Source organism: Heterocephalus glaber, unplaced genomic scaffold (genome assembly GCF_053883595.1).
Source record: "Heterocephalus glaber isolate CG9 unplaced genomic scaffold, H.glaber_assembly_v1.0 deba00000768, whole genome shotgun sequence".
NCBI lineage: Eukaryota > Metazoa > Chordata > Mammalia > Rodentia > Bathyergidae > Heterocephalus > Heterocephalus glaber.
In genome coordinates this window covers 4,697,606-4,833,955 of record NW_028258162.1, presented here as the reverse complement: position 1 = coordinate 4,833,955, position 136,350 = coordinate 4,697,606, and the positions used below count along the sequence as shown (strand labels likewise).

General features: G+C 37.8%; 1 protein-coding gene across 4 annotated transcripts; it reads right to left on the bottom strand.

Annotated features, from left to right (window-relative positions):
- Positions 1-67,844: 67,844 nt before the first annotated feature.
- On the bottom strand, positions 67,845-136,010 carry Slc39a12 (solute carrier family 39 member 12). Of its 4 annotated transcripts, XM_021240485.2 has the most exons (14): positions 135,686-135,929; positions 134,750-134,808; positions 134,475-134,653; positions 126,127-126,408; positions 122,950-123,157; positions 115,998-116,170; positions 107,362-107,533; positions 104,795-104,967; positions 100,865-101,017; positions 98,798-98,908; positions 96,456-96,522; positions 92,512-92,670; positions 90,736-90,923; positions 68,280-68,853 (listed from the first exon to the last, which is right to left on the bottom strand). In XM_021240485.2, exons 1-14 carry the CDS (start codon positions 135,733-135,735, stop codon positions 68,725-68,727), a joined length of 2,103 nt encoding a protein of 700 aa, XP_021096144.1. In that variant the 5' UTR covers positions 135,736-135,929; the 3' UTR covers positions 68,280-68,724. The 4 variants fall into 4 exon arrangements, with proteins under 4 accessions (XP_004860018.1, XP_087063346.1, XP_021096144.1 ...); XM_004859961.3 differs by having other exon boundaries at positions 67,845-68,853; positions 98,798-98,905; positions 134,475-134,808; XM_087207220.1 differs by lacking the exon at positions 134,750-134,808 and having other exon boundaries at positions 68,277-68,853; positions 98,798-98,905; positions 135,686-135,817.
- Positions 136,011-136,350: the final 340 nt, after the last annotated feature.

Sequence of the window (136,350 nt, the reverse complement as noted above, 5' to 3'; positions counted from 1 at the left end):
AAAAATAAGTCTTCCTCTTACCCTCCCACTATAAAAAACTCTATAAAATATTAAATAAAGACCTCTTTGAGATGTCTGTAGGATATAGAGTGTTTCCTTTTAATAGAGCTCATGCTTAACAATTGTTTCCTCCATTCATGACAGGCAGTCTGCTTTATGTAAATCATCTTATGCTATCCTCCCCACCCTTGGAAGAGTTATTATTATCTTATAGTTAGGGAACTGAGGCTCAGAAAAAAATTACACTGTCTCCAAGTATTTAGTAAATAGCTATTAAAATTATTGTGAAATTAAGCAAAGCATTAATCCCTATTTAAATAAGGCTGGAATAAAGACTAGTGTAAATAATAAAAAGAATCAATCTTTACTTTTCAGCAACCACAATCTTAATGTTATTACTGGATTAGTCTTTACTTACATAGCCCAAGGTTTTTGTCTTTAAAAGGACACAGAAACAAATGATTGGTCATTTTTCAATCCCTAAGATATCTTTAGAAGAAAGTTCCAGCAATTGCTGTAATACTTAGTGGCATACTCATGAACTTTTTCATTTTAAGCTCACAAATAACTTGATACATTTTATTGAGGTAAAAAAACCCCACACAATGTAAAACAAACCATTTTCAAATGTGCAACTCGCTGCTTTAGTACTGATCCAGTGTTATATAACCATCAATTTATCTAGCTCTGAAATATTTTTATTGCTTCAAATGCAAACCCTGTTTTGAGAAGGGGAATTGTGATTCTTCCAACTTTATTCTTTTTCAAGATTGTTTTGGGTATTTGGGCTCCCTTGAAATATTATATGAATTTTAGCATCGGCTGTTGAGTTATTGATAGGGATTACATATAATCTGTAGATAACTTTGGAAAATATTAACAACTTCATAGACTTGAGTGTGCCAATCCATGAACATGGGATATCTTTAGATTTATGAAAGTCTTCTTCAATTTCTTTCAGTAATGCTTTGTAATTTTCAGTATACAAGTCTTGCACTTCTCTGGTTAAATGCATTTTAAGTATTTTATTCTTTTTGATGTTATTATAAATGTCACTTTTAGGTTGTTCATTGCTGCTGTACAAAAATATGTGATTCTTTTAGTATATATCCTGCAACTTTGTTGAATTCTTTTATTAGATTCATTCATTTTTTCACGTATCATTTATGATTTTCTCTATATCAAATCATGTTATCTGTAAAAAGAGGTAAATTTACATCTTCTTTTCCAATTTGGATACCTTAATTTCTTTCTCCTCCCTGATTGCTCTAGCTTATACTTTCCATATAAATTGAATGGAAGTAGTGAGAATGGATAGCCTTGTCATTTTCCTGATCTTAATGAAAACATTATTTTTTTCAACACTGAAAGTTATGTTAGCTGTGAGTTTTCATAAATGCCATCCATGCTTTATTTTAGTTGTTGTTGTTGTTGTTTTGAGACACAGTCTCACTGTGTAGTTCAGACTGGCCTTAAACTCACAGTAATCCTCCTGGTTCAGCTTCCCAAGTGCTGGGATTATATATGTGTGCTACCACACCTGGCTAGGGTCCAAGGGAACAAGGATAAGGGATAGGAGGAGGGGAAGAAGAAAGAAGGTATACTGTGTACAGGAACCTAATAATCACAGGGAATGTAAACAGTATATGCCATAACATGAGCTAGGGTTAATAATGTCAACAAGAATGAAAATTGGGATGGACGAATTAGAGGAGGAGGGGGAAGAGAGAAGGGTAAAGGGATTAAAAAAAGAAACAAACTATAGTACATATCTGTACCCACTCCCCAAGATGATTGTAAATTGCATATACTGCAAACATGTACTAATAAAAATTTTTAAAAAGTGAAAAAAAACCCTCCCTTTATGGTGTTCAGGAAGTTTCTTTTTATTCTTGCATTATCTTGTTTAATGTAAACATTGGCTATTTTAAGATTAGCCATATATTATAATAATAATAGTTCACTTATTTGTATTCTGAAATACTTTCTAACCTACCACATTTATTTAATTTAAATCTTAATTTCTAATCTAGGTACCTCAGATTATATTATTATTATCCTTGAAAACCAGGAATATGTAACTCATGGAAAACTGATGTATGCCAGAATTTATATGACAACCTTTTAGAAAAAGACATAACTCTTCAATATTCTGAACAATCATTTTTTATTTAATAGCTATACAATAATACTTTTATTATCATTCAGGACTTAGTTTTCTGCTGGAAAAATCTAAAAATAATAAAAATAAACACATGCAATTAATAAATAATCCTTTGGGCCGGGGATTTAGCTCAGTGGTTTCACCGCCTGCTGCGCAAGCGCAAGGACCCGAGTTCAATCCCCGGTACCAAAAATAAATAAATAATCCTTAAAGAATCTTGATATTACTCAAAGAAGGAGAAAGTACTCTAAGCATGTAAAAGCTATACTATTTACAATTGTGTAAATTCTCAAGTTATTAGTCAAGTTAGTAATATTTTGCTTTCATTTGTCTTACCAAATTAGGGATTCTAGTTTTCATCTAACTTGGAAGTGCTACAGTAGAGATACTGGCCTAATTCTCCTCTTAGCCCTAATGCTTCACAGCTGGACTCAATTACTCATTTCTAGTGATTTCAAATTCTAGGATAAAATTTATGCTAAGAATACAGTCTTTGCTTATGAGGCCTAAGTTTATAATTTAACATAAATTACTTATAATCCTTTAACTAAAAATAATTAAATTAGGATTACCAATCATAATTCAATGACTAACACTAGCAAGATATTTTATTTTTTATTCTTCTCTTTAAACTGTATCAAAATTAGGGTGGGAATTTTTGAAAACAAAAACTTCCCCAAAACCTTATTAAGCTGGTTTTACTTTGAGAGGAACACTACTGGAGATACTGAAAAATCTTTCATCAGTCCCAGGAAGTATCCGTAACAACAGTCTTCATGGGAAAACTAGACAGACTCTAGTGTTTTTAGGTGTTGATATAAGTAAATGTACTGTACCAGATTCTCCCACTTCCATTTTCTGCCTTCTCCTACACATTTTAAAAAACGTTTCTAGTTAGATAGGTTTTCTTGGTACTGTCTAAAAGTGACATATCTAGTAAATCACAAAACATGATGAATGCTTTCCATGGTAACTTAGTAGTGTTTTTAAAATGATATTATTGACACCATGGCCCAGAAGGCTTAAGAATAAGTTCAAGATTTAAACATGAATGACCCATGCTCGTCATCTTAATGTTCTTCATGCTTAAAGGAAGATGTGATAATAAACTTTCATTATTTTTCAAGGTTGCTCTCAACTGTATGACATACGTATATGACAAGCGCTAGTTGAGTTACTGTGTGCCCCACTTTTTCTCTCTGGACCTTTCTAAAGAAAGGATTTTTAGATCATTCAGCACCTTTGTACTGTCTTCCAAATAAGGTACTAGAGAGCATCTAATATCTACATTACCATGTTCCATAAGAAGGGGCGTGTTTGGGAATAGAAAACAACATTGTCTTCAGCCTGATGATTTCTTTCTATAGATTATGATGATCAAAGACTTCAGCACATTTAGAAGCATTTTATATTCACCTAATAGGCAACCCCAATGTAAAAGTTACGGGCTCTCTGAATCACATATTTAAGGAAAATACCTCAATCATGCTTGAAAAGGTACCTAAAAAGGTCTTTATAATCAGTGCACTAATAGTATTTTCTACCGACATGATACATTAAATCCAAGTGTTCCAAAGAACGTTACAAATGAGAGTAGAGAATAATATTTTAGGAACTAAGTTCCATATAGCATATTGAGGAATTTGGGAGAACTGACCTACTATTGTTACCTCAGCCATAGAAATAAGGCAGACACAAAGTACCAGATGGCAATAATGAAAATAGAAAATAACTTTGTTGTATCTTGAAAAATCTCAAGGGTTTTGTAAATGTAATTGAATATGCTTAAGCATAGCAAATATTGATAAGATTTGTCCATACACATTTATATGTATGGATGGATGGGAATGTAATCATTTCTGTTATTCTATTTAGAGATCTGTCTTGGAATAATCTAATTACAAAGTGGATAAAGGTACAGAAATTTGACATGGTAGAATTTTGCCATCATGGAGCATTTTAGTTGAATTTTAATCTAGGAAACAAAGGGTTATAAGAGAGAGGGAAAGGAAAAAGGAGAGAGAGAAATAGAGAAGGAAGGGGAGAAGGGGAAGAGGGTTATCGGAGGAGGGAAAATTGTCTGTTGAAATCTCATTGAATTAAGGCAGTTATTTAATTCACTTCATTATGAAATAAGTCAAGCTCTAAACAGTCCCAATAGCTGAAGTCCTCAAATCTGAATAAACTGTATGAGCATTTTGCAAATGGCTGGTCAAGGACTAACTATGGAGTCACACTGGCCTTGGTTTGAATACCCCAAATAGCAACCTGCTCCTTGTGACCTTGGAGAAATCTTTTGACTTCTCTAAAAGTCAAGCTTGTTACCTTGAAAAGGTAAAAGGGAAAGCAAGATCTAGCTTCTGAAGGTGTAGGGATATCATGAACTAATAAGCACAAGAGCGTAACAAATGGGAACCGACGCATGAGCATGAATCATTCTTCTCTCTTGCTTTTCTGATTGAGAAGATGAGTGGAACTCTCTAGGCTTTGATTGACTTTCACTAATATGTGGGGGTGATAAGAAATGAAAAAATTCAGCCAAAAAGCTCGTGTTCGTCAGTCTCTTATAATTTCTTCATTCGGTGTTGTTTCTGAGATCCATAGCTGGTAAGTGAGAATCTTTCAGGTTCATTGTATAGCAATTCTAGTGCCTAGTCAGTAGTTGTTCCAGGGTGGGTCACTGCCTCCTCCTTTGCAGACCCCAAATGAACATGGCTGTCCAATGACACACACAGAGGTACACACCCACAAAGCACACCGCACACCTTTTCACAAACAACACGCACATATACAACAATCGCAAGCCAAATGTACCTTACAGACATATCTCGCACATGAAACACCCACATACACATACCTGCACACATAACACACATGTCACACATACAATATACACTGCACATATATCACACAACACGCACCTTAAACACAGACACCACAACAGCATACGAGAAACTCGCATACTCTCTCCCACACATACACACACACCTCACAATGCACTAATCACCCATTACACATGCTATACATACCTCACAATACAACACACACACAATTTACACACAACACACGTATACACCAAATATACCACACTACACACACCTCACACACACACAATCTTGAAGGAGGGGAGAAGGAAAGATGTCATCCATAAAATGTAGAAGGCTAATAGACTTTAACAAGTTTTTCCTTTTCACAGCAATGGTGCAAAGCAGGCCACCAAACAATTATACATAGATAACATTCACCTTAATTAAAATCAGAACCTCTAGATTTGTAACATAAAACATCACATTTCTTTCTTCTTGCTGATGTCATTCGTGTAATCAGAGCATAATACCCCCAACAAATATATCTAAAATATATTATTTTAATATATTTTTATATATTATATTTTATATAATTATATAAGTTATATCATTATATTTTAATATAATTCTAATTTTGTTACATCTCTTGACTCTAATTTCCACAATAGGAATATGATTTTCTTAATTGCCTTTGCTGGAAACTTTCTTTCTCTTCAATCAGATAGGAAATTATATTCTTGCCTTACACATATCTTTCCAAGCAATTCTACTTTCTTCTTTCCCCGTCATTATCCTAGTCAACAATGTCAACTCTGGATTTCTCACTTTACATCTAGAAACCGCTGTAGTGTGGTAGTCTGGAGGCCTCTCTACATCTACATCTGAACACTGCCAGCAGAGTCATTTTAAAAAACCAAACAATAGCTCAGTGGCTGTATGAGTCAGCTTTGTGTTGGTGGGCCAAAATACCTGCCATATACGATTTAAAGGAGAAAAGGTTTATTTGGCTCATGTTTCAGAGGTTTCAGTCCATGGTCAGCTGACTCCAAGGGAGAAACATCATGGTGGAAGGACCTTGTGGAGCAAAGCTGCTCACCTCATGGCAGCAGTAAGCAGAGAGACAGGAAAGAGCCAGAGAGGAAGGAGCCAGGGACCAGATATAGTTCCCTAAGCCCATGCCCCATGACCCACCCAGACAGATCCAGAAGTGTGCTTTACTACTCTCCTAGGTGTCTGAAAGCCAAGCAAGCTCACAATCAAGATTGAACATCACCGCGGCAGAGCACATGCTTAGTGTGTGCGAGGCCCTGGGTTCAGTCTGTAGCCCGTAACAAACCACTACCTGCACCAAGTTTCTGGAATGTAGGAAAATTTTTAACAACTTCTGGCTCCTGGAAGTCTGGTCTTCCTTTGTTGCTAGTGGAGGTCCTTCCTACCCTCACCCTCTCTCCTTAACCACTGATTTATAAATGACTGGATTAGCCATTCAAATAGAAAAAGACTTTGACCTTTGCCCCAGCTTACAAAAGCAGGGTTAACTTCATAAATGTGAATTTTAGGGACAATGATAGAATTAAAAATGTTTTGTGGGTAAGTTTCTTTATTGCTTAAATAAATCTTGTTCTATTTCTAGGGAATGCTATAAGAGGGTAGATTGTAAAGCATATAAATAGATCATTAATGTAGCATTTTAGAAATATTCATTATTTAAATCTTTGTTATAGTAAAATCACAATAACAAGCAAATCAGAAGTCTGGCAAAAACAAAAACAAAAACAAAAACAAAAAACCCACACTGAACCTCATAAAGCACAACTGATGGAGGTCCCAAAGACTTGGGAATATTTCAGGTTGTATCATTTCATGTTATGAAGTACATGCTATATTGCATCTATGCATTCTTTGTTCTTGAGTCACTAACATGGGCTGCTGTGGAATAAGTGTCCATGTGCCCTGAAAAGCCATATGTTAAAATTCTAATTCTCAAGATGATGGTTTTTGGATGGAGAGCCTTTGGGAGGCAGTTGCAACACAAGGGTGCAGCAGTCTGGATAGAATTATTGCCCTTACACAAAGCAACAGGACAGGACAGACACATGACACTGATTTTTCAGGGGCAATTTTTAAAGCTCATTTAATCCTAAAGAAGCTTATTTTGACTATCTCGTCACTTCCGAAGCAAACTTTTAAAAATTTTGTCTTAGTACCTTAGGTAAATTATCCATCTCATGATAACATGTAATCTAGTAAAAAGTTATCCCAACCCTACACTTTTTACATGATAATTTGCCCATTTAAGCAGATAAAACTATTTAATTTTTATTTTAAAGCCTCAGAAATGGCACCTCTGCCTTTATTAAAAAATCAGGAATCAAATCCTGTGTGAAGATTGTACCTACCCTCCCCACCAAGGACCACCAGCAGCACAATGAGAAATGTTATTCCCACTTCTTTAATATTATGCAATGCAGTAATGAATTCTAGCCCCAATGTATAATGGTTCTTGAATTGTTAATATGAGATCCTTTATAGTTTGGTATAGATAATTGTGTAATGTACAGTTTGACAAGCTTAGGTCAAACTTCTGTGTTGTTACCTTTCTTTAACATGGTATTAAATGGCAAATGAGTCAGACAAAAATGAGGAATTATTATGAGTAATCAATCTTCTTTTGAAGTTTGCAGGTTTTGGATGAATGGTGGTTATTTTCAATAAATTTTTACTTGAAAATCATTGTTTAAGTTCTTATTGTGATATGGTCTCATGTCAACAATTATCTTTACTATATTGATTTTGACATATTGATGAGATATAACGTAATTGGTAATGCTCTTTAAAGTAATGAAATAGTCCAAGAGTGAGGCAAATGTATGGATTGTATACAGAGCTCAAGGACTATGAAGCTTAATGTTGTTGTCGTAAAGATTAATTGTAAAATAGCCATTAAGGACTCAGCTTGCTTTGAATATAGTAATTCATTAGTAGAACCTATTTGTATTTTAATAACTAAATGTCACTTGTTAGTTTTATTAGCAGTATAAAATATTTAAGGTATGCCTGGCATGTTTTTAGTTCTAGACAACTTTGAATTAATTTTTTATTTTTAAAAATCTCTTATTTTTTATCTTAATGTGAATTATAATCTGAATTAGTGTCATTTGTTCTATACTATTGCAACATTTCAAATAAGAAAAAGTATGGATTATTCTCAAAGACATATAAACATGAAAACACTTCATTTTAAAGAGATTTCACCACTATGATTGTTGTTTTCTTTGTGGAATTTTTGAACTATGTCCTCTAAACCCATTGGAACTCTAAATTATGTTTAGTTTAATCTTGATGGAGATAATTATTAGATAGAATTACTATCTTTCAGTAACATAATATGCTAACTAAAAGCCCTCAGAATTGTGGGGATTTTGTCATTTCATTGAAATGCAGCATAAGTACAGGAAAATACACAAGCCATAAATGTACTGCTCCATGCATTTTTACCTAATGAACATGTATTTATGTGGCCAGAACTCATGAAGATAATATATTGGTACCTTAAAATGCTTCCTCACCCCTCTGCCTACCACTGCTCATTAATTAAATCCAGTAGAGAAAACCACTATCAAAACTTTAGCACTATGTATTAGCTTTCCTATTCCTGACTATTCCATGGTATGTACTATTTCGTACTTTGCTTCTTTCACTCAGTCTTGTTTGGGAGATCTTTCCAGGTTGTAATGTGTAGTTGTAGCTTGTTCATTCTCATTTCTTTCTGTTCTTTTTCTTTTTCTTTTCAGTCAGGGACTTGCTAAATCACTAAATTGCCCAGGCTAGGCTCAAACTTGTGATCCTTCTGCGTCAGCCTCCCAGAGTGCTTGGATTACAAGTGTGTACCACCACACCTGGCTTGTTCATTTTCATCTTGTCTTTGTATGATGATTTGCCTGCTTATTCAGCTGTTCAAGGATATTTGGTTTGTTTTTCCATTTAGAGTCTGTGAGGATTGTGCTGTAAACATTCTTATACATGTGTTTGGCAAACATATAGATACATTTCAATGAGTATAAAACTAGTAAGTCATAGGGCATGATGTTCAGATTTAGTATATATTGTCAACTAGTTTTCCAAAGTAGATGTACCCATTTATGTTCTCCCCAAAAAGGAGTTTTAACTTCTTCACATTCTTTCCAAGACTTGGTATCACTTATCTTTTTTTTTAGTCATTCTAGACAGTATACAGTGTCATGAACTGTAAAGAGTCTCAGATTTTTATTCTATGCTCAAACTAATTAGCTTACCATAGCTGTGGGAAGCTTGGAAGAAGACACAATGTCCCCGGGTCAGAGATGAAGGACAGTTTATTACTTCACAGCAAAAGAGCAACCAGAGAAGCAATATTTCTGTGCCAGTTCTCCACACCCCAGATCCATAGGGTAAAGCAAAGAAAACCAGATAGCACACGCATGACCAGTGGGTTGATAACAGTTGAGGAATCCCAAGGTTAGGAAACCCAATTCTTTTTGAGTGGTCAGTAAGCATGCTTGCTTTGCTCCAGAGGAAGAACAATAGCCCTATTCTCCAAGGCTGTACACGGTAGAAATATCTTTGAGAAGGCAGGCTCACAAAGGAGAACAATGCTTCTGCTTGCAAAGGGTGCAGAAATGTTAAAGACCTATGGAAAATTATGTCTCCATGGTACAACTCATTATGATTTCTATTTGCATTTCACTGACAGCTGATAAAGGTGAGCATTTTGTTTATAGGCCACTTGGGTATCCTCTTTTAAGAAATGCGTGTTCAAGTCTTTTGGCTATATTCCTATTGGGTTGTCTCGTGGTGGTGGTGGTTGTTTTTCTAATTTATCTGTAGAAATTCTTTTTTGCATCTTGGATACCAGTGCTTTAAGTGGTATGATTGAAAACTACAATGAATGTTCAAAGTTTTAAAAATTAGTACAGTAGAAGACATATTGCCATTAATCCCCCTGCAAACACTTGCCCTCACTTTGAACACACTCATCCCATCATTCTTGCCACTTTCTAAAGCAGTTCTGGAAGTCCTCTTTCAGAAGTGTCTAAGTTGTGCTGTCATAGCTGCCCAATGTCCTGAATTGATTCAAAAGTTCACCTTTCATAGTCATTTTGACTTTGGGGAAGAGCCACAAGTCACAGGGTACCAGTTACAATAAATAAGGTGGCTGAGGAGACATCATGATGTTTTTATGAGCCTGGCCTTTTTTGTTAGGTGACACTTGGCAGCAGCACTGTATTTTGGATCATACCTGGTAGACACTTAAGAAATAAGATGTCCAGAACTGCTTCAGAAAGTGCCAAGCAAAATGGGATAAGTATGTTCACAGCAAGGGGATGTATTTGGGGGATATATTTTAATGGCAGCACATCTTTTACTCTGTTAAATTTTTAAAATGTAAACATTCACCATGAATTTTGTTCATACCTTATATTACATATATATTTTGCAAATATCCTCTCTCTTTTCACCCCTTAATGTGTCATTTGATGAATAGAAGTTTTAAGTTGTGGTGTTGGTCTCAAAGTAGACAAAACAATAGAAAATATAGAATCCAGAAACAGATGCCCTGTCTTGATCTGTTTGGGTTGCTATAACAAAATACATTGTACTGGGTAATTTAGAAACAACGGATATTTCTCACTATTGGGGAGGCCTTGAAGTCCAAGATCAGTGCATCAGCAGGTTCGGCGTCCCCCGAGGCCCTAGTCCTCACTGACAGTTTCTTCAGTGCATCCTTGCACTATGGAAGAGGGAAGGGCCTGGAGGTCTCCCTTGAGCCCCTTTTCTAAGGGCTGTCATTCTATTTGCGAGGGCACAGCCATCGTGACTTAACTGCTTTCCAAACGCCCCATTTCCTAACATTACCATAATGGCTCTTCAGTTTTAATATGAATTTTGGAGAGACACATTCAGACTATTGCACCCACAATTCTATGATCATTTGATTTTTTTGACGAAGTTGAGTGAGGAAAGTATTGACTTTTACATAAGTGGTTTAGCTCAATATATGTATGAAAAAAATGAGCACAAAACAGATTTGTATTGCTCTATACCTCACACCATTATATAAATCCATCAAGATAAACATAAAGTGAACAACAGTGAAGCTTTAAGAATAAGACAGAAGCATATGTTTGTGACTTTGGGATAGGTAAAATTTTATTGAAAAGGACTCCCAGATATTAACCCTAAAGGAAAAATGATAACTTTGTCTATCTTATAGTCACAATGGAGAAATATTAAACTGAATTTCATATAGGCAAAAAGTGTAAAGAAAATTCACTCGTCTTGATGCATTTTTCAAATTTTATACCTTTTCCTCTAGGCCTCTTTCGAATACTATAGTAGACTTAAATTCTACAAGAATAAAGATGTAAAGGGAGCACCTTAAAACCTCAGCATGTAACCCCAAACTTTTGAAGTTAGGATGTTCTTTATCTGCATACCTTGCTTGTGGGGGAGATAATATAAATGTTTTAGTGGATTTCTTAGTGTATTTAATTTTTTTTCTGTTGCCACGATGATCACAAAAATAAATGTATCCCCTAACTTCTGATCTGCTGACAATGTTCTGAGGGATTATCCTTTTGTAGTAGACCACTTTATAAATCATTAATCCACCTGTGAGACACTTGGTTATACATCAGGGGTCTAGTGTGACCCTGGAGAGTTCAAGGGGAGCACTACTACTGCCTTCTTTGACCAGGACTCTGACTGTCATCTCTAATACAACAGTGAGCTTTAGTTTGGGGTTCAAAGTTCAGAGCCTGGAGTATGGGACATGAAAGCCTTGTTACATAAATCAGACAAAGATGTGGCAAGAATCCACAAGAGAAACTCCTTGGATCATGTGAGTTTGCATCAGCTTATGCTCTCCAGGCTAAGTGTTGGCCTTGGAGGCTCTGACTTAGGGAAACTTTAAAATATTCCAGATCAGCTCTTCTGTGAAATTGTGTGGCTCACCCACGGAAGTTGCTGTGTGGCATGAAGTGATCAGGGTATCACAGCCTTTCCCAGAGCAGTCATCTTAACAGCGTGTGCCCCTTATTATGGGGCTCAGTGTCATAAAAAAAGTCACATAATTTATATTAGGTGAGACATAGCCAATTACTGGTAAATTTTTCTTCAGGTAGTATAGTGATGGTTTGATTTGCTTCATTAATTAAAATTTGGGCCAGAAAAAAGAGCTGGTAATGAAGATACTTATTATTGGAAAATGGTAGGAAGGGAAGTTTATAGATAAGGTCGGTTCTCACCAGTGCTTAGGATAGGTTATGTAGATATGGGACAGAAAGAGAATTGATTTAGCAACATGAAGTGCGTCAAAGTTTTATAGGGAAAATAAAAACTTGTTCCATGGAAGAAATCAGCCACTCTGTGTGTAGGTGGGGAGACAGTTGAAAACACAGAGTCAGAACCAGAGAGGTAAATGCTGTCACGTCAGAGTGGTGGGCAGGAAAACAGCCCCACTCTATCAGGGATGAAGCTGCAGGCAGGGAGAGGTTTTGGTTGACTCACAACGAAGTTACCCCAAAAACCACTTGAATCCATCGTGTCTGCTGAGCTTTGCTTTAGTTTTTCAGATAATGGAATAATGAAATTTGACAGGTCTTTCTCTTTGGCCTCATTCTCTTTGGCCGTTTCTCTTCCTCATTCTTGCTGCTCTTTCCTCTTTCTGTATGAGAATGTTCAGAGAACCAAAGGAAGGAACTCTCATACAAAGTGGTACAGACAGAAGTAAGGGAAGGAAAAAGAATATGAGTATGCATTCCTTCCTTCTCAGTGTTGATGACTGAGCAAACAAACACACACTAAACATCAGTCATGAATAGAGCAATGTGCTAGTTAAGGCAAATCAAGAAAAATTTTGATCCTGTTTATACAGATCAATAAGTAACACCAATGCTTCTGTGATAGATACTGTATCTCTTATCTACTCAAACATGTTGAACCAGGAATTTTTCCATTTCTTTCTTATTTCATCCATCCCCACTCCTCCTGCTGGATCATTCTCAATAGCATACAAATCTAGTTTCATCTTAAAATAAAGAAGGAAATAATTTTTTTTTAATCAGCAGGGCCAGAGATGTAGCTCAGTTGTGCCACTGTCTGCCTCGCAAGCCCAAGGTCCTGAGTTCAATCCCTGGTACCAAAAAAAAATTAATAAATAAACAGATTTCCCTTTAAACCCAATCTCAAGAACTTCTCTGCTACTCTTAGCAAAATCCCTTAAAAGGGTATTATGGTTTAGATCTGAAATGTCCACTAAAAGTCTCATGTGTTTGGAAGATGACTGGGTCATGGAGTGCTGTGCTCATCAGTAGATTCATCTGTTGATGAATTCAGTACTATAGTTGGATGTGCTCTTAGATGGTAGGGCCTGGTCATAGGTGGCTCACTGGAGGGAAGACCTGGAAGAGCATATTTTTATCACTGGCTCCTCTCTTTGCTCTCTACTTCCTGGCTGCAATGGTTTGAGCACTTTTTTTCTGCTATGCTCTTTTGCTATCCTGTTTCTGCCCTGGAGTCAGCTGATCATGGACCAAAACCATGAGCCCAAATATACCTTTCATCTTTTAAATTGTAGATGTCAGGTATTTTGTCCTCCAAACAAAAAAGTAGCTGAAACAGATGTTGGTATCATAGTGGGGCTGTTTCTATGATTGTACCTGACCATGTGGTTTAAAAGCCTTTAAAACTAGTTTGCAGGAGGATCATAAAAAGATTAAAAGATGCAAGCTAGAAAACCCCAAAAGGTTGTCAGCCAAGGTTGATGAGAGACTGATCAGACTTCAAAATAACCAAAGTCCGAGAGGAATAGAGACAAACAGGCCAGCTTAGGAGGTTTCAGTTGAAAACAAAGACTCCATTAGCAGTTAAGCTAAAGGCTATGTATATTGCCATGGAAGAAACAATTTCTTCCTTTTTCCCATGTTCTGAAACTTTGCAGGAGACTGAGACTAAGGGTGGTGATCTGGCAGAGAAAATTTCAAAGCAGCCCAACATTCAGGCTGTAGCATGAGTACTGCTGGCTATTTTTAGCCAAATATATAGTAAAAATCAGGAGCAAAAAAACAGATCTGAAAAGTTTGTAGTGTCATCAGAAAGGAAGTGCTTGCAAAATTGGGGCCGTGGAGAGAATGGTTGCTGAAAAGATAACTATTAGAAAAAACCAAATTACTTTGCATCAGGACAATAGAAAAGATGGCTTAAAACCATCTCAAGAATCAGGAAGACACCACCCTTCCCAGGCTCAAGGGTGCAAAACAATAAAGTTTTTATTTGAGAAGACAGCCCCTGGGCCCCATACTCTAAAAGGGCTTCCTTGAAAATTGTTTACCCTGGATTTATTTTACATTGCACAGCCATTCAGGTACTTAGAGGCCTCTACAGTCATGATGAGAGGGGGCTGGCTACTGCTAGACCTGTAGCAGACCTTGGCATCATCCATGTGATGCTAATTTTACAGATATAAAAAATATGAGTTCTAGGGTCATGGAGTCTTCCACCCAGATTTCAAAAGGCCATATGTCCCTGAGAGGGAAGTGCATAAAGCTGTAAGACCAAAGCCAAAAATGCAATGCAGACCCCAGGAAGTTGGAATACCAGATATGTAAAACATCTGCAAAAAATAGTCATGACCTCTGAGTAGACTCACCCCAAGGGAGAGGCCATGTGGGCTACAACTGAAAATGCTGAAGGGCAGGGCTGCTCACACCCTTTGGAGCTCACATTTCACTACAAAGTGCCCTAGGTGCTGCACACAAAACTATAGGATTTAATATATGTTCTGCTAGGTTTTGGTCTTGCCTTGTTCCCCTCCTTTTCTATCTCATATTCCTCCCTTTTAAAATAGGAATGCTACCCTGTGCTATTGTGTGTTGGAAATATTTAACTTCCTTGTGATTTTTACAGAGGCTCACAGCATAGTTTGCCTTGAGTCTCACAGGAGACTTTTAACTTGGACTCTTCATCAGTGCTAAAAACTGTTCAGACTTCAGTATTCTTAAAGATAAGGCATTTTATATGAACATAAGATGAACATAAGACTTTTGAGGGCCACAAGTAGAATGTCATGGTTTAGATCTGAAACGTCCACCAAAAGTCTCATGTGTTTGGAAGGTGACTAGCTCATGGGAACAGCCGAATGTGCTGTTAGAAGTTGGGGGCTAGTTGGAAGTGGGTCACTGGGAGTATGACCAGGAAGGGTATATTTTTGTCCATTTCTTCTCTTTCCTTTCTGCTTCCTGGCTGCCATGGATTGATCATCCTTTTGTTTGTTGTACCCCTCTGCCATGCAGCCAGGTGAACACAGACTGAAACCGTGAGTCAAAATAAACCTTTCTTCACTCAAGTTGTGGGTGTTCAGTACTTTTTCCCGGCAATGGGAAAGTATTTAAGACAAAAGGCTGATTAGGTCCATAATCTCCAACATCTCTTGTCTCATTCTCTATGAAGCCCATTTCAGTCAAGTGTTGTCCTTCACCATTCTATAGAAATTGCTCTTTTGTCTTAGTTTTCAGCTTGTGGCCACTTCCCTTGGCTCCCAGGATTCCATACTCTCCAGAGTTTCCCCACACCTTGCTGGTGGCTCCTCTGTCTCCTTTGCTGATTCTCTCTTGTGTCCTGACCAAGTAATGGGGGGAGGGTGTAAGGATTCAGTTTTTGGTTGTATTTTCTTTCTTTTGGATTCATTCTTGTGATGCTTTCACCCAGTTGGTTGGCTTTAAATACTATCCACATTTTAAAGATGTCCAAGTTTTTATCTCCCATACTCTCAGATTTCTCTCCCATATTCTGATTAAAATACCCAAATGTCTATTTGATATATCTATGTGGATGTGAAAGAGACATCTCTAACTTATTAGCTCTAAAACTGAGACACTGATATTTTCAAACTTACTTTATCCAGTGTCTTTATCAGTTCATACAAAGTTCTTCCTTCTAGCTATTCAAACCCAAATCCTAAGTGTTATCCTTGATTTCTCTTTCTCAGATTCCTGTTGACTGTATCTTCAATATATAACAACTTAATCCCTACCACTCATATTCTAGCAATCACCATATGTTCTGAATTATTTCAGTAGCCTCCTAAAAGGTCTCTGTGGCTCTTATTTTTGAACCTTTAAAGTCAACTCTCAAAAATGAGAAAGAAGAGTCAAAACATTCAACAACCTTGCCTTCTACCATCTTTTTGTTTGCTTGCTTATTTTTCTGCTTACGCAATTGTATTGGCAGGTTATCACTACAATTCCTGATGAATAAGTAGAGAGAGAACAAATTACTGCATGAGATAAAATGATGAAGATGGCCAGAGGGAAAGATCCAGGAGGGTGAATGAGGCTAATGGTGATGGTAGAGACAGAACCAAAAGGAGGATCAAGGAGAAGCTGGAGAGACATTGAACAGCTTCCATGAGGACTCCAACTTCAGAGGGAGAATATTTCTCTGACTTATACAAAGTGTCTTATTTCTGTACCAGAAAATTTCAGTGAAAAACAGGATGGCAGACAATGCTTTTTGAAGTTGCTTTGCATTGGGTTTCGATGAAACACCGAGTTGAGACTGGCATATAAGCAATGTGATGTATTGCTTCTCCTGTCATTGTACATGTTATATTTGCTTGACAAAGGGTTTGATACAGGCAAGGTGTTGGTGTGTAAAGGTAAGGAATATACACTATAGCCAGAAGTAATGGGCTGGCTAAGCAGTGCTAAGCATTTTGAATTATATCTTGTAGATTATGAGTAGCCACATCCATTTTTTAAAAGGGAAGTTAATGACCAGGTCTGTGTTAATTTGGTGATGAAGTGCAAATACAGAAGCTGGTAGAAGGAATTAAAGAGTAGATTTTTTTTCCCTCAAAAGTGAAAGAGAGTTGGAGAATGTTCTAAACTGAGAAAGAAAAAGAGATGGATAAGAAGAGTTGTGCTCATTATGCCAATGTCCTTCGGAAACATTTCTCTTGTCACTACCAAATTGTGAACCCTGAGCATTCTTGTAAAAAGGGAGAGCTGATTTAGAAGTGGAGGGGACCAGTGAGTTGACTTAGAAGATCAGGTGCAGATAGAGGTAAGATAGAGTTTAGGATAGATAATGACACCATTGTTTAAGAAAATAACTCAGGATCCTAGCTGGAGATGGTGAAAATACTGCAATCAGATCTTAAAATGTTAAGTTTGAAAAGCCTAAAGGATATTGAAAGGAGGTGCCAGTGGAAGCATTAAAATATAAAACCAATGCTAGGGGAGCAGGGAACAGGGATTTCTGGCATTATGATACAGTGTGTTGAAACAGCAGGCATGGGTATGACCAGCTAGGTGAAGAGCTAGTGAAGAGAAGGAGATAAGACATACAAGCATGAGCTGAAGAGAGGGCCTCTGAAAAGACGGAGACAGCAAGGTAAACCTGAAAGATTAAGAAGTCATAGAAACTCAGAGAAGTTTCAAAATTGTCTCCCTCTCTTTCCCTGCTTCATTTACACCCCCTCTACCTCACCTCCTTTTATGGTAAAATGAGATCAAGAGTCTGAATCAAGGACTAAAATGCTGCCAAGAATACTTCCCACTAAGCCTACTCAACCAACGCCTTGGTAACAGTCTCGCTAACTCCAAAGTGTCTGATCCTTAGTAGGAACAAGAAAACAGCAATCACAATACAAACCAACCTTCCTAAGGGCCAGCTACCACACCAAGACTGGCTCTAATCCTTGTAACAATGCCACAAATGGTCTGAATTTCTATTAAGTAGAAGGTAAATGAGGCTCATACAGTCAATGTGTGCAAAGGTCAAGCTCTGACCAAGTGGCAAAGCTGAGATTTGAGTCTGAACAGGGCATCTACCTTTGGCCCTGGTTTGCATTGCAGTGTCCTATTGGATAAGAAGGATTAAGAGCTTTCTTTTGTATATTTTTTTTGTAAGAAAGAATATCTAAAACAAAATTTTAAATAATGTGGTGATAGGAGCAGACAATATTGGTAATTAAGAACAAATCTGAGTGTAAGAAGAGATTTTAAAAACATAATTAGATGGATGAAGGAGTCATAATAACATAAATAAGCCCAAGTGTTAGAACATGCTAATTAATTTTATTAGAAACACAGAAACAGCACTTAAAAAAAAGGAGTCTTCATTCCTATCCTATACACAATTTCTGACCATAATGCTTCCTTTCTTCCCTTTGTTAAACTAATGCCAATAAATGTTTAGTCATTTTCACTTTATCAGGGAATGTTCAAGTACCTGCACTTCAGCCTTCACTACATGCCCAAAAAAGGACTCCATTCCCATGCTGTGCCCTCTGTTTCTGATAGAGGGGGACCCGTGGCTGCCTGTGTTATGCTGCCTGTTTCTGTTAGGGGAAACTTCAGATATGCTTTTCACTGCTGTCATGAATGAAGTCTGTTTTCAGATGGATATTTTCTAGTTCAAATAAACGAAGAAAAATTGAAATTCATCTGTTATTAATGATTCTGAGGTATTTTTTTCAGCACCCAAGCTGAAAAACTGTATTTGCTACAGTAAAAAGAGATGATTGATAAATGTTATAGGGATGCAACAGAGGATTTCAAAACTTTGAGAATTAATTCAGAGTGTCAAGAAGACACATAAATATCTTCTTTCATTAAGCTGGGAGTCACTGAGTTTTTCACTTAAAAAAAATTCCAGAACCATAGGAAAAAACGCCATGTGAAATTTTTATGAAGAAATAACTATAGAGATCTTGGAATGATAAATATGTTAAAAGAAAAATAAATAACAAAAATCATGGTAATTAGGCAGGAATATTCTACTCACGTAAAAGAGAATAATAGTTTGAAGGAACAATTCATGTGAATGGTAATTAGTGAGAAAAAAATACCTAAGTAGTTCTATTCCTTTAATTTTTCTTTTATAAAGTTTCTTAATTGAGGTTTTTAAAAAATTGAATTCTATTATAGAACAGGCACCATTTAGTGGAAAAATAGTTTGCTAGTTTGTTTTTTACTCAGTTAACCAATGCCTTCAGACCAAAATTCCACTGAACGATAAATAGCCCAACTTTGGAGAAGTGCAATAACCAGGAAGGATTCATTTGTATCCTTTATAATAAAATAGTAATTGAAAGTGCAAAAAAATAAAATACACTGGGATGAAACAATAGTTCTTCGGGACTTTTATCTCGCAGCTCCAACCCTGCAAAATATGGCAAGATGAAAACTCTTCCCAGCAACCATCTCTTCAGATCTTTGTTGGCCTTTTCAGTCTCAACCTTCCTTGGCCCTCATATCACCTAATACCTCTAAGACTTTTGGATTAAGTTATGGCCATACATTTAACATAATCACAAACAATTAATTTGTTATTAAGTTTCAACCAATGAAATTAGATTACTGACATGTTTTGTTCAAGCAAGGAATATTGGTCAGAAAAACACGGAAGATCCAATATATTAGAAATTCAGTTGCTATTCTAGACACATCTTTATGGTTTGGAAGGAATACCTTTCCAACCATGAACTATAAAATGGAGCCTAACAATTGACCATATTTTATCCACATGCCCAAGTTGTTGGACAAGCAGCAGAAAAATCAGAGTGTACCTGCTCCTAAAGGAAATGTGGATTGTCAGGAATCTTAGGTGTCAAATATTTGCAGTTAGTACGCAATGCTAGGATATGGCCTTTACTTATACCAACATCATGAGCAGGCTCTATAGTCACAATTAGGAAAGGCATCAACACTGTCATTACCCAAAAGTGGGAATTTCACTTCTTACTATAAATACAAGTTTACCAGGCCATCCCTTCTGCTAGAATAGAAACTTTTTAGAATAGGGTATGTGATTTGCTCATTGTTCGTGCCTATATTGCCTGGCAAAGAGAAAGGGCTCCAAAAATGTTGCCTAAATGAAATGTTTTAAGTTGATAGACCTGTGAGTTTTATTGGAAGAGCTGTAATGAATGGTCCAATCCTTTAGGAAGGAAGTTCCTCTCTGTAAATTTTTCATTTTCTTTATTAGGAGGCATAGGCTAGGCCAGCAGAGGGCAGTGTGACAAATTATGGAACTATTTCCATGGAAGACTGGACTAGACTGTGAGCAAGCTATCAAGAGGTTGTTGGAAGGGGAGTCAAGCCGGGGAAATTTAGGTTGCTGGCATTTGCCTGGTGCCGAATATATAGTGTTCACTCACTTTTCTTAAAGGGGTAGTTTTGGGACACTGTATCCATGTGCTTTCTTCATAGGTTTTGTAGGATATTTAAGAAAGAGAACCTCAAGTTTCTGGCTGAATGCCCAAGTCAAGCGCAGGGCAACACTTTCACAAAGTGATTTGGTTCCCTCGAGACCATCAGATGCACATAGGAACATCTGTCACAAACTAAAATATTGCAGTATGCTTTTTAACAAAAAGCATTCCCCAGGCCCTACAGAGAGCTTCCACATTTATGACAATAGGATCAAAATATAGATGATGTTACTTCATACAATCCTGAAAGATTTAGTGTGTTTCTGACAAAAGGAAAGACCAATGTCATTTATTTTCCCTCCCATCAACACGACGGATTAACATTATTATTATTATTATTATTATTATTATTTGGAAATGGAGAAGAAAATGAAAATCATGTGTGTAGTCATCCTCTAAGTCCTATATGCCCATGTCATGCTCTGGAACATGTGGAAGTATTTTGACTATCCTTCCTACAGTAAAGTACTAGAAGTCATTTAGAAAACAAAGGTGTGCCTCAGAGTATTATTAATTTATGGTAATTTCTAATCGTTATTCTCTTTTTCAACACCTGGCTTTAATAATTATGAAAACACAGCAAGTTTAGTGTTTATGTCTTAATATTTAGATCTTTAATCCACTTTGATCTTAGTTTAGTGCACAGTGATAGGTACGAATCTAGTTTTAATCTTTGGCAGGTTGAAATCCAGTTTTTCCAACACCATTTATTAAATAGGCTATCTTTCCTCCAATGAGGATGGTTGGCTCCTTTGTCAAAGATGAGGTGGCTGAGTATGTCTGGAGTTGTTTCTGCATCTTCTAATGGATGCATATTGAGGCCATACTCTTAAATGAAATAAATAGGACACATGTGTAAATACCAAATAGTTTCTCTAGTGTGAGAAAATGAAAGTGTAAATAAGGATGAAAATGATTAAAATGAATAATTGATAATTTGAAATAGGAAAAGGTCCAAAGGTGTAGGGGTGGTGGGAAGGGAAGGGAAAAGGAAAGAAGGGAAAGGAAAAATTATGAGAAAAGAAAAAAAATGGAAATGAAATCTATGTAAATAGGGAAGGGTGGAGGGGGTGAAGGGTGCACAGGTAATGGGGGAAAAAATAAGAACTAAGATATGTCATGTACAGGTACACACACCGAGTGAGAAATGTAAATGTACTGTATACCTAAAATGTACCAATAAATATATAAATAAAATAAAAAAATAAAAAAATAAATTGCTAGCCTCCACAGTCGGATGCTGAACTTGAGGGACAGGAGAAGAGGCATCAACATTAAATACATAATCTTTCAAATGTGAAAAAATAATTATGAAAACACAAAAAAATGATATATGGGTAACAGCATACCTTTTAGGGCACTCCTTAGCATCCTCAGTACAATAAAAGTTTGTTTCTTACCTACAGTGTGTTATGAACTCTGCTGACCTTTTTTTCATTAAGTTTATTGGTACATTTTAGGTGTATAATATGATCACATTCATCATTGGGAATTTGTACCTTTACATGATGTAAAGGTTCTTATTGGTTATTTTTTTCCCCGTTTCCCTGCCCTCCCTTCAACCCCTCCTCTGGCCTTTTTGTACCTGTCCTTAATGAGCTCTGTCTAGTTGCTTAGCACCTATGATGAGTAGAAAATTATTCATCTAGAGCCAGGGGTAGTTGAGTGTGGAACACCTGGGTAGCATATGGAACGCGTGGGGTGTCATTCCTAGCTTCACCAAACCAGACAAAAAACGTTTAGGCAGCAAGCTCTATTTTTACTATCTTTTTGCAGGCTCTTTTCATCTCTGATAATTTTTTAAAAAGTAATTTGCACAAAGAAAAATTAGTTTATGATTCCTACAGAGGGTCTAACATTGGAAAGTGCCCAAAAGGGGCTTATAATTCAAACTTGGGGGCCAGACTTCAGGATACAGTGGACCCTCAAGTTATGACTGGCCTGATATATGAACAACTTGGGTTACAACTAGAATTTTAGATTTAACTTATGAAAAAAGTCTTGAGTTATGACCCAAATGCCGGCCACTTGTGCTTCCAAGTGGTCTCAGATACAGATTTAATCCTTAAAGAGTTCTGGAAGGAATATTGCAACACTCGATCTTTGAGGGGTTAACTGAGAAATCCTGGGCCAAGGTCTCTCTGAGGACTCTGAGATCTTCCTGGAAGAAAGTGTGGCCTAAAATTATACAGGAGAGAGACTTTGAAGGCAATTGACCAACTGGAATTACAACGAGTTCTTGGAAATGAACTGAGTTTGTAAGTCAAGAATCCACCCCACTTGGAGTCTAAAGGTGCTTTACTCCAACATGGAGAGTATCTGTGGACCAGGACTGAGAGAATTCATCCATTTATTACCTACCCAAAAGGAGCTCAGCATTCCATGCTCTGACTGAAATTGAGAAATACAACAATTTAGAAAATAGGATGGAGTTTATTCCCACAATCACTATAATAAACCCATTTTAATATTGAGAATGCCATGTACCAAGTCCAGGTCAATCTCCAGAATTCACCACCAAAAGACAAAGATAGTTTTGCTCTATTAAAAATGAAAAGAATTTGAATGAAGTCACTCTGGCTTTAGATGCTTTGCTTCATTTTGTTTCCTAAACCAACATAGATTTTTAACAGGGTGATGGTCCCATGTTTTGTTTAATGGAGAGAAAATTGGATGCCTTAATTTAAGCAATTGAAGGAAGAACAGGCAAACTAAAATCATTGCACAAAGTCACCAAAACTCCCCAAATTGACTATGCCCTCAATTCCAAAATCAGATGGCCTTAATGGCTTGCCATCTAATGGAAATCCTGTGTGTGTGTGTGTGTGTGTGTGTGTGTGTGTGTGTGTGTGTATACATGCCTGTGTGCCTATGTGAATGTGTGCATGTCTGTGGGTAAACATGTGTGCCCTATGTGTGCACAGGTGTATGCTGGAGTGATGAAAGTATTGGAAGTCTCTTCTATCCTAATTAGCACAATCTCTGAAAAATGAATACACAAATGCTGCACATATTCTACTTCTTCCTTAAAAGGTCATAGTGTTATCTCAGTTTTCAATATTTATTTCATATTCTTCCAAAAGAGGAAGTATCTTCTCATTTTATAAAGAAATGTATCCCTACTTCAGAGAAGTTCTGTCTAAATTCGTATTGAAAATTCCAAGTTCTCCAACAACAATTTCAAGTATTCAATATCTGCTAGAAATTTCTTTTCCCTTTTTGTTTTCCTCAACTAAGACAGCCTGCTGGCAATTTCTAACCTTGACAAAAACCCTTACTTAGGGAGGCAGTATGAGGAGGCAAAAGATGAGTTCAAGAATCACACAGACTGAAATTTTAATCCTGGCTCTGTTGCTTATGATGGGTGTCCGAGCACATTCCTTGCCCTTTCTCTAAGCCTCTTTCCTTTTCTATTAAATGTACTTATAAAGGGGGCAGAGGGGCAGCTCAGTGGTAGAATACTTGCCCAGCATGCATGTGGACCTGGGTTCAATTCCCAGTAACACAAAACCAACGATAATGACAAGAAATGGATTTATAATATTACCTACCTCACAGGGTTGTTGTAAAAAAATAATTGAGATAACACAGCTATGTGTTTAGTATAGGAATAGACACATGAGAGTATTTAGTGTTAATGACAATGATCCTATTTGCAAAATAAACCGTACACATGAAGCAATTGGGCAACATTTTAAAACATAACAGTGTCCTGTAATATATAATACTTCTCAATATCTCCTGAATTTCGAAGTCACATGCCATCTTCTCTACACTACCATCATTTAATGTTTTCAATGTTCACATAATTTAGCTCTGTTTTAAGAAATTTGTGAACTTTCAGATTTTTTTTGGTGCTAATCAGACTTTAAAAAAAAATTCTTATAAACAACTCTAAAACTATTCAAAATATTTCCCTGTGTTTGACTTAAAGTTAGCTCAGGTGACCCTAATAATACACACACAGTAACAGTGGGGAATTAAGAAATAAGAAGTGGTTGTAAAGAAAAACAAATAAATATACACTGAGGAAGGCTTTGTGTAAGAGGTAGATTGCACTGAATCTTTTTTTTCTTCTTTTGCTTAAATTCTTTTATTGGTACATTTTAGGTATACAATAGGTTTACATTTACCATTGGGTGCTTGTACCTGTACATGATGTATCTTGGTTCTTATTTTTTCCCCATTACTTGTGCGCCCTTCCCTACTTACAAAGACTTCATTTCCATTTTTTTCTTTTCTCATAATTTTTCCTTTCCCTTCTTTCCTTTCCCCTTCCCCTCCCACCACCCCTACCTCTTTGGACCTTTTCTTTCTATTTCAAATTATCAATCATTCGTTTTAATCATTTTAATCCTTATTTACACTTTCATTTTCTCACACTAGAGAAACTATTTGGTATTTACACATGTGTGCCCTATTTATTTCACTTAAGAGTATGGCCTCAATATGCATCCATTTAGCTATAAATGTCTCTGAATCTTGACAGATGAATAAAACCAGAAGACTCATGATAGCCCAAGACTTAAATGAACAAATTAATCACTATACTATCAGGTCAGTTAGACGTTTTATGTGTCAGTAAGGCAGGGTAAGAGAACACAAATTCTTGTTAACATTCTTGAGTTGATTTCTGGTTCTATAACATATCAGGAAGAGAATAACATATGTAGAAAACTAATAAACATTTTGCTATTTTTAAGGGAGACCATTGAAAATTTAAAAAGGAATTAACACACACACATCACTTAATTATTAATACTTCCAACAGCTCTGCCATTTCCCAGGTGTTGTATTTACCCTGGCAGTTATACTTTCCCTCGCTAAGCTTTTGTTCCCCCACTGTAAAATGAGGATAGCATGATCCACAGATTAATCATGAGAATTAAATAAGGTAATCCATATAAGCATTTCTCACTGTACTGTCAAGATCTCGATAAATGGTAATTATTATTATTAAAATTATAATTACTGTATTCACCACAGTAGTACCCATAAGTTGAAGCAAGTACCAAGAAAAAGACAACAAGGGTTCTACATGTAGCAAGGAAAAAAAAATATTCCTATTGACTAGATGTAGATTCCCAGGGATTAAAGTAAGAAAAACATGTAGTCGTCCCCACGAGAGTAGCACAATGGTTAATCTTTATGTTTCCGATGCAGCACTGAAGTATGAGATCCTGCTTGTACGCTTCTCCAAAGGGCTCTAGGTTCTTTCAAATGGAAATCTTGCTTAGAATATGGTAAGCTATGCAATTGTGTTCATATTTGCTTAGCACTCTGAGAATTTGCTTATTTATTGCAGCAGGAAACTCATGCATTCAAAGATGGAGGGAAGTGTGGGTCCTCAAAGTCTAAGGGAGATTCATAACCTGTCAGAAGAATGGACGGCTCACACACACTCGGGGGACAGTTCTCGGTGGTCACAGTTACTGTCCTCTCCATTCACTAGCTGCAGTCATATTCGTAGTTCAGTTTTGCTCTTCTCTGGAACAAAATACCATAACCATGAAATTTACTTACAGGGAATAAGGCATAAAGAGAGTAAGGCCTGAAAAGCTGATAAAATTCACATAGACAAATGTGAGTTGCTGGAAAAAGAATATTTTGCTTACATGGATTTAAAAAAAACAGTCACTTAGTCTTCCCAGAGTTTCTAACTCTGAAGGACTCAAAGTATTTTGTTAAAGAAAACCTTTTAATAGTCCTATAAAACAGATATGAGGTGAACACTTCTATTTTGCGAAGGGGAGCACCAGACTTCACCTCAATCATGTGATTTTCTGCAATCTTCAATTTCCTTTCGTGTTGAATGATTTGAGACATCTGTTACCTATAGCAACTGTCTCAACCTAGGTGATTTAAAATATTCACCAGCAGAGCATGGACAAAGAACCGTCACCTCTTTATACAAGGTCAGAACAACTTTTGTGGTCTTTCTCACCAGGCACAAAAGCAGCCAGGAGCTCCTGAGGTGGCGACTCACCTTGTTAGAACCCTGTGCTCACAAGATTCTCATTTCTTTTTCTTTTTTCTTTTTCAAACAATGCCATTCAGAATTTTCCTTGGATCACAAGTCACTCATTTTGAAACAGATGGATGGATAGTACTTAAAGTCAAACAATAAATACCACTAGATTTGTAATTTGCACCTTTAAAATTAGAGCTTTTCATGGTTGTAGAGAACTTGATCAATACTTTGCAAGGTTCTGGCTGCTTGGTTCTGAGTCTATTCTGCAGCATCTGAGCTTGGGGAGCGACCTGTAACTGGTAAAGAAACTCTTCCTGGAAAACAGTGGGGGATACCATTAGCAATAGTCCACTGGTGATCCAGGTCAAATGCCACTTCAAGAACCTATGCTGGTTAGTGTTGTTTTCCAATGAATGCACTTTGGACAACAACTCCCATTGTGGACATGGGGTCACTGGCCAGGGTCACTAACCAAAAATGATGGTCTGTCATTCTGTCATAGCCTCACTTTGTTTCAGTGTCCAGCATAAGGTACCTAATATTCATGCGAGACAGAACAGCACTTGTCTGGGGAAGCAAATCTCAATCTATTCAAGTCTAATTGGTTTGTGTAGGCCATGTATATATGATCAAAACCAAGGGCAGAAGGAGCATCTCTGGTCCTACCTCTACAAGGATTACACAAAGGCTAGCTCCCAGCCTCCTAGAACTTGCATGAGGTCTTTGAGTGAACCACCTCATTCTGCTCGCCAGTCCTATAAAGAAAAGTTACTGGTGATCCTTTCATAAAGTTGAGAATTTTTTAGTAAAGTGTCAAATCCTCCCTGTTCATAGACTCAGAGTGATGCTACTAAGAATTTGGGAGTAAGCAAAGTCACCCTGGAAGAGTTGACCTAGGAGATTAACTCACAGCAGAAAATCACCTGTAAGAATCTGATTAACTTCCTGGACATTGCAACCAGGCTGAACATAATAATACAGTATGCCTAAGGAAAAAAATATCAGTTATTCGAAAGTGGTAGGGGAGAGGTGGTCCTTCCTGCAGGACTCTGACAATGGTCACTCTAAGGCCAAGTTCACACCTTTCTAGGTCACAATTTCCTAAATTTCCTTTTTTTTGCATATTAGATTCTTAAGTTGAAATACCTCCTTTTGGTGTTCTTACTTTGCATGTCAATCTCAGGTATTCATTATTTTCAGTTGTTTATGAAAAAACTGGAATAAAAGGCCCAAATAAAATACAGTACCCATGGTAACAACAACAACACCCTTCTTAATCGAAAGGAATTAAGAGACTAACATGATCATTCATATTGCATTAGCAAGATGCACTATCACATTTTGATCCTTATAAATTCAAGCAAAATGAATGAAAAATAATTTGATATGCTTAGGATCTGTAGGGTTATGACCAGGGGTGAATCAATTAACCTCTCTGAGCTGCAGCTTCCAGTCCAAATGCTATTTCACATGTAGGTTGTTTTAGGTTAAATTATCAAAAATCCATATAGGCTTAACCCAGTGTCTGGCATATTCTAATAAAATTTCACTTGGTAGATAATCCTGGTGTCAGAACCTGAGGTGCTGAAGTAGCTTTGTAAAACTCATGTGTATAAATGTGCTGTGGGTGTTGTTTTGGAAATGACCTTTTCCTTCCACAGTGAGGAACCTCCAGAGCGCAGTCTTTCCTCATTCCTCGGAAGTAGAATTTGAAAGACCCCATGAGAAATGTGAAGGTGAAGATGAATAGAATAAAAATACTGAGCGCTCTTGGCCATGCCTAAAATCCTTTTAAAAATACAACCTTCTATGGACATTCTGGGGATTTTCTCCCAGCCTTGGCTTTGGGTTGCCACTCAGGTCAGCAGTGTGTTCACAGATGGCGCTGTGGACAGGAAAGGAGCATTACTGGGGCCGTGGCATTATACTATGTAAGTCAAAACTCCAGGAAAACTATCAAGGGCGAAAAACTCATAGCTGAGTCATCTTTGCTGATTGGGAGGAGGCACTATTCCCAGCGGAAGGCAATTTTCTGGGTAGGAGTCAAACAGATGACGAGTTGTGGAGGTGCCAGAGGCTTGAGGCTGAGTCTACCTGCCACAAACAAGTACAGAGAGTCCCGGGATTGCATATTGAGAACAAAAGGCAGCACTTGCCTGCTCATTCATTCGTGATTCTCTGGTAATGGACACTCAAAGGCCAGGGAATTGGTCCATACCAACAGCGGGCAGACTACTGAACAATCAGCATGCTCCTGTTGCTTCAGTGGGGGCAAAGAAGGTTTGGAAGAAGAACCCCCAGTCCCAAAATCCATTCTATTGTTTGTTAGGTCTCTTAAAAATTTTTGTTAATTAGAAATCTCATTGTCTTAGTCCATTCGGCTGGTATAACAAAAGTACTCAAGACTGGCAAATACTTAAACACAAATTTATTGGTTATATGCCTAAAAGCTATGGAATTGAAGTTGAAGGCATCAGCAGATTCAGTGTTCAGCGAGGAACGGTCTCTGCTTCCACAAGAACTCCCTGAATATTGTGTCCTAACAGAGAGAAAGAAAAACCCCATTCCCTCAAGCCCTTTTATAAGGCCCTAATCTACCCCTAAAGCCCTGGTTTCAAGACTGTCGCACCACAGATTAAGTTTCAGCATGAATTTTAGCGGGGATATAAACATTCAAACGATAGCATTCATCTTTCCCTTTCCTAAAATTCCTCTGCTGAGATGCAAGTCCAGCTGGATCTGGAGCTGGCCAAATAGGGAAGTGGAAAGAACACTGAGCATCCACTGCAGGCCAAATTATTTGCACCATCTTATCTCTATCCATCTATCTATCTATCTATCGATAAACCTTCAAGGTTAGCACTTTCATGTCAGCATTTCACATGTGAGAATTCTCCAGAGAGGTTTAGGAACTGACTGCAGTTTGAACAGTCAGTTAGGCATGGAGCTGAGATGCAAAGACAGGTCTGCTTGTCTTCACACTTCTTGTTATTCTTGCTTGGCCACAAGGGAACCTCTGATTTTGGTTTTGTAGCTGACAACCTCATAGTAAGAGCTCCATCAATTTCCCCCTTGGATAAAGCCAACTTTGGAGTAGTAATTGCCCGTAAGGCCTGAATGAAGGCTGCACAAATCAAAGGAGACAGCACTGCAGTCTGAGAAGTCACCTGAGGTTTTTCCAGTGCAGAGAAAGCTACAGACTCCTACTCCCTGGAGAACAAAATCATCCTGTCTTCCTCTCTACAGAGACATTTCAGAGGAAGAGTTTTGTTTGGAATGAGAGGCATCACCCCCACCCCCTTTTTACATAGGAGAGATACTTCTATTCTATTTTAAAAAGAACTGTCTATTATTGGGTGGGTAAGGGGTTCTCATCATCACTGACAATGTCGGACTGTGACTGGGAAGCAGTTAATTCCTCTATCGATGGGGAAATTACTCCAAGGAGAAATGCACCAAAAGATAGGAAGGAAGGAAAGAAGGCAGGGATAGATGAATGTGATGTGTAGAAAAGATGAACAGAGAGATCTAGGAATTCTAGTGAAAATTTAAATAAACTTTGGGTGATACAAAGAGTAGATTCAGGGTCCTTGCTATGATTGCACGAAACTTGCAAATATCTCTGATCTGACAATTAACATGTTGCACTGTAACTACTTACTGACCAATTTGCTTGTTAGTATTAGGTCTTCCACCCTATTGGAATTACCCTTTCCTTTAATATTTGAACAAATGTCTGAAAACACTCATGCTTTGTGAAAACTCTAGCACGTACTCCGAAGGATCCAACACGGTCTGCAGGAGGAGCTACTGGTATTTTTATTGTCATTTTTCCTGTAAATTCTGACTCCTGATTTGTTCTCAACTCCTGCTTATTTACCATTCTCTGTTTTCAGTTTATAGATTTTTCTCAAAATTTGGTCCTTCTCTTCCCTCTTACGTTCCTTTTCCTCTTTTTTAAAGGATAATTTAAACAAACATGAACAACAAAAAAACCACCAAACCATGTACAAACATAAAAAGAAACGACAAAGATTTTCTTTACCTCATTAGTGATGGAACTAGTAAGATATGGCCATTGCCACCAGTGAAAACTTTAAAAATATGTAAATATATATGCTGAAGAAATCTACAGATCAAAGCAAAAGTGACCAACATGCAGCAGCAACATCGCCATGTATTTGCATTTTTCTGGACCAGGATCATTTACCGATGTTCTTACTTACATCATTATAAAAGAGCTCAAAGAAAGGTGGAGGCAATGCAGAAGAGTGTGTGGAATATCCCAATAGCTTTTGCTCATTAAAATGTCTTGCATAAGTTTTTTTGATATTTTCCTCTGCCTTTATTCTCCAAAGAAAATCGTTGAATGTACTTATTGGAAGTTTTAGGATTTTACAAGAATGGGAAAATAATAGACAATGGAATAGCACAGCAGAGCTGGAGGAAGGTAATTCAGCATTGCACACTGAGCGAGGTTCACTTAACTTTGACTTTCTCAGTCACCTGTGCTACAGACACACACTTCCATCTAGATCATTGCCCTGGAGAAAGGTCCCCTTCCCCAAACTCAGCTAACCTCCCTCTCTGGACATTTTCCCACTTTACCTACCAGGGATAGACCTCTCTACCTTTCTCATCCAGGCTAGTATTGAAATTTGTTCATCAAATCTAAAGGCCTATTAGAAATTTTCCCACGTAAAAACTAGTTTTCCACTTCAGCAATATTTTGTCCTCCTAGGGCAGTCTGCACAAAACAGCCAGCTAGGGAATGAAAGAATTTTCTTCCACTCACCGAAGCACTCAAGCTTTTGGGGAATATCCTTGGAATTTCCAGGCCTCAGCACACAGCAAGTCTTCCTTAAAATCCTGTTCTTTTGTGACTTAGGTAAACAAAACCAAGAGCTCATGGGAGTTTCTGAAGCCTTCCTTCCTCCCTTCTCTTTCCATTTTCTTCTTTTCTTCCTTTTGTTTCCTTCCTCTTGCAACCCTCAGCTTCCCATACCAAGATTTCATCTGACTTGTGGCTCTCCTTCTAAACTTGTGTGCTGTGCATTGCCTTACTGTGGAGAATTTGTAAAGTGAAAAAAGATCTCTTCTCCTCCCATCCCAAGTACCCTTTCAACAGTCTGTCATAAAACCCAGCTGTTAATTGAAATAATGACATTCAGAAAGCTAAAAAATAATTCAAACATAATGTCTTTTGTACTTTAAATCCTGGCTATTTGATGTATTTCCAGAATGCAGTCAGCTAAACACTCAAAATTGTTATTGCACAATTTAAGCTACTTTTTAAAAGAAACATCCAACTCATGAAATGATAATTTATCTACAAGATTATTGTGGCAAATGCAGATTGGCGCGGCGGGGGTGGTAAGGAGAGAGCATTGAGGTTAAAACCCAGGGCCTTGTGCATGCTAGGCAAGTGCTCTACCATAAGCTATACCCTCTCCCAAGCTGGAGAGATATTCTTGACAGGAAGGCCAAATTAATGCTTCGTTTAAAAACAGAAGAATCATGGGAACCAAGAACTCAAGACCTGTATTTGTCCCCAATTATACATGCACATTATTCTTCTTCGTCTCATTTTGGGGGTTTCATTTGTTTTTCTTTTTTATTGCAAACTCTAATATCTATGGAGGGGACCAAGCAGAATTATTAAGCATATAAAGTATGACTGGGGAAACGCATTTGTATAGATTATATATGTGATGTGAGGATACTGCAATTTAAAGTTCGAATGCATCCTGCCAAATCTACAGCAGGGTATTTGGTTATCTATGGTCAGTACCTTGGGGTGAAGCAGCTGCGGGGAGGGGTTGTGAAATTTCTGAAAGGAAGAGAGAAATTTTTAAAAAGTCCTTTAGCACACGTATTGTTTTCTCAAAACTGTGTTAGGGAGAATTCTTATATTCACTTTGCAGCCGAGAAAAGTTAACTCACAAAAGCTAGGTTGTCTAAGGTTACAGCCTAGGCTGGAATGCAGGTTTCTGTGACATTCAGTCATCTCCAGGAATTCTATTTTCTGCTGCACTGTGCTGCAACTAGCAGGTCTTAGTTGTCTTTAAGTAGGAGCTCTGTGTTCTCCCACCTCTCAGAAGATGCACTGTGACCACTCTCAACGTATCTTATTTGCTATTTCTTATGTGGCCTCAATGGACTTTGACTCAAACTCTATTGTGTTCCTTATTCTTTGTTTTTTGTCAAGCCACATCCAGTTCTCCCAACCGCTCACAGAGTTCCTGAACGGTTTCTGCCTAAGTGATTTTCCAGAACTTTCCAAAATGTAGCTTTCCTAATATTGTTTTAAAATACAATAGAATTTCCTCTTGTAGACCCCAGAGGATTTATCTTCTAAAATGTGACTGTCTAGCTTTCCATCCTCCTCTCTTCCTTCCTTCCTGCCACTGGCCAGACACTGTTTGCTCAGTTCTGGAAGAAAAGCACCCAGTAAAAGATAACAATTTCCCTTGAGGAGCTTACACAGTCTCTATGGAAAGACAGCTTTCAATTATGCTATTATATTCTTTCACTCCTATTGACACACAAAGAATTACTCTTATTTCCTTCCTTATCACCCTAATGTTGCTCATAAATTTAAAACCACACCGAGTGATAACAGGTCATTACTATATTTTACTCATTTTTAAAAGAAGGCAAGTTAGGGGAAATCTTTTAAAATATCAAGTCCCCTTTGAAGGAAGCATTTTTAGCCTCCCCCGACACAGTTTGCATTTCAAAGCCAGTAATCCGGTCTGAAATCTGCACATGTACCAAGTCAGAATCCTATCATTTGGGGTCGCTTACATTACGGAAATTTATATACAACTCCTGCCCTACATAAAACCTCTGTTTTAACTACTATGTAATTTCTCAAGCTATTATATTTTGTTAGGGCCACCCAAAATACGGCCTGGTTGAAGCTGACGATTAAAGGCAATAAACATGGGTAGTAGGTACAGGAAGGCCAGCACATTCTGAAATATTCTGAGATCAGGCTGCTAAGCAAAGCACCCCCTGTCTTTACTAAAACGAGGATGGCCTTTTATCTACTGGTACTCGGAGTCTGTTCAAACAGGAAGCTTTGAACTCTTGCACTGGGCACACTTCCCGGGAGCTTCACATATCTTTCCCTGAACGCTGACCAACAAATGACAGTTCAAGGATGAGGCTGAGCTTTGAAGTGCTCTGTGTCTTGGCTTCCTGTGCTGGACTTCTCCACCATGCTTGGAGCTCTCTTTTCAGCCTGTCTGAGATCTTTCTTCTGGAAAGGGTTTTGACCAGTGGAGCAGAGTTCAGGTTCCAATTCTACCACTTCACCTTCCTTTGTCGTTACTAGAAGTTCCAGAAAGAGTAACAGCTGGGTTTCCACATGAAATGAGGTGCTTGTGATACGCTGTCATGCCCTGTGGTTAAATATTTCCTCCCAAGACAGAGAATAACCTTAAAGACATAATCATCAAACTCTACACTTCAAAACTAATGAGATTCAGCCAGAAACAATGGAGAAATAGGGTTTCACTCAAATGTTACAATAACGACTTTACCAAAAATTATATTTGAAAAAAATATATATGTGAACTGCAAAACTGAATAACAACACTTGGGGAATACTGCTATTAACATTTTAAGATGGCAACAGTTTTCCTTTTATAGCATTTTTAATAGCATTCCTCACACGTGAGGATTTGACCACCTCTCAACAGTCAGGCATTTATTTGTTGCTGATCCCAAAGGAGACACAGGTCCTGTGAGATTTTCCTTAGTCAAAAACAGCTTCCCTAAGTCATCTATCAATTCAATCTTTGTTTGGATTGGTAAGGTTATCTTTTAAGATGCAAATGTTGGCAAACTTTTACCAACAGTGTCTACAGATTTAACACAATTAGCAAATTCCGTCACTGTGAAGAAAAGGAGTTTATGATGGGGGCATGGAGACGGGATAAGACAAGATGGACAGGCATTATTGAAAATGGAGAAGGAAGATGCACGAGACTTTGACTATTCCCAAGAGGTATCCACATGCCAATTCTGTGCAAATCACTTCCAGAATGGGGAAGAGTCACTAGGAGGCAGAAGCAGGGTGTAGAGGCATTCCAAGAAAAAGACTCTTTGCCTTGGAATTTTCCTAGGTCTTGAGGGTCTGATATCTCCACAAGTTTGTGTTCAATAGTCTAGACATTATTCTTCAGGTTTCAATAATTCACACAGCACTTCCTAAAGTCCACTGAGAAGCTGCCACTCGGGCAAAAAAGAGTGACAGAGTAGGTCATGTGGCCCTCCGGAGGACAAGATTTCCTGACAATGGACATGGTACAGTGCAGGGAGCGTGTGTGGCATGGCCCCAGAAGACAGAGGGTGGACAAATTGGGTTTTAGAACGAAGGTCAGATGTTGGAGAACCCTGTATGTAGTGATCTGGGATTGGGCTTTTATCCAGGGAGACAGAAAACATCGGAGGGTTTTGAGCAAGGAGTGTCATGATGTGACATAGATTTTAAAAGGTTCGGCTACTGTGTTGACAATATCCTTTCCCTAAGAGTCACTTTGTGCAAAGAATCACTTGACTATTAAATTCAAAATCGTCTCGCTCTAGCCACGGGCAGTGCTATTCTTTAGCAACTCCAAATCACGTCATGTACTGTATTTTTTACCTATACTTGTATCAGTTGACTAAATAAAATATTGGAAAAGTTAAACACATATATCACCTACCAGTAGCAAAAACAAAACAAACAATCACCAAACCTTGGTTTTCCTTTCAGTCATACCTTGGTATTCCACTGCCTTGAAACTTGTCATATTTAACACATTTTGACACAAAAGTTTTGTCTCCGTACTCCTCATTGGTTTGGTACTCGGTGCACAAGCTAGACCTTGTCAGTGTTGATTGCTTCCTGGCTGACTACCCTTTTCAGCCAATTTGTTTGGTGCCTGTTAGTTTTAGTACTCATCGTGCCCGTGGGGACCAATTAATGATCAGTACCACTACATATCAAAGCGGCCCCAGTTTTCTTATTTACCATTCAAATTAAGCATTTGAATTGGTGCATTCATTTTGTCAAATATTCACCAATAAATGTTTCTCTTAAGATCCAGGAATTACGGTGGGAAAAAGATCTTCTTTAGCATTGAGGAGCTCATATTCTATAGGCAAGAGGCCATAAACAGTCTAAAAGGGGAGGTAGATTTGTTGTTTTCATTTGGTGGGTAGAACTGAGCATTTTAACATTATGACAAGAGAGAGGCCATGGTGTGGGAAGATGTGGATGATTTCAAACAGAAAAATGGAAATCCACATACTGTGCTACATGAGAAGAATGTGAGATGGCTCCAGACCCTTGGGAATGAGAGTCGAGTCTTCCTTCTGTATAAACTTTAATAAAGGCGCATAAAGATGATAGCTTTTCATGTTTGGATGTGAAGAATTGTCATATAGAGACTTCAGTTTTCCCTCTGCAGTAGAAGATGGGGTTATCTGCTGAGAGTGAGGAGAATGCTGATAGGGCAGGAGGGCTGAGCAAAATACTCAAGTCTTGCAGTAGCCACTGTGGAGAGTAAGAACATGAAGTTCAAGGCCTGGTACCAACCTGTGTTTTCTCGTGTGTGTGTGTGTGTGTTTTCCCCCAAAAGATAGAAAGGCATGGAGAACATGAAGTGTTTAGCTGGTTCAGGGTTTGGAAATTACTGTGTAGGTATGATATAAAGAACATGGAAGCCAGGGCTGGCAGAAGTTGGTATAGAGTAGTGGACCTAAAGGAGCATTTGTGGGTGGCTGAGGAAGGAGTTCAGAGAGAGTGTGAGGCAGGGGTAGATGTTGAAGGGGGCGGTTAAGGGGTCAGATACCCTAAAGAAACAATGACTGCTCAGGAAGTAGAAATGAGGACAGGGTAGTCGGAGAAGGTAACAGGGGTGTAAGACATAATGAGGGAGCCAGTTCGAGTGATCTGATAACTAAGAGATGATGACAAAAGTAGAAAGGAATAGAATTCATATGACCCAAGAATTGAGAGCTTAAAGTGTAGACTAGAAAGTTGTTCATCTGGGTAGTTAAGGCAGCTGGGGATCTAACAGGTTTTGGGGTACAGAGAATCCTGTCTCAATGTCCCTTGTGGCTCTAACATCATATTGTTTGGATTCATAAAAGTCATCATAATTAAACAATATTTAATTGGCTCCTGGTGACATTCAGTTGTAATATTGGATAACAATTGGTTAAGAATTCTTTTATTTTATGAAAGCAACTCAATATTCATATCCCTCCAACTACGGGTTGCTATGGGTCACATCACAGTGGAAATGGGATAATTTGATTCAGAAGCAGATCTCACCAAATGTTTATAATTTTATGGCTTTACTTCTCTAAGAGTCTTTCCTTATTTGTGAAGTTGGAATAGTAATGTTGACGAATAGTAGTGACTGTTGAGAGCATCACATAGATGAAATTCATTCCTAAGATGATTGGCCTGGCATCCCTTCTTTCCTTCCTAGCTGAGCCTACCCTTCCTTGGATCTATGTGAGAACTACCACAGTAATAAAATAAAATATGCCCCTATTATGGTTTAATATGAAAAGGCCCTTAAAAATCTGATATGTTCAGAAGTATGGCTTTTGAAAGGTGATGGGATCATGGAGGCATGGTACTCATCAGATTAATTCGTAGCTGACTTCATAGCTGAATATGCTGTGAGGTGGCGGGGCCTGGTTGGAGGAGGTGGGTCATTGGTGCACCTCCTTGGAGGCTCTATCTCTATCTCTGGTTCTTCTCCTACACTCAATTTCCTAGATGCCAGGGCTTGAGAAGCTTTCCTCTGAAGGCCCTTCTGCCATGATGTTTCTGCCTTGGAGCCAGCCAACCATGGACTAAAACTTCTGAAAGCGTGAGTTAAATTAAAACTATCCTTTAAGTTGTGGGTGTCAGATGTTTTGTCCTAGCAACAGAAAAGCTGACCAATAAACCCTCTATCCCTGGCTCCAATCAGTTAGTTCCAGTGTGAGCACCTGACTTGAGTGAAGAAAGCACACCATACTCCGGCACTTGGCACTTGAACCAAAACGAGTATAGTTCATCTTGCTCTCATGGCTGAAAAATCCTGAAGTGTCAAGTACAAAAGAAATAAATGGAGCTCATCTATAGGTAGGAGCCAGGAACATACCTCCCTCTTTTTCCCCCTAAACTGCAGGGCTAGATTTATTCAAAGAATCATCATAAAACTCAGAGCGTAGAAGTCAAGAGCAGAGTACCTCGCACGGTTTATGATTTCATCATTGCTTTCATTTTTTAGGTATTGTTATGTCAGATAGAAATGGGGAGTCAAATATAATCTATATGATTTATTGGACACTAATCTGGAGGGTGTATGTGCTTGGGGGAAAGAAAAGGCAGGAAGAGATGGAGAGAAAAAAGAAGAAGAGGCAGAGAACTCAGAGAGGCAAGAAAACAAGAAATAAATAATTGAGGAGCTATTCCAGCTAAAGGATAAACAAGCTTATTATAGCGGACACTGCTCCCCAAAGAACCCAAACATGCTTCCTATCTCTACTCCCTCACTTTCAACTCAAGTCTGAAGTCCTCCCAGGGAGACACAATGAAAACATCAGACATTTTAAAGCCAGAAGGAGAGGAGAGAAGAGACGTGGTGATCCGGAGCTGAAACACAGCCTCAAGGAGTCAGAAAACGGGGGAGGGTGACTGTTCTGCTGAAGAGTGTACCTTATAATTCAAAAAACTTAGTCACCAGACTCTGAGAACAGATAACCAGAGTGGGAGGAAATACTTGGGAGCAGCAGTAGGGAAGCATTTAATAAAACTCTGCAACTCTAAAGCATCAGTTCCACAGCTTTTGACAAGCTCCCAGCCTTACGGAACCTTCAGCAAACCAAAGGACCAACTACAGGGGTAAAGTACATCCATCCATGCTGTACTGTGTGGTGTAAACATCACCCACTCTCAGCTGATGGAGACTTTTAACGTTGGAGACTATTTGAAAAAAATCACCTTCCAACCATGGTTATGTCCAGTCCTCACAGAACTCTGTACAATGCGGATCAGTTCTGAAAATGACCATTTCCTATCTACACAGGAAAACTTTCTCCTTTGTTTCACTTAGTCTCAAGATCCCTTATTCATCTAACCACAAAATTAAGAAAAATTGAATTTCTAACTGGTTCTACAGGGGAGAAAGAAACACGAAAACAAATGTGGATATTGAAATTACCTGTCCACGCTAGGTTACAAGCACACAGAGGGGTCAATGCATATAGAAACCTTATGCCTTGTCATCAAAATAGATGCAACTTTTAAAAAGTTTATAGAAAGTCAGAGAGCCCCAAGAATGTATCTCTATATGTATATCTTCTTGAGGTTTGTGGACCCCAGTTTTAGGTCTGGGAAGTTCATTTGTCATTTTCGAGCACAGACTATTTCTTGAGGATGTTCTGTAAAATGAACAGGCGGGGAAGGGTGGAGCTCGAGTTAACCACACTTCAGCAGCCATTGTAATAGTTGAGGCTGAAGGTGAACAAGCTAAAGGACTGGGACTGGAAGGGAAGAAAGGAGATGGGAAATCTGAGCGGAAAAAGGGAAGGAGCGCTCCACAGATCTTCATGGCTCACGATGGGCAGACAACCGAGAGAAAAGAAATAAACAGTGGTTCTAAGTGCAGGCCACTTTAGACATATATATTTATGTTTCAAGAGTTCTAATCAGAAGTATTGTAATGTAGAAACAAGTTTCTGTGTACAACTGATTAAACAAACGTCTCCAGAAGGAACAGTTAGTCCTACCTCAAGTAGGCTGTGTAATTAGAAGCCTTGGGCCCGGCCCGGAGGCCAATATTCTCCAGTTCTTTGTATTTTAGTCTGAAAAATGGTGAATGAGGTGGGAAGTAAGTGAGATGCTCCCAAAGAGCCACAGAAGGGAGTGACAGAAAGTTCCAGAGAAAAACCAAACCAACAGTGGCATCCTGTAAAAATTCAATGTGGCAATCCTTTCTTAAATTGTACCAGCTAACATGAACTTAATTTTCAAAAATGAAAAAGATGGAAAGTCACAGATAAGATTTTCCAAGATAATTTCAAATAACTACTGTGTTCTCTGCAAAGCAAAGTGAGCAGCTTGGCTTTCAGAACAAGCAGCCATTTGCAGCTACCCTTGTCTAACGGGGTCACCTGTACCACCACCACCCCAACTGTAAGTTGCCATTATGTCCCCCCCCCACGGTGGCCCACCCAAAGGCACAGAAAAAACTTTCATACAAAAGAGCCTTTTTTTCTGGCTCGTAACAGCATTGGAGTCAGATCACAACTGAAGATCAACACATTCGTATTATTGTCACACTGAGGCTTTTTTTTTACTGGTACAAAGTATTCTAAAAAAGAATGGAAAATTACTCCTGTTTGCTTCAAAGAACCATGCTGATTTCCTCGAAATATGTTGCACTTTAGCGTTGCTCAGGGCAACTGATTTAATTCACAGAGATCCTGCCTGTAACTGATAGCTTAAGAAAGGTGAAGTTTATTTGCAGCAGATTTCAGATTGGATATAATAAGTATGTAGAAAGATATCAAGCAGTCAGGAAAACAAGAGCAGATTTTAGATATGTTTAGCTAATTGCAAAAAGCCTATTCCATAAATCTGAGTTCTTGCGTGCAAGCTATTGGGTAACTTTTAAGAAAAAGATTGGCCGGAGGCATAGAAATCACTAAACAAATCCAGCTAATGCATTTTCACACAGGGAACAGATGTCATAAAATTCAATCCAAAACATTTTATCAAAAGGCTTGGGCTAGGTTAGCAGTAAGTCAGGCAAATATTTGAGATATTAGTACAATCGATGTCTGAAGTAAACTGCAGATTCCATTGAATTCCTCCAACATTAAATCAATCAATCCCATCTATCTATCTATCTATGCATTTTGGATATGTATATAACATATATATATTATAGTGATTACTGGATATAGGTATAATTACTATCATTTTGTTGGCTTACTTTCCTTTTGAAGTAAATAAGCAACAGTATAACTTTCAAAGACATACATTTCAACCAAAGTAACATCTCCAAATGAATTGTTTATTGAACATGGCATCTGGTAAATACTAATTTGCTAGGGAAGTCTGTTGTTTGACAGTAATCACTACTGAGTCACAGGGTGACTCTGATTTCAGATTGCATGCACAGTTGGTCAGAAGCCATGGAAAATAACTGAAGGATTCATGTTTTCAGTATCACTTTGCGTTTTTGTTTTTTTTTTTTCTTGGACAACATTGAAGATTTATCCTATTGTGCTCCTTTTCTATCAGGGACATACTTCTATCACAGTCCCTTCACGCAGATTTCACTCGATTTGCTTCCATATCTGACTCCTAGGAGACTGAATGCCTTTGAGAGCAGAGAACACCTCTATTTTGAGCTCCTCATCAAGTGCCTAGCAGATTGTTAGTGCCCAATAAATGTATATTGAATGAATGAATACATTAATGAGTGCCTTCTTCAATATTTTCTAATCTTCACGTATCAAAGTCTAATACAGTTTTAGAAAGCCATTGAAGAAGATCAAATTGTCACCCCCCAAACAAAGCACTAAGGCATAAGAATTATGTAAAGCTGAAGGCAGTTGAGAATTGATACAGAAAGATCCTTCCCCAATCGGCCTTAAGGTAGATCAGCCTTGCTGCTTCCCCAAACTCAGCTCAGTATCAGAAATAGATGAGTAATTCTTATCACTGGAGACGGGAGGTAACACCAAGATATATGTGCATGAACACATCTTATTAAAACAACCAGTATTTGCCTTTAGTTTCCAAAGGTATTGTCTAGTCACTTCCCTATGATTTTTTTTCCTTGAACATTTAAGCAACTTTCCCTATAAATCCCTGAATGATATTACCTCTTTGTACCATTTTACTTCTTTTCCATGCACATCCACGTATGTAAATATCAATAAAGAATTGTGAGCTTTTTCTCTTGCTAATCTGTCTTTTGTTCTTATCATTTGCAGGCCTCTAAGAAAAGAACCGGAAGAGGTTAGGAGTTTTTCCTCCTCCACACCATAATATTTATTAGTTCTTTTTATGTCCATCAAAGAAATCGTTGTCCTGGCAGTATTCACTTCATTTCATATCCCTTATTTCCACTTTTAACATTTCAAAGTCTAGTGTAAAATAACCAACTTCTACCTTAAGCTCATGGGACTCTTGAAAGACTTTCCCTTCTTCTGAATATCTCAACCTATAAAATGAACTCAGAGACTTTCTGCTCTTTAGTCCCTGTTTTTTACTTTCTTATTTTCCATATTCTGGGATTTAGAAAATACACATTTACCTTTATGCTAACTTTGTCAGTTCACCAATCTTCACTGTCTAGGAGACTTTTTTTTCCATTAAGTTTATTGGTACACTTTAGGTCTACAATACGTTTACATTCATCATTGGGTACTTGTACCGTTACATGATGTATCTTGGTTATTTTTTCCCCATTCCCTGTGCTCTCTTCACCCCCTCCACCCTTTCCTATTTACAAAGACTTTTCCATTTTTTTCCTTTTCTCATGTTCTTTCTTTTCCCTTCTTTCCTTTCCCCTGCCCCTCTCACTTACCCTACTCCTTTAGACCTTTCCTTCCTATTTCACAATATTAATTATACATTTTGATCCTTATTTACGCTTTCAGTTTTTCACACCAGAGAAACTATTCAGTATTTACACATGTGTGTCCTATTTATTTCACTTAAGAGTATGGCCTCAATGTGCATCCACTTAGCTATAAATGTCTCTAGTTTCTCATTTTTTATGGCTGAGTAGTATGCCATTTTATAGAAAAACCACATCTTCTTTATCCAGCCTCTTGGAGACTTTTTGATTACAGATTTGCTGAAGTCATTTTATTCTTTCTCAAACTACCTCAAACCCTCATCTTTGTATGGGTATATGGCATCAGTATCTCAAAAAGGACCTCTTGGAAAGGAAGGGGCTTCCTTCCATTCTGGCATCCTGGCATCACACTTTGCCCTGCTAATGTAGGCTTTTAAAGAGTGAAAAACAGGAATCTCATTCCTCTAAATCTGGCAAAGATCACCAAGACTATGCAATTAAACCCATTGCTACAACCAAGGAGGGATAACCTAGTGGCCAGCCAAGAGTAAGAATCACAACACATACTCAAAAAACCAAAAAGAATACAGAGGATAAAAGAACCTTAAGAAAACAGGAAGGCAGCAAAGTAAAAAATCTGCTTTTTTTGTTATTCACTCTGGGAGCCAAGAAAAGACAAAACTGGCCTTCCACAGCCCATGAGATTCTCTTCTTAAGCCATGCACTTATCCGGCTGTCACATGAGTCTACTTGAACGTTTTACTGCAACCTTAAAATTCCTGAGGTATGGTCTTTAAAATGTTAAAAAAAAAAACACCCACATTTTTAAAATAAAATGGAGTATTACTCAGCCATAAAAAATGAGAAATTAGAGACATTTATAGCTAAATGGATGCACATTGAGGCGATACTTTTAAGTGAAATAAATAGGACACAAGTGTGTAAATACCAAACAGTCTCTCTAGTGTGAGAAACTGAAAGTATAAATAAGGACTAAAAGGTATAATAGATAATGTGAAATAGGAAGAAAAGGGGCAAAGGAGAAGTGGAAATGGGAGGGGTAGGGGAAAGGAAAGAAGGGAATGGAATTAATATGAGAAAATGGAAAAATGGAAACAAAATCTTTGTAAATAGGGAGGAATGGAGGGTTTGAAGGGAGGGCTGGGGAAGGGTGAAAAATAAGAACCAAGAGAGATTATGTAAAGGTGCAAATTTCCAATGATGAATGTCATTATATTGTATACCTAAAATGTACCAATGATTAGAATGTCCACAAATCCCACAGGTTGTACAGTAGCAGAGTTGGAATTTGAACTAGTATCTGTCTCCCATTCTTAATCTTGTAAACATTAAGCTGTGTTAATGCTCCAGATGTCATTATTCTCTGCCTACCTTTATTCTGTCTGAGTACAGTAGTCCCCTTCTCCACAAGGGATATGTTTCTAGACCCTCAGCGATGCCTGAAATCTCAGATAATACCAAATCTCACATAGACTATATTTTTCCTATACATACCTACGATAACCTTTAGTTTATAAATGAGACAGAGTAAGAGGTTAACAATAACAATGGATAATAAAATAGGACAATTCTAACATTACATTGTAATCTAAGTCTTACGAATGTGATCTCTCTCAAAATATCTTATTGTACCATATTCAGTCAAATGTGAGATCATACTTAAGGGAACATTATGGTGCTTCTCTTTGGCATGAATAAATAGCCAGCATCACTACTGTATGCTCTGAAGCAAGGGTAAGTAAAATAAGGATGGTCTGGATACAACCACTGTGCTTCGATAACAAGTGATCCAATAACTGAGATAGCTACCAGGTGACTCACAGATAGGTATCATGTACAGTATGATCCACTGGACAAAGAAACAATTCATGTCCAAGGGGGAGTGGAACAGGATGATGTGAGATTTCATTATGCCACACATAAGGACATGCAATTTAAAACGTATGAATTCAAAAATTACAAATTCCACATGACCCAGCTATCCCCCTTCTAGGTATTTTAAGACATCATACTATAGCAATACATGCATACCAGTGTTTATAGCAGCACAATTCATAATAGCTAAATCCTGGAAGCAGCCTGTATACCCATCAACAGACCACTGGATAAAGAAAATGTGGTATCTATATGTAATGGAATACTACTCAGCTATAAAGAAGGATATATTTGTAGGAAAATGGATTCACCTGGAAAACATAATGTTGAGTGAAATAAATCAGACACACAGGCTTGAATACCATATAGTATCTCTCATTTGAGTAAGACAAAGTACAAACTAAGAGAAAAAGGAAGGAAAAGGGCCAGGGATTTAGCTCAGTGGTTCCGCTGCCTGCCTCACAAGCGAAAGGAACCAAGTTTGATCTCTGATACAAAAAAAAAAAAAGAAAAAAAAGAAAGGAAAAGACAGGGGAAAGAGGATGATCTCTTGTGGTCCAGGGGACCAAGGGTGAGGGGTGAGAGGGAGGAGATGAGGAAATGGGTAGAGTGAAGATATGCCAGGTACAGGATCCTAATAACCTCAATGAACATGGATATTCTATGCCACAAACATGAACTAAGATTAACAATATCAGCAAGAATGAAAAGGGGAAAAGAGACGTAGAGGAGGTGAGAAGAAATTGGGAGGGAAGAAAGTTAAAAAAAAAAAGAAACAGGGTGTATTGTGTACAAGTACTAGCTCCCCAAGATGGCCATAAAATGCATGTACTGCAAACATGTACTAGTAAATTTAAAAATTATGAACTGTGTATCTGTAATTTTCCACTTAATATTTCAGGCCTTGATTGACTGCAGGTAAAACTTCAGGCAGAGGGGGCATCTACCATATCTCTTTTTATGCTTTTCCCCAAAAGCATTACAGCAGTGACATTTTGTTATAGCAGCACAAACAAATGAATCCATGACCATAGGCCAGAAATAAAAGTAGGCACTTTAGGTGACAACAGACACAATTCCGTGTTTTCCAGCAGAACCACCAGAGACAACCAGCTCTGCCAACCCCTTGACATCAGCCCAGGGAGACTTACTGTGGAATTCTGACCTCCAGAACTGTAAGAGAATACATTTGTATTGATTTAAGGTGATAAGTTTGTGGCAACTTGTTAACAACAGTCACAATAAGCCAATATACCCAATCATGACTCTCAGGATATTACACCAAGATCTCCCACTCCAACAACCTGTTCTTTGTCACCTTCCTTCTTGGCTTCTCTTGGAAAGCTGCCAGGTACAGTAGTGGGAAGAATGTGGGTTGTGGAGAAGCAGCAGCCAGACCTGATTTTAATGAGTGCTATGACAGTCAGAATTTCTTTCTTGACATTTCTCAGCATTTCTATATGTTTTTTCAAATCCTGAGAAAAACCAGTTGAGAAACTGGGAAGAGAGGGCAAGCATTACAGCTTCTCTAGAATGAACTATAGTTTAACAATCAGCACCCTAGAAGTGTGGTAAGTCCCATCAGTCTGGAACTGTAGCCATGTTGTAAGTGTGCATTTCTGCCATGTAAAATAAATATTAATAGGGCTGGGGATTTAGCTCAGTGGTTTCGTCGCCTGCTGCGCAAGTGCAAGGACCCAAGTTCGATCCCCAGTATGGCCCCCCCAAAACGTAAAATAAATATTAATAAGCTTACATACAGTGTATATGTGTGTGCACATTGTATACTTATGTAAATCCTAGGAATGCTTTTTAAACCATAACAAACTTTTGAAGCAAATAATTTGGCAATTTCTACATGAGATTCTTTAGCTCTGTTAACCTTGCTAGCCAAATGTCACGTTACTTGAATACTATCCAATCTCATTTGCTGATATTTTTCAATATTTGAACATTCATCCAACTCCATAAATACCATTAAATTCAGTATTTCTTATTTATTAAACAAGCTTTTTCAGATATCCATATGTGTAAAGTGTATGAAGAATGTTGGAAGTATCTTTAGAATTACTAATGATTTAAGGATTCCTGAGAAATCTTATGAATTATTTTTCATTCCTAAGACCCAAACTGATTCCATATATATATATATATATATATATATATATATATATATATATATATATGAAGTGTCTGTAGTGTTTAAAAAATAACTCAAGATGTAAGGGTATGTTTTCATGATGGATTTAGTAATGGATTCTTAGATATAATACAAAAACATGAGCAACTAAAGACAAAATAGATAAATTGGGCTTTGTTAAATTCAAAACTTTCACACATCAATATAGAAAGTGAAGAGACAGCCTAGAGAGTGGGAGAAAATATTTGCAAATTATATATCTGCTAAGGCAGACATCTGATAATATACCCAAAATATATGAAGAACTCAACTTTCAACAACAATGACAACAACAACAGAGCAAAACACAAGCCAGGCGTGGTGGTACAAGCCTGTCATGCCAGTGCTTGGGAGGCAGAGTCAGGAGGATCACCAAGACTTCAGGGCCAACCTGAGCTACATAACAAGACCCTGTCTCAAAAAACAAAGCAGAACAACCACAACACAAGCAGTCTAACTAAAATACAAGCAGAGGGACTTCCTGTTTCCCATTCCACTTATAAGGAAGAAGGAAGTCATCACTCTGCCTTAGCCAGTTAGATGCTGAACAACTGGAATATCAACAACTATTTCTAGACCCCCCCAAGAAAAGTGAGGTCACAAGGCACAGTGCTGCCCAGAGACTGGAAGCACAGGTCAGCGGATCTGAAGAACCACAACTTACCAGAGGAGATTCTCACGGGCAGAACCCTCCTGAGGGGCAGGGCCAGGAATCTGCACTGAGCTGTGATTGATCAGTCGGTGGAGTCATCTGAGTGTGGACAAAAGCTCCTGGGCACCCAGTTATGGGGCCTCCCTGTGCCTTTGTAAGGTTTACCTCAGGAGCTCCATCAGGTTCTCATGGCAAATAGAGCAGAGAGGCACAGACATGGGGAAAAAGAAACACCATTCTAAAGCACACCCAAACACAGTTGTTTCCAACGAAGTGTGCCCCAGGAGAAACTGGTTAACCAGAGATTAACCTGCTGGTTAGACCTGCCAGGCTTTTATCAGAGCCTGATGGACCCCTGGGAGTGGGAAATATTAAACCCCAGCTCTAGGGCTTCCACCTGGGAGAAGGAAAACACCCAGTGCAGTCCCCTCGGCCACCCAGGCCACACGAAGGGGAGGAACAACCATGACGGTCACCATCAGATGCCCGAGCTCTTTACCTCAACATCAGATTTTTAAAGGTCTGTTCATAGCAGTTGCTTTTACCATAAAATTGATAAACCGTTAGCCAGGTTAACTGCAAGAGGAAAGAGGGAAATTCCACCATTAGTGCTGCAGACTTTCATGCCTATTTGTCAGAAACAGATCCAGCAGACAGAAAATCAGAGGTAAATTTAACACCACCATCACTCAACAGGATGTAATTGACATCTAAAGACTCCTTTAACCAACAGCAGAATACACATTCTTTTCCAGCTCACACTGAACATTCACCAAGAGAGACTGTGGAAGCCCTAAGACACATCTTGGCAAATTTTAAGAAAAGAGAATTCATACAATGTCTGCTCTGAGACTGTCACTGAATTAAACTAGAAAATAACAAAAAGATCACTGGAAAGCCCCAAAATCGTTGTAAACAACAAACTTCCAAATAACACATAGGTTGAAAAAAGAAATCTCAAGAGAAATGTTAAAATATTTGGCACAAAATGAAAATGAAAATATACCAAGATCTTGGGGATTCACAGAAAGTCATACCTAAGGAAATTTTAGAGCATCAAATGCATATACTATATTAAAAGAGTAGAAAATTCTAAAATCAGTTATATAAGCTTCTATCTGAAGGAGCTATAAAAAGAAGGCAAATTAAACTCAATTAAGCAAAAAAAAAAAGCAGAGGGAATACTTCCTAAATCATTGTATGAGGCCTGCATTAACCAAAGAACAAAGTCAAAGATGAAGGCATTGGAATTAAATTACAGACTAATTTCTTCCATGAACAAGATGCAAAAGTTCTCTATAAAGTGCAATCCAATGAGTCCAACACTTTATAAAAGAAATTATACACCACAATCAAATGGGTTTTATACCAGTTGGGCAATGCTGGTTCAACATCCAAAAATCAATTAATCAAAAATATCAACATTCAAAAATCTATCACATTCACAATCAAAGAAAAATCATACAATCATGTCAGTAGACATAGAAAAAGCACTTGACAAAATCAGACTCCCATTAATGATAATACAATAAACTAGGAATGGGAGGAAATTTCTTAACTAGATAAAGAACATTTATTTAAAAAATCCTACAACTAACTTCATACTTAATGATGAAAAAGTAGAAGTTTTCCTACTAAATAGCAGAAAAAGTCAAAGTTGTTCCCTTTTGCTATTTCTTTTCAACATCATAATGGAATTCAAGTTAATGCAGTAAGACAAAAAGGGAAAACAGAGGGAATAAAGATTGTGAAGGAAGAAATAAAGCTGTATTTCACAGAAGACATGATCATCTGAGAAGTAAATCTAAATTAAAAACAGGGCTCTGGAAAAATAATCAATGACAGTAAGATTGCAGGATACAAGGTTGCTATACAAAAGTCAGTTTCTTTCCTCCTTAACATCAATAAACAAATGAAGTTTAAAGTTAAAAATAAATGAGCATTTACATTAGCACCCCCAAGATTAAATACAGTTATTAATCCACAAAACACTGATGAAAGGTACCAGAGAACTACAAAATTGGAGGGAGATTCTATGTTCAGGAATAGAAAAACTCAATATCCTCAAGATGTCCATTACCCCCAACTTGATGTACAGACTCAAAGCAAGCCAAGTCAATATCCCAGCAAATTATTTAGTGGACATCAGAAAACTGATTCTAAACTGTGTTTGGAGAGAAAACAGACTCAGACTCAATACTGAAGAAAAAGAATAAATTTGGAAGATTGATAATACCCAATTCTGAGACATCACAAAAAGCAATAGTAGTCAAGACAATGTAGTACTGGCAAAAAAATAGACAAATAGATCAATAGAACATAACAGAGAGCTGCTAAATAGACCCACAAAAATGTAGCCAACTGATTACAAAGGCAAAAGACAATACAATAGATTAAAGACAGTCTTTTCAACAAACAGTCCTGAACAACTTGGCATCCACATGCAAAAACATGAATATAAAGACAAACTGTATACTCTGTACAAAAATTCATTCAAAATTTATCAAAGTATCACATAGTACCCTTTAAATTTGTTTAATCTTATGTTTTTATATATCAGTTAAAATAAATTTAATTTAAAAATTTAAAAATGAGCTCAAAAGAGGTCACATACCTAATTCTAAAGTGTAAAACTATAAAACTCCTAGAAAATAACATAGGAGGAAAATGTAGATGACTTTGGCTTTGGTAGTGAAATTTTAGGTACAATATGAAAGGCACTATCCATAAAAATACCTGATAAACTGGACTTTATTAGAATTAAAATTTTCTGCTCTGTGAATGACACTGTCAAGAGAATGAAATAGTAAACCATGGGCTAAGATTGAATATTTGCAAAAAGGAAGGAAGGAAGGAAGGAAGGAAGGAAGGAAGGAAGAAAATATGACAAAGGACTGTTAAAAGAAATCTGATAAAGCCAAAATAGTCAAAGAACTCTTGAAACTCACCAATAAAGAAAAAAACCCTGATTGAAAAATGGACCAAATACCTGAACAAATCAGTCTTAATAAGACATAAACATGGTAAATAAACATATGAAAAGATGTTCCACAACATATAAGAGAAATGTAAATTAAAACAATTGAGATAGCACAATATCCTTACCAGAATGAACAACATCCAGAACACAGACAACATGAAATGCTAGCGAGCTTGAAAAGCAGCTCACTCATTGCTTGCTAGTGGGAATCCTAAGAAATAACAGCCACTTTGGAGGTTGGTTTGGTGGTTTCCTATAAAACCAAACACACACTTACTATATGACCCAGCCATTATGCTACTGGTATTTATTCAATGAGATTAAAACCTACATCCACCAACACAAAACAAACCCAAACAGGAGTGTGTACAACAGTTTTATCTATAATTGCCAAAATTTGGAAGCAACCAAGATGTTCCTTGGTAGGTGAATGGAGAACTAAACTGTGGTACACCCAAGACAATGGAACATACACAGCAGCAAAAAGAAATGAGATATCAGGCATAAAAAGACATAGAGGAAGCTTACATTCATAATATTAAGCAGAAGAATTCAATCTGAGTGGCTATACACTGTATGATTACCACTAGTTGAGATCCTAGAAAAGATAAACCTACAGTGATAGTAAAAATATCAGCAGTTGGCAGTGATTAGAGTGAATGATGAAAAGACAGAGCAGAGGGGAATTTTAAGGCAGTGAAAACACTATAATTCTGCAATAATTCTGGATACCTGACATTATATATTTGTCCAGATCCATAGAGGCTACATCTCTAAAGAGTGTTATCATTTTATCACTAATGTTACACCATTATAGGCTCCTACCATAAACTATGGATTCTGGGTGAATAATGATTTGTCAATAGAGGCACATCCACTGTAACAAATGTACCATTCCTAGTAGGGGATTCTGAAAATAAGGGAAGCCATATTTGTACAGGAGAAGGGGATAATGGGAAATATCTGTACTGCCTGTTCAGGTTTGCTGTCAACATAAAACTATTCTTAAAAATAAAGTCTATTTTCTTTTGCAAATAGACTAAGGACTTGAATAGACATTTTTACAAAGAAGATATATAAGTGGCCCATAAGCACATGAAAAGATGTTCACTACCCTTAGTCATTGGGAAAATGCAAATCACAATCACAATGAGATAAAATTTTACACCTACTAGGATGAGTGTAATAACAAATAACAAGGGTTGGTGAAGAAGTCAAGAAACTGGAACTCTTTCACATTGCTGTTTAGAATATAAAATACTAGAGCTGCTATAGAAAGTTTGGTAGTTCCTTAAAAAGCTCAACACAATATTTCCATGTGACCTAGTGATTCCATCCCTAGGTACAGTTACTAGCCAAAAAAGTTGAATGCAGTAGTTCAAACACTTACTTGTATGCTGAAGTTCATTGCAAGAAAGCTACAAGATGAAAAAATGGAAACTATAGATGTCTGCGAACAGATGCATGGAAAAGCAACCCTAAAAGGGATGGACCTTGAAAACTTTATACTAAGTGAAATAACCAGACACAAAAGGGATACAGTTATATAATTTTATTTATATGAGATATCTACAATAGGCAAACTCATAAAGGGATAAAGTAGATTAGAAATTACCAGGCACTAGCAAGTAGAGGAAAGGGAAGTTATTGTTCGGTGGCTACAAAGAATTTAGGAAGCCTACATTGTGATGGGAGCACAATGGCGTGAATGTGATTAATGGCACTGGATTATATGTCTGAAAATGGCTTCAATGAGCCAGGCATAGTGATATAGGCCTATAATCCCAGCACTCTGGGAGGCTGAGGCAGGAGGATCACAAGTTTGAGGCCAGCCTGGACAACTTAATGATTTAGTGGGACCCTGTCTCAAAATTAAAAAAAAAATTTTTAATATGCTAAGGATGTAGTTTGGTGCAAAGGCCTTGGGTTTAATATTCTGTGCTGCAAAACAAAATAAAAGCTTAAATGGCACAGATTAGGTTAAAAGTATTTTTCTACAGAAAAGAATTGCCAAAAAAAAATCCTACAGTTTAATATACTACTGAATTCAAAATGGAGTTTGGAGCATTTTCATCCACCTTGCTGTATGGCAGACAGAAGTCCTGGGGTCTTAGTGTAGATTCCCAAGGGAAAACAGATCTATGACAGACGTTTTTCAAAGGTATTTGATCAGAATACCTTTGAGCTTTGAACTAGAATTTGGTTCTGGTCGTAGGTCAGAACATGAAGACGACACCAATATGGCAGAAGCACATGCTATCAGGTGACATCCTGGATAAAAGTGGCCAAGCAGATGCAGGGAGGGGCTTGAGAGAGGTTCAGAAGTAGAATCAAATGCAGCAAACCTCTTGTCAGGAAAGCTGAACTGTATTTAGTTTCAAAATCTCAGGAAGCTTCATATTCTATCTTCAATGCAATTTGAGGCTCTTTGAACTTTCTGAAGCCTGCCCACTTTGAGCTCAATTTATCTGTTCAGAATTATCCTCCACCACTCACCCCTATGTATCACTATGTTCTAGTCCAGCTACTCAGGTCCCCCAAACCTGTGTCAATTTCCTGCCTTTGAAGCTCTGCTTAGGCCAGTCTTGTCACCCAGAAATCCCCTCTTGCTCTTGAAAAAGTATCCACTCTTAAAGGAACAGATCCAATCCCTTTTTTACCAAAAAGCCCTTCCTGACCAGGCTATCGGAAGGAGTAAATCATGAGTAGACAACCAGTAGGTATCCTGGAGCTGGGACACAGTGTGTAGGTGGGGCTAAAGAGGTCAAGTCCAAAGGAACCCAAAGGTAGAAAGGAGAAAGTGGTTTACACTGGATTTCTAATCCAACTAGGTTAAACTGAGAACAAGAAAAAGAAAAAAAAAGAATTTCAGTGCGAGAAGAGGATGATGTAATACACAAAGAGCAAGGCAAGGAATAGGGCTCAGGCCAGTGTGTGTAAGTCCCTGGGCCAGAAGGTGCCCCTCCTTCTCTGGACCCCAGCTTCATCCATGTCACTTAACAAGCCTTGCAGCATCGCCATAGCTGTTTGTGCACTTGCTTTCATCTCCTTGACAGATGGTAAATTCCTGAGGAACTAGGATCATGTCTTTGGCACTCTGCTGTCAAAAGCACAATGGCTTTCAAAATGGAAGCGCAACAGACATGTGCTGACTTGGCCGGCTGGAACATATGGCACGGCTGGGCTTCGGGACAGGCTCTGGCTGGAGATTTTGCTCTGGCCGATCCAAAAGACTTTGGAAACAGATACAGGGGAGCAGCTGGAGAGGAGGAATAACTTCTCATGTTCTACAGCACAGGAGGGTAAGTATGGTTGACATCATTATCATTTAATTGTAAATTTCCAAATAGTTGGCAGAGAGGATTTTGAATGCTCCTAATACACACACACATACACACATGATACATGTGTGAGAGGATGGATCTGCCAGTTATCTTTATCTGATCATTACACACTAGTTGTATTGAAGTGTTACACTGTAATCTATCGGTATGCGTAGTTACCATGTATCAGTTACAATTTCTTAAAAATGACATGGATGCTGGGAAAAGAGGAAGGATGGATAAATAGAATTTTTGACTATGGCCTCAGTGGATCAATCCCCAACAGCCACCTGTAATTTTTTTTATTGGCACGTTTGCAGTTCATAATGATTACATTCATTGTGGGGAGATGACACATGTACGTGACACATCTTAACTCATTTTTTTTTTTTTTTTTTGCGGTACCGAGGATGGAACTCAGGACCTTGCACTTGCAAGGCAGGCACAGCACCTCTGAGCTAAATCCCTGGCCCCTCTTCATTCATTTGTTAATCCCCTTCCCCTCCTCTCCCTCCCGCGATCTCTTGGACTCCTTCATATATATACAGTGCACATTTACAGTACATAATGATCATGCTCCTCTAGGGACTTGGAACAAGTACATGTCTACAAGTATGTACACACACATATCACAGTCCCTCCCCCTTTAAATCTCAGTTTCTTCCTCTCTTTCTCCCCTTTCCATCTCTTGGATCACTTTCCATATTGTAAAAAATCTCTCTATTTCCTGTCGTCTTTTGCTCTTTATATTTTGGGTTTCTCATATAAGAGAAATTATGTGATATCTAAGCTTCTGTGTCTGATTTATTTCACTTAACATTATGGTCTCAATTTTCAGTCAAATAGCAGGCTCTGTGAGTAGTGAATCAATTCGCCATCCTGTATTCCCATCATGAACACAAGCCCAGAAATAGGACATGACTTCCCCAATACCATTCAAAGAAATTAGACCAGAGCCTGAGCACGACCAGCTGCATGACCCTCTCGCATCTATATATTTTTGTGGCTTTTGCTTCTGAGTCTCAGATGTTTTCTGGAGGTGCATTCACAGGTGTCTCATGCTCCGCACCCTGCCTGTCACCTGGGAGGTTCTTCTTAACAGTGAGCTCTCACAGACTCCCTTGAGGAAGGCCTGTGTGGTTGGAAGGCTCTCAGCCACCTCCTACCCAGAACTGTCTCTGGAGTACTAAGAATCCTGTCTTAACAAGCAAAGACCCAGAGAAATTTCTTTTATTGTTGCATCTTATCTCCTAACAGAAGCAGAGTTGGAAAACAAAAGGGCACGGAAAACCTCGGGACTGAGGCCACAGCATCTTTATCTAATGCTCCATTCACAGTGTAGCCTCAGAGTCCCATGCCCTGGATCTTCTGACCCCACGGGTCCCAGTGCTAAATTACAGAGCAGAAGGAAGAAGCTTGCTAGGTTTCTGGACACCGATACAAGGCAAGAACAGCATTTCAGTCTTACTAGAAGTACGAGAGTTAAATTTGGTGGAGTAAAAAGATGGCAGCAGGAAGATGTTACCTCTGGCTTCATTCTTTGGAAACTCTTAAAACCCTCCAGTGGTGGTAGGAAAGGAGTACAGGTTTTTAAGTTGGCCTTAACAAAGTATGGGCAGCCCATGGGCAGCCCCAGGTCCTGTCTTGGAGAGGTGAGTGGGGTCTCCTTTGGCTGGGTGAATTTCTATTCCCTTTTCTCCACAATAGACTCATTGCAACAGGAGACTTGGAGCCAGCCTATCTGTCACCATAAAACACTAACATGAGGCCAGGCTTACTGCAGAGTTAAGCTTATCTGAAAGGCATTATGTGACGAAGGCAGACTTGGCAACCTTCAGGCGCTCTGCTAAGCAGAAAAGCCTTGGGGTGCTGATTTTCACCTCTTCAGCTCATTTTACTCAGCTGAATGAAGGAATAGCAAACACAATGTCAATGTGATGACTGAAAGGACACAAACCAGAAACAAGCTCGCGAAGTTAAGTACATTCAAAGGAGAAATATTTATATTTTACATTTTAAATAGTCCCGAAGGGATGTGCAATATGTTTTTCATCTCACTGGTGTTTAGGAACTTACTGTACTTGAAAACCAAAGCAGGGCCCTCAAGCTGTGGTTCAAATGATAGTGATTTTCTTATCGTATAGATCAAAATAACAGTCTCAGGATGCAAACAGGCCTTTCTGTGCAAATGCACGAAATATAGATTATTCCACAGAAAAGGTAAATCACTGCACTGAACACAAGCACATTCCTCCCCAAGGCCCGGCCCTCTGGACGCAAACAGCTAAAAGGTAACATATGGCTCCCTGCTTCTCTTGTATAATTATGTAACACAGATGCACATTTTCTGGAATGTGTTGCCCAGGATTCTGAGAAAACGAGGTACAGATTTGTGCAAAGGAGGAACTGGGAACATTGTAGGAAACACAAGTGAAGGAACAAATGCGGGAGTATTCCTGATCTGGGTTGACCTACAATCTACAATGTGCATGGACGGGGTTGTTTTCACCTGCGAGTTTCTTGAGAGAGAATGGTAAGTTTTCAAGGTCACTACACGATCAGAAAGAAACCTGTGTGGCTGAGTTCTTCTCTGGAGAATCTAAGGCCCACCCAGACAGATGAAGAGAGGGAGTTGGATGTTGGGGATTGGAAAAAATTATCATCTAAGGAAATAAAGGGAAGAGGTATCATGCAGGACAACTCAACAGATGAGTCCCTGCTCTCATTTCCACCATGAGTACTACCTGTGGAAAATACCAGAAGGCCGCTGTGGTGCCTTAGTGCCATGGTGCAGGGAAGTAGAGTCAGCCTGCATGGGTTTGGGGCCCAGCTCCACCGTGGTCTTGCCATGCAGCTTTGGCCATGTTACTTCATCTCCATGAGTACCTCTCTCTTCATCTGACAAATAGGGGTAGTAACAGTATTTATCTTTTTCCATTTTAATATAGCATTTACTATATGCCAGAAACTATTCTAAGCAATAAATATTTGCTCATTGGTCCTCACACTGACACTGTGAAGTAGAATGTAAACCTTGTTCTGTTGATTAAATAAGATAGTAAGGCTGCTGTTTATAAAACAACACCCAAAATATAGAAGTGCTCAACAAATGCTACTAATGTAGCTATTATTATTACTACTACTATTGCATTGGAATGGTGTAATTTAAGCTTTACTCATTTTCTAGCAACCAGATGGATAAAAAATATTAACAGAAGTAGCAATGTTGAGGTAACTATAATTCATTGAGTGCTTATCATATGGCAAGAACTGTTAGGTTCCTTACATACAACATCAACCTGGCAAGACAGAAAGCGCTATATCTGAGAGAAGTCAAGGAATTTGTACAAATTAACATAGCAAGTCATCAGCAGGCTCCCAAACCCATGTTCTTTTGATAATTCAGGCTATGGAGGGCAGAACTAACAACAAAATTTCACTATCAGTGAGTAGGCTACAGGTGCTCTTGGACGGAAAATGGGGTTAGGTCCTGATAAATTCATCATAAGTTGAAAACACTGTAAGTGGAAAATGAATTTAATATACCTACCTTACTGAACATCACAGCTTAGCCTCTTCTATCTTGAATGTGTTCAGAATATTTTTTGTGAGCCTACAGACTAGCGAATCATCTAACACAAACCCTATTTTATAATAAAATGTTGAATATCTTATGTAATTTACTGTATACCTGTATCCAAAAAACAAAACAAAACAATGGCATCTCAGTACACTGTAGAGTCAAAGTTGTTTGATCTCGTTCACTGTCTAAGTAGTGATATATCACGGAGCCACAAGAGGCAGGAGCAGGTTCCCAGAGAAGATGCTGGATTCAGGAAGACCTGGGAGAGGCACAGATATTCTGGGGAAACATGCGACTGGAAGAGGGGACCATCTTGGTAAATACACAGAGGTGAGAGACAGCAAGTTTGTAAGGGAAACATACAAGCAAACTGATTTTTTTTTTTTTGGAACCGGGGATCGAACTCGGGTCCTTGCACTTGCACAGCAGGCGGCGAAACCACTGAGCTAAATCCCCGGCCAACAAGCAAACTGAATTTGTTGGACCATAAAACACAAAGAGAAAGGAAATGGAAAATAGAACAGAAGAATTAGACAGACAGCAATCATGGAGAATCTTTATTCCATATTATCCAACAAGGATATTTTCCTAAAGAGAGGAACAAAATATTTTGAATGCCAGAATGATATGATCTGATTTATTTTTTAGATAGTTCATCTTAAATTTTTATTTATCACCTTCTGGAAGAATACTAACTCCTGAAAGGACAAAAATGAAGGGGAGAGCACTTTCTCCATGACAGAGCTAAAAGTGTAGTGGAAAAGGTGGACACATGTTAAAGCTTGTGTCTAGATGTCCCCTAAAGCCTCATGCGAATGAGGTAGGGTTTTTTCGGAGGTGGCTGCATCTAGAGTGTGTGACACTGGAGTAGATTCATGGTGCAAGTCTAGGCTCAAGGACACTAGAATTAAGGGTGGGAGTGCTACCTGCCCTAAGTAGACTGGATAAGGTAGAAGCTCTCTTGTTTTTCCTTGCTTTGCTACTTTGTGGGCACCATGAATTGTGATGCCTCTCTGCTCAGTCACCTGCCTTGGAGCCAGCCAATTATGGAATGAAACCTCTACAACCTGTGAGCTAAATAAACCTTTCCCGTTCAACTTTGAATGCCCAGTATTTTGTCACAGTATCGAGAGAAAAGTAACTGATACAACAAGGAAAGAGTTAACTACACAACTGGCTCAGCTCTATAATAGTGACCTGGATATTTGAGAAAAGAACACCCACATGCAGTGTGCAAACCCAAAACAGCTCCAAGCATAGATGGGAAAATGCTTCCCTTTCCTGAATTTTATGTAGCACAAGCTTGAGTCTTTGTAACACAAACACCTTGTCAGTCTCCGAAATACCTTTGCACAGGTGTCAGCTCCCTCCCGGACTTGGTAGGGGTCTCAGCAGTCATTTGGCACTACCTTTCTTTAGTGACAGGGGAGCCTCCTATTCCATTGCAGCTTGCTCCACTCTGGCAGGTAAGCTGGGGAGGTGATTCCTACATCGTTCTTCAGAATTCTCCTTTCAGGGTTGCCTTTTGATTCCCTTCACCCCTGTCCGAGGCAGTGTATGCAGTGGAAGAAAGCCAGTGCCATGGGTTCATGGGGGCACTGCCATTGACTAGCTTTGTAGTGCGGGGAAAGTTACTGAAGCTTTCAGCCTCAAGTTGGTCATCTTTAAAATGGTTTGATGCAGAGCATAAATGACCAGAGGAATAATATAGGGAAAACATTTAGCAAGTGACTTGCAAATGAAATTCAAAAATAATAGTTTTCACTATATTGAAGCTCAATTTTCTTTCTTTAAAATAGTCCTAAGGATTCAAACTGGGAGCTTACTCATGCTAGATGCATTCTCTGCTTGATCTGCAACCCCAGCCCAATGCCCAACTTCTAAATAGGGCCCTGTGCTCACTCCTTTTAAAAAATCAAAAACAAAATAAAAAATACTTTATGAACTCTCTGCAAGTATATTTGGCCAAATATTGAATGTATTACCTAGGATATAGTGTAGCCATCATAAAATATTGTGTTGAGCAGAAAACGAATTTAGGCAATTTCTGACATTTGTTCCATTTTAACATTTTTCTTTTACTGTGATAGCCAAACCAGGTAAATTAATATCCACAGGATAATCCAGCTCTTCCAGATTAGCCTGACAATCAGCTATTTCTGTATGTATTTTTAAAGAGTGATATATTTAAAACACCAAAGAGGAATAGTTTGTTTACCCATAATAACCACAATTATTCATAGTGTTTCTTTACTATTCTTTTAATAACCATGAAATCAACAATGATGGTCTCTGTTTTGTTTCTGATCTTAGTAATTATGTCTTTTTCCCACTTAGTTAACTTGGGTGGAGTTTTATCAACCTCATTGCTTCAAGAATCAGCTTTTGGCTTCTTTGGGGGTTTTTTTGCTATTGATTTCTTATTTTAATTTTATTGATTTCTACTCTAATTTTTATTATTTTATCTGTTTACCTTGAGTTTGCTTTGGATTTATTTCTTGAGCTAAATAGATTACTGATTTTAATGTGTATTCACTGCTATGAATTTCCCTCGTAAGACTGCTTTCATTGTGTCCCATAGATTCCGATATGTTGTATTGTCGTTGTCATTTAATTGAAGGAACTGTCTGATTTCTAGACTTTAATACTTTTCTAATATATTCAGTTAAAGTGACAGTCTTTCTCTAAGTAGTGCTTTCACACTTTCACATATTTTTAATAAGTTGTATTTTATTTCAACTTTGTCAAGATGTGTTTAGTCTCTCCTGAGATTATATCATTGACCTACATATTATCTAGAAGTATGTTATTGCAATATCTCCAGCTACTTGAAGATTTCCTGACCATGTTTCATTATTTTTTTCTAATTAATTCCCTTATAATCTAGGACAGACTTTTTATGATTTCTACTCTTTTAAATTTGTTAAAATGTACCTTATGGCCCTGAATGTGATCTGTCTTGGTGAATGTTCTTGTGGTCTTGAACAGAATATGTACGTTGCAGTTGTTGGATAAAATATTCTACAGATGTCATTAGATTGAGGGATTTGTGATCCTCTTCAGTTCATCCACATCCTGTCTGATTTTCCACCTGCTGGATCTATCAGTTACTATCTACTTTTTCTTATCTATTTATAGAGGGAAGTTGAAGTATGCGACTATAGTAGATTAATCTATTTCTCCTTGCATTTCTATTACTTTGCCTCATTAAGTTTGGTACTCTATTGTTATGCATGTATACATTAAGAATTGTTATATCCTCTGAGACAACTGACTGGTTTATCATGATATAATATTTTTTGTATCTTTGATAGTTTTCTTTTCTCTGAAGTTTGTTTTGTCTGAAATTCATATAGCTATTCCAGCTTTTATTTTATTAATGTTAGCATAAAATATCTTTCACCATCCCTTTATTTTTATTTTTATTAAAATCAAATATAGATAACATAAAATTTACTATTTCAGCCACTTTACAGTACTGAAGATTGAACCCAGAGACTCACATATGCTATACAAGTGCTAGTTACTACATGCCAAGCTGAGCTAAATACCTAGCTTCATTTAAGTCTTTTGAAAGTGTACAATTTGTGTGTTAAGTATATTCACATTGTTGTGCAACCATCAGCACTATTTATCTTCAGAATTTTTATCACCTCTAGCTGAAACTGTTCCCATTAAATAATAACTCCTCATTCCTTCTTTTTGTGACTGAAACCACCACTGTATTTTTTCTTTATGAAATTGACTACTCTAGGAGCCCATAAATGTAGAATCATACAATATTTGTCCTAACATGTCTAAGTTTATTTTATTCAGCCTAATGTCAAGATCCTTTCTTGTTTTAGTGTGCATCAGAATTTCATTTTTCTTTTTGTGATTCTTGAAGTTGACTCCAGATCTTCACACTGAGCTCTATCCACTGCTTCTTTTTTATTCTTCATTTTGAAACAGGGCCTGTCTTTGTTACTTTCTCCTTACTGGGATCAAATATCCAACACTCAAAGTTAAAGGAGAAAAGGTTTATTTTGGCTCACAGTTGTGGAGGTTTCAGTCTATAGTTGGCTGGATCCAATGCAGGGTGACATGGTAGATGGGCATAGCAGAGGAGAAACTATTCATGGAATGATACTGAGAAGCAGAGCAGGACCAAGAGATGAGGAGGAGGGATATATAACCTTCTAGGCTGTACCCACAGAGGTCATGCCCTCTTCCTAACTGGCTTCACCTTCTGACATCATACGTACCTATAAATCTATCAGTGGACTAATCTAGTGATGAGTATCACATACCTATGATCCACTCACCTCCCAAAGCTCCACCTATGAGCACATGAGGCTTTGTGGGACATCTAGATATAAATTATAACATGGTCCAAGTTGCTAAATTGCCCAGGGTGGGACTTGCAATCCTCATGCCTCAGCCGCCCAGAGTGCTGGGATTACAATGCATCATCATAATATTCTATCATATATTCAGAGCAGATTTTGTTTACATATTCATACATCAATGACGAATTGGGTTATTTCCTCGGTTTTGCCATTGCTAATTTTAATGCACTTATATTTTTATATTTAAAACAAACTCATCTTATAGACAACATGGAGTTGGGTTTTTGTTTTTGTTTCCATTTTTTAATAACAATCTCTGTTCTTTAATTGGTACATTTACACCATTATGTTTAAAGTAGTTATTGATGTAATTGGTTGGTTTAATATCATACTTGTTACTGTTTTCTAGTCATTGATCTTTTCCTTTTTTCTTCCACTTTCCTGAATTTTCTTATTTTAATGTAACATTTTTTATACTTCTATCATTTTTCTTCTCCCTTACTGTAATTAAACTTCCATTTTTTAGGATTTTTAGTGATCATCCCGAATTTCCAACTAATCTAACTATGTCACTTCTCATACAGTTAATGTAAGTACCTTAACACAGTATTTCCAATTTCTCCCCCATCCCTTGTAATATTGTTATCATTCATTCCAATTTTCTGTAAGTTATAATTACTGAGTATTCTCTTTTGCTATTATTTAAAATAAACTGATATCTGTTAGATAATAAGATTAAGAATAAATAAAATATTTTATTATACTTTCATTTATTCTTTTTCTGGTGTTCCTTTTTTTATGCAGATCCATGTGTCTGACCTACAGTATTTTTTTTCTGAAAAACTTTTTATGATTTCTGGCCAAACAAGACTACCAGCAATGAATTCCCTCAATTTTTGTTTGCCTGACAAAAAATATTCTCCTTTATTTCTGACGACAATTTCATTGGATTTATATGAGGTGATTCTCATCCTTTAAAAATAAAATATTCATTTCAGTCTCTTCTTGATTACATGGTTTCTAAAATAAAGTATGATAATTCTTATTCTAATCTTTGTTACTATATAAATTTTTTTTCTTCTGACTTCTTTCAAGATATTTTCTTTTTGTTTGGTTTTCAGCAGCTTGCAAATATCATGCTTATGTGTAGATTTTTTGCTATTTATTCTGCTTGGTGTTCTCTGCACTTCCTGGATATATGGTTTGGTGTCTATCATTAATTTGGGGAAATTCTAAGTCATTGCTTCAATTTTTTAATTCTGTTCCTTTTTCTTTCTTTTCCTATTCCCAAGTGCATGTATGTTTTTTGTAATTGTTCTGCAATTCTTAAACATTCTGGTTTTCCTTTTAAATTTTTTTCTTTGTATTTTGGTTTTAATTATTTCTGTTGATTTTCTTCAAGTTCATTCACTCGTTCATTGGTTATGTCCAGGCCATTGAGATTCCATTGAAAATATTCTTTACTTTGGTCTTTTGGGATTCTAGCATTTCCCTTTGATTCTTTCTTAAAGGTTTTATCTCCCTGCTTATATTACCCATCTATTCTTACATATTTCCTTTTTTTTTTCCCATTGAGTATCATATCGATCAATTGTTTTAAATCCTTGGTCTGAAAATTCTACTGCCTCTGCTATATCTGTATCTGGTTTTGATGTGACTTGTCTCCTCTATCCATGTTTTCTGTCTTTTAGTCTGCCTTACATGTCAGTCTGTGAACCAGAAGTCACATATAACAAACTTTAAAACTCAAAAACAAGAGTACTCAACATCTTTTTGAAATTTCAGGTTTTGTCTAATGTTGGCCCAATGTAGCACAGTTATTGTGTAATTTATTTTAAAATCTTTTACTTATTAATTCCAAATCTAAATATATAATATAGCTATAGCAAAACAATAAGAACTACAGGGAGTTTTGTTAAAATGAAAGAATATATCATTTTAATAGTCTCCCTTAGGAACTATTCATTATGAATACTTTAGTATAGTCAGCTAGAGATTTTTCAATTTATCGATACATTTATAAGATACAGATTTATATTCACAACAGTGAAATTATATGTAGAGTTGGTAAACGGCTTTTCTACTCATGGAGTCATGAACGTCTTATAACAATAAATATTAGGAATATTCATTTATAATGCAGGATTTCATTCTTCCAAGAAGTGTTAACAGGAACCCTTCATAGGCTTCTCTAGGAAAGGAAGAAGAAGCCAAGAGAATATCTCTGTTTTTCTTTCCTCGGGTTTCCCCAGAGCAGTTTTAATGGCATCTGAGAAGATTCATACGTGTCTTTCTTTAACAAAATGCTTATTGCTTAAAAGGTAGACCTGTCTTTTGGAAAGCTGGTTTACAGTAGCGATCTCACAGCCTGAAGGGCATTCAGTTTTAAGACTTACCGTCTGAGGTTTGGGGGACCCCAATATCCATGATTCGAGTTAATATGAACTTAAAACTTACATTTTCTATATCCTTGTCCAGTTTATGGGCAAGATTGGAACACAATGAACCTAAAGAATGAGTGGTGATAAGTGAGAGCCTGGAACCTAGGTTTTTAAGAGACATTTCTTCTGATACTTATGCAGAAAAGAATCCCAAGGTGTTAACATTGGGAATTATCCCCTGTGGAGGGTATGGGTTGCCAAAGGCTACAGCAATAACCACAAATTGGGTGGCCTAGACCTGGAGAAATGTTTTCTCTCCCGATTTTGGAGACTTGCAGTCCACAGCCAGGGAATGTGGAGGGCTGCACTTCCTCTGCAGGCTCTTTCCTCTTCCCAGCTCTGGTTGCTGCCAACAATCTCTGCCATTCATTGGCTTTTGGCTACCTCATGCTAGTCTGCCTCTGTCTTTACGTCACTGCTTTTCTTATGTGCCTGTCTCTGTGAGTCTCCTCCCCTCATCAAGACACCAGTCATACTGGTGACCCCTTCTAAATAGAGTATGACCCTATCTTACTCATTGCATTTGCAATGACCTTATTTCCAAATAAGATTACATTCTGAGGGTTGGACTCAATATGCACGTTGGGGGAAGTTCATTCGAAGCATTATACCAGTGACTTCTGCAAGAACAACAGACACTACAGAAGCCACATGACGTTCAATATACTGTGGAGCACACCGACCACCATGCCTGATCACAGCCAGTACTCAGTGAGACTGTGCGGCATCACCTCTTCTACTCTCCTGTCTTACAGAGCGGAAAATGCAGACCTGAAGACGGACAACTGATGACAGATCTGGGGCTAGATTCGCTGAGCTCTTTTTTTTTTTTAACCATTCTACAAAATTAACAATTAGGAAACCAATAAGACTGCTGGAATAGTAACAGCGCCCTGGGAAGACGGAGGCTGTAGAGACTTGGCAGGACCAGCAGAGATTGTAAAGATTGTTAAGCTTCCTGCACTACAGGTCGGAGATGGAGAATTTAGTCCTGGGTTGAATGATTTCCAGAGGTAAGTGCTATGGTGATCATCTATGGTGACTCTGAACCTCAGTTTCCCTCTGAAAAGGCATCGTGTTGTAGGGATTAATATCACAGTCACCTGCCACTCATTTACCAATACTCTGCAAGTTAACCCACTTCGGCCGACATCAATGCCATCATCTACAAAATGGCACTGAAAGCAATATTACATCTACATTCCCAGGGTTGTTAAGGGAATCAAGGGATTTTCATAAGCACTTTTAACAGTATCACCACATGGTGTCACACAGATATTTGCTGTTACATCAGTACTATAATACCAAAGGGTTGAATTCAATACCTAAACTTGGTTCCTGTGCCTGCATTATGTTATGTTGTGAACCTATATTCTCTCTCCATAGCCTGCTATTTAATGGAAATGCTGAGACCACGAGACACATCTAGTCCATAAGGCAGAACCCTAGAGAGTTTCTAAGTGAAGCTGAAGGTGTGGATGCGAGTCAGTGGGAGCCCAGATGGGTCAGAACTGGGCAAAGCCTCTCTCCCTGTGGGCAGGGGTAGGGGAAGATTCTCTTTTTACATTTTTCACTACGACTACAGAGGAGGAGGGACTTATTATTACAAAGAAAGAGAAGCAGGAGGCATTTCAAAGTGGGTAGAGTGGCTTGTGGGAGGGAGGCCTGTGTGGCAGAGTCTATCCTGGAAAGATATTATAGTGGGGGTACAGGACAGTGAGTACAGACAGGAAAGATGTGCAAGTATATTTCACAAGCCACTCCAAGAAGCAATGTTGGGTGGGCTCAGGCCACTCAAGAGTTGGGATCTCAAAATTTGGCTACTCAAAATCTCTCTGGCTTCTCAAAAGTTCTACATTTCAGTCATATTTTGAAAGGTGCATGACACCCCAGGCTTATGCCTCTGCCTCAAAGGACACTAGCTGGGCACTTGCAGCCCTGCTGTCCATGTCCAGCTGGATGGCACTGGCCCTATTTAAATAAGCCAGGACTCAAACAAGCACTCACCCTGTTTCTGCTGATGGTGCTGGACTCCTCTCAGGCCTGGCTTCATTTCCTCAGCAGGTGCATGGGTACCAGGGGGAATCAGTTGAGTTTATGTTGCTCCTGAGTTGAAATCAAATTGTGACAATAACCATGACCTTCGACAGGTTCTTGTCAGGTTCCATTATTCAACCTTGGAAGTGTAGCTGGATGGAACATAATAGGTTCTCAACTTGTTTTGAGAGCTAAAGAATATGAGAGAGGGCCTCCTGCTGTGTGTAAGCATCAGGATACATGGACAAAGCCTGCCCGGGGAGGATGTAAGAGAGGCCTCTATCTCTCCTGCTCCAAAAGTGACTCAAGACAAAGAAAGCGTAGGTCAGCTTTGACAAGCTGGTGAGAAAGGGTTTGGGGCATTTATAGAGGACTGCATTTCTATAAAAAGTCTTGAGCTCCACTCTCTACTAAGAAAAGACATTTTCTTAACCAAAGTGACAACACCGAGAGGTAAACTGTGAAATTCTATTGAAAGAAGGGAATATCAAAGACAATGACAATGGTAGTGATGACAGTGGTGGTTAGTATTTCTTGAGCCATTAGTCTTTTCCAGGCCCTGTGCTCAGTGCCTTGTGAGCAGCAACCCATGTTGACCTCACCACAACCTCAAGAGATAGGGTCTATTTTTAGCCCCACTTTACAGACAGAAGACATTGTTGTTCCCAGCAGTGTAGCTTGGGATTGGAATGGGGATTCCAGTTAGGAGCCTGAATTCTTAATGACCACACAAGAGCTCCATCTGATCAGTCAGACCTGCCCTAGTGATCAGCAGCCTGGTGACCCTGCCCTTTCCTCTCGGTTTAGAAAAGGGGGTTCTAAAGGTGCAGCCTTCTGAGAGAAGGTCTCCTAAGGGGAGGCACACTCTTACCTGCACATCCAGGGTCTGGGAAGGGGGTGAAGTCAGGAGTGGCCACAATCCTTGGGCACATTTACTGACATTTCAGTCTCTAATGCTTCCCAGGATCTACACAGCATTCCAACAACATGGCCCAATTCCCTTCTCCCTCAAGACGGCCCTGTCAGTATATGATGGTTATTTCAATAAAATTTCTACATGATTTGCTCTTTGATTTCTCTCCAGGAGCATTTCTAGTTCAGTGGTGAAAAAACAAATCAGTCATCAAGTAGAACTACAGTGGAATCCTAAATTTAGGCCCAGGAAACAAACATTCTAATATTATTGAAAACTCTGGTTTCAAGGAAAATGCCATCTATCCCAAAGATCAGGGAGCAAGCCATAACACAGACAGCTTAACGGGATGACGCTAGTCAGGCGTTCCAAATTTAGACTCCTCATCTTTAAAGGGCACACGGTTGTCATCAAATTTTTATTATTACCCCTCAATTTTGAGGAATAGAGATTTTCTAGCAATTTTAAGATTGCTTGTGGCTGAAGGTCCGTAGCAGGCTGTGCTCAGCTGTCTCGAGCCTGATGTGGATTAGCATAAACCCAGTGATAAGGTAGAAAAGAGGAGAAATGGGGATCTCAGAAATCTCTCTGTCACATTATCCTCAGGATGACCTCTGAGTGGACAGGTGTCTGCTTTCCATCAGAACACACCAGCAATAATCTTACAAGATACTGAGAATGTCCCTCTAAGTCCTTTGGACAGCTGGTTCTTGTCCAGCCCCTCTGCATCCTGCTCTGTCCCCTCAGTGCCAGATTCACTCCAACTTGAAGGTTATAGAATAAGCAGCTCACACCAAAATTTGTAATTTAGCCAGCTGCAGACTACTGTAAACTTGAACTGGAAGCAAAGTTATCCATCAGAGCTGTCCTCATTAGGTTGACAGAAATTAAGGTTTAATGCCAAAGTCAGAACCCGGGCATAGAAACCCAAACACAGATGGTGCCAGGTACGTTTTACACGTGACCTCTACACCATGTTGATCTGAACAAAGGCGTGCTTTTCTAGCTACAAGGTATTCTGTACCAAAAGAAGGATAAAGTTCTATGTGTCAGACCTACTTACCTTTCATGGTAAATATGAATCTAAATACTATCTGTGGACTCCTCATCCAATAATTTTCAGGACTGATTCAATGCTCCAAGGGAAGGGGAAAAGAAAAACAAAAGGGAATTTTGGCCTAGGAACACATGTCTAGCATGAGGTTTGTAGAAGTTTAATCACCTTACTCCAAAGCACATAGCTCTTAAGCAAGAGTCATGCACCTGTTCTTTCTCAAAGCCACATCTACCTGACTGCCTGCTCCCCACTGGTGTTCGGAGATGCCTCTTCCAGTAGCATCAAGACCCCCAGAATCAGAAATTCTATGGACGGAGTCAGCAATCTCACAGGTAATCTTCCATTTGGTTCTGATGAGTGCCAAAGTTTGAGGACTACTCCACTATTCAGTGAAGCCCCCTTAAAGCAAGCTCTAAAGACAACTAGAGGGGGCCCTCTTTCTTGTGGAATCCAAGAAAAGTGGTTGACAGGCATAGCAATGAGTTATCTAGCGAAAGGTAAGAGGAAAGAGAAACTTACAGGACAGAGTGCCAGAGTCATTTTGGCAGAAAAATAGGAATCGTCCCTTGTCAAGATGCATCATTAAAAAAATAACAATAAGAGAATGATGAGGCACCCATTTTCCAAGAAAAAAGTGACCAAAGTCAGGGCTATTTTCTATTTTAATAATTTTGCTGTGTTATTAGCAATGTTGCTTGTTCATGTCATGTACTAACCTGCCAAAATCCCATTTAGAAGTCTATGTTGCCTCAGAAAGAATATAAAATATACTTGTCAGTAGGATTATTCCCATAAACATTCTCTGTTACACAATCTGTGAAAGTTTGGACATTCACCTACTGCCTGACTCAAGGTTTGTTATTTAAAAATTTTCTTGAACTTCATTTTTTGTTTCCAAGTTCTCCTTGCCTGGAACAAATTTCCTTTAGTGACTTATGCAGAAGAATGCTGACATATTATCCTCTAGCGGTCCAGAATTGCATATTCATGAGCACTCTCAAGCCAGTGGGTAATGATTCCAGGTGAACAATACTGTATTGGCTTTATAAGAGAGGGCTTGGAATCTGACATGCAGTAATAGAAGGTAATGCAAACCATCACATTAAAACTAGACTTTATTACATTTGTTTATAATTTAGTTTCCTAAGGGTTTAAAATTTCACAGGAAAAAAAGTACATTATTGACATCAAAGCAGTTATACCTGATTTTATCCCAACAGGCATCTGTCTACTTCAAATACTACATTCTTTCTTAGAGAAACAATATTTTTTAAGTTTTTTATGATTATTAAAAAAAAGACAAGAGAAAAGCAGAAGTTCCATCACAGTGTTGGAAACAAACAAAATTTCCACGAAGGACACTCTGACCTTTATGTATTCCCCTGAAACAGAAGTGCACTATAAAACTAATAAGTTAATGAACTAAAAGACGCAGTCTTCACCTAAGATAAAAATACTTAGTTTACTAATCATTGTCAAGTACAATGAAAGAGATGAAATGAGGTCCTATAAATTCACTTTTGAAGGATTTTAAGAACCTTAATTTATATTTTAATATTTTGTTCATATATAGCCAAGAGTAAGAGAGAGAGCCAACCTAGGATCAATCCAATGTTTTGCAGAAGAAACATCATCCAGGGTCGTCGTGTTTGAACATGAGTCATTTCAGGAAGCTAAAAAAAGAATGAAAAACCAGAATAAGATCCAGATATATTCAATTGCTGGGAAAAGCTTGGTGGGAAAACATGAGGTTCTCTGTTATTCAAAACTTAATAACCTTTAAAATTCCCCAAACAGTTGCAAAATGCTTAATACCTATTCTTGCCACGACTTTGAAATGTAAGCTAAATTAAGCCTACGGATCTTAATATTGGCAGAAATCATAAGATGACATAGTTATCACTGGAAACCCAACTCTTCTTTCTTTTCAGAACATGTTTAAATGTGAAAGAGATAATACATGAGAGGTATGATTTTCAGCTGCTCTATTAGGTTTATCCACTGGTTTTTCTTTTCAAACAGATAACAGAGGTCTTCCTGACCTTCAGAACAGGAAAAACATCATTCCCTCCAACTATATTTTATTCTCAGAGAGACAACGGGGAAATGATTTTATCACATGCCATAACACCAGTTAGAGGAGAATGTTCATTCAAGCATCCATATGAACTGTTCCAATGTGGTTTTGACTCTATTAATTTGCATCCCTTGTCCTGAGAATATGGAGTATATCTCCTCCTCAGCAGTCACTTCTGTTGGAGTCTCTGGTTGGTATAGACTGGAGATTTAATTCATTCTTGGCATTCCTTGACATTCTGGGTGAGATAATTCTTTGTCTGGGCTCCATTGGCCACTGTCAGATGTTGATCTGTGCCCCTGGCTTCCACTAGGTGCAAGCTGTACAGAGTGTCACTTGCTCCTCCATCCTCGATCATAAGAATCAAAAATGTCTCCAGACATTGTCAAATGACCCTAAGGGATGAGAACACCTCCAGTACAGAACTGGATGATTTATCAATCAAATAAAAGATCAACATATGACATATTCAAGGTCTTCAGATTTATTGCAATGGGGAATAGATGGAAACATTTTCAAATACCCCTGTAGAGGCACATCATGAAAATTCTGTTTGAGTGTGCTTGAGATGAGTATTTGTTCCTTTTCATTAGATATTCCTTTTTTTTTTTTTGTACCGGGGATTGAACTCTGGACCCTGAGCTTGTAAGGCAGGTGTGGTGCCACTGAGGTAAATCCCTGGCCCTTAATTAGATATTTCAATGAGATGAGAATTTTAACTATTGTAACCTGTTATTTCAAATCCAAGCATTAAACATTAGACTAAAAGACAAACTAGGATCCCAAAATGCTCTCTTGGGTGGAAAGCCTTAAATCACATTCTCTTTTGGCATTTTTCTGCCATGTTTAATCATGTTAAGTTAGAGACATCCTATATGACCCATCAATCACTACATATTCAAAATGATATTTTGAAAGATCTATAGACCATGGATAATAATCATCTTACATTTCCAGTTTGACTTATCAAAAAGAAACTGAGGCATTTAATTTTACTTTATATTTTAAATATCATTCATAACTACATTATTTAATGTTTAAGTTAGATGTAATTGTAGCAAGTTACTTAATATGGTTAACAGTAGTTTCATGATAAACTTTCCCCCACTTCTTATCGGAATGAGCATCTATCATTCCACTAATAAGATTCTTTTGGTTTCCAATACCTTGATACTAATCTGACATCCACAATGAACATGGCAGCATTCTGTTATATCACAGTTTAGATGTGGGAAAAGAGAAGTATTTGCTGTCAAAGACCTTGTATTTAATGGGACTTGTAAAAGATCAACAAGATACACCAGCATTTCCCAGTACCTCTTTGATTCTCAGTAGTTTTAAGCAATTTTCAATAGTTGACTCCAAGGCTAGACAACATGGATAACCAGTTTCCTAAGCTATAAGCTGTACCTCAGACTTTATCGGTGAGACAGAATTATACCATGTATAGTCACTTAAAGGTCTGAACTTTGATTAACATTTTTTTCCAAATACAGCGAGAAGGACAGTTTATAATTCCTTCTCATTTTTTAAATAAGATGATTAATTGTCATTCATGTGATATATCTGAATTAACAGCAAGTCATACCTCAGCTGTGCTATTGCACCTGGCTGATGTTCACCTTTGATAAAGCCAGGGAAGTAGTTTCTAGAAATATTTTCCCAGTGAACATTTATAAATTTTTGATCATTTACTGAACCACCATGATTATTTTGAGTAGCTTGTTGCAAAAAAAGTATTGCAGACAATATAGAATTATCGTGATTAAAATGGTTCTGGTTCAACAGAAGGAACTTGAGAGGGATTTTCAAATCATCAATGTCTTAATAAACCTACATGAAAAAGTTCATTTTCAAATTTTCATCCTTGCCTCAAATTTCTACTTAAGGTCTTTGGTTGGAGAGAAGAGAGGCTTGACTAGGGAAGAGTTAATAACCAAAAGGTTTTACATACAAAACCACAGCACTAGAATCAGTGTCTTAGGAATTACAGCAAAATCTTAAGCACTTTTTGTTCTCACTAATCCAAAAATGTCACAAGTTTTAAAAACAGTTGTTTAATCTCTCATTTTTCTCACTAGCCTCAGCATATGGACCTGCAGTTTACTTGTAGTACTTAACAAATGATAGAATTGAATACATTTGTTTATAAGACCCAATGGCCCTACTCCAGTGAAAATGTCATTAATCCTTTATTCTGAGTATGTAGATGGCATAGCCCCCAAGAAAACACCATGAGTGTAGCACAGCTCCAAGGACAACATTCACATGGAATACGTTTTCAGTGGCGCTCAGACACAGGCTCTGCCTTCTTTTCATCCAAATAATGGGCTCTGGTGTACCTTGCCATTACTTCAGGCGTGCCTTCCCAAAGCTCATTCTTTCAGAATGTTTGAGGTACAAAAGTTTTTGTTACATGGTTTATTTGCTTTTCATTTACATCCATGTTCTCTCTTACCTCTCTCTCCCCCTTACCATAATCCTGCAGAGAGAAAATTATTAACTCCTTTTAATTACATGGGAGCGTTGGCTCAGAGAAGAGAAGGACTCACTCATAGTCATACAGATGTGACGTTAGAAGTAGGACAAGAAGCCAGATCAGCTCATTACTGGAGTGGACACAGGAATACCTACCAATACCAGCTCTCTACCTGAAATTTACCCCTGTCTATTGTTGGCAATAACTTTCTATGTAATTAGAAAAAGAATGCAAAGAGTTAATGCTAAAAATGTCTAGTTAGGCATAGATCCATCACTCAATGTGAAGGACAATATGATAAAATCAAATGATGCAGATATCATGCTATCTGCCATAAAATATATCACAGTCCTGGTTTTATGTTTTCAAGGCAGATAATGTACATTTGTGAGTGAATAAATATGGACAATGAAAATCACATTATAAAAAATGCTTCAGGAGATTCTTATCCAAAAAAAATGGAAGCTTTAATTTTAATTCGGGTGGCCTATCTGAACTTTCCTTGTCCACATATAAATTGTGTCATAAGAAAACTCAGCTAAAACTTCTTTTGAGATAATACTTGGCTCTTTTCTAGCATAATAATGAATACATGACTTACAATATCTCTTGGATACATGCCAAAATACCAGAGAGCTCTATAGAAAGCCTTTCCAAAGGACACAAATATAAAGTGCCAAAGTTTAGGTCATATTTGATTACAGCTTTTCAGCTCCTCTGAAGCTACTCATATTTTTCACCATTTCAGTCAGTAAAGTTTGAAAAAAAATAGAAGCCTATAGGAATTAAATTTCAAGAACATATATATATATATATATATATATATATATATATATATATATATATATATAATTTTTTTCCTGTTCCCCTGGCTTTCATCAAGAAAAGTCTCCCTTTACTCCAGGGCCATTGCATTCTGCTATTTGAGGAGTTTTACAGATCTTGATTTATACCATAAGACAAGAGGAGCTGAAATGATAAAGTATATTATAATTGAGGTAAAGGGACAGAAAAAGTGGGAAAAATTTTAGCAAAAGAGTCTTTCCCAGAGACAGTGCAAAGAGAAATGATCTTTAGATTTCTGCCAGAAACTTAGAAATGCTGAAGTGGAAAAGTAACTTTATTTTTTTTTAACACTATGTTTAAAAAATTGCCTAACTCAAATCCATGGATGCAAAAACATGAGACTCAATGAGCTATAATTTTCTGGAAAAAAAAAACAACCTTTGCCTAAAATGCAGTTATTAGTCTATCATTGTTAAATCCTTTTAAAAATTTTGTATCAAGGCACAGGTAAGAAATTCCTCAAAATGCACAATAGTGCACACACTGGCCATGACTTGTGTACATATAAGTCACACATAAGGGTCCCTGAAAATTCTGTTATCCACTGGAGACATAGTTACAATGCTTAATCACTACACGGGATTTAACATTTTAGAGGATGATATTAAGTAAGTGTTTTAAACTTGAGTCAGTTCCTACAACTATAATTCTAGTCGAGCCAAAGGTTTAAAATAAATCCTCATGGAGAAAATTAGGAGAATGTATCAGGAAAGAGTAGACATGCATAACAAACATCAGATACTCTGTGACAATTACATAATAGCAAGGACCTATCAACAAAGAAGGATAATGTGCAAAATATTCTCTGGAGCTGATATCTTATCCATCTTTCTTATACATCTGAGCTTCAGACTCCTGTACCAAGCAAAAGCCCTCTGTAATCTGAAACTGTTTTCTTGGTGTCATTAAAGACCCATTATTGAATATTTCAATGTTAACTTTCATTCATGATTTATAAATGAACATTTTTAAAGCAGAAATATCAGAATCCCATGTCTCTAAGATAGATAAATATATCAAAGACCTTTCATTAGTAACAATTCACAATTCATATATAGAAATTCAATATTCTTCCACTGAAGACATTTTGTGATGTCTCTCATGAAGGAAAAGTTGTTTTTCAATTATTTTTTTCTCTCAGGAATGCACAGTGTTTAACATCACTATTAGAAGCGATCTGCTTCTCCATTTATAAAGCACACTTGACAATGGATTTATTTCATATTTTCCCAAGAGGATCCAAAACCCTATTGTACACACTGTGACAGCTATATATTTACATCCGATAAGCAGAACCACATTTATTCCTGAGAAATCTGATGAAGAAGAAAACTCAGAAACTTGTAGAAGAGGACATCCTAAACATGCAGGATCTCTTGAGAGTATAATTGCTCTTAGATACTGCCTTCTACCAGGACACAGTGAACCATTTACAAATGCGACAGAATTAGAGCTAACTCTGGTTTGGTTGAGTTTGACCTTGTGCAAGGCATACATTTAAAAACAAAACAGGGGGGCGGGGATGTAGCTCAGCAGCTGTGCCTGCCTGGCCAGAGCAAGGTCCTGACTTTGATTCCTGGTACTGGAAAACAAAACAAAACAGAAACTTGTTGGTTAAAGTCAACATTTGACTTGCAAATCTCCAATTACTTGTTTGCATGTGCACATTATACACTTTAAAGTTGAGCATTAGGGCTTTCTAGTTTCCAATACAACATATGAAAATCTTTGAAGTTGCCACTCTGTCCTAACATGTAAAAAGCTGAATGGATGCAAAATGAACAGCTCTTCTTAGATCCACCAGAGAAGAGAGGTCACAGGCACACTACTGCCTCAGATGCTGGAGAGACTGCAGGTGGATTCAGACAATCACAACTCATCAGAGCAGAAGCCCACTAACAGAAGCCCTGCGGGAGCCAGCACCTTACTATAATGCATGAATCTGTAGAGAGGACAATTGTAAAACCTCCAAGGGACCCAGTAATAGGGTCCTTCCAGTTCTGTAAATTTCACCTCTAGAAGCTCCCCAGGACCTCACAGTGAGAACTGGAAAAAAAATTGCCTCCTGCATATGGCAGGGGAAGGAGAAAAAGAATCATTTATCAACATGCCAGAGCATTATGCTGTTTTAAACAAGGCCTACCCTCAGGAGAAACTAGTTAACCACTAGTAAACCCCACTTTGGTTTACTAGAGCCTAATGTACCTTAGAGAAGGAAACATGCAATACCAGCCCTCGTCACCCTTGTGGCAGAGGAAGGAGCAACTTGTGAAGCACAGTCCAGGGCACAGGCTATCCATGAGACCCAGACCTGTTAATTCTGATATGTCAACTCCATTGGATTAAGAAGCACCTAGAAGATAAGCACTCTCCTGGTGTGTCTAGGTGGATCAGAGCATGACCTTGGGTACTACATATGGTCCTTACCTGTTCCACTCTCATACTCTTCCCCCATTTGCTTCTCAGCCACATAGAACTAAACAGCTTTGCTTTGCAATGCCCGTCCACCATGATGCTTTGGAACCAAGTGACAAATGGGTTGAACTTCCCCAAACTGAGGGCTAAGTTAAGTTGTGGATATCAGGTATTGTGTCCCAGCAAGGGAAAAGCTGACTAACACAGAAGACCGGTACTAGAGAAGTGGAGTCATTGCTATGACTGTACCTGACCATGTGGTTTAGACTCTTTTGGAACTGGTTTGCAGGAAGAATTTGGAAAGGTTTAGAGATGCTGGCTAGAGAAGCTTTAAAATATTGTAAGCAGAACCTGATAGGTGATTCTGGTGGAAGGTCAGAACAGCAGAAGATAGATAGGAATGCAGATGGTAAAACCAACCAAGCTCAGGAGGTTTCAGTTCGGAACAAGATCTCCACTAGCAGTGGATAAGTGTCCATATGTGTTACGCTGGGGGGAAAAAAGTTTAAATTTTGCCCATATCCTGAGATTTGACAGAAGAATGAGATTAAGGGTGATGAACTAATGAACCTAGTAGAGGAATTTCAAGGCACCCAACATTCAGCCTGGCATGGGAAGTGCTGGCTGCTTTTAGCCAGATTTATAATAAGAACTGAGGGTATACCTAAAATGTACCAATGATTAGAATGAATAATCAATAATGCAAAATAGGAAGAAAAGGTCCAAAGGGGTAGGGGTAGTGGGAGGGGCAGGGGAAAGGAAAGAAGGGAAAGGAAAAATGATGAGAAATGGAAAAAATGGACATAAAGTCTTTGTAAATAGGGAAGGGTGGAGGGCATGAAGGGAGGGCTAGGAATGGGGAAAAAATAAGAACCAAGATGCATTATGTAAAGGTACAATTCCCAATGAGAAATGTAATTGTGTTGTATACCTAAAATGTACCAATAAAAGAATTTAATAAACAAACAAACAAACAAAAAAGAAACAAAAAAAGAACTGAGGGTTAAAGGCTAAGCAGAATAACTTAAACTTTGCCCCAAAAGGAACCATGTGTAAAGTTGGGGCCAAAGGAGGTATAGCTGCTAAAGAGATTAATGGCATTAAAAAGAAAATAACTGAGTGAAGCTCAGCTGGTCCCAGCACCTGGAAGGAAGCTCCCCTGACTCTATCCCAGGTTCCTAGGGCAGTGAAGCTCAGCCAGTCCCAGCATTCAGAAGGAAGCTCCCTCACTGCCATCCCAGGCTCCTAGGGCAGTGAAGCTCAGCTGGTCCCAGCACCCAGAAGGAAGCTCCCCACCTCCATCCCAGGCTCCTAGGGCAGAGAATGTGAGCCGCGTGGGTGCCAGAAGCACACACACCCCCACCCCGTGGAAATGAGAAGACACATAAACAAGCCTCAAAAACAGACTTCCAGATCACCTACAGCAACCCCAAAGGGAAACGAGATGGAACAATCTGATACTCAACCACCTGGACTCTCTGAACTGGCAACAAAAGAGGATCTGGGAAAAATGAAATCAGAAATAATTACTCAGATAACAGCAAAGATTTTGCTCATGGTGCAAGACATGATTAATAAATCCAGAGAGGACACAGATAAAAAAAATAGAGGATCTGAGGAAAATGATGGAATCCCAAAATAGGAAAAAAACGGAATCCATAAAACAGATACAAACAGATTTCCAAGAGATTAAAAACTCCACCGAAAGTCTGTGCAGCAGAATGAACCAATGTGAGGATAGAATTTCACATATAGAAGATAAGATTGTAATTAGTGAGGAAGAAAAGAAAAATTGCTTTAAATTTCTAAGAGAACATGAGAAAATCAATCCAGCAGCTGCTAGACGATGCAAAGACGCATAACATAAGACTGATTGGAGTCAATGAAGAAAGAGGAGAGTGGAGATGACATAAAAAAACTGTTCACAGAAGTGATGGCAGAAAACTTCCCAAGCAGGGGACAAGAACTTGACATACAGATAAGTGAGGCATATAGGACTCCAGCTAGCCTTGATCAAAAAAAATCTACACATAGGCATATAATAGTTAGGATTCCAGAAATCCAACAGAAGAACAAAATTCTATAAGCAGTGAGAGAAAAGAAACAAATCACATACAAAGGAAAGCCCATCAGAATCACAGCAGACTTCTCAATGCAAACCCTCAAGGCAAGAAGAGTTTGGAGTGATGTATTTCAAGCCCTAAAGGAAAACGGCCTCCAATCCAGATTGATGTACCCTGCAAAACTATTTTTCAAAATTGATGGAGAAATAAGATACTTTCATGATAAAGAACACCTCAGGAACTTCATGAATACCAAACTGGCACTCCAAAAAATTTTAGACAATACCCTAGGAAAAGACAATGAGGATCACAACCCCAGGAAACCCAGCAGAATGAATCCATTGGGCGTGACAAATTAAATGCGAAGGGGGAGAATCCAACAAAAAGAAAAAGTCATGACAAGGAAACTTTTGACTTCATCTCCCTAATGAGTGTATAATTCAATCTTATTATTGTAATGATTAGCATTTTTCTGATTCTAGAATTGCACACCATTCCTTGTGCTATACTGGCTATTTATCATCTTCTTATGTCTACATTTTAATTGGGTTGTCTATTAATGAGCTCTAAGTATTCTTTATATATTTTGCTCATAGGTTATATGTATTGTAAATATGGTCTGTTTAAGGACTACTTTTCATTTTAATGATGTCATTTAAAGTTCTAAATTTTGATGAAATCTCATTTATCAATTTTTTTCTTTTATATCATGTTTTTTGTATCCTAGGTAGTTCTTGCCTACCCTGAATTCATAAATATTTTCCCTTATAATTTCTTCTTAAAGTCTTATACTTTTAGGCTTTCTTATTTAGCTTCATAGATCCCTTCAAGTTATTTTCCTGTATGAAAAAAAAGGGTTGAGGTTAATTTTTTATACATGGATACCAGGTGTTCTAGTGCCGTTTGCTGAAGACACTGTCTCTTCCTCGGCTCTTGAATTGAGTTTATATTCTATAAAATGCTAATGTTAAATAATCTTTCAAAACTCAGTGGACCATATATGTTTGGTTCTATTTCTAGATTCTCTGTTTTATTCAAATGATCTATATGTCTTGCCTTACACCAACTCTGCCTTGGTTACTGTAGCTTTAGAAGAAGTCTTAAAATTGGGTGCTAAATGTCTTCCAACACTGTTTTTGTTTTTGTTTTTGGCTTTTCTGGATCCTTTGTACTCCTAAATAACTTTTAAATTTCAATATCCAGTTCTTCACTTATAGCAAGTATACACAGACCTGAATTTTTATATATACCTTGTGTTTTCTAATCCTGCTAAATTCAAGTACAAGTTCTAGGGGCTCCTAGAGATTTCTTAGTTTTTTCTCTGTAGATGATCATTTCATCTACATATAAAGATTTTGCTTCTGCCATGCCAATCCTATCCTAGTTGTGTCATTTTATTGCCAGACTATCTTGGTTTAAACCTATGTTTCAAAGTCTAATGGACAGATGAAGAGTAGGCATATCTGCCCTTGTTCCCCACTTTAGGGAGAAAGCATTGTATCGTCTCCATTCATAGAAGGAGTTTTTGTTGGAAGTATGGAGTACATGTCTTTGATCTGTTGAGAAGGTTCTGTTCGACTTCTAGTCTCCTGATAGCTTTTACCATGAACAGCTGTAGAATTTAGTCCAATACTCTTTCTCCAACTAGTGACAGGATCATATGGCTTTCTCCTTTCCTCTGTTAAAATGATTACTTTTGGGGTGGATCTTCCAATGCTGAACCAACACTGCCATCCCTATAATAAAACCACTTTCTACATCCTGCCAGATCTGACTTCTAAGAGTTTGTTTTGTTAAACAAATTTCTATCTATGTTCATACTTTTTTCTTCTATTATCTTTATCCAGTTTTAGGATTAGCACAATATTGATTTCCTAAAATGAGGGGAGAAGTGTTCCTTTTTTCTGCTTTAAATGTTTGATATAATTTATCAGTTAAAATGTTTATGAGCTTGCTGTTGTCATATAGGTAGGTTTTCAAGCTAGAAATATACTTTCTTTAATAGATGCTATTCAAATTTTATATTTCCTCCAGAGTTAGTTTTATTAATTTGTCTTCTAAGTTACTTCTTAGAAGTTGTCAAATTTATTTCAAAAAAGATTTTTGTAATATGCTTTCTATATCCTTTTAAATCCTGTAAAATCTGTGGTAATGTCTCCTAGATCTTAATATTATAATTTTAAAAATGTATAACTGATATTGTATAACAGGAAGAAAAGGTCTAAAAGAGCAGGGGAATTTGGAGGGGTAGGGGAAGGGAAAAAGGGAAAGGAAAAAAATATGAGAAAAGGAAAAAAATGGAAACAAGGTCTTTGCAAATAGGGAAGGCTGGAGAGGGTGAAGGGAGGGCAAGGGAAGAGGGAAAAAATAAGAACCAAGAGACTCATGCAATGGTACAAGATCCCAATGATGAATGTAACTGTATTTTATACCTAAAATGTACCAATAAAATTAATGGAGGGAAAAAAAAAAAGAAAAGAAAAGAAAAGAAAAGAAAACAACTATTTTGTAGAGAGACAAGAAGAAAGATGCCTTGAGGGCATCTCTGGAATCAGCAAGGCTCCACCCATGCAAACTAAAAAACCCTCCTTCTCCTATACCTTACCACTATGTTATTAAAGGTCAATTTAGTACAGTTTTTAAAATCTAGTATATCATGTCTGCCTTTCAATAAAAAATTATAAAACATGCTAAAAGTGAAAAATAAGTTTAGAGAGATTGAACAATCATCAGAATTAGAGTCAAATATGGCAGGAATGTCAAAAATATTAGACTAGAAATTTTAAAACACATTTTTTCTATTAAGTGCTAAGGGACATAATGAAAAAAAGAAACAATACATAAAAACAAGTGAACAATGTATTTTATGGAAGAACCAAAAGAAAAAAAGGCTAGAGATTAAACACTGTAACAATGATGAAGAATGTATATGATTGGTTCATTAGTAGATGGCCAAAGAAAGAATCTATGAACTTAAGGATATTATTAAATAATTTTTTTAAGCAGAAAGAAGAAACTAAAGAACAAAGCAAAACCAGAATATCAAAGAATTTTGAGACCACTAGAAAAAGTTTAATAGATCAGAAGGATAACAGAGAAGCAATATTTGAAACAATAATGACTAATCATTTTTCTAAATAAATGTCAGATACCAAACTAAATACACAGGAAGCTCAAGTGAAAAATTTCATGACATGGAACTTCATGGAAATTTCTTAGATATGAAAAGGATAGCCAACAAGAGATAAATTGGACTTATTCAAAATTAAAAACTTTTGTGCAAAGGACAGAATCAACAGAATTAAAAGACACCCAATAGAATGGAAAAAAATATTTGCAGAGTGACAATTTGAGAAGATAAAAATGTTCTGGAGACAACTAATGATGATTTCATAACAATGTGAATAGAGTTAATGCTATTGACCTGTATACCTAAAAATGTATAATGCTAAATTTCATGATATATATAGTATTTCACCACAATAAACACACAGGGTTTCAAAAGCATTGTTTTGATTACCTGTTTAGTATTTTTAGCTTACTGTAGTATCACACTAAGCTACATTTAGGGTAGGTCTAAGAACTTGTATGACAGGGAGAGGTGTCATTTATTGCCTGGTAAGGATTAATTGTCATTACTTACCACTGAGACATAGAAAATTCTGGGTTATGTTTGGAGCTCAAAGTCCAAAGCATAAATCCAGATCTTATGCTCCTAAAAAACCCTAAAGTAATTCATTTCTGGAGGACTGGAAATCCATTCCTCTTAATCATCTGCAGGGCAGTGTTGTCTAATTTGAATTTCTTTATGATTGGTTGTTATAAACAGAATGGAGAGAAATCTAGTGTTCTTATCCTTTTTTTTTTTTTTAAGTACTAGGGTCTGAACCCAGGGGCCACTTTTCCACTGAATTATATCCTCAGCCTCTTTCCCCACTGGCCCACATCAGCCTCTTTCTAAAAACTGAGACAAGTTCTCACCAAGTGGCCCTGGCTGAGTTTGAACCCTGGTCCTCTTGCCTCTGTCTCCCTGGTGCTGGGATTACAAGCGTGCATCACCACACCTGGGTAAATCATCCTTCTCCCTAAAGAATCTGGGTGAGCCTCTGAGTTGACCTGATGGGAAAGGCTACCTATCCTCAAAAAGAAGCTTAATCAGCTGCCAAAACTCAGGAGTGCTCTTCCTACAATATTCTGGAAAATGGAAATTTCCTCTGAAATGTTCATTTAAAATACTGTATCAATTCTTGCTTTCAACAATCTCCCAAGCGTTTAATTCAATAAAAGACTGGGTGTAGTTACCCTGTGATTCTTATGTAAGTTTTCTCTTTTCTTTTATGGAATCCATTTTCTTGGTTGTTCCTTTTGACATCCGTGAAAAGGAAGATATTAGTGTGTGTTCTGTTTTGGAATCATATTTGATTAGTAGGATTCTCGACGCAGATTACCATATTAACTCACGTTATCCTGAAATTGGTAGATTTTTCTTATTAACACAGGTCCTGTTTTGAATTGATGTCTTTTTCAATTAGTAGATTTTAAAAAATTAATATGGCAACTTTAATTTTTTTTTCCAAGCACGAAGTCAGAGACTAAAGCTTTCATTTTATCTGGAATTGTCAAACCAGTAGCTTCTCTCAAGGTAACTAAAAACTTCCGCATTAGTAACATATTTATTCAATATTCAAATTCAGGATATATAGGCTTGTAATACCTCAGTGGTATCTTCCCAAAGCAATTCATGATGATTTCTCTTTAGAGATCTGTGAGTTATAAAATAAATATCCCATTACTGTCACACAATTAGCTTTTAGCTTGTGTTTAACAATGCACCTCTCCTGTTTTCCCTAGAAGAATTCAGTGAGACAAATTCTTCATTGTTTAACTCAACAAAGACAGCCACCAGCCATATTGCTGACCACAATCATCTCATTTTCACAAGAATGGTTACTTTGAAAAGGCGTGTGTGTGTGTGTGTGTGTGTGTGTGATTTCAGAGAGGAACTCCAAGTCAATTTTTAAAAAATTATAGAGTGTTTAACATTCATCAAGATGAACTTGAGGTCTATTAATCATTATCTCAGAACATTTCTAAGTGTAGGGTTTAACAAATTTTTACAGAAAGAATAGAAGTCTTTCAAAGTTATTGGTGAGAATGAGTCATACTTTTTACTTCTGTGAAGAAATAATTGTGAATGTTAAACTGTCTTAATTTTCCTGACAGAAATGAGGTTAAATGGTGGTCGTTTTTCAGCAAAACAGTACGTAAAATGATGCCACTTTCCCTCATTTCACTTACTTGAAATGTATGATATATATGAGATTTAATATATCTTTTCCAGAGAAAGTGTTCCGGCCTATGGATGGATACTGTGTAAAGGGATTACACCTAAGTAATTATACCCAAACACCCAAGAAAAAATAACTTAAGTTTTTTGAATGTACAAAGACTAATTTTTCAGCCCCATCCTGGTGATTGTAGAATGTTGACTGAGCTACACTGGACTTACCCAGATTTCTCTGATACAGAAGGATTTAATCAAATGCCATAAATTGGAAGGTAAAGAAGTAATGACGGGGAGGAGAGAGCAGGATTAACATCCTGAATGTGTAGCTCCTACATGTATAGTTATATGATGAAGAGAAGCCTGCCTAGAATGTTTACTGTGTTCTCAATTAACGTTCTTTTCATCCAATTTACCATCTTGAAGCTGTTACATTTACTGAATTAAAATAATTATAGAGAAGCTCAAGCGGGACTTTTGTTAATCCTATTTATTATTTTCCGGATTCAATACTGACAGCTTACTTTGCATCTTTAAAGACAAAGAATCTTAAATTCAAATTCAAAATACGTTTTACCTGACTTTCACACAAAGAAGGTTGCCTGAAAATTGGAAAAAATACTCCAAGAAAAACTCTGGCTGTGCGATCACTTCCGGGAGAGCGTGGATACTAAATTGCTCTAAGTGATTACTTACTCTTGGGACTTGCTGTTTCCACTTCCATTATTAGATAAGTGAAATAAGTTTGAAGGAACATCGGCAGTAGCCTGGAAGAAGAGAAGTTTTGGAAGAGCACCAAAATTGGAAAGGAAGAAAAGATTTAGGAAACTATGTGGTATGGGAGCTTGGGAGAGGGCAGTGGGATGGAACAGGCGTGAAGTCTTCGCTCTGATCCGTGGGGGAACTTCCACCGCCCTCCACACCACAATCGCAAGATGTTCACGCCTTTATATAAATGATGTAGAATTTGTATGCAACCTATGCACCATCTCCTGTGTACATCAGGTCAGTTGTAGATTTGTAATACCTAATACAATGCAAAGGATATGTAAATAATTATACTGCATTGCTTAGCAAATAATGACCAGAAAGACAGCTGCATGAGAGCAGTACAGATGCAATTTTTGACCCGCAGATCTCCTTTTGTGGAACCTGTAGATGCAGAGGGCTGCCTGTAACTAATTTGCCTTGAATTTACATGGGCAGGCCACCTAAGCTTTGCCTCCTTTTGGCTTCCTTCCCCACTGCCTCCCTCCCTAAGTTTCAGCTCCTCCACCATCTACTTGGGCCCTATTAAGGTAGTGGACCCTGGGCATTTGTCCAGTCTCAACTGCAGGGACATCTCTAGTTAGATCTACAGTCAGAGTCCCTTGAGGCTGCAACACACTTGTCTCTATGGAAACACAATTTGGGCAGAATCTTAGCCTTAGAAAAAAATGCCTAAAGGTTTGAAACTTTGCTTTAGATCCAAAAATAAACTTTTTCTTGGCATAATCCATTTCTGTTTTTAAAAATTAATTTATGCTTTGTACAATATATCATATTAGTTAAAAATAAAATCTCTCTATCCAAACTTCTATAAGATAAAATTTAAAAAACAATGCTCTGCAGGTTTGTCTTTTCTTTCCATGAGTGACTTTGTAAACTTTAGAGACACTGGATATGAGAAACCTCCCAGACTTCCGTTCTGAGAATTTTCTCAGAAGGGACTTTAGTTTCTCAAGTGGAATGAGATGCTCTGACATCGCTGTCCCCTTCCCTACCACACATAAGTCTAGGTTAGTATCAAAGGGATGTGCTATTTTTCTGTCACTGCTGTTAATAAGTTATCAGAAATGTGGTGCCTGGAAACAACACAAATTGACTGTCTCTTAGTTCCATAAGCCATCAGGTTAACATGGGCCTCAGCAGACTAAAGTCACTTAATGGGAAAGGCTACATTCCCTTCTGGAGGCTGTACAGAAAAATCAGTTCTCTTCCCTGTCCCAGCTTCTCCACCTGGCTGCACTCCTGGACTCCTGACCTCTTCCTCAGTCTCCAAAGCCATTAAGACTGCATCTCTGTGACCTTTTTTTCCGGTCCTCACATCTCTCCTCTGGCCACTGCTAGCCTCAAGATCAGATTAGGACCACCTGAACAATCCAGGCTAATTTCTCCATTTTAAGAGCCTAACTTTTAATCACACTCTAAAGCCCCTTTTGACATGTGAAGTCATGTGTTCACAGCCTCCAGAGATCTGGATGTATAGATGGGGAGGCAGGTGTTATGTCTAGAAAGAATAGATCTTATGAAATCTTTGTGGCAAACAAAACCATGAAAAAGACAGCAAACCAGTAGATCATGTTATAAATATGATTTGGAGAAGGTGGACAAGTAAGATAAATGGATGCTAACCTACTAGTCATAGGTATGGCTGATTATGCACCACTTCAAATACTCTGTCTTATCTTTCAAAAGATAGGAGGAAGCAGAAAAATGAGAAAGATACTCAGTAAGTAGAAGTAAGCAGAAAAGCAGATGTGAATGCATCAACATCAGACAAAGGAGAATTCAAGACAAGAAATTTTACTGGAAATAAAAGGGACTTTTCAGCACTACAATAGTCAAGAAGATAACATCATCAAGAAGATAACAACTGAGCTATGAACAGAATGTTTATGTACCCCCCAATATATATATTTGAAACTCTAATACCTAATAGGATTAGCACTTTGTAAGAGATTGATATATTCTCTATCATCTATCTATATCTATCTTTCTCTCTGTCCCCCTTCCCTCTCTTTTTCTCCCCTCCCTCTCTCTTCTTTCCAGGTCTCCTTCCCACCTTCTCATCACTTAAGGATCCAGGCAGAAGGCATCTGTCTGAAAACCAAGAAATACTTTACCAGGAACCAAATGAGCTACACCTTGATCTTGAACTTTCAGTCTCCAGAATGGTGGGAAATAAATTTCTGCTTTTTAAGCCCCAAATCTATAGTATTTTTGTTGCAGCATAGCTGTGTGGTGGTGTGTTCCTGTAACCCCAGCTACTTGGAAAGCTGAGACAAGGAAATCACTTAAGCCTACAAATTTGAGGTCATCAGACCCTGTTCTCAAGAAATTGAATCATGTTGTTGCAGCCCAATTTGATCAGGAAAGCTACCACATATGCATGGATCAAATAAAAGAGCTTCAAACACGTGAAGTAAAATTTGATAGACTGGAAGAAAGAGGTAAACCCACAAATATACACTGATATTTTAACATCAAACAGGCACAAAGCCAGGAGTAGTGGTATACAGCTGTAATCCTAGTACTCTGGGACGCTGGGGCAGGAGGATTCCAAGTTTGAGCCAGTCTGGGCAGTTTAGTGACTTAGTGAGAACTTGTCTCAAAATAAAAAAAGAAATGAAGGGTTGGAGATGTAACTCACTGTAAAGGCTTTAGGTTCAATCTCTAGTTTAAAAAAAAAGACTAAAATTATTAACCAGCCTGTAAAAATAATGCTCACAGAACCCCAAACCTAACAACTTATGTTTCATGTACTATCCAATTCACCAAAACAGACCATATCTATCTTTCCTGTGCTAGACTAAAAACAAGCCCCAAGACAATGGACGAATATAAAACATATCCTTACTCTAGGAAGGATTTGAATTAAAACCAGTAAGTAAAAGACATTTACAACAGTTCCAAATATTGATTAGGCAACATACTTCTATATAATCTATGGATCAAACAACTTATATGAGAAATTTAAAAGCATTTCAAAATGGTTAGTATAGACAACAAAACATATTAAAATGTATGGGAGTTAAGGGGCAGGGATATAGCTCAATGGCACTGCACCTGCCTCACAAGCACAAGGTCCTAAGTTCGATCCCTGGTACCACAAAAATAAATAAATAAATAAATAAATAAATAAATAAATAAATAAATACATTTAATGAAATGTATGGCAGCCAGCTAAAGCAGTGTTCCAAAGGAAATTTACAGCTTTAATTACTAATAGTAGAGGAGAAGAAAGATTAAAAACCTGTGATGTAATTTTTACCTCATATATCAAGAAAATAAAGAGAAAGCTAAACACAAAGGACAGAAATAATGAAAATTATAGCAGAAATAATACAAAATAATAGGCATTAATATGTAGTCATTGCTGGTTTCTTCCCTTGTGAAATTTGTACTTCCTGTTTCAGAAACTTAGGCATATAAGACCATGGATTGTTGTTCTTAGGGAGAATGCACTGGGGAATACAAAAAAAGTTTCTCATGAACTTGAAGCTATGACTGCCACCCAATCACCTGATGTTTCTCATACCTGTGGATAAACAACAAAGAAAGAGCTACCCTCGTGGTGGGACTGATCACTGCTGATTACCTTGAGGAGCTCTGGTTGCTGCTACACGCGGGGGGGGGGGGGGTGCTATCTAGAAACTGCGGGATTCATTACAGTCTCTTGGTGCTTCCAGGTCTGGTACAATGGTCAACAAGCCACTAGAGGAAATGTGGCCGGACAAGGACAAAGCCCTAAGGTTCAAACCCCTCAGGGAGGACCTGGGTGTCCCTTCCAGGAAGGGAGTCTACGTCAATCCAAATGCTGTGCGAGGGGAAGAGAACCAAGACTTGGTCCTGGAGAACAGAGATGACAGATATCAAATACGAATGACCTCAAGACCAGCAGCTGTGACACTTGTTCCTCCAGCTATTTTGCATTAAGTCTCTTGGAGTTTGGGGCTGGTTGTAATTATAAAGGGACTCTGGGATAGAGGAGCCTAAAATGAAAGGATGACATGACCATAGGGCTGGAAGGAGTCAAGCATGAATAGCTATCACTTGTGTGTTACTTCATATTCTTTCCGCCCATCTTCTTCCCCAGCCAGTGCTGCAGAGACCAATCCCAAAAAGGTGTTGACTACTTTTGGGCAAATCCTTGCTTCTGTTGGACACTGTATTCCTTTCATCTGTCCTGGGGTTCTCTGATGTAATGGCGTGGGTCTCCATGGGAATACCCGTGGCATTCAAGCGCGCCTAACCTGAAAGTGGGGGAGATAATGCTGCAGGGAAGGTTGAACAATGGCTTCAACACAAAGCCTTTCTCATTTCCGAAGTAAATAGTTTTGAGGCATGTGTTTTAAGTCTCCTCAGAAGCTCTTGTGGGATGGAGTCCCCAAAGTGCAGGTCAACTTAATATGAACATGTCGCTGTTTGACTTTTTCATCTTCTCTTTTCACTCCTCTAGCCCTGTTTCCTGAGAACATCTCCTGAATAAATTGCTTTTGCGCTCACATTTGTCTTTACCTCTGCTTTGAGGGAAACCTAGTCTAGGACTCCGATCTTCATAAAAGAATTGGTTTTCTCTGGCCACTCACACAGGGCTCTGTTCATTCTTAACTTCCCTTAGCAATAATTCAATCCCATTGGGAGTTAGGGTACTTCGCTAAGGCGATCCTTCTTTGGAGAATTAAGGCTGGCAGCTTTCCCCAGAGAAGACTTGCTTTCTTGATCTCATTCATGTGGGGTTTGTTTTTGTTTTATTTTTTTTTTGGTACTGGGGACCGAACTCGGGACCTTGAGCTTGCAAGGCAGGCGGCAGAACCACTGAGCTAAATCCCCGGCCCTGTTGATCTCATTCTTAATGGCCCCATTTTTGCCCCCTTCTTATTTCTCCTTTAGGAGTTTGATATCAAATGCACTGAATATCTTTGAAACAAACTAAACAAACATCTCTGGAGTCTTCTGAAATTAACCCTACATGGCTGCTGCCTGGTAAATAGGCAGGATTTAGCAAATAGCCACTTTACTAATATATTCCACTTTATCCTTCAGTCGCTGTCATTTATTTTCCTTGCTATTTCAGAATCTTGAAGCCTTGTTTTCCTCTCTTTAAATGACAGACTGTTTGCTCTGGCACAGCCCCAGAGCACAGCAACAGTTAAACTTGTGGCTGTGTGAAAGAGCCCGTGTTTGTTTAGAAGTTACTCAGAAGGCCGTGAGAGCAGGGGACCTGGATTTTAGGAAGTAGCCCCAGGAAACTTGGAGTGTTTTCTTCCCTGTCTTCTTGCCAGAATGCTGGTTTTCCCTTGGCCAATAGTAATTTACAATAAGGTCAAGATCTATAGCAGCTGGAATCTCATAGGATATCAGATGCAGTGCTTTCTTATAAGCCATCACTTGCACTGCAGAGATAAGTAGAAATATTGAGGGTAAGATGACATATTTAGCTTAGAGTTCTATATGACAAATGGTACTTGATAATCCGCCCAGATCAATTCTGGAAGCATAGACATCATAAGAAAGAAAAAGGACTGACACTGTACCTATACATCCATCATGCTTGGAGAGAGATCCAATCTGGGTTAAAAACAGAATAAACTTCGAAAGAATACAGCAACTGCCCTCAACTGACCCATAAAGAAAAAGGAAATTGGAAACAGGAAGCTGAAAATCAGGAGGCTCAAGAGTGAATGTGAGCACTGGTAGGTAGATATTTTTATCAAAGGATAAGTTCACATCATCTAACAGTGACTGACAAGGTGCTTTGGAGTCACAAAGGACTAGAAATCCAGAGGACTGCGGGATTCTGTGACCTAGAGTTCAGGCTGGGGAATGGGGTTGAGAAATAGAAGTAGAATTTGGTCCACTTTTAGCTTCATTATCAAAATGAACATTTTTCTGAGCATCACAAATCATACCTAAGAACATTTCTAAACACGGAAGTATATTTGGTGTTAACCCCATCTGCTTGAACTCACAAGAAATAAGGAGAACAACCAGAAACTCAGAAATTCACAGGGGCTTAAAATGGTGACATTCACTTTGAGAATCTCATTGAAACGTACTTCGGAATGTTCTGTTATTCTGGTTGTATCCACACTGGCTCCTGCCTCCATACGTTTTTTTCCTTATAAAACATTTCCTTGTCTCTTTTTTCTTTTCTCTTCTTCCTTTCCTTCCTTTCTTTTTCTTCCTTTTCCTCCTCTTCCTCCTTCTCCTCCTCCTTTTTGTTTTTGTTTTTTGAGACAAGATCTTACTACATAGAAACCCAGGCTGGTCTTGAACTCACAATCCCTCTGCCTCAGCCTCCTGAGTGCTGGGATTACAGGCATGAACCACCGTGCCTGGCTGAAACATGTGCCTTACATCCATGACAGTATCTGGATTCTGCTGTATCATTAGTGAATCCCAATTGCTCTGTTTCACATGTTACCTTCATGTGTGTTTATTTTGCTTTAGCTTCCTCAGGATATAGGAAATAACATAATTCACTTCTATTCAGAGTAATTTTCAGTCTTAAGCATTTCTTTTGGCATTTTAATTTGTCTTAGGCCAACCAATGAGAAGGGAAAATCATGAATTTCACCTTAAAGATATTTAAATTGTAAGCAAGTCCAATAGAGGGTGACCTTTAAACAGACTATTTTATGGGGGCCCAGGGATTCAGCTCAGTGGTGCCTCCACCTGCCCCGAAAGCACAAGGTCCCGAGTTTAATCCCTGGTAGTATGGAAAAAAAAAAAAAGGAAAAGAAAAGACTAGTTTATCTAGTAGAAGCCAGAATTTAATTGGCAGGAAAAAAATAAAAATAAAGTGAAATTTCACATCAAGGAATCTCCTTCCTAACATTATAGAGATAAAAAGTAATAATTGTGTTATCATTAGGGTCAGCAAAGATCTCTTTAGGAAATATAGGGTACAATTTTAGGGACCAAATACTAGTACAATTTTTCTCATTTCAGCAGCATGACAGCCCTGTGGTAGTTAAAACTCAAAGATGAAATCTTGATTTTCAAAAATACAACTTGTAATCAGTCCAAGTGGATATTAATTAAATGACAAGTTCAGTTGAACTGTTTTGCCTTGTATAAATAGAAAGACCATCACAACATTTTATTGTTTAGCTGTAAGTCTAGGCCTTAGACTTACAAAGCTGGAACAAAATGAGCTGTTGGCCACTTTTGGGCGGTTATAAAAGTTTCGTTCTTTCCACTTACATTGTTAAAGGATGTCATATTTTCTGTATCTCAAATCACGTTCCTCCCACAATTTATGTTCTTAGAATACAGAGAATATTTCTGTAGTCACTGATATTATGATTATTTTTTTTCTTTGTGGAACCAGGGACGGAACTCAGGACCTTGCGCTTGCCAGGCAGGCATGGCACCACTGAGCTACATCCCTGGCCCATTTATATTATTATTATATACTTCTCATCCTCTTCCTATTTTTCCTTCCATTTTATTTCTTTCTCTTTTTAATCTTTATTTATTTTTGGTACCAGGTGGATTGAACTCGGTACCTTGCGCTTGCGAGGCAGGCAGCAGAACCACTGAGCTATATCCCGGCCCTCTTTTTTTATTGCTTTTATATCTTCAGTGCTTAGAAAAACAAAATAGAAAGGCCACAAGGCTCACCATTTCCACCAAGGATAAGTATAAAAACATGCCCGCAGTGACCGTTAAGAGCCAGTCCTGGATGCATGGATCAGCAGACACCGACAGGCCAATGTACAGCCCTGCGAAGGCAGTGAGAGCACTTATAAAGTTCATCAGGATGGCAGTCTTCACAGAAAGTCCAGAGCTTAAGAGTACGGCAAAGTCTCCTGGAGTTTAACGGAAAAAGAAAGTGTAATTATCACTTAACTGATGATGCCTTTGTGCTATGAGGTGGTTTCAAATTTCAGCAACTGGAACGCATTTTGGAAGTAAAACTGATTGATCAGTTAAGAAAGTGCTTTCCTGCATTTCTCTAGCCTTCACAGCCGGCTCATTCTACTCTTAGGAAGCTGCAGTTTGAGAGAGCCCTGCTCCTTTTACTTCTCCTAAATACAGTCTAGTTAGAGAAGTCTGTGGCATATTCTTCAGCTCCTGATGTCCTGTGGCATTTTCAACTCTAACAAATGCAAAATAAAGTTACCCTCTGGCTCAGGGCCTCTAAATCTTTCTTGGCTGGAAATTTGCCAGGGGAAATCACAACTTGATGCGGGCTTTTATGACTTAGGCAGGGACTGTTGTGGGGAAAGGGAAAACTACTTAATCAGAGATTTTTTTAAAAATTGCAGAAGTCGGTTAGGAAAACAAATTTTTCCTCTCGAAAATGGCTTTGTCATCTTGACATTTATAGAAAAATGACCTTATTCTGTCCACACCTTTCCTCCAAAAGAAGAATGGCCTGCTCGTGATTTTCAGAACATCTACGTCTCACTCTCAGGAATTGAGACTGAAATGGAATTAGAGACGCCCTGCTGGCTCTCTGTCCCGGTTCCACTGGATAAGTGGTCCCATAATGGGCCTGCTGTGGACTGTCACTCTGTCCCATGATTTAGAGTTGAGGATCAGGTGTTTCACTGCTCTTAGAGCAAACACAAAGCCATAGGACATGGCACCCAGACCAGCTATATTTCAATGGGCTCGGGAAAGACCTTAGATAAATTCTCCAAGAACCATGGGTCAATAATATGTTGGTGTCAGGGCTTTGGAAATAGACACTGAGTGCTCCAGGGGGCAATGCAGACCTAAAAGAGGAAGCAGGAAGAACGGTTGCTAAGAAGCCCTCTCCCTAGGGGGTGTGCATGTGCAAATCCATTTCTACTATTTCTGGGCCTGTTTGCAAAATCCCTATTTTATCCCATCTTGGTTCCTAGGAGGCAGGATTTAAATTACAGGGTTATTAAGATTACCCAGAAAAAGAGTCTTATGTGTATTTGCTACCTTATGCCTGTCATTTCAATTTTATGCTTCACTTTAAACATTTTATATAAATCAGGTTGATGAAACCATGGTTTGGTTTCAATTTAAATGTTATTTTATCTCACTGGCCTGTGTTCTAACATAATGGGAGAGGTTCCCCCCTTAGTATTTTTCCCACATTTAATGTGTAGATCTAAAAGTCCTTGCCAAAGTTCTTTAAAATGTAATTTCTCTTTATGACTCTCTCCCATATAGAATTCTCTGGGAATCAAAAAGAGTCCTTGCTGCCTCTGGGAAAGATCATAAAGCAGTCTACTTTAGTTTTACCTCAAGGTACAGAAATTTGATTCCTCTTCCTCTTAGGGTTTAAGTAAATCATGAATGGAAAGTATTCATCTTTCAGTCATATATTGGCAAGAGAACCCAAGTAAACCAGAGCTGTACTGTATTATGATTTTTCTCAAACAGCAGGAAAATTTCCGATTCTATTGTCCAACTCACCCATCTCATGTGGAATTTCATGACACAAGATAGCAATTGTTGTGGTCACGCCCAACTCAGATGATGATGAGAAGGCCGCTCCTAATACTAGGCCGTCTGCAAAATTATGCAGGCTGTCCCCAACCAGTATCATTACTGCTAATAAGCTAATGGCTTTGCCTAAGGAAACAAAAAGGTGTGAGAAGCATTAGCAAAGTGCTGCATATTTCATGAGATCCTCCAAACACCATCAATTTTCCCACCTACTTTTCATATCCTTCTATTGCATCTAATTAAATTAATTTCCTTTCTTTCCACTTTCAAAATACATTAGGACTAGAGATGCAAATATGGTAACCAATGTGCTTAAAATGGTGACTGTTTTTTCTTACTGGTTAAAACAATCATGAGATAAATTATACTTCTACATTCATTATTTTATCACTTTGTCTATGCTAAAAGGAGAAAATAAAAATATTATAACTTCTCAAAATACTACTGATGACCATTCCATCTGTGTCTTTTCAGCTATATTTTAAAATAATTTAAGAACCTTGCTGTGTTTGAAATATTTATGTCCCCCTCACTCCAAATTTATTATATTGAAATTTATCCTATTAATGAGATGGTATCAGGAATCGGGGCTGCAGAATTATCATTAAAATGGAGTTGGTTTTCCAAAACTGTTCCTCTGAGTCTAATTGTCTTGTTTCCATGCACTGCACTGTTCTTACTGCCTCTGTGTGACCAACATTGCTTTTGCTGATTGGTGCCTTATTTGCGTCCCAAATGTGACCGCAACAGAAACATGGCCACACCTTCTGCCCCCTACCAAACAAGCTGTGGAACAAGTGCTCAATTACTTCTCTTTCTGAAAAATATCTTTCAGGAGTAGATCAGTTAGATGTTGAACAAAATAAAACAAAGCTTCAGTTTTCATGGGATTCTATTGGCAACTGCCCACTATCTGTTTAGGAGAGAGTTGATGAAATAATTTGGATCATAAATGGGTTGAAGTTTTTAATGGACGGGATTCCTGATTTTAAAAACCTAAGCTGTATGTTTTAACTCAATGACAGAGTTGAACAATTCACAAACACAAAAAGTGTTTTCAGGATAACATTCGTTCTGACAGTAAACTGCTCAAGTACCCCATTTAGTAAGAATAGTCATTAGCCAGTTAGCATAGGCTAAACCTTCATTATTCAGCTGAATATATTCTGTGAAGTAGGTTGAAAGGAGTAGCTCCTCTTACTGTTAGAACTCCACACATTATTCTAATAGTTGTATTCAGTAGAACTAGAAAGAGGTTGCTTTCTAGGTTCTAACCCACACATGTGCTAAGACTGAGGAAAACTGTATTAACGTGGTGAGCTATCTCATCTGGGGAATATAATTTGGCACATCACATATCCCACTTTATAAAAATCACATCAGGAAACAGCAGCCATAGCCCAGGTTTTCAACCAGGATAGCTGTGTTGACTGTTTAAAGGTGGCCTGTGTATTCGACTTGGGAAAATCATGCATATTTATAAACATCACTGTAGGACAGACTTATATTCTTTCTCTGTTTTACTAACTCATTTTATTCTTTGTTAAAAATAGGCAGATTTCGGAAACAGATCTAAGCATGCAAATTAAATACCAAATTATTGAATTCAGGGAGTTCACACCAGAGTAGCCTAGTGCTCTGAGCCCAATAACAGCATCAAATCATTTAGCTCTACCTGTCAATTTTTAGAAATAAAGCTCTTCATTGTGAAAACAAAAATTATTTTAAAGTGACATATTTGACAACGTTGTAGTGTGCAAATACACTTGTGATTTCTACGGGTCTACATATGGCTTTGATATTAACAAAATATATTCAAATGCAAGATTTTTAGTGAATACGTACTGTGCTGGGAAACATGTGACCTATTTTGCTGCCTGTTATTTTCTATTTCTAAATGTCAGATTATGGATATATAATAAGCCACGAGGCAAATATACACATTTGCATGCAAGCCACAAGGAAGATATTGTGTATATTCTTTAAGGTAACTTAAACTTTATTTAGTGGAAGATAGGTATCCGCTGGTAACTTAATGTACTCATTACAGAAATATCCATGACATTTTACCTTTGCTGCTATACCTGGCAGGCATATTAAGTTCCACATTTCTGAACTATTCAAGATTTTCCCTGTTGAAACATGGGCTGGAACTAATATGATTTGGTTTTCTGTTTATTCAAATCGGACTGTAGATAGGATTTTCACGTCCTGTCTTTTGCAACTCAAGTTGAGTTCCACCAATGAGGTCATATGAAACAAGTCATCCAATAGTTGAAACTAATTCAGCATTTTCCTGGCAAAAGTGCAGTTACATATTCTAATTTGGACTTGTTCACTGTTCATGCCCTATGCCAAGTTTGATATCTGTAATGGGAAGATATGAAGATTGCAAAATATTTGTATGGGATAATTGTCGCTTCTTGGTCGAGTTTCCACTCCCTGCTCCTAATTTGACTTGGCATATCCTTGTCTTCTTTTCCTTTCTTAAAAAAAAAGTTCACTGTAGATCTACTACATGCCAAGCCTTCTAAATTAACCCTGGGATTAAAAATTTAAAGGGAAAATTACTACAAACAATGTCCTGAAAGCATAACTAAAACAAATATGTAATTATGTATTTAATTAATTAATTTATTTATTTTTGGTACTGGGGATCGAACTTGGAACCTTGCGCTTGTGAGGCAGGTGGTGAAACCACCAAGCTAAATCCCTGGCCTGTAATTATATATCTTAAATCAAATAAAATACATGAGTCAGTATAGCTAAAACAATTAGAATATTCATCACTAACAATAGTAATACAACACTAAAAGGTGTTCACTCTTCTTAGTATTTATAGCCCAAACTACATGACAAACTTATGGATAAAAAACTTCTAATTTAATCCTGCATATACCATAACTAAAACACTGAACATCTTCAAACATTCCTTGAGTGTACAAAAGAACATGAAAGAATTTGTGGTTTCATGATGAATGAATAATTACAAAGAAATTACTGGTGTATTAATATTTCTTTAGCTCCCCAAAGCTGGGGCTTATTAGCTATGTGATCCTGAGCAAAGACTTCACCACACTCACAGAGTTGGTTTCTTCCTTTGCATAATTTTGACAATATTTATTCTTGCCTCCTTAAGTTGAGAGAGAGTTAAATTGAGAGACTCCATTTCAAGTGTTTAACACTATGTGTAACACACAAAAAGTGTTTAGTTCATGATAGTTATATAACAATTGGTTAACTAACTTATTATGATAGAATAGGAATAACTAATCATGAGTGGGTTGACATTAAAACATGAGGAAGTTCATGTCACAACAGAGGAGAATAAAGGAGAAAAAATAGGGAGAAGATCTAAGAGCAACTAGTGGAAACCAAAACAAAAAACTTCAAAGAATTACTCAGAATCATAACCAGAGGGAAATAAAGTTTTATCTAAAATTCAGAAATAGCAAAAATCATAGAAAAAAGGTTGATGACAAATAAAAGAAACAAATTAGTTACAGAACAAAATGTAAAAAATGACACGTCCTTGATTTGTACTCCACTGTCTCAGTGACACAATAATAAATGAGATAGACATTTGTGCTCACTTTTCAGTTATCTATGAGGAAAGTTGGAAAGAACCAATGATCTTTCCATATTTCATGGTGAATTAAGTTTCCAACATCATATGAGAATGATTTAAAAAGAATCCCAATAACCACATATGTGTATACCCTAACAGCAGATTTCAGGGGAGCAGTCTTAAACAATTGAGGAAAACAGACAGATCTTAAATATTTTTGCAAAGTTTTTAATAATAAAATATATACTCAATATGGAATCTATGCAGTTTTGACATTTATTTTAGAACACTTTCTATGGCACTTATTACATTTAAAGTGTAGCTTTTAAAAGTTAGTACTCACATTTTCTGTTGGAGGTTGTCATACTGGCTACAGAAATTTCACCTGCCTGTGAATCTTCTGGGCCTTTCTATTTTAAATTTAAAAATAACTGGTCAAAGGTAAATAACAGTCACATATAGTTGAAACATGAAACATCTTAAGAGCTATATTAATTTTTAAAACAAAACCTTTTCATATACTAGATATATATTAGAACTGTTTTTAAAAATTAATTTTATTGGTACAATTTAAATATACATAATGATCACATTCATCAAAAGAAATTTTACCCGTATAGAACAAAGTTTTAAAGACAAAATATATGTCAAACGGAAAGTATGTGAACAGAGCATACTTTGCACTACTAAATTTAGCTGAAAATAACACACTTGTGTAGATCAATATCTTCCACAGAGACCTGAAGGCTACTGAGAGACGGTAATTCAGACTTAAATTAGGTAAGCCTTTATGAAACCCAAAAGCTATAGAAAAAAATAATCCTTGACTTAATTTGGCCTATTTCCTGTATGGTAATCTGTAGATTTAAGATTTATTTTTCAGTTTGTAAGTCAATGGGGTATTCTGCACGGAGAAGAAACCCATGGAAACATAATACTTCATTTCATTTATTGCACCATAATATTTTGTTTTTATTGCTTTTCCAGTCAGTAAAAGAATCTTGTCAATATGAAAAGTAGATCAACAGATTTACAAAAGACAAATATAATAGATTTATTAAAATTTTCACTCTTCAATATGAAAGAGGAGGAGATTTTGTAATTGCCTTCTTATGGTATGAATTATGATGACATAATTTTAATTCGGGGACTGAGCTGTCAGTTTCTGGAAGACAATCTCTATGCTTATCATTCTTAACCAATTGTGAAAACAATCCTTTTCATGCAGCGTTAAACATACACTTTTAAAAGCGTATTCACGTCATTCTATCACTCAAAGTTGCGGAAACTTTGACACAAATTTAATGTGAGACAAGCATCTCTTTTATGTAAAAGAGAGAAAGTAACATTCATATATTAGAATAACAGCATCTATAGGAAGTAGAGTTGGACCCATGGGATAGAGTTATTAGGATTTCAAGCCTCTTGTCCTGAAATTGGGGGGATCTAGAAACAAAACACAACAGAAAACCCAATTTGATCATTTATGTTATATAAAAAACCTGATTATAGTCAAAATGTTTTATAATTCTACTACAAGACAAGAGTTCAAATATTTAACAAAAGAATACTCTTTTGAAAAACAGCTACTCTTTACATTGACCTTGGAGTTTATATACTGAAAGGACTGATGAATACACAGGATTAGTACAACAATGTTCAAATAGTTCAAGACTCACTAAGTTCTCTTCAGAGACTTGCTTATGAGCACCTTGTGGGTCCAGATCCTTATTCAAAGGAAGTAATGAAACTTACCATAAAGTGATTTTAAAATTATTTCTACCCTGAAGTTATCTTACTTCAAACCACATTTAAAATATCTAAGCAATTATTTGAAAGTAATTATTTACTATAAATCAAAAAGCTTTCAAAACTCATCTTAAGGGAAGATTTTTATGTTCCTATCTCTGAGTTAGCAACCCACTGCCAGACTTCTATTTTGCTAAGTTAAAATCTCACAATGAGCTCAGTTATGTCTCTCAGTTAAAATCTATCCTCGCACTGTAAACCCCTTAGACCAAAGCCTGGTTTACAAGAACCACGTTTACAATTATTTCATATTTACCTTGTCCTTATACTTGCTTCTTTCAGTAGAATGGGGAATTATATTAGTCCATAGTTGGAATTATATTCGAATCTTAAGAAGGAATTATCTTTTTAACCATTCTGCCCCAAAATTTTGAGAATATGGACAATTTTAGCATAGAAAATTCCGTAGAATCAAAGGCATTTACTAGAAAACAACTCATTGGACAGAATCAGTTCTCTTCAACATTGTGAAATAAATACCCTAGTCCTCGACTAACTAAGGATTAACCCCTTATTCAACATTTATTTGCGTCAACTAGGCATGGTTAACAGTTAAGCAGAATAGAACATGTAAAGGTCAACTGTTTTATGAAATCTTGTAAACAAAATAAAAACTGATCATTCTTCCAATCTGTCATGTTTCAAAGTGGTACAGGGAGCAATGATTTAAATGATTTAGCTCCCTGGAGTGTGTTCTGTGCTCTTTAAAACAGCTTCTAGGTGACTGGCAAAGATTTCCAGGGTTTATGGTGGTCAAGAATAGACAAATCAGGAGTGGCTTCTATTCCGGCCGCCCCACTGATTTCCATCTATTCATTGAGGAGTAAAACAAAGAAGGGAATCAAATCAGTAGAATGCCTCAGAGAAGTAACGTACCAACTGGATAGCGGACGCAGACTTGCCTCTGCCTGGCTGTTCACTTACTTCAGGGTTGAGTGCAAGGTGGTGGGAATGTCCCACGTGCCCATTGGCCAGTGACGGGCCCTGCTGGAAGAGGATGGGTGAAAATTAGAGTGGAGGTCAGAATGCAGAGGCAGACTTTGTCAACTCCATGGTTCTATGGAACATTTTGTTTACAGGCCAAAGTGTTGGGTGGCACGAAAGGAGTACTACTGTCCTGGGCAAACTTCATGGTGATGAGTATTTGCTAAGACGTCTCATCTTAGAGAAGCACAATCCTGCTCTGAAATACGCATGCTCTGAGTACTTTAAGACTGTAACTTCAAAAACCTCTAGTTGTGATTAAAAGAGCGTTGAATAGTTTTTCATATTGTCTTTTTCATACATTAAAACTGTGAACTTATACAGAATTTAATTGTGAATTCTGATTGCACTATCATGATGATTATCAAAATCCTATCGCAGTTTTAGGAGTATAAGTACTAAAATAATATCTCCAGAAATGGATTCACCAATTAAAGTACTTACTTGCAAACATCTGTATTCCTTTTATTTTATTCAATAAGGTGAATCTTGAAGTTGCGCTCTTAAAACTCATTTTAAATTCCCAGAATTGCATTTTTGGATATTCAGAATTTCTTTCCTACATTTCCATTCCACTTAAATTTCTAGCTATTAGGTATAGACTGGTATGTTAGCATTATAATTTATTTTTCCTGGCCCCCAAATGCTAATCTATTATATCAATGGGGATCTATTATTATTTCTTATGCTTCTTGAGATTAGAACTTCTTTTGTGGAAGTTAATTTCCTAAATATTTCAGGTAAATTCTGTGACTGAAGCTTCTATTTCCAATTTCCAAATTATTATAGCATCCTAGTTTGATCCCTAGGCCAAAGAAAAACCCTACTGTATTAAGACAGAACATTTTTATTTGAAACTTTGATATTTATTTATTTTTGAAAAGTTTCAAACTTTCAGAAAAGCTGAAAGAATTATAATGTGACACTCAGATACCAACTTTCTGGATTCTATAATAACAGTTCACTATAATTTATCAGACAACTCTCCATTCTGTCATCCCTTTATGCAACATTAAATGCATTTTATTTTTGATTCATAAAATAGAATTTTTTAAAAATTTAGAAATGTTATTTTAAAGGCATTAATATTTTCCCTGGGCATATGCATTATATTTACATCAATAGTTACTAAGTTAACAGGTAAAGGGCCAGGGAATGGGAAGAAAACCATAAAGGACTGTAGAGTTCCGTGTCTCTATAAAGAAATATTACTTTATTTTTCTCTTGGAGTCTTTCACAGGCATTTATCTTTTTAACCATCCCACCAAACAAGTAATCTATTTTTCTTATAATGTATATAAGCAAAAGAAATATAATTCATGAATAAAACACATTGCTTTATATATTTCATCATACACAGAGAAGTTGATCAAATACAGGCATAATAAAAGAAATTATTCAAGCTAGAAAGAGACTTGCTGTGAATTACATTTCTTAGCTTCCTGGGTCTGTAATTTTAAACTCCCTTATGATAGATGATAATAGGGTGGGGGATTTAGCTCAGTGGTATTGCGCCTGCTTCGCAAGTGCAAGGTTCTGAGTTTGATCCCCAGTACCACAAAAGATAGATAATAAGTGATTTTATGAATTTTTAAAGTTTCACTTTCTTATTTATTTGTTTTTGTGTAGAAAAGACATCCAAAGTACTAATTAGTAGTTTAAGACTTTGGACCCCTTCTTTCCCCAGACATGAAATAATCTCTTGTTTTGAACCAACCATGAAGATTAAACAGAATATTGAACAAATACATTAACTGGCCAGCAATAGATGTTTAAAAAATAATAATCACAATTAGGAACTTGCTATTCAGGGTGATTCACATATTCTTTAAATGAGAGATCCCTCCCTTACATAGACAAATTCATGAAGATGTCATTACTTCTGAATAAGCAATCCTTAAAATACAAATAAATACTATAAAACCCTGAAGAAAAAGATAAATAGAATTTAAAATATACCTTGGCATTTGGTGATACAAGAAGAGCAAAACATTTTTCTATCAAGAAAAATCCATGAATGCCTCCAATCAATCCCAACAGTTTCCAAATATGACCTTTGCTTTCATGGAAATGTCCAAACTCTGGTGCTTCCTGCCTATGTAAACCAAGAACCTTAAAAAAAAAAGAAGGGCAAGAAGGAAATATAACTTTCGATGGCTTAAATATCAAACAGAGTAGGCATAGTAGTTGAATATATTTTAAGGAGACAATTGAGATTGTAAAAAGCCCAGTTTGCTTTTGAAGATGTGAATACTCCACTGCACAGTTTAATCAAGCTCAAATAAAATGTGTACTACAGAAGATAAAGGAGGCCCTTGAAGCAGAACTTGTGTTAGTGAACAGAAACACCTAAGCGTATTTCAGCTAGTGGCCTAGATTTTCATTCACTTTCAGTCTTCTGGCTGAACTGTTTTTAGAAGTTCTATCTGTATCTGTTTACAGAGCAATGCTTTATACGATATTAATATATTCTATATCCAGGACACATAACTATGTAGTTCGTTTGAGGTTTCATGTGAGCTTTAGTCTCCCCATTCTCCATTGCAATTACAGTCAACTTTTAATAAATACTCCAATAACTAAGAAATTCACCTGGAAGGCATTCTAGTGAATGCAACCAGTGAATGATTGACTCAATTTATTGACTGACTTTATGATTTTCTTTTGGTAATACTTAGGATGGAGCCATTGAACCCAGTGAATACTGAGTTACTTCTCAGCCTGCTCCTTTTGTAAAATTTTATTTTAGATAAGATTTCACTAAGTTGTCCAGACTGGCATCAAATTTTCGATCCTCGTTCCTCAGACTCTCAAGTAGCTGGAATTACAGGCATGCACCAATGCACCCAAATTCATGAATTCTTATTGGTGAATCATTTTGTATCCTATTCCTTCCTGGAGAGAAGGAAATTTGTAAAATAGGTCAGTGGTTGACAGATTTACGATGTTTCTGATCATTAAATTTGAAAAAGAATAAATTATGTATGTATAGATTTGTGTATATATATTCACAGCCACGTACATGTGCACAAACACACACTCACCCTTCCATATCCATGAATTCTGCATCCACAGATTCCACCAACCGTAGATTGAAAATATTCAGGGGGGAAAATGCATCTCTACTGAACAAGTACAGATTCTTTTATTGTCACTATTTCCTAAATAATATGGTATGACAACTATGCGCATAGCATTTACAATGTAATATGTTATTATAAGTAATCTAGAATAAAAATCTAGAAATATAGGCGAACATGAATAATACCCCATTTTATAGAAGGTACTTGAGCATTCTGGATTTTAGTATCCTCAAGAGTTCTGGAGCCAGTCCTACACAGAGAGGGTTAACTTACATAAATGTGTGTATATGTGTGAATATGTATGTGTATCTACACTTATATCTTGAGTACACATATAGACATAGCTAAAATAGAATATGTATCAGTCAGTTATTTTGTTTCATGTTCACATTAACATACATCTATCTAATACTTGTGATAGCCTTTTCACAAAATAAAACAGAAGAAAATCTCACAATCTCATGGTATAATGTAGATCATTAAACTGAATGAATCTAGCAAAAAAAAAAAAATGCAGAGGGCTGGGGATTTAGCTCATTTAGTTCCACCACCTGCCTCACAAGTGGAAGGTCCAGAGCTCGATCCCCGGCATCCCCCCACCACCCCCGCCAAAAAAGCTGCATACAGAAATATATCAAAATATTTTTTAAAATAGGGAAATCATGACTGTAGTATTTTTCTCATTTCTGCACAAATTTTGAAAACTTGGATCATATTCAGGAACCACTGATTTTTCTAGCTTTCCACCACATTTGTACCACATCTTTCTTCCTCTTTCCAAAAACTCTTGTCCTCATCTCTCTTCTCAAGCCAAAAACCTGCCTTCTAAATCTCATGAAACCAAACCAATCTCTTAGGTTCAGCCCTGTACCATTTCCTGCCACCCCCAAGTCCACCCTAGCTGCCCTTAATTGTGTGCTCTCCTCGGCATGAGACCAGGCCGATTTCAGATCCTGTAGCTGTTTCCCAGGATCCCTGGCACAAAACAACACTGCAACCACTGTGGTGACCTAGAAAAAGGCCTCGCCACCGCCTCAAGCCAATAATAAGCCCTGAAATATTTCCAGAAAGTTATATTACAAGGGAAATTAAAACTAATAATGGTTTGTTTTATTTCTCCAATGCTCACTCTGCGATTTTCCAAACATCAAATCATCATTGAGCCTCTCAGCAACAAGAGTAGAAGAGTGCCAGAGGGCTGTGGAAAATTTTACCATGTCAGGCGTTGCAATGGGGGGGATCATTGGTCCGTTCCTCATCTACATTAAGAGATTTTAGAGGGAAGAGATAACTTCCTCTGTAAAACCATCCCCCTGGGCTCTTAGTATCTCCGGTCTTCATGCTTTCACTTCCGGTAAATGAAGTCTCAGAAGACTACAACGTAGGGCCAGCTTCCTGGTGCTGACATTTTGCTTATGAGAAATCCAGACACTATTAGTCAAGCAAGAAAGAGAACTCCACTCTGATAGCTCAATTGAAGAAATATTAATGTCGGTATAATGGCTGAGGACAGGGTCAGGGTCAAACAAGGGACAATGAAGCATCCACTGACCACCAACCCCCGGGGACCTTTACCACCCTTAGGTCTAAAAGGGGAATGGGAAGAAATGATGGCGAAGCTCAGGGAGACAGGAAGCCACCTGGAGGACATCCAGATGCAGTGCAACTCCTTCTTAGCTGATTCTGGCTCAGATGCCCCAGCCAGGAGGGGTGGGGGTTAGAAGGGGCACCCTTTCCTCTCTGTTCTCTCTTTCTCTCTCTCTCTGCTCCTACCCTGGATTCTCCGATTTGCTTCCCATTGGCTGAACCCAAACAAAAATCCAGACTGCAAAGAGCTGGAGAGGTATCACCTTCTGGGGTAGAAAAGAGCAAGGAAAGCAGAAAGAGAAACTGAGTTGGGGAATGAGGGGAGGCCACAGGAGCAAACCAGGGTAATGTCTGGTATTTGCTTCTGCGTCTTTCTTAATAGGAATCTAGATCTGATCACCTTTTTAAAATAAATTTCAAACATAAGAATTGCAGTTTTGTCATTTTTTCCTTTCTACAAGTGTAGAGAAGCTTAGGGCAAATAATATTTCTTTCCAAGGGAAACATTGGCCACTGTATTTATTACTGAAGTTCCCATAAAAGTTTATATAGCTAGCTCTAATAATTAAATGTAAAGAGAAGTTAGACATACTGTGGGTTTTTTTCATGTAAGAGAAATCATGCGATATCTAAGTCTGTGTGTCTGTTTTAATTCACTTAGCATTATGTTCTCAAGTTGCATCCACTTGCCTACAAATGCCTCAAGTTTATCTTTCTTCATGGCAGAGTAGTACTTGATTGTGCACAAATACATTTTCCTTATCCATTCATCTGTTGATGGACATATGTTGGTCTTGGATATTTTCAAGATCAAGCTATTACAAACTGTGGTGCTATAAACACTGGTGTGCATGTTTCACTGCACTATGGTGACTTTAACTCTTTGGGGAATAGACCTAGAAAGGGGATGGCTGGAACGGAATTTCTAATGGAATGAAATTTCAAATGGAATTTCTACTTTTAGTTGAGAAATTTCCACACTGGTTTGCACAGTGGTTGTATTCTGAGTAACATTTTGGGCACTCTATTAAGATCATGGTACACAGTTTATTAACTATTGTCATTCTTTAATTATTTTGCTATGAAATTTTGGGTTTTTTCATAGAAGTAAGAGTGCTTTTTAAATATTTTCTTAATGTCTACATGTATTACCTTAAAATTAAAACAGATAGATGAGAAATTAAACACACTGCATCTGAACTGGAAAGAAACAGATTACCTGAGGAATAAGGTGTAGCAGAGCATCCCCTGACAGCGTCCCGACAGCGAAGCCCATGAAGAGCTGTAGAACAAGGTCGTAGTTCTCCTCACAGCTGTGGAAAAGGACCAGCGTGCTCCCGAGCATGGAGCCCAGCGTGAGAAGCGCCACAGCTGCTGTACCATAGCCGTATTCTGAGTCAAAGCAGATCACAAAACATTCAGCACACCTGGCTGCCCCGTCATGACAGCTCGTGGGCCTGCCACAACCATCTGCCTGATAGGAACAGCACTCCTCCCAAAAAAGTCAAGACGGTAAATTTTATGTTAGATTTAACACAAATTAAGTGAATTGTTGGAATGGTCATACAATAACATAGGTTTTATTTTATTCCAATTCAGTAAAAATAATCATTTTAGAAAATCATCTCTAAAGATTTTCAACCCAGTTTTATACCCCATTTCTCCCCAGGTAGATTCTACACAGGGGGTGTCATTTTTCATATCAAATACATAAATATATTTGAATTTTAACTTGGGTATCTAGATGTCTAAAAAATGCAAAACTGTCACACCTTTTGGTTGCTATAAAAGATTATAAAATGTCAAGAACACACAAGGACAAACTAGGGTGTGATATTTCCCAATCAAAAGGCAAAGTTGCAACTTCTTCTGTTTTTCTACTTTTCTCCCCTCGGTCCTGTGGGAGGCACCATGTAATACTGAAGAATGAATGTTTCATTACTGTAGAGCTTATAAAATCTTCTCAGGTCCTCTGTGAGTCAGGATTTGCCTACTCTCACGTGGGAAGGACAACCGAAAAAACCATCAACTCTGATATTTGCAGTCAAAGGACTCTGCTAATTTACCCCAGGTCCCTGAATGGGAGCCACAGAGTCTTGATTGGAGTTAGAGATTTGCAAATAGGCTCTGCCTAAGCATTTCCCATCATTGCAATCAAACTTGGCCCACCTATTAAACTCTTAGCAATTCCTGAGCAACCACTTTAAGTAGGTCTAAAATTTGATTTGTACATGGCCATAATCATCTTTCCTGGAAACTCAGTTAAAGGTGGAACTTTGGGGCTGAATTACAGCATACTGAACAGTATTCCCTTGATAATGTTTCTCTGTGTCGGCCCCTCTTCAATGCAACATCTTCCATTTCTGTAATTTTCAAAAGCCAATGTAAGCCTATCTTTTCAATTATATAATGCAACATTTTAAATTTGAGAATAGCAATGTTTTTCTAGATTCTTCAGTGTTCATTACTTGTGACTTTTTTTTTTCAGGAAAACTATTCCCTAGAAAAGTCTCAGAACTTCATTAAGTTCACTAAAACTTCCTTTACAGATCATCAAAAACCCCTTCCCAAGCAGCCTGTATGTCTCAGACACCAGGCCAGGTAATGGGAATATAAACATGCCCATGGACACTCAGAGTGATACAGTTCTGTCCTCTTTCATTTGAGGGCATTACTGACCACCAAAGGCTGACTTATTTAACTGCTTCCTTTTAATGAACCTTTTTTTCCTCTCCCAGTGAATGTGCAGTCTTAGGTATTTAGCCTGGACATATTTTTGTTCATATAAAATCTTCCAGTGAGCCACTTGCTGGTACAGAATCCACTGTGACTTAGAGGGGAGTAGCTGAACAATTCAACAAAAGATGGCATTGCAGGCCAGCTCAAAGGGAAAGAAAGCAGCTCTGAAAATATTATGGGGTCTCTGGATTAATGGTAAGATTTTGGGGTTACATGGGATAATTCTCACACTTTTACTCTATGCCTTGGCTATTCTTTTAGGGAGGGAGCTTAAATATGCAATGCTCTAAATTTACTGAACACATTTTTGTAGTCATATTATCATCTGAAGCTCACAGGCGCCCTGCAAAGTCTATGAGAGGCTCATCCTCAGTGACTCAGTGGACACAGACAAGTGTCAATATTGGACTCTTCACTTCCTGGATCTGCCAGCCATACCTGGTGGGCTGATACCCTCATCCGAGGGCACATCCCAGTGTTCTGTGATGTGTAATAGGTTGGGAACCATTATAGAATATTGCTGTTTTTCCTTCTGTGTATAGAAAAAAGGCTTGGGGAAGTAGAAATTGCTTGAGATCACAAGTTAGCTGGGGATGGAGAAGATTCAACTCTATACTCCAAATCCCAATGCTAAAGCTTTTTCTTTTATACCATACCACTTTTCAACATGGGTCTAATAATTGGTCCAGCTCTAGGGGATAAAATTAATTTTTGTGAATTATATACAAAATCTAACATACTCATTGAAACGTACGATTGTGGCATAGCTAGAAATAAGGACTCTGGGACCAGCTTGCTTGAGTGTGAATTCCACCTTTATAGCTTACTGGTTGTACATCCTTGAGCAATTCACTTAAAATTTCCGTGCCTCAGTTCCCTCATTTGTAAGAATAGGATAACAGTAATAATACCTGTACCTCCTTGCATCATTGGGAGGATGAAATGAGTTGGTAAATGAACAGTGCTTAGAACAGCACCTCGTACACCGTAAGTGTCTGGCTCTCACTACCTCAGTGGTGGACATCGGCTTTCTGATGAAGAACTTACTCTGTAGTGTGGTAGGGAGATGCTTTGCTTGTTGGTCCATGGGCAGCTGGCAAGAGCAGCTCAGGAGTTGCTGGATGATCCCCGGGCTGATTTGCTTGAAGTCTTCCTTAGAAATGACTGAAAGGCTATTCTGTAAAAATATCTCCACCAGCTGCCTAGCAGAGAAGCAAGTCTGTATGGAAAAAATGCACATTATTACTAACCCTGAGACTGAATCAGGTATGCCACCCACTGCCAGTCTTGAGGACCCAGAACTAGGTGGAATGACTACCAAGGGTGAATGAAGCCACCGCTACTTGCGTTTCTCTGCTACCTTTTGTTAATTAACCTTTGTTAACTTCCAAAGACTAAGTCTCCAATCAAAATCTGCAGTACCTCACCCTTATACTAAGCATTATTTAATATTTCTTGCACTTTTTTTTTCTCTCCTGAAGGGACACATTGTATTTTACACTGTGTAGCATGATGTTTTAACCAAAGCCTAAGGAAGTCTTCATGTTTTTGTGGTTTGTTGTTTTTCAACAAAGCTAAGACTTCAAATGATAAGGGAGAACTCAGTGGTGATGAGGTCATTGTACTCTCTGATTTAATAAGTCTGTGTTGGCAACACATTTTTTAAAGTAGCAGAAGGTTAAATTTACCAAACGTGAACACTATGTTAACTGGCTGGTGTGCAAACCAACACTGAATGGTGTGGCTCCCTCTGTGATTGACTTCCCTTCTCCATCCCTTCTACTGGCTTTACCTATTTTTATCTGTATTTTTATATTTTTCCATATTACACAGGCACACTTACAAAGAAATAAGACTTTTACTAACAGATGTAATAAGTCTCTAAAGACTGCCAGAAGGTATTCGTCCATCACAGAAGTGAAAGCTGACATTTAATGTATCAAAGATTGCAATTATAATGGCAGATGGTTTCTCTGTGCTTGCGAGGCAGGCATTGGTGCCGCTGAGCTAAATCCCCAGCCCAAATAGATGACTTCTCTTGAAATACCATCCCCCATCCAATGTCTTTGTAAACTTTAGTTGCAATCCGTTAAGTATTTGGGGGAAAAAGTCAGATTTATAAGGCTGGCCTGATTTTCTATGCTGTAGAATGTAAGGATTTCTGAGCTCAGTGGTAATCAGAAAATAATGATGTTTGCTGGTCCCCGTTCCCCACATAATAACCTCTGGTAATGATTCCACAGGTGAGCAAATTTTATTTGGATCAGAAAATGTTTGGTTACATGGAAGAGAAACCACTTGAAACAGAAAAACAAGAGGAGCCTGCCGTGGAAGGGGTCAGAGGGTCACAGCATAGACTCGAGGGACTGAAAGGAACCAGCGCCTCAGAAGCAGCTGTGATCTGAAACTGGAGCCTCAGAGCCAAAGATGCGCATGCGTGTGCATATTGGCACGCCTTTCTGGCCCCTTCTGTACACAACAATTTCCTCTTGCAGTGTAGTCCTCTCATTTTGTACACAAATGGCCATAGAAGTCCCAACTCCGAAGTGACCTTTAAGTCAAGGACGCAAGACTGGGTAGAATCTGGGAATCCTGAGAGAGGTATGATTGGTCCAGAAAACTCATGGACAGGCTCTCTTGAGTCATGAATCTGTCTGATTGGATTCGTCCTGCCCATGTTGGAGGAGTGAGGAAGACATTTCTCAGAAAGGGGCGGGCCAAGAACTCCCAAAGGTTCTACTCTGAAAAGCATCAACAGAAAGTTAAATTTTGGTCATTTCCCCTTTATTAAAATGATGTAGGCCAAGGACAACATTCTCTTTTGCTCATTTGTTATTGAAGGAATCCAATTATTTCACTGTTAAAAATCTCAAGAAGAAAGGGAAACTCATAACAAACTTTTGGTGATGAAGCTTTCATAATAAATACTCTGATTGGGGCCGGGGATTTAGCTCAGTGGTTTCGCTGACCTGAGTTCGATCCCGAGTACCAAAAACAAAAAACAAAAAAAACACACTCTGATTGGAAAATGTGTGACCAGCAAGTAAAAGAGTGGAGAGATAAACAGGAACAGCACGCTATGGATCCTTCTCCCATTCATTGTCAAGAAATTGAATGGTTTCCAGTTTTAGAAGACCGTCTCACAGAGGAAGGTTACTCTATTATCAGCTTCTGTGCCCTTCATCTTTGCTGGCTGCCTCTGTGCTTTTGAGGTCTTGTTTTAAATTTCTTCTGAAATCACTAACACATTCATTACATTCTATGAATGTTAATCCACAGAATTACATGTGATTCAATACATTCTATGAAATTTTAACACAAAACACATTTAACAAAGAAGAGAATAGAATGAAAAATTAGATGATTGGGCCAGTAACTTTTTCAACATCTTTATTCTTCTACAGAACACATCAACATAAGCTTACATTTGTGTTGATGTCATCAGACTTCTATGGACATTGTCATGCATATTTTAAATTCCTAACTCTAAATCTTTGGTTTGGGATGTACTTGGAGGGCTTATTGAAGACAAAGTTCAGGGCTTGGGGTCTGGCTCAGTGATACAGCACTTGCTTACCATGCATAAGCCCCTTGGTTGAATCCCCAGCACCACAAAATAATACTAATTAATATTAATACTGCTACTACTAATAATAAATTTTTTAAAAGAGTGCTGGGCTTCATTCCCAGGGCTTCTGATTCAGTAGATTCTTGGTGGGATGTGAGAATTTGCATTTCAACCAAATTCTTAGCTGATGCTGAGGCTTCTGTCCAGGGACAAGATGTGCAGAAGCATTGATTTAAATAATACAGGCAGGGTCCCTGGATCTGGTGTTCCATATTAGGATCCTAACAAGAGTCACAAAGAAAATCACACAATGGAAGAGAGGGAAATAACTACAGAAGAGGTTGTTTTATTTTCCATAATTAGCAATGACCATAATTATGAATGTTCTTAGGATATACATGCTTTGGCCAGGTATGGTGGAACATGTTTATAATCCTAGCACTCTAGGAGGCTGAAGCAGGAGGACTGCAAATTTCAGCCCAGCCTGGACAGTTTATTGACTCAGTGAGACCCTGTCTGAAAACAAAAAGTAAAAAAGGCTGGGATGGCCCTGGGTTCAATCCCCACTAACATTAATACATACACACCCACACCCCTACGCACACCACCATACACACAGCATGCCTTAAGTAAATAATGCCTACTTAAAAAAAAACCTTTATCCTTTCTGCAAATAGTATTTCCATAAGGCAAATTTAATTCCTTTATTAAATTAAATTATTGTCCTTGAAGAAACTTTTAAGAAGACTTCATGAAGTTTAATTTGGAAGTTAACTAGTGACCTTCAGTTGTGCACAATAAGCATCCATTTGAAAGAGTGAACTGAGATACATTTTATACATGGAAAAGGCAAGAGAAATTGATGTCTAAAAATATATAATAGCAAGAATGAATAATCGATAATGCAAAATAGGAAGAAAAGGTCCAAAGGGGTAGGGGTAGTGGGAGGGGCAGGGGAAAGGAAAGAAGGGAAAGGAAAAATGAGAAATGGAAAAAATGGAAATAAAGTCTTTATAAATAGGGAAGGGTGGAGGGGGTGAAGGGAGGGCTAGGAATGGGGAAAAAATAAGAACCAAGATGCATCATGTAAAGATACAATTTCCAATGAGAAATGTAATTGTGTTGTATACCTAAAATGTACCAATAAAAGAATTTAAGAAAAAAAAATATATAAAAGCAAATATATTTGATGTTGTCTAATCCTGCATTCATAACTTACAGGCATAGCATTCAGTATTGTTGGGAATATGTAAGGACTTTTTTCATTTTAAGGTACAGATTTTGTTCCATGGGAGTATTGCTTATTGAAGATACAAATAACAAAAAATGTAATTTATTTTAATCAACAATTCCCAGGCCGGGGATTTAGCTCAGTGGTTCTGCCACCTGCCTCGAAAGTGCAAGGGCCCAAGTTCGATCCCTGGTACCAAAAAAAAAAAAAAAAAAAAATCCCAAAATTAACGTAGTTGTTAAGAACACAAAATACACCATCAGGCAATGTATGTAGGTATATATCCTCAGTTTCTGTGAATTTAAGACTTTATTAGCTTTTTTGATTGAATATTTTTATTCCATATAATGCTAGTAGAGAACAAATAAACCTATACTATTGATTTATCATGAAATATTTCATTATTTATTTTATTTTATTTTATTTTGTATTAAATTCTTCTCTTGGTACATTGTAGGTATACAACACAATTACATTTCTCATTGGGAATTGTACCTTTACATAATGCATCTTGGCTCTTATTTTTTCCCCATACCTAGCCCTCCCTTCAACCCCTCCACCCTTCCCTATTTACAAAGACTTTATTTCCATTTTTTCCATTTCTCATCATTTTTCCTTTACCTTCTTTCCTTTCCCCTGCCCCTCCCACTACCCCTACCCCTTTGGACCTTTTCTTCCTATTTTACATTATCGATTATTCATTCTAATCATTGGTACATTGTAGGTATACAATATAATGACATTCATCATTGGAAATTTGCACCTTTACATGGTCTCTCTTGGTTCTTATTTTTCACCCTTCCCCAGCCCTCCCTTCAACCCCTCCAGTCCTCCCTATTTACAGAGATTTTGTTCCTATTTTTCCATTTTCTCATATTAATCTCATTCCCTTCTATCCTTTCCCCTAGCCCTACCACTTCCTTCCCCTTTGCCCCTTTTCTTCCTATTTCACATTACCTATTATACATTTAGTCCTTATTTACACTTTCAGTTTCTCACACCAGAGAAACTATTTGGTATTTACACATGTGTGTCCTATTTATTTCACTTAAGAATATCGCCTCAATGTGCATCCACTTAGCTATAAATGTCTCTAATTTCTCATTTTTTATGGCCGAGTAGTACTCCATTTTATAAAAAAAAAACAAAAAAAACACATTTTCTTTATCCAGTCTCCAGTTGATGGGCATTTGGGCTGTTTCCAAGTTTTAGCTATTACAAACTGCGCTGCTATGAACATGGACACACATACATCACTGTGGTATGATTCTTTTAATTCTTTGGGGAAGATACCCAGTAGATGAATAGCTGGTTCAAATGGGACCTCCAATCCTAGTACTTTGAGGTATCTCCATACTGATTTCCACAGTGGTTGCACCAGTCTACACTCCCACCAGCAGTGGAGCAGGGTTTCTCTTTCCCCACAGCCCCGCCAGCATTTGTTATTGGTTGATTTCATGATAGCAGCCATTCTTTCTGGAGTGAAGTGGAATCTCGGCATTGTTTTCATTTGCATCTCTCGAATGACCAGTGATGGTGAACATTTTTTCATGTATTTATTTGCTATTTCTACTTCTTTGTCTGAGAAATGTCTGTTCATTTCAGATCCCCATTTTCGGATTGGGTCATTAAATTTGGGAGGTCTGATCTTTTTAAGTTCTTTATAAATTCGAGATAGTAGACCTTTGTCTGAGGAAGAGCAGGTGAAGATTTTTTCCCACATTGTGGGTTGTCTTTTTACACTGCTGGTGGTTTCTCTTGCTGTGCAGAAGCCTTTTAATAAGAAGAGATCCCATTTGTTGACTGTGCTAGTTCACAGGCAACTGAGGTTTTGTTCATAAAATCTTTTCCTACACCAATGTCTTCAAGAGTTCTACCTAACCTCTGTTCCAACTGGTTCAGAGTTTCTATTTTAATATTTAGATCTTTAATCCATTTTGATTTTAGTTTAGTGCATGGTGAGAGATACAGGTCTAGTTTTAATCTTTGGCAAGTTGAAGCCCAATTTTTCCAGCACCAGTTATTAAAGAGGCTATCTTTCCTCCAGTGAGGGTGTTTGGCTCCTTTGTCGAAGATGAGATGGCTGAGTGTGTCTGGCATTGTTTCTGCATCTTCTAATGTGTTCCACTGGTCCTCAAGTCTGTTTCTTTGCCAGTACCATGCTGGTTTTATCACAGTAGCTTTGTAGTAGAGTTGCAGGTTGGGGATTGTGATACCCCCTGCCATGTCTCTGTTACCTAGAATTGCTTTTGCTATTCTGGGTCTCTTCTTGTTCCAAATGAATTTTTGGATTGTTTTCTTAAGGTCCATGAAGTATGCTGCTGGGATCTCAATTGGAACTGCATTAAATCTATATAGCAGTTTTGGAAGTATGGCCATTTTCACTATATTAATCCTTCTGACCCAGGAGCAGGGGATGTCTGTCCATTTTCTGATATCATCTTCAATCTCTCTTTTCAGAGTGCCCTAGTTTTCAGAGAAGAGGTCTTTGATTTCTTTCGTTAGGATGATTCCTAGGTATTTCAGTTTTTTGGATGCTATTGTGAAAGGAATTACTTGCCCTATTTCTCTCTCAGTGAGTCTGTCATTGGTGTAGAGGAAAGCTATTGATTTTTGTGTGTTGACCTTGTAACCAGCTACTTGACTGAATTTGGTTATTAAGTCTAGAAGACTTTTGGTGGAGTTCTTGGGGTCTTCTATATAGAGTATCATGTCATCTGCAAATAATGACAATTTAACTTCTTCATTACCTATCTTTATTCTTTTTATTTCTTTCTCTTGTCTAATTGCCATGGCTAATGTTTCCAGAACTATATTGAACAAGAGTGGTGATAGTGGACATCCTTGTCTTGTTCCTGATTTTAGTGGGAAAGATTTCAGTTTTTGACCATTTAGTATGATATTGGCTGTTGGTTTTTCATAGATGGCTTCTATCAGTTTGAGGTAGAGACCATCTATTCCAATTTTTTGTAGGGTTTTTATCATAAATGCCTGTTGGATTTTGTCAAATGCTTTTTCTGAGTCTATGGAGATAATCATATGGTTTTTGTCCTTGGCTCTATTGATATAGTGTATTACATTGATTGATTTTCATATATTGAACCATCCCTGCATCCCTGGGATGAATCCCACTTGATCGGGGTGTATGATCTTCTTGATGATCTTCTGCATTCTGTTTACCATTATCTTATTAAGGATTTTTGCATCTATGTTCATTAGTGAGATCGGCCTATAGTTCTCTTTTTCAGTTGGGTCTTCCTCTGCTTTGGGGATCAAGGTGATGCTTGCTTCCAGGAATGAATTTGGGAGTATTGCTTCCCTTTTAATTTCATTGAAGAGTTTAAACAGTAGTGGCAGAAGTTCCTCTCTAAATGTCTTGTAGAATTCAGCAGTGAAGCCATCAGGGCCTGGGCTTTTCTTAGTTGATAAGTTTTTAATTACATTTTCAATTTCATTGGTTGATATTGGGTTGTTCAGAATCTTTAGGTCTTCTTCGTTCAACTTTGGTAATTCATATATATCTAAGAATCTGTCCATTTCTTCTGTGTTGTCTATCTTATTGGCGTATAGGTTCTGGAAGTAGGTATTGATGATCCTCTGGATTTCTGCTGGGTCTGTTGTAATTTCACCCTTTTCATTTCTAATTGCATGGATTTGGGCCTTTTCTTTCCTTTTTCTGACAAGGTTAGCTAAAGGTTTGTCAATTTTGTTGATTCTTTCGAAGAACCAACTCTTGGCTTCATTGATTTTTTGTATTGTTCTCTTAGTCTCCATTGCATTGATTTCTCCTCTGATCTTTATAATTTCCTCCCTTCTATGAGCTTTGGGGTTGTCCTGCTCTTCTTTTTCTAAAAGCTTGAAGTTCAGCATCAGGTTGTTTAATTGGGCTCTTTCTGTTTTCCTAATATGCGTATTCACTGCTATGAATTTCCCTCGTAAGACTGCTTTCATTGTGTCCCATAGATTCCAATATGTTGTATAAGACTTTATTAGCTCTATATCTAACCTGTATGATGTAATATTATAAACTTACCTGCTATAGTTGTTTTAAGAATTAAGATAATTTATAGGGTAAATAATACAGTGCCAAACATGTAGCAAGTAGTTAATAAATGTAAGCCATTATCATAGAACATTAATTTTTGAAGATTTTAAATGAATAAGGGAGGGAAGAATCCTATGATCAAAGTTTGAGAAACACGGGTTTCACTAAGACTTTAAAAATTTGTTTACTAATAGACCTTTCCAGGCTCCTTAGGATGCTACAGGGAAGTGTCCATGTCTAGTTTTTCCCCAACTGATCAGACCAGAGCAGTTTTTTATCAAAAAGCAAAGAGGTAGATCAGAGAATGCACTTTGGGACATAATTTCAGGAAACAAAAATCTGATTATGTTTATATGCTTACAGATTACTTTTCTTTGGAAACCTTCTCAGTGCCTTCTTCTAAGCAAATATTTCTCACATCCCAGAGTAATCACTTCCTGACCTAACCTAAATTTAAAGTACTCATCCATCATGGTGATTATTTATGTAACATCTATATCTTCCATTGCCTTGTAAACTCCCTAAGTGCTGGACCTAGTTGTGCTCAATGCTATATTCCTCAAGCCCAGGTTGGGGGCTGATACATACTAAATGCTCATAATGTTTTCTGAATTTATTTGTGCATTTAATATGGACCCAAGGGAGGGCAGAGCAACATATATCATTCTTCTAAATACCTTGGCCTTGTTTTTATGTCTATAGAAACCCACTTAGGAAAAAAGAAAGCCATGAACTATCACAGAAATAAGATATTTTCTCACATTTTCTACAACTCTGGTAGAACTTTCATAGCTGGTCTTCCTTCAATAATAACAAATTGAGATGAATAATGGAAATACCTGATCCCAGGAATTTGGACCATCATCTGACTCTTTGTCCATAGATATAGAAAGGTTAGGGTAGCCCCAATCATGGACCTTTATGTGGCCTTGTTTCCTTTGAGGTTGATGGATTACATCTTTTTTGTTACAGGTACTTTTGGTCCAAAGAATATTGAAGAGTTGTTCCAGTTCTAGAAATTTCATATAAAATCTGGTGTCACATAGAATAGATAAGTTCAGAATAGTCATAATTTTACATGGCTACAACAGATATTTTACAAGATAATGAAAAGACAAAGTTTCATCCTGAATAAAGCTAAAGATCATTTATATTTCACATATATATTGACTCCCTCACAAGATCCTAGCTAAACTTTGGGGCTGAACCAGTTTTCACAAAAGTATTCCCACCAGAGGCTGGGGATTTAGCTCAGTGGTTCTGCCACCTGCCCTGCAAGTGCAAGGTCCCAAGTTCGATCCCCAGTACCAAAAACAAGTATTTCCACCATTTTCATACCCTAGAGATAAGAAAATGGGCAATCTATCAATGTGAATGCTTTCCATTGAACCAAGAATGTTCCTATTCCATAAAAATATAAATTAAAGAAGAAACTATCCTAATTTTAAGAAATTAATTCCCTTGAGGCACTCTATGTATTTAATTGGTTGACTATTACCTTAATATAAGTAAATCAAACAAATTGTTTTCCTATAGAGTTTATATGAAGAAAAGAGAAAATAAATGAAAGTAAACTAAGACCATAGAGACAAACTAGATCTTGTTTTCTAATGCTACTATGATGCTGCAACAGCTGTAAATTTATAAATTGCAATGTAACTCTAGACTTTTGAAAACTGATTAACATAGAGAAGAATTAAATGTAACAGTGAATTTCTGTGGGTTTATCCACTTTCCTACCTGTGAATAAAATGTCTTTGGAATTTTTCCAGACACTATCATTACTGATAGTTTTATTTTAAGTGATCAGTGTTCAACAAAAAATTATATGACTCACAGAAAACTGAAAAAATGTAACCCATGTTCAAAGAAAAGAAAAGTCAAAAAATACATCTCTGAATATTCCCAGATGTTGGATTTAATAGACAAAGTCTTCAAAGCAGCTAGTATAAATATGTTTAAAAGACTAAAAAAAAATATTTAATGAATTAAAGGAAAGTATAACCATATAACTCAATGACTAGCAACTTTAAATAAAAATATAAAAATTACATATAATTCCCAATGGATATTCTGGAGTTTAAGAATATACTAACTGAGATGAAAAAATCACTAGAGGCATTCAACAACATGTTTGATTAGGCAGAGTAAAATCACTGAACACAAAGATAGATTAACAGAAATATTCCATCCTGAAGAATAAAAAAAAAGAACTAGGACCACAGGAAGATGATGATGGCAATATCATCTCAGAGACCTGTGGAATAACCACAAACATATTGACATACATAGATTGGCAGTCAGAGAGAAGAGGCAGAGCAAAAGTCAGAAAAAATAATTGACTACTATAATGGCTAAAAACTATCCATTTCCAGTATAATATCTTTATCAACATGTTTAAGCTCATCACACTAGTAGGAGAAATGCAAAAAAGATTCATATATAGAAGGTACATTATTGTGAAATTTTTGAAAGTTAAAGACAAAGAAGAAATTTGAAAACAACAAAAGGAAATGGCTCATCACATACAGGGGACCATCACTACAGTTAATGGTTGGTTTCCTATCTGAACATCACAAACCAGAAGATAGTGGGATGGCATATTCAAAGAGCTAAAAAGAAGTAAAAAAAATTGTCAATCAGGAATTTTATACTCAGCAAAAGAATCCTTTGAAATGAAGGTGGAGAAAACATGGAAAAGAGGGAATTCATTGCTAGCAGACCTGCTTTACAAAAATTACAACATGAAGTTCTTTAGACTGAAAAACAGACCCAAATCTGGGAAAATTTTGCACTTTGCTCAAGTCTACTGGAAGAAGTGAAGAACAGTGGAAATATAAGAACATGGGTTAATGTAAAAGACTACAAATATATTTTGCTTGTTTATTCTCTAAACTTAATGAAAAAATTCTACAAAATCAGAAATGTATCAAGAAAGTTGATCACACCTGTCACTAGTTAACATTATATTATTAATCAATGCAAGTAGATGAGAAAGCAAATAAAAATGCAAAAATTATAAAGAAAAAGGCCACAGTACATTGACCTAGAAATAATATAATTATGTACCCAAAACATCTAAGAAAATCAATATAAAGAATCAAGTAATGTAATCATGAAGCAGAGTATAAAAATAATTACAAAAATCAATAGACTTTATATTTATAGTGACCAATTAGAATGGAAATGAAATAGGACCTCTTTTAAGACAAGCAAAAAGAAAGGTAGATGCTTATATCTAAACATAACAAAGTTTTACTATGTATGGAAAATAATAAAACACTACACAAAAATACACCTTTAAACAGACATGGTGGTGCTGGCCTGAAATCCCAGTTACTCAGCAGCCTGAGACAGAAGGACCTCAAATTAAAGACCAGCTTGGGAAACTTAGAAAGAATCTGTCTCAAAATTCAAAAAACATTTTTTAAAGGATTGAGGATGCATCGTAGAGTTAGAGTGTTTGCTTAATATACACAAGGCCCTGGGTTCAATCCCCAACCCCACAAAACAAACATAAACACATGTAGACATGGTCAAATGGAAAGATGCTATGTTCTTGAATATAAAATTGCAACACATAATATATAATGTTTCTATGTAATTTTACAATTTCTTTTCTTAATTTTTATTTTGGGTAATCACAATAAAATTACCACAAGGTTTTTCCTGCAGTGTGACAGTTTGATGATGGTCAATTAGGAAAAGTAAGTCAAGAAAATCTTGAAAAGTAGACACATCTGGAAGCCTAGTTCAACCAGACATTTCGATACTACAAAGATATTGTAAGTAAAACAGCATGGCATTGGTGCATGAATAAACAAGCTGTGAAACAGAGCAGAATAGAAAGCTTATGAAGAGACTCCACAACATCTAGAAATGTACTGTATTACTTGAATGTAGTATCTCAAGCCGGTGGAGGAAATAATGCATTTTAAATAAGAGATATAAGGAAAATTGGATAGTCATACAGAAAAATAAACTAGATTTATTCCTCACAAGACATATCACAAATAATTCTAAGTAGACCAGAAATGTAAAGGGCTGGGAATTTACCTAAGTGGCACTGAGCCTGCCTCACAAGCACAAGGTCCTGAGTTCAATTTCCAGTACCAAAAAAAAAAAAGTAATGTAAAGATACAAGCACCAGAAGAAAACATGGTGGGCTTTTTCCATTACCTGAGACCATGGGAAGTTTTCTTAACTGAAACTCAAAATTCAAAAGAAACCAGGGTAAAATTTGATTAATTTAATTGTATAAAAATAAAATATATTTGAAGAAATAATTCATTCCAGGTCTAGGCAGAAATGTACAGGGTAAACTTGGACTATCATGTTATACTGGAAAGTAAGAGAGATATAAAATATTTTAAAGATTTTGTCAGAAGGACTTAGAGTCAACTTGAACAAGATCCTACTGATCAAATAGCAGATCAATCTAAGCACTAACACAATAATGATAATGAATTAAGAGATATGAAATCATAATATTTTTAAAGATACCACTGCTTTCCTTTGAAAGATGCAAGGAAACTTGTTATTAATTTGAAAACTGGTAAAGTATTAAGAATTTATAGTTATTTTCTTTTAAGAACCACAATAAAGTGAAATAATGATAAAAGTTCTTCCATTGTAGAATTATTACACCAATAAATAAAGCAAGAATGAGAGAAATAGAAGATTATCATTTATAATCCCTAAATTATTAATCAATCTAGGCAACAATCATCAATATCTTATAACTTCTCAAAAGGAGGGAGGGAGAGAGAGTGAGCAAGACAGAGACAGAGAGAGATCTAAATGTTACATTTCTCTAGTGGAAGTTACTAATGATAAAACAACACTCCCAAAAAATAGGCTGAAAAATAATCAGGCCTCCACATGTAATAACCAATATACATGAAATGCAGCACACAGACATGCATGTTAATCACCACTCCTGCTCAATATAATTCTGGAAACATTAGCCACAGCAATTAGAAAAGAGAAAGAAATAGAAGGAATGAAGATAGGAAAGGAAGAAGTTAAACTGTCATTATTTGCTGACGATATGATACTTTACATAGAAGACCCAAAAAAACTCCGCCAGAAGACTTCTAGACTTAATTGACAGATTCAGTAGAGTAGCTGGATAGAAGGTCAACACTCAAAAAACAATAGCCTTCTTATACACAAATAACAGACTCACTGAGAGAGAAATTAGGGAAACAATTCCTTTTACAATAATATCCAAAAAATGAAATATTGAGTAATCAATCTGACAAAGGAAACAAAAGACCTCTACACTGAAAAGTACAGTACTCTAAAAAGAAGGATGTAAGAAAATGGATTTAAGAAGAGGATATAAGAAAATGGAAAGACATCCCTTGTTCCCGGGTACGAAGAACCAATATAGTGAAAATGGCCATACTTCCAAAACTGCTATATAGATTTAATTCAGTGCTGATTGAAATTCCAACAATATATTTCACAGAACTAGAGAAAACAATCCAAAAATTCATTTGGAACCATAAGAGACCTAGAATAGGAAAACCAATTCTAAGCAACAGAAACATGGCAGGGGGTATCACAATAACCAACTTGAAACTATACTACAAAGCTATGGTGATAAAAACAGCATGGTACTGGTAAAGAAACAGACCTGAGGAACAGTGGAATCGATTAGAAGATACAGAAACAACTCCAGACATATTCAGCTACCTCGTCTTTGACAAAAGAGCCAACTGCCCTCATTGGAGGAAAGATAGCCTATTTAATAAATGGTGTTGGAAAAACTGGATTTCAACCTGCCAAAGATTAAAACTAGACCCATACCTATCATCGTGCACTAAACTTAGATCAAAGTGGATTAAAGATCTAAATATTAAGACAGAAACACTAAACTTGCTGGAAGATAAGTTAGATAGAACTCTTGAAGACATTGAGATAGGAAAAGACTATGAACAAAACCTCAGTAGCACAGGAACTAGCACAAAGAATCAACAACTGGGATCTCATTTTATTCAAAAGCTTCTGCACTGCAAGAGAAACCACCAACAGCTAAGAGAAAACCTACAATGTGAGAAAAAAATTTTAGCAGCTGTACCTCAGACAATGAGCATCTGAAATGAACAGACATTTCTCAGATAAAGAAGTAAAAGCAACAAATAAACATATGAAAAAATATTCAACATCACTTGTCATTTGAGAGATGCAGATGAAAACAACACTGAGATTCCACCTCACCCCACAAAGAATGGCTGCTACCAAGAAATCAACCAATATCAAATGCTGGTGGGGGTGTGGGGAGAAAGGAACCCTTCTCCATTGTTGGTGGGAGTGCAGACTGGTGCAACCACTGTGGAAATCAGTATGGAGATACCTCAAAGAACTAGGACTAGAGGTCCCATTTGACCCAGCTACTCCCCTGCTGGGTATCTTCCCCAAAGAATTAAAAGAATCATACCACAGTGATATATTTGCACCCATGTTTATAGTGGCACAGTTTGTAATAGCTAAAACAGCTCAAGTGCCCATCAACTGGAAACTGGATAAAGAAGATGTGGATTTTTTTATAAAATGGAGTACTACTCAGCCATAAAAAACAAGAAACTAGAGACATTTATACCTAAATGGATGCATATAGAAGCCATACTCTTAAGTGAAATAAATAGAACACACATGTATAAATACCGAATAGTTTCTCTAGTGTAAGAAACTGAAAGTGTAAATAAGGATTAAAATGATTAAAATGAATAATTGATAATTTGAAATAGGAAGAAAATGTCCAAAGGGGTAGGGGCAATGGGAGGGGAAGGGGAAAGAAAAGAAGAGAATGGAATTAATATGAGAGAAGGAAAAAATGGAAACAAAGTCTTTGTAAATAGGGAAGGGAGCACAGGGAATGGGGAAAAAATAAGAACCAAGATACATCATGTAAAGGTACAAGTTCCCAATGGTGAATGTAATGTATTGTATGCCTAAAATATACTGATAAAAGAATTTAAGTAAAAAAAAAAAAAAAAGAAAGAAATGCATGTTAAAATGATTATGGATGCAACAAAATAGACAAGATGAAAAAGCCTGATACTTATAAAAGAAACTTAACAAATCTACCACAAGTTGCATTTTATAAATCTTATTTGGATTCTGATTCGATAAATAATAAAAAAAATTTAAATTAGGAGAATGTAAACATCAGACATTTTTATAGTATTCAGGAATCACTGATTTTTTTAAGGTGTGATATTGGAGATGCTTTTTGAAAATCTATCTCTGGCCATTTTAATGCAGATTTGAAAAACAAAGCATGTAATCCTCAAATTTTTTGTCTCATCAAGTTCAAAGAAATGTGCAAAATAAACATTCAGGTTCCCTTACTGGCTTCTCATTTCATCTCAGAGCTCTAGAAAAGAGGAATCAGAATGGTAAATAATTCACGTTACTTTTATTTTAAATTAAATGACTCACAAACAAACGTACTGACCCTCTTGAACCATTTTGAATACTGTGTCCTCATTCTATACAGTGTTGTGATGCTGAGTTAGTGCTCATGTCTCACTGGTTCTACATCCACAATTTCCATCACTGAAGAAGTGGGACAGGTTCCTGTTTATGCCTCATCAATACCTCGATGTCATAGCATGTAATCCTTGAGAGGCCATCTGAGCTCTCTCACTACAAGCTGAGGTAAAATGATGTAAAAAACATACCTCAGCAAATTCCTTCATCAAAACACTTCATCCCTTGTTTGGGGCACAATTTATTTGGTAGATGCGACCTGGAAGTTATATTCATAAAAAATATCCTTACCCGATAGGTGGAGAGCATTTGTACTGTTCAACAAACGGAAAATATATTCAGTAAAATAGTCTGAGGAAGGCGAGTTTCTTTGTCCCAAACAAACTCCTTGGAGGGACAGAGCAATGATGGTCGCTGCCAGCCGAGGAAGGGTGTTTTCATCAGCACCATCAGTGCTCAGGATTCCGGATTTCCTCTGTAGCATTTTAGTTTCCATACACTGAAGACAGACACAAAGTCAAGAGAAAAATGTTAACTTCCAAAGTGATTTCACATAAGACATCTCTCGGATCTTCCCCAAAGACAGACTAGTTCACTTCAAAGAAGGTTGAATTGTTTGTGGGAGGACTGTTGCCATCTACTGTCTCAGATGCAACCGTATTTGGAAAATACTTGTTTTGCCTGCCATGCCACTGCGTTTTCTAACTCCCCACACAACTCCTCCTCAGTTATCCAAGCTTTTTCATTATCCTCTGTGCATTTTTCCAAGAGGATCTTCTGTTCTTATTGTTTACATCTTTCAGGTGGTGAACTCTCTCAGGACAGCCTGCAGGCTAACGATTTTCAAATACACATTCCCTACTCCACTTCCACGCTGGTCTTTAATCTCAAGGTCAGCGTAAGGCAAAGCTAGCACAGTGCCTGTATTCTCCAACTTTTATAGGACATACGTATGACACAGAGCCTTTTTCATCTGTGAATATCAATTTCCTCCATTCATTATGAGCATCTGAGCGGCTAGAACTTTGCATTATACCCTACAAGTATTCCCATTCATTTATTTAAACATTTATTGAATGCCTACTCGTCATGTTAAGGCCACTACCTATAAAATGGAGACTGGGTTCATCAGAAGAGGAATCAAGGGAAACTCATTGTGTCAACGTTCAATGCTTGCAACATAAGACAAAGAATAAAGAGTACCTATTGGGAAGGGAATTAGGGGAGGGGCGAGGAAAAGCATGAGGGGCAAAGTTGAAAATGATCAAGGTATGTTACGTGCATGTACCAATTCTCCAAAACAAACATCACTAATTCTATATTAAAAACATCCACTGCTAACTTTCTTAAATGCCCATTGGATTTTAATTCTGTAATTCGTGAGGCAGATAGGAGCATATTCATAGCTGTTGGGGGAAGCACAGTGGAAACTGGGGGTTAGTTACCAAAAGTTTTATAAATGTGGAGAAATAGAACTTGCATGAGTAAAAATCACAAGCTGAAAGATAATACAGCATGAATCTCACAGCAGTGTGTTTTTCATGGAGGTTGTGAAAGAGGACCAATCACAAGGTGCCAGTGAGGATAAAGGAGAATTCCAAGCACCATTTGCACTCTTGAAGTCCTTAGGATGTGATCAAGAACACTCATCTTGCCCGCAAGAGGAACACCTAGTGGGAGCGGTGGTCAAATCCCTGTGTCAGAACCATGGAAACGCAATGGGTAGAATGAACTGAAGAGATGCGAACACTCAGAGACAGGAAGATGAAACTGAGGGTGCTGCATACACAAGAGAACAGAGGAGTAGAATGATGTTCATCGGCTGCGCCCCGAGGGGATGGGTACTATGGAGTAAGCATCTGAAATGCCTGTTAGTGGTTTGACCCGTGGAAGCTGAATCCTGGGCAGAACAAGACTTGGAAAAGCAAGTGATGGGCCTGGTGTTCAACCCCTGCCGTGACCTTCCATAGAAAGTCTGGACTGACCGATTTCCTAGGGAGTCCTGGTGGACAGGAACTAGGGACAGTTGTGTCTCTAGGTCACTGGGGCAGGCCTCCAAAGGGCTTATGAAATCAGGGGGTCAATTCCTATTGAGTAAATAGAGGAATGAATTAGTTCTCCCCATAGCGTGATTTTATTCTATCCTATGAATGTTTGAGCTCACAAGCACTCAGAAGTGGATATTGGCAGTACATGTGGGATAACCAGAAACCTGACGTATATACACCATCTGCTTTTAAGTGCTGGGTCCCCATTTCCATTTAATCCGCATCAAAGGGGTCATGGGTAAGATGAATGAAATTTAAGTGGCCCATTCAAACCAGTCTTGTGTTTCGTAGCTGTTGCCATGAAGACAAAACAAACTAAATTCTGTCAAGGGAACTTTTCCTAAAACAAAAATAGGAGCAAAGCTATGGTCCAATATGGTTTGATATTTGTGGAATTAGAGCTACTGTAGTGATGTTCTTAAAGCACTGGGTAAACATTTGGTCTGCCAGTAATAAGAGATTAAATATACTTATAGTGAATTGGAGGATATGTTTGCTGATCATTAAACCAAAGCAAGACTATACAGATAGATATTTGTGGGCTCATAGAAGCTACAATCAAGACCAAGAACCAAGTTTGTCTGTATATATCAATGAATAACTCAAGAGAGAAAAAAGCCAGTTGTAACCATACTTCTCAAAAATGTGAGGTAGCTCAATTCTTCTTGAAAATATGGCTTAAATAAACTTTATGTTCAGAGAACTTTATTTGCTAAAACTTCCTATTGGAACTCAGAAAGCCAAAGCATCACTGATGCTTATATGCATGAAAACAAGGGTTAAAGCCCTGACATTAAATAAATAAATAGCATTACTAAAAGGTGAGCTTTTTCTAGAATGGTAATGGCGGCAACACAAGACCAGGTGCCCATTTCCTAAGACTGGGAACTGGGAGAGACGAGAAGCGTTTGAATGGGTCAAGTACATACGCAGCACAAATCGAAAGCCACAAAAAGCATATTGTCTTGAACGAGCTATAACGAATAATGCTTTTTTGCAAGCTGCCTCTTCAGTGAAATATCTAAGGATAAACTCATCTCTCTGTAGGAAGGCAAGGCAAATAGACACACAGACCTCCACTCTATGGCTCAGTCCTTGGACACCAATCAAAAAGCTTTGAGTCATGCTGTCTTGGGTGCTCAGGGGGACTCAGGAGGAGAGAGCTGCCCTGTCCCCTGGCTGGCCTGCCTACCCACCCACCCAGCTTCTGGCTAAAACTCATCTTCCAGTTAGTCATTACATTTCCACTTTTGGACTCGGAATTTTAAATTATGTCACTTACCATGTCATAGTTTAAAACCATGAATACTCATCTATCTTGGAAGTGCTTAAATGTCTTAGGAATAAATAAGTGATGGAAAATAAGGGCCTGACCCTCTGGCTTAGTAGCAGAACCAGTTATCGACTGTGCCCTTCTTACCTCGCTCCTGGACGTGTCAAAGTGCCGCCTGGTGAGAGCCAAGATGTCTTCTGTCTCATTCTGTGAAAGGAAGTAGGAGTCCTCATCCTGCCTGAGGCTCAGTAGGCTGTGCAGGTAAAATTTATAGTCTTTATTACTCATGTTGAGCTTTGAAGAACAGATCTCTTCCTGATGAATAATGTAATAGAGGAGGAGAAGAGAAACTCTCTGGACTACCTCCTCTGGAAGCTGCTCTTCCAAATCTCCCCCGGCTATGAGTAACAGTGCATCTGGTTCAAAACACTATGGGGAGAAAAATGAAAGAAAAAGAGGCAAATTTTAATAAACTGCACCAGAACACTAACAACCACAAGGTCCCAGCTGATTACTCCAGGAATAGATGAGAAAAGTAGTCAGGTCCAATAGCGAAATTTAGATAAATGAGTCATGGTTAAACTTTTTTTTTTGTTTTACTACTGGGGATTGAACCTGGAGCTTTCATAGTGAGCTGCAGCCCCAGCTCTTTTTATTTTTCATTTTGATACAAGGTCTCTAAGTTGCCAAAGTGCCCGGGCTGGGCTGGAACTCAGAATTTTTCTGTCTCAGCCTCTCAGGTGGCTGGGATTACAGGCAGGTGCCACCGTGCCCTGCTGGATTGATGGAACAGTGATGCCCTCCTCAGGGAACTTTTTTCTAAGAGCGATACTTCTGTCCCCAACTCTGGCTGCCACAAGTTGTTCATATGCTACTTTACATAAGACTAGCCAAAGCTTTGGCTTTTAAAACGATGCCCCGTTATACTTAGGGTAAAATCCAAATTCCCTGCCATTTTCTCCTCAGCCTGGCTGCTGTATATATACCCTACCTCTCCCCTACTTTATCTTGCCCCTTTTGCTACCATTTCATTAAACTCCTGCCCCTGTGATTTTCTGTCAGGTACACCCAGCTCTTTCTCACTGACTTTCAGGCCTGCTTATTCACCTTATTTCTCAAATCTTTGTTTAAAATGCTTCCTCCTTAGGGAAGCCTTCCCAAGTTCTCTCAACTCTGTCCTCCAGGACAATGCTGTCCACAGGAAACTCAACACAAGCCATCTACATCTTCCCAATTTTCTACCAGCCACATTTTAAAAAGTAAAATGAAACAGGTGAAATTAATTTTAATAATACGGTAAAGAAATGTACGTATCTAAGATATCATTTTAGCAGATAATCAAACAATTTAAAATTATTTAGGTATTCTATTTTCTTTTCGTTGGACTGAATCTTCAGAAGCTGGTGCATGTTTTATAGTTCTGGCAACCTCAACTCTGATGAGCCACATATTAAGTGCCAATAGCCACATATGCCTATAGCTACCAAATTGGGCAACACAGCTTTACAACATCATAACTTTATTCTCTTCATAGCACTAGTATTGTAAAACTACTTTGCATGCTTATTTTCTATTCCTTATAAGAACAGTGGTCCAGAAAAGGCCACCTTTTTTCTGTTGTGCAGAATATCCTCAGCATACAGCAGAGTACCTTGCATTAAAGAAGTATACAAATTCAATGGAGGAGCACATGCTCCCCTCTTCCATCTAAGCTAAGCGAATCCTACAGGTGCTTCCACTGAAAGGAATCAGAACACATTGGGTATACCCCCAATCTAGCACGTTGGCAATTTTCAGCTGAAGGCAAATGAGAAACAGTAGATATGGAAGGCTCTCTACCTTTGCCCTTTTTACCTAAATTTCTCCTGATAAAGATGACTTCTCTGTACCAAGTGAAGGAGAACATTCTTATCACCAGAGACTAGGAGTTGATGTGGGTGTCAATGTATACAAACAAACTACAAAAGCAACCAATAGCACCCATTAGCACCTCTCATATACTTCCCAGTCATTTCCCCCACAATTTGCCAACCCTTTGCTCCAAGCCCTTTTCCTCTGTTCTTCTCACATCTCCACAATGTATCGCTCTTTGTAAAATGGTACAGAAGTTCCTGGGTCTAATCACTTTGAAGCTTTCACGTCTTTCTATGAGGCTCCCAATGTCACATAAAACTTTAACAGCAAATAAAATGTGTATTCCTTTTTTCCTGTTGATCTGCCTTTAAATTCACAAGCCCCAGTCACAGCCCTTAAGAGTGTAATCGGAAAGTCTTTTTTCTCCTATACTATGCTATTTTCTTTTGCAAACCATAGGCAGATATGTCTTCTCTAATCTCAGAAGTCCCCCTGACGTAAAGGATATTAACATCTGGAGACACAGAGACAAAACTAAACATGGGAATTGAAGATGGGAAGCTATCTTAGTAAGAGAAGAGCACCTCTCTCCAGGACAGTTGGGAGCTCCTGGGGATTCTCCCAGGGTGTGAGAAGCAGCTTCATCACCCAACAAGAACATCTTCAGCACTAAGCATTGAGGAATGTCTGCCCTGAGTCTGAGGGCTTTGACCCACTGTGTGCACAATTTACTGCAATGTTTTTTTCATCTGTTCTTTGTGAAATGGATGTTTTAGAGGTTCTGATTCCATGTCTGCTGGGCATCCCACTGGGTAACACCTGGCATATACCATCTGCTTCAGGGAGAAGCGAATTTCATCTATCTCCAAAGTAAAGCACAATGACATTATTCTCAAAGCCACACAAATTCTAATCCCTTCTCAATTCAAGAACTTGACAGGGGGGACACAACAACAAGACAAACTTTTAATGTGGATGTTAAGTTTCACCTCTGAAGCCACAGCTGCCCCTTTCTGTCCCCTAAGTAGCCCCTAAGAAAAATCCGTACATTGGTTTACAGAACTGATGCCAAGGCTCACTTGAAACAAAAGTATAATAAATCCATTCTTGGTACCAAATAACCCCTGATACCAATTCACTGGTATTGTTAGCTATGATTTAATGGCCAGCACTATACTAGACACTGTATTCATGTATTCTTCAGATTACAATCTAGTTGGTTCGGGAAAATGTTTAGGGTAACGAATTTTTTTAGTGGAAACTGTGTCTCATTATGTTAAATGGGAAAATAGAATATTCTCAGCTTATGTACTAATCCATCAAATATTTCCACATAAAGCACTGAGAATACCAATTATACAATTATGGAATTATTTAATGTTTAATGAATGGGTACATCTGCATGAAATATGCAAAGATACTGAACAGAGTCAAGTGAGAATTTCCTTTTATGAAAAAACCTATAGCCATAATATAGGTGAAAAACAAGTTTAATGGAGGATAAGTAACTTGTCTAAGCCACATAGCTAATGATAGTTAGCTGTGGCAGTCTTGAGTCCTATTCTTCCAATGACAGGCCTTATTCTTCAGTTCCTTTCTTTGGCGCCATGGAAGCATAAGCTATGGACCCCTCATGTATTTAAGATGCAGCTTCTTCGACCATTCACTTTCTCTCTGTCTCACTGTGTAGAAGGAGAAGCCAACTAGAGATTTGGATGAGTTCATGTTGATGTATTTTCAAGTACTGCTCGGGCTGTTTATGAATCTGAGTCAGTAGGAAGAAGAGCATCCAAAGCACTAGGAGCCGATGTTCACAAGCCCACCAGATCATACTGTTGTGGCCAGGGCTTGGCTGACAAGCACGTCTCATCCTACCTGAGGTGTCTGAGACTCTGTCCATTCATGGTTCCTCTTTCATGTTTTTGTTGTGCACTTTTCAGGATTACACCAGGCTGTGTGTGTGCGTGTTGGGGGGCAGACAGTTGAGAAAAGGATATGCATTGCAGTTGTGCAGATAAGTGTCTTAAAATTGGATTGTACAAAGCATACAATGTAAAAGTAAAACTGATTTCTGACAAGTTTAAATCAGTTAGGGTGGCATCTTCTTTTACCTGACTAGGGAATTCAATCATCTTGAAGGGACAGGTGTCACCTAGCCCTTAGTTTAATTATTGAGGCCTGCTGAAATAAAGCATAGCCAGGAATCAAATGACTATAAGCCGAAAACTTTATTCCCTTTTGTATTTGAATCTTAGAGAAGCTACTTTTTTGTTTTGGTACCAGGGATCGAACTCAGGACCTTGTGCTTGCAAGGCAGGCAGGGTGCCACTGAGCCAAATCCCCGGCCCAGAGAAGCTACTTTTTAATATGAAAGACAGCAGCTTGAAGAAAGAATACTATAGGAAATATCAGAAGAACTAAATAAGAAAATACAAATTCCTCATCTGGGTAAATCTGTGACAGAAAAAAAGCAGTGGTGCTGGGGAGGGGATATGGGAGTTCTCAACTCATCACCACTACATTTGCCTTTGTCGTTAAAGTGTTGGCAGTTGGCTCAATTGTGTTTGGGGAAGAACATTTAACACAATTTTCCAAATACCACCATCCCATAGACATCAAGATCTGCCCAAGCTGCCAATGCCTGTGAAGTGATTCTTTGTTAAAGAATAATGAACTCATTCAGGAATAATCCACTAATTTTCCTTTCAATCTTGTCAGCTGGAGGCATAAGATTTAAAGGGGAAAAAATCTAGGAATAAGTATTAAAGAATTCACAAGGAAATAAACTTTAGGAAAACATTAATTAAACTGAAAGCAGAGGGCTTCTTTACAACTAAATGGGCTGCTGAGACACTTGTTGGTAATTGTCTATCACTCCTGGACAACATATCCGATCACTGCCTCTAGCTCTGCAATTCCAGCTTTGCCTATTGCTCATACATGTAAGAGCCCCAAAGATAAAAAGTAACACGGTAGTGTTCTTTTTCTACGTCCATAAGACAGGCAGCAGACCTGCAAGATAAACTGGAGAGGCTTTAGCCCCAAAGATGTTTAACATTTGATTTTGACTCATGGGTAAATCTACTGTCTTTTTTCAGGTTCATAGATTTTTATAAGGTCTTTCTTAATAGGAGGGTATATTTTTCTAATGGATAATAATTGACTGTAAAATAGAACAAGTAAGTTATATTTCTTCCATTTCTTGGCAAAGATGGGAGGAAGTATGTTGGCTGATAGCAGGGACTGACTGTTATGGGTTCGTAGGAGAGTTAATGGTTCTCCTGAAAAAAAACAAGTCTTAACAGAATTAAGATAAAAACTCACTGGATATATAAGATAAAGTTTGACGCTTTCTAAACTTTATCCATGAAAATTAGGACAAATGAGTGCAGGAGTAGACTGAATAGAGAAGCTTAAGACAGTGATTTTTCTATTTGAATGTGCCTGAGAATTTCCTGGAGAACTTAGTCAAAATCCCAAGCATCTGGGATAGCTGAAAAGGGATCCGGGGGACAGGTGGGAGGGGGGTTCTGAAGAGTGTCACTATTCCTGTACCATTCTTTCACAGGCAAATAAGCATCAGACATCACTGTGAGGTACAGGAAATGTGAGGGAATGTCATTCCCAAGTCCAAGCTCATGGCTATATGTCCCTGTGCCCATGTGATTCCCATAGAGCTACCTTCCCAGCAACAGACTCATTACCCTAGTCCTAGTGAGGAAGGATAAAAGAAATAAAGCTAGGTAAAAAGGTAACAAGGAAATTCAAATTCTCATCTTCCTTATTAACTTAAAACTCTGGGCCAGATCCCTGTTCAGCTCTGCATATAGGAACAATAATCATTTAAGAAAAGTTGGCAAAACAATGTTTATATATGCCCTACATTTTCCTGGCCTATCTCACCTCCTTCAAGACCAAGAGTAGCTAGAAGAATGCTCAAGGTTTGCAGGGACACACAATTGCCAGCTTATGCAATGTCCAGTTCTAGACCTCCCTGGAGTGATGCCCCGAAGTCTCCAAACCTACAAGCACCTCAGGTTCCAGGGAAAGCAGAGCCTCCCTGGGATGAGACCATCTCCCCACCCAAGAGCAATTACCCCATGACAGGAACTAAGGCAGCCCTCTCCCAAGCAAGGACAATCATCTCTTGGGAACCAAATGGTCTCTCAAGCCATAAGGGTTCCTCCAGAGGTAGAAAGCAGGCTGAGATAAAGATCAACTGAACCCTGCCCCACTAGCTAATCCTTATGCACTTTATGAGATGTGCTTTTGTGAGCAGGCCCATTCTGAAGCTCTTCATCAAAGTGCGCCCCTCCAGGTGCTCAAGCCGGTCCTCTTCCTATTTTCTCTTCTAACTCTGCCTAATAAACTTGCCTATGCCTTGCAATGATGTGTCTTGAAATTCTTTTCCCATGAAGTGAATCAGGAACCTAGTTGGAGGGCCAAGTTGAATTTTCCATCTCCTCTTTGAGGACCTCCTTGGACCCCATCCCATGACATTCACAGATGTGGAAGCAAGGGTTCAGCATATTTTAACAGCTAGAAGGTTCCAGAACAGGGCACGTTTCCCTTCAGGAACCTGTGTAGGACCATGATTCTCATCTTTACTTGTGTTTATTCTTTTGGAGTTACTTCCTCCCTCGTTAATTCCATGAAAACTCTAACTCTTTTCAATAAAGAGAAGTCAATATCATCCAAGAAATACCATTTTCAAAGAGTGAAGCTTGAATGGATTTATTTTTAAATGCTCAATGTTCTCAGATTGATTTTTTTCAAATTCCATTTTTTTACCTACATCTAAAATTGGGAGATTTTTTTTTCCCCCTCTTCACAAATTCAAGATGCGACTTCACAAATTCAAGATGCGACTTCACCATTTTTTTCTTTTAGAAATGTGAAATCACTTCTTTTCCCTCTCTTTTTACCACAGAATTTCTATCATGAACCACACCTGTTAGCAAGGTCCCTAAAAGACAGTAGAGACTCAATAACAACCTGAAGCCCTGTGGTTTGGGCCAGAACTTGGGTGCTTGTGAAATTGGGAGGAATCTGTTTCCTTTGGCCTCTCATGGATGACTAGGTTCCTCGCTGATGGGGGATTCAGGTGACTCACAGCCCTTGAGCAGGTGAGGCTGAGATTCACCTTCGGTTCACCTCAGCTTCTTTCAGAGAAAAAGGGCAGCAGGAAGAGGGTGAAGCTATTACACTGACTGTTTCAAGGCCTGGGAAAGGAAATACAAATGGAAGCCAGATTGGCCAAGCCCTTCATAATGTCACAGAAAAACAATAAATGCAAAACAATCTCTTTCTCCCAGCTCCAAATATGGAGAACAATTTTGCCTGTTTACATTCCCCCTAGCAGAACTAATACTCAACCAGCCTTAATAAGGCACTTCATGTCATTAAAGCAGAACATTGCCCTGAGGCAAATTCTCAGAGGACACTAATAAGATATGACACCTGGTTATTTCCAGCAGGATGTCTTCTGTTGCTATCTAGATACATTAATGTCATCACAGACGCGTTGCCTATTATGTTTCTTCTGGGACCCATTGGGCATTTTAATAATTATCGAATTATCTGTGGTTCACACAGAGCAGAGAAAAATTCTGTCTATGAGCAAGACCACTTCTGTCACCAAATAAATAAATATTTTAAAAAACAACACTTGGACCAGCAATGTGCTCCCAACCCTATACCTTGAACGATGCATGATTGAGAAAATCTGCCAAAATTTATTTAGGAAGCAGTTAACTTGCTTCCGATTGACTTATGTTTTTATGTGTCTGTGTTTTTGTAGGTTCTACCTAAAAAAAGCAACTCATCAGTCAGAAATTGGTGGCGCAGAGCGATTTGGTTGAATTTTGAGTTCTTTTATGACACAGGGTTTTCCTTCATTTGCTGCTTTTATTTAAACCTCCTACCATGCCACCAACTACCCTGAAGCGTGGATTCTAAGTCCTCACTTTATACTAAAGTGACCCAGAGAGACTTAAAAATTCCATCCCAGACAAGCCAAGACTCAGTGTGAGAGGATGAAGCCCTAATACAGGGCTTCTGTGAAACCTGCCCAGCTCACAGGAGCAGGCTGTGGAGTGGACTTCAGAGAGCCATCGGTCCAATTTCACCTCTACCTACACAACGGCTCTCTCCCAGCTAAGATTCCTCATCATTAAGAAGATGATTATTCAATCTTTAACCATATACCATGCAAAAACATTAAAAAACACCAGTTGATATCTAGGAGAAAATCCCAAAACCTGTACATGAGACAAATATCAGATTGCTATGATTATGCTACAGAAAATAGCACCTAACCAATCATGTGCACATTTGGTACAGGAAAGGGAGGGGAGCAAGCAAGGAAACAAGCAAAAGTTAATGCTTGCAAATAGATACTATACCTCTAAACATGCACTAAGTTTCTAGGGCATTTAAGCTGGAAAAATAAAATGCTCCCATCCTTAAGCACTATCTGCAAAATGCGGAAAGGTTTGCTGGATCCCAAATACAGAAGTTATTTTACCACAATGCTTTGCTCACTTAGGTTTTGGAAATTTTACTTTTCCTGAAGTGGTCCCAGAATCCATTGCTCTCTTTTGCACATGCCCTGATACCTGATCCTATTCTGTGTCACTAACCAGGTGACAACCTCCTTGCAGTCCGTGTGTCCGTGGGCACCCAGTCTTCTCCAACAATGTTGCGATGAGACTCCTGGAGTGGTTGAGGGGTGGGTGGTCATCAGCACTGAGAATCCGTAGTATTTCTGCCAGTTGGCCTTGCTTCTCGGTGCCGAGGCTGTCCTGGCTTGAAGGTGTGTCTGTGGCCGTACAGGGGACAAAGCTGACTAGAAGGAACAAAGGCACCCCATATACCAAAAGCTTTGTCCAGAGGGACATCTCCACTCTTCCTTCACCTTGAGTCTGTCTCGGATAGGGATGAGTTAGTGGGATAAACTGGTAAGCAGAGGAATTTCTGTGGTAAAGGGGAAAAAAATAAAGGCTTCAATTATTGCGCCTAAAGCATGTTTGAAAGGACTCATTAATTGGGTGGCTAAGCCGATTTGCAAAGACAAGCTGTTCCTTAACAACAGGGGGTCTGTAGGTAATTTATAACCCCAAACAGCAGGCAGGAAACTGGCATGGCTATAGACCTTCAAATTGCAGGACAGTTAAGACACCTGTTAGATTGTCTCTGTTGAATTAACCAGAGACAAACATCAGAAAGAGTGTCTCCCTTTTTCTACAGGTGGCACAAAAACAGGACACAGGATGAGAACAGTTTTATTCTATCCCATGGGAAAGAACTCCACTAGATTTGTGTTCCTCATCATTAAATTAAGCAAATAAAAGTAAAGAGAAAAGAAATGTGAATAAATTGCCAATAAGTAAAATAAAATAAGCTAAGTAAAAATGCTTTGGACAAGGAAATCTTATACTGGAAGAAAATGGTAACATTCAGAAAAAGTGGATCTTTCTGCTTTCTTTACTAATAATCAAGATCCTGGAGAACGAAGTATCTTAGAAAAACAAGATTTCAAGATCGCATGAGCCTCAGTAAATGTTTTCAGTCAATGGTCACTAAGAAGGGTCGGAGATAACTATTGAACCAGTCAGTTTACAGAGAAAAAATCAAAGCTTTTCAGCTGATTGTTTAAGGAACACAAAATGTTAACACCATCCTAGGTCAGATCCTGGCCCAGAGAACAGCTAAAGACAGTAACGGAGATGCTGGGATTACATGTATGGCTAAAAAAGAGAGTGAGAGGGAAAAATAGAAGTGAAGTTTAAGATTCTTACATTAGCATTTAAAAAGTAACAGAGGTCAAAACATTTCTAAACCCAGGACTTACCTTAAGAAAGATAAATGATTATTTATCTGGAGCTCTGGGGCCTTCCACATCTCAGAGAGTACTTTGTGGTTTCAAAGTCCTCTGCTTTTAAAATTCCTTGACTGTGCGCTGGGAGCTAGAGAGGATTATTCCAACGCAGAGACGTTTGCGGTTGCTATGGAGAGCTGCTCTGAAGGTAACAATGAAGGTGGGTAAAAGTGGGAACTTTCTATCCAGTGGATTTGCAGGAAAATCAAATCAATGTGGCTAATGAATTTGTCCCTTTGTATCAATGTTGAACCAGCTTTGAAAAGAATCATCTACAGTCCCTTGCCTTTCCAGAGACAGAATCTGGATCCAAAAGTATGTCATCATCTTGCAGAATGGAAAGTCTTTAGTATTCCATCAAGATTTTCTCTTTCCAGCCAATTCTGTGATAACTATTTCATCCAGGCTTAAGCCCAGGATTTGTTGAAAAGATACACTCTTTAGAAACTCACTGATTTCACAAGGTGCAGAAGTTTAAAAGATTCAAAGCATTTGGAAATAGAAGTTTACAATCCAGGCATGGTGGTGCATACCTATAATCCGGGCACTCTGGGAGGCTGAGGCAGGAAGAGAGCAGCCTGAGCATCTTAGCAACTTAGCAAGACCCCATCTCATAATTTTAAAAAGCAAGAAAGGGC

Bases quoted from the DNA above. Each gene is read 5' to 3' on its own strand.
- Slc39a12 (XM_004859960.3), bottom strand. From the start codon at position 135,735: ATGTGGAAGGCCCCAGAGCTCCAGATAAATAATCATTTATCTTTCTTA. The intron at 123,158-126,126 runs GTAAGAAGGGCA...GTCTGTCTTCAG, and splicing joins TTGACACGTCCAGGAGCGAG to TGTATGGAAACTAAAATGCT. The intron at 96,523-98,797 runs GTACGTTACTTC...AATTTAAAATAG, and splicing joins CTGCGTCCGCTATCCAGTTG to AAAGGCCCAGAAGATTCACA.